The sequence below is a fragment of the Semicossyphus pulcher genome, unplaced genomic scaffold (genome assembly GCF_022749685.1).
Source record: "Semicossyphus pulcher isolate SPU_LCO1_2020_fin unplaced genomic scaffold, fSemPul1.0.p SCAF_3, whole genome shotgun sequence".
NCBI lineage: Eukaryota > Metazoa > Chordata > Actinopteri > Labriformes > Labridae > Semicossyphus > Semicossyphus pulcher.
This window is the reverse complement of record NW_027211704.1, coordinates 19133980-19278158: the sequence shown is the minus strand read 5'-3', so window position 1 is coordinate 19278158 and position 144179 is coordinate 19133980. Positions and strand designations below refer to the sequence as shown.

General features: G+C 41.0%; 6 protein-coding genes, 3 non-coding genes and 1 pseudogene across 11 annotated transcripts; 7 read left to right on the top strand and 3 right to left on the bottom strand.

The window, feature by feature from the left end:
• Positions 1 to 46097: 46097 nt before the first annotated feature.
• ccdc3b (coiled-coil domain containing 3b) lies at positions 46098 to 58668 on the bottom strand. The gene is made up of 3 exons (XM_069678524.1): positions 58295 to 58668; positions 52700 to 52874; positions 46098 to 48553 (listed from the first exon to the last, which is right to left on the bottom strand). Exons 1-3 carry the CDS (start codon positions 58657 to 58659, stop codon positions 48260 to 48262), a joined length of 834 nt encoding a protein of 277 aa, XP_069534625.1. The 5' UTR covers positions 58660 to 58668; the 3' UTR covers positions 46098 to 48259.
• Positions 58669 to 59590: 922 nt separating this feature from the next.
• On the top strand, positions 59591 to 59663 carry trnar-acg (transfer RNA arginine (anticodon ACG)). The gene has a single exon. It is a non-coding gene; the product is annotated as a tRNA-Arg (tRNA).
• Positions 59664 to 60363: 700 nt separating this feature from the next.
• Positions 60364 to 60436, top strand: trnar-acg (transfer RNA arginine (anticodon ACG)). The gene has a single exon. It is a non-coding gene; the product is annotated as a tRNA-Arg (tRNA).
• Positions 60437 to 66078: 5642 nt separating this feature from the next.
• vamp3 (vesicle-associated membrane protein 3 (cellubrevin)) lies at positions 66079 to 74546 on the top strand. Its single transcript, XM_069678563.1, has 5 exons — positions 66079 to 66167; positions 72515 to 72593; positions 73703 to 73861; positions 73948 to 73999; positions 74275 to 74546. Coding segments are annotated over exons 1-5 (309 nt in total). The 5' UTR covers positions 66079 to 66165; the 3' UTR covers positions 74292 to 74546.
• Positions 74547 to 77759: 3213 nt separating this feature from the next.
• On the top strand, positions 77760 to 90981 carry per3 (period circadian clock 3). The gene is made up of 22 exons (XM_069677597.1): positions 77760 to 77891; positions 82029 to 82435; positions 83049 to 83209; positions 83332 to 83450; positions 83775 to 83973; positions 84066 to 84117; positions 84364 to 84512; positions 84838 to 84916; positions 85012 to 85118; positions 85320 to 85476; positions 85571 to 85679; positions 85862 to 85990; positions 86086 to 86194; positions 86289 to 86400; positions 86511 to 86650; positions 86739 to 86900; positions 86995 to 87246; positions 87362 to 88230; positions 88344 to 88548; positions 88730 to 88916; positions 89196 to 89346; positions 89438 to 90981. Exons 2-22 carry the CDS (start codon positions 82128 to 82130, stop codon positions 89558 to 89560), a joined length of 3879 nt encoding a protein of 1292 aa, XP_069533698.1. The 5' UTR covers positions 77760 to 77891; positions 82029 to 82127; the 3' UTR covers positions 89561 to 90981.
• A 2097-nt stretch (positions 90982 to 93078) lies between these two features.
• LOC138605945 (matrix remodeling-associated protein 8-like) lies at positions 93079 to 102387 on the bottom strand. Of its 2 annotated transcripts, none has more exons than XM_069678406.1 (12): positions 102171 to 102387; positions 101492 to 101518; positions 101086 to 101391; positions 99825 to 99926; positions 99598 to 99731; positions 99305 to 99484; positions 97866 to 98007; positions 94217 to 94375; positions 94104 to 94128; positions 93934 to 94019; positions 93781 to 93852; positions 93079 to 93692 (listed from the first exon to the last, which is right to left on the bottom strand). In XM_069678406.1, the coding sequence occupies exons 1-12, from the start codon at positions 102220 to 102222 to the stop codon at positions 93670 to 93672; spliced, it is 1308 nt and encodes a 435-aa protein (XP_069534507.1). In that variant the 5' UTR covers positions 102223 to 102387; the 3' UTR covers positions 93079 to 93669. The 2 variants fall into 2 exon arrangements, with proteins under 2 accessions (XP_069534507.1, XP_069534506.1); XM_069678405.1 differs by having other exon boundaries at positions 93079 to 93576.
• A 1081-nt stretch (positions 102388 to 103468) lies between these two features.
• Positions 103469 to 103540, bottom strand: trnae-uuc (transfer RNA glutamic acid (anticodon UUC)). The gene has a single exon. It is a non-coding gene; the product is annotated as a tRNA-Glu (tRNA).
• A 417-nt stretch (positions 103541 to 103957) lies between these two features.
• On the top strand, positions 103958 to 107330 carry psma5 (proteasome 20S subunit alpha 5). Its single transcript, XM_069678142.1, has 10 exons — positions 103958 to 104025; positions 104337 to 104387; positions 104812 to 104878; positions 104999 to 105125; positions 105926 to 105993; positions 106079 to 106186; positions 106314 to 106372; positions 106469 to 106571; positions 106720 to 106806; positions 106974 to 107330. Exons 2-10 carry the CDS (start codon positions 104359 to 104361, stop codon positions 107049 to 107051), a joined length of 726 nt encoding a protein of 241 aa, XP_069534243.1. The 5' UTR covers positions 103958 to 104025; positions 104337 to 104358; the 3' UTR covers positions 107052 to 107330.
• Positions 107331 to 108520: 1190 nt separating this feature from the next.
• LOC138605574 (sortilin-like) lies at positions 108521 to 127398 on the top strand (annotated as a pseudogene).
• A 3743-nt stretch (positions 127399 to 131141) lies between these two features.
• On the top strand, positions 131142 to 137751 carry mdm4 (MDM4 regulator of p53). Of its 2 annotated transcripts, none has more exons than XM_069678301.1 (11): positions 131142 to 131323; positions 131914 to 132001; positions 132110 to 132184; positions 132367 to 132500; positions 132605 to 132654; positions 133087 to 133151; positions 134301 to 134397; positions 134474 to 134634; positions 134792 to 134974; positions 135126 to 135194; positions 135291 to 137751. In XM_069678301.1, exons 2-11 carry the CDS (start codon positions 131930 to 131932, stop codon positions 135858 to 135860), a joined length of 1476 nt encoding a protein of 491 aa, XP_069534402.1. In that variant the 5' UTR covers positions 131142 to 131323; positions 131914 to 131929; the 3' UTR covers positions 135861 to 137751. The 2 variants fall into 2 exon arrangements, with proteins under 2 accessions (XP_069534402.1, XP_069534401.1); XM_069678300.1 differs by having other exon boundaries at positions 134777 to 134974.
• Positions 137752 to 144179: the final 6428 nt, after the last annotated feature.

Here is a 144179-nt window from a genome sequence, read left to right as displayed (position 1 = left end):
CATCTCACTGTGTCATTATACCTGTCGTCCCGGTTGTTGTCTTACTGTGTCATTATAACGGTCGTCTTTGTTGTCGTCTTACTGTGTCATTATACCTGTTGTCTTGGTTGTCATCTTACTGCGTCATTATAGCTGTCGTCCTGATGTGTTGTCTTACTGCATCATTATACCTGTTGTCTTGGTTGTCATCTCACTGTGTCATTATACCTGTCGTCTTGGTTGTCATCTCACTGTGTCATTATAGCTGTCGTCCTGATGTGTTGTCTTACTGCGTCATTATATCTGTTGTCTTGGTTGTCATCTCACTGTGTCATTATACCTGTCGTCTTGGTTGTCATCTTACTGCGTCATTTTACCTGTCGTCCTGGTTGTCGTCTCACTGTGTCATCATACCTGTCGTCCTGGTTGTCGTCTTCCTGCGTCATTATACCTGTCGTCTTGGTTGTCATCTCACTGCGTCATTATACCTGTTGTCCTGGTTGTCATCTCACTGTGTCATTATACCTGTCGTCCTGGTTGTCGTCTTACTGCGTCATTATACCTGTTGTCTTGGTTGTCATCTCACTGTGTCATTATACCGGTCGTCTTGATTGTCATCTCGCTGCGTCATTATACCTGTTGTCCTGGATGTCATCTCACTGTGTCATTATGCCTGTAGTCCTGGTTGTCGTCTTACTGTGTCATTATACCTGTCGACCTGATGTGTTGTCTTTCTGCGTCATTATACCTGTCGACCTGATGTGTTGTCTTACTGCATCATTATACCTGTCGTCTTGGTTGTCATCTCACTGTGTAATTATACCTGTCGACCTGATGTGTTCTCTTACTGCGTCATTATACCTGTCGTCTTGGTTGTCATCTTAATGCGTCATTATACCTGTCGTCCTGATGTGTTGTATTTCTGCGTCATTATCCCTGTCGTCCTGATGTGTTGTCTTTCTGCGTCATTATCCCTGTCGTCCTGATGTGTTGTCTTTCTGCGTCATTATCCCTGTCGTCTTGTTTGTCATCTCACTGTGTCATTATACCTGTCGTCTTGGTTGTCATCTTACTGCGTCATTATACCTTTCGTCCTGGTTGTCATCTTGCTGTGTCATTATACCCGTCGTCCTGATGTGATGTCTAAACTGCGTCATTATACCTGTCGTCGTGGTTGTCATCTCACTCTGTCATTATACCGGTCGTCTTGATTGTCATCTTACTGTGTCATTATACCTATCGTCTTTGTTGTCATCTCACTGTGTCATTATAGCTGTCGACCTGATGTGTTGTCTTACTGCGTCATTATACCTGTCGTCTTGGTTGTCATCTCACTGCGTCATGATATCTGTCGTCCTGATGTGTTGTCTTACTGCGTCATTATACCTGTCGTCTTGGTTGTCATCTCACTGTGTCATTATACCTGTTGTCCTGGTTGTCATCTTACTGCGTCATTATACCTGTCTCCCTGGTTGTCGTCTCACTGTGTCATTATATGTGTCGTCGTGGTTGTCATCATACTGTGTCATTATACCTGTCGTTTTGGTTGTCATCTTACTGCGTCATTATACCTGTCGTCCTGGTTGTCATCTCACTGTGTCATTATACCTGTCATCCTGGGTGTCATCTTACTGCGTCATTATACATGTCGATCTGATGTGTTGTCTTACTGCGTCATTATACCTGTCGACCTGATGTGTTGTCTTACTGCGTCATCATACCTGTCGTCTTGGTTGTCATCTCACTGCGTCATTATACCTGTCGTCCTCGTTGTCATCTTACTGTGTCATTATACCTGTCGACCTGATGTGTTGTCTTACTGTGTCATTATACCTGTCGTCCCGGGTGTCATCTTACTGCGTCATTATACCTGTCGAACTGATGTGTTGTCTTACTGTGTCATTATAACGGTCGTCTTTGTTGTCGTCTTACTGTGTCATTATACCTGTTGTCCTGGATGTCATCTCTCTGTGTCATTAGACCTGTCGTCCTGGTTATCGTCTTACTGTGTCATTATACCTGTCGTCCTGATGTGTTGTCTTACTGTGTCATTATACTTGTCGTCTTGGTTGTCATCTCACAGCGTTATTATACCTGTCGTCCTGATGTGTTGTCTTACTGCGTCATCATACCTGTTGTCTTGGTTGTCATCTCACTGTGTCATTATACCAGTCATCCTGGTTGTCATCATACTGTGTCATTATACCTGTCGTCTTGGTTGTCATCTTACTGCGTCATTATACCTGTCGTCCTGGTTGTCATCTCACTGTGTCATCATACCTGTCGTCCTGATTTTCGTCTTACTGTGTCATTATACCTGTCGTCATGGTTGTCATTTTACTGCGTCATTATACCTGTTGTCCTGGTTGTCATCTCACTGTGTCATTATACCTGTCGTCCTGGTTGTCATCTTCCTGTGTCATTATACCTGTCGTCCTGGTGGTCATCTTACTGCGTCATTATACCTGTCGTCTTGGTTGTCATCTCACTGTGTCATTATACCTGTCGTCCTGGTTGTCATCTTACTGCGTCATTATACCTGTCGAACTGATGTGTCGTCTTACTGTGTCATTATACCTGTCGTCTTGGTTGTCATCTCACTGTGTCATTATACCTGTCGTCCTGTTTGTCATCTTACTGCGTCATACCTGTCGACCTGATGTGTTGTCTTACTGCGTCATTATACTTGTTGTCTTGGTTGTCATCTTACTGTGTCATTATGCCAGTCATCCTGGTTGTCCTCTTACTGTGTCATTATACCTGTCGTCGTGATGTGTTGTCTTACTGTGTCATTATAACGGTCGTCTTTGTTGTCGTCTTACTGTGTCATTATACCTGTTGTCCTGGATGTCATCGCACTGCGTCATTATACCTGTCGTCTTGGTTGTCATCTCACTGTGTCATTATACCTGTCGTCCTGATGTGTTGTCTTACTGTGTCATTATACCGGTCATCTTTGTTGTCATCTAACTGCGTCATTACACCTGTCGACCTGATGTGTTGTCTTACTGCGTCATGATACCTGTCGTCTTGGTTGTCATCTCACTGTGTCATTATCCCTGTCCTACTGGTTGTCGTCTTACTGTGTCATTATACCTGTTGTCCTGATGTGTTGTCTTACTGCGTCATTATACCTGTCGTCTTGTTTGTCATCTCACTGTGTCATTATACCTGTCGTCCTGGTTGTCATTTTACTGCGTCATTATACCTGTCGAACTGATGTGTCATCTCACTGTGTCATTATACCTGTCGACCTGATGTGTTGTCTTACTGCGTCATTATACCTGTCGACCTGATGTGTTGTCTTACTGCGTCATTATACATGTCGTCCTGATGTGTTGTCTTACTGTGCCATTATACCTGTCGTCTTCGTTGTCATCTCACTGTGTCATTATACCTGTCGTCCTGGTTGTCATCTCACTGTGTCATTATAGCTGTCGACCTGATGTGTTGTCATCTCACTGTGTCATTATACCTGTTGTCGTGGATGTCATCTCACTGTGTCATTATACCTGTCGTCCTGGTTATCGTCTTACTGTGTCATTATACCTGTTGTCTTGGTTGTCATCTCACTGTGTCATTATACCTGTCGTCCTGGTTGTCATCTTACTGTGTCATTATACCTGTCATCCTGATGTGTTGTCTTACTGTGTCATTATACCTGTCGTCCTGGTGGTCATCTTACTGCGTCATTATACCTGTCGTCTTGGTTGTCATCTCACTGTGTCATTATACCGGTCGTCTTGATTGTCATCTTACTGTGTCATTATACCTGTCGTCTTAGTTGTCGTCTTACTGTGTCATTATACCTGTCGTCCTGATCTGTCGTCTTACTGTGTCATTATACCTGTCGTCCTGATGTGTTGTCTTACTTTGTCATTATACCTGTCATCTTTGTTGTCATCTTACTGCGTCATTATACCTGTCGGCTTGGTTGTCATCTCACTGTGTCATTATACCTGTCATCTTGGTTGTCGTCTCACTGTGTCATTATACGTGTCGTCCTGGTTGTCATCATACTGTGTCATTATCCCTGTTGTCTTGGTTGTCATCTTACTGCGTCATTATACCTGTCGTCCTGGTTGTCATCTCACTGTGTCATCATACCTGTCGTCCTGGTTGTCGTCTTACTGTGTCATTATACCTGTCGTCTTGGTTGTCATTTTACTGCGTCATTATTCCTGTTGTCCTGGTTGTCATCTCACTGTGTCATTATACCTGTCGTCCTGGTTTCATCTTACTGTGTCATTATACCTGTCGTCCTGGTGGTCATCTTACTGCGTCATTATACCTGTCTCCCTGGTTGTCGTCTCACTGTGTCATTATATGTGTCGTCGTGGTTGTCATCATACTGTGCCATTATACCTGTCGTTTTGGTTGTCATCTTACTGCGTCATTATACCTGTCGTCCTGGTTGTCATCTCACTGTGTCATTATACCTGTCATCCTGGGTGTCATCTTACTGCGTCATTATACATGTCGATCTGATGTGTTGTCTTACTGCGTCATTATACCTGTCGACCTGATGTGTTGTCTTTCTGCGTCATTAAACATGACGACCTGATGTGTTGTCTTACTGCGTCATTATACCTGTCGTCTTGGTTGTCATCTCACTGTGTCATTATACCTGTCGTCCTCGTTGTCATCTTACTGTGTCATTATACATGACGACCTGATGTGTTGTCTTACTGCGTCATTATACCTGTCGTCTTGGTTGTCATCTCACTGTGTCATTATTCCCTTCGTCCTCGTTGTCATCTTACTGTGTCATTGTACCTTTCGACCTGATGTGTTGTCTTACTGTGTCATTATACCTGTCGTCTTGGTTGTCATCTCACTGTGTCATTATTCCCTTCGTCCTCGTTGTCATCTTACTGTGTCATTATACCTGTCGACCTGATGTGTTGTTTTACTGCGTCATTATACCTGTCGACGTGATGTGGTGTCTTACTGCGTCATTATACCTGTCGACCTGATGTGTTGTCTTACTGCGTCATTATACCTGTCGTCTTCGTTGTCATCTTACTGTGTCATTATGCCAGTCATCCTGGTTGTCCTCTCACTGTGTCATTATACCGGTCGTCTTGATTTTCATCTTACTGTGTCATTATACCTGTTGTCCTGGTTATCGTCTTACTGTGTCATTATACCTGTCGTCCTGATGTGTTGTCTTACTGTGTCATTATAGCTGTCGTTCTGCTGTGTTGTCTTACTGCTTCATTATACCTGTCGTCTTGGTTGTCATCTTACTGCAACTTTATACCTGTCGTCCTGATGTGTTGTCTTACTGTGTCATTATACCTGTCGTCTTGGTTGTCATCTTACTGTGTCATTATACCTGTCGACCTGATGTGTTGTCTTACTGCGTCATTATACCTGTTGTCTTGGTTGTCATCTCACTGTGTCATTATACCTGTCATCTTTGTTGTCATCTTACTGCGTCATTATACCTGTCGACCTGATATATTGTCTTTCTGCGTCATTATACCTGTCGTCTTCGTTGTCGTCTCACTGTGTCATTATACGTGTCGACCTGATGTATTGTCTTACTGTGTCATTATACCTGTCATCCTCGTTGTAGTCTCACTGTGTCATTATACGTGTCAACCTGATGTGTTGTCTTACTGCGTCATTATACCTGTCGTCTTGGTTGTCATCTCACTGTGTCATTATACCTGTCATCTTTGTTGTCATCTCACTGTGTCATTATACGTGTCGTCGTGGTTGTCATCATACTGTGTCATTATACCTTTCGTCTTGGTTGTCATCTTACTGCATCATTATACCTGTCGTCCTGGTTGTCATCTCACTGTGTCATTATACCTGTCGTCCTGGTTGTCGTCTTACTGCGTCATTATACCTGTCGTCTTGGTTGTCATCTCACTGTGTCATTATACCTGTCATCCTGGTTGTCGTCTCACTGTGTCATTATACGTGTCGTCGTGGTTGTCATCTTTCTGCGTCATTATACCTGTCGTCCTGGTTATCATCTTACTGCGTCAATATACCTGTCGTCCTGGTTGTCGTCTCACTGTGTCATTATACCTGTCGTCCTGGTTGTCATCTAACTGTGTCATTATACCTGTCGTCTTTGTTGTCATCTCACTGTGTCATTATACCAGTCGTCTTGATTGTCATCTTACTGTGTCATTATACCTGTCGTCTTGGTTTTCATCACACTGTGTCATTATACCTGTCGTCCTGATGTGTTGTCTTACTGTGTCATTATACCTGTCGTCTTTGTTGTCATCTCACTGCGTCATTATAGCTGTCGTCCTGATGTGTTGTCTTACTGTGTCATCATACCTGTCGTCTTTGTTGTCATCTTACTGCGTCATTATACCAGTCGACCTGATGTGTTGTCTTACTGCGTCATTATACCTGTCGTCGTGGTTGTCGTCTAACTGTGTCATTATACGTGTCGTCGTGGTTGTCATCTTACTTCGTCATTATATCTGTCATCCTGGTTGTCATCTTACTGCGTCATAATACCTGTTGTCCTGATGTGTTGTCTTACTGCGTCATTATACCCGTAGTCCTGATGTGTTGTCTTATTGTGTCATTATATCTGTCGTCCTGGGTGTCATCTTACTGCGTCATTATACCTGTCGACCTGATGTGTTGTCTTACTGCGTCATTATACATGTCGTCTTGGTTGTCATCTTACTGTGTCATTATGCCAGTCATCCTGGTTGTCATCTCACTGTGTCATTATAACGGTCGTCTTGATTTTCATCTTACTGTGTCATTATACCTGTCGTCCTGGTTGTCATCTCATTGTGTCATTATACCTGTCCTCCTGGTTGTCGTCTTACTGTGTCATTATACCTGTCGTCCTGATGTGTTGTCTTACTGTGTCATTATAGCTGTCGTTCTGATGTGTTGTCTTACTGCGTCATTATACCTGTCGTCTTGTTTGTCATCTCACTGTGTCATTATACCTGTCGTCCTGGTTGTCATCTTACTGCGTCATTATACCTGTCGAACTGATGTGTCGTCTTACTGTGTCATTATACCTGTCGTCTTGGTTGTCATCTCACTGTGTCATTATACCTGTCGTCCTGGTTGTCATCTTACTGTGTCATTATACCTGTCGACCTGATGTGTTGTCTTACTGCGTCCTTATACCTGTCGTCTTGATTGTCATCTTACTGTGTCATTATACCTGTCGTCTTGGTTGTCATCTCACTGTGTCATTATAGCTGTCGACCTGATGTGTTGTCTTACTGCGTCATTATATCTGTCGTCTTGGTTGTCATCTTACTGCAACATTATACCTGTCGTCCTGATGTGTTGTCTTACTGCGTCATTATACCTGTCGTCTTGGTTGTCATCTCACTGCGTCATTATACCTGTCGTCGTGGTTGTCATCTCACTGTGTCATTATACCGGTCGTCTTGATTGTCATCTTACTGTGTCATTATACCTATCGTCTTGGTTGTCATCTCACTGTGTCATTATAGCTGTCGACCTGATGTGTTGTCTTACTGCATCATTATACCTGTCGTCTTGGTTGTCATCTTACTGCGTCATTATATCTGTCGTCCTGATGTGTTGTCTTACTGCGTCATTATACCTGTCGTCTTGGTTGTCATCTCACTGTGTCATCATACCTGTCGTCCTGGTTGTCGTCTTACTGTGTCATTGTACCTGTCGTCTTGGTTGTCATCTTACTGCGTCATTATACCTGTCATCATTGTTGTCATCTTACTGCGTCATTATACCTGTCTTCCTGGTTGTCATCTTACTGTGTCATTATGCCTGTCGACCTGATGTGTTGTCTTACTGCGTCATTATACCTGTTGTCCTGGTTGTCATCTCACTGTGTCATTATACCTGTCGTCCTGGTTTCACCTTACTGTGTCATTATACCTGTCGTCCTGGTGGTCATCTTACTGCGTCATTATACCTGTCTCCCTGGTTGTCGTCTCACTGTGTCATTATATGTGTCGTCGTGCTTGTCATCATACTGTGTCATTATACCTGTCGTTTTGGTTGTCATCTTACTGCGTCATTATACCTGTCGTCCTGGTTGTCATCTCACTGTGTCATTATACCTCTCATCCTGGGTGTCATCTTGCTGCGTCATTATACATGTCGATCTGATGTGTTGTCTTTCTGCGTCATTATACCTGTCGACCTGATGTGTTGTCTTTCTGCGTCATTAAACATGACGACCTGATGTGTTGTCTTACTGCGTCATTATACCTGTCGTCTTGGTTGTCATCTCACTGTGTCATTATACCTGTCGTCCTCGTTGTCATCTTACTGTGTCATTATACATGACGACCTGATGTGTTGTCTTACTGCGTCATTATACCTGTCGTCTTGGTTGTCATCTCACTGTGTCATTATACCTGTCATCCTCGTTGTCATCTTACTGTGTCATTATACCTGTCGACCTGATGTGTTGTCTTACTGTGTCATTATACCTGTCGTCCCGGGTGTCATCTTACTGCGTCATTATACCTGTCGACCTGATGTGTTGTTTTACTGCGTCATTATACCTGTCGACCTGATGTGGTGTCTTACTGCGTCATTATACCTGTCGACCTGATGTGTTGTCTTACTGCGTCATTATACCTGTCGTCCTGGTGGTCATCTTACTTCGTCATTATACCTGTCGTCTTGGTTGTCATCTCACTGTGTCATTATACCGGTCGTCTTGATTGTCATCTTACTGTGTCATTATAGCTGTCGACCTGATGTGTTGTCTTACTGCATCATTATACCTGTCGTCTTGGTTGTCATCTTACTGCGTCATTATATCTGTCGTCCTGATGTGTTGTCTTACTGCGTCATTATACCTGTCGTCTTGGTTGTCATCTCACTGTGTCATTATACCTGTCGTCCCGGTTGTTGTCTTACTGAGTCATTATACCTGTCGTCGTGATGTGTTGTCTTACTGTGTCATTATAACGGTCGTCTTTGTTGTCGTCTTACTGTGTCATTATACCTGTTGTCCTGGATGTCATCTCTCTGTGTCATTATACCTGTCGTCCTGGTTATCGTCTTACTGTGTCATTATACCTGTCGTCCTGATGTGTTGTCTTACTGTGTCATTATACTTGTCGTCCTGGTTGTCATCTCACAGCGTTATTATACCTGTCGTCCTGATGTGTTGTCTTACTGCGTCATCATACCTGTTGTCTTGGTTGTCATCTCACTGTGTCATTATACCAGTCATCCTGGTTGTCATCATACTGTGTCATTATACCTGTCGTCTTGGTTGTCATCTCACTGTGTCATTATACCTGTCGTCCTGGTTGTCATCTTACTGTGTCATTATACCTGTCATCCTGATGTGTTGTCTTACTGTGTCATTATACCTGTCGTCCTGGTGGTCATCTTACTGCGTCATTATACCTGTCGTCTTGGTTGTCATCTCACTGTGTCATTATACCGGTCGTCTTGATTGTCATCTTACTGTGTCATTATACCTGTCGTCTTAGTTGTCGTCTTACTGTGTCATTATACCTGTCGTCCTGATCTGTCGTCTTACTGTGTCATTATACCTGTCGTCCTGATGTGTTGTCTTACTTTGTCATTATACCTGTCATCTTTGTTGTCATCTTACTGCGTCATTATACCTGTCGGCTTGGTTGTCATCTCACTGTGTCATTATACCTGTCATCTTGGTTGTCGTCTCACTGTGTCATTATACGTGTCGTCCTGGTTGTCATCATACTGTGTCATTATCCCTGTTGTCTTGGTTGTCATCTTACTGCGTCATTATACCTGTCGTCCTGGTTGTCATCTCACTGTGTCATCATACCTGTCGTCCTGGTTGTCGTCTTACTGTGTCATTATACCTGTCGTCTTGGTTGTCATTTTACTGCGTCATTATACCTGTTGTCCTGGTTGTCATCTCACTGTGTCATTATACCTGTCGTCCTGGTTTCATCTTACTGTGTCATTATACCTGTCGTCCTGGTGGTCATCTTACTGCGTCATTATACCTGTCTCCCTGGTTGTCGTCTCACTGTGTCATTATACCTGTTGTCCTGGATGTCATCTCTCTGTGTCATTATACCTGTCGTCCTGGTTATCGTCTTACTGTGTCATTATACCTGTCGTCCTGATGTGTTGTCTTACTGTGTCATTATACTTGTCGTCCTGGTTGTCATCTCACAGCGTTATTATACCTGTCGTCCTGATGTGTTGTCTTACTGCGTCATCATACCTGTTGTCTTGGTTGTCATCTCACTGTGTCATTATACCAGTCATCCTGGTTGTCATCATACTGTGTCATTATACCTGTCGTCTTGGTTGTCATCTCACTGTGTCATTATACCTGTCGTCCTGGTTGTCATCTTACTGTGTCATTATACCTGTCATCCTGATGTGTTGTCTTACTGTGTCATTATACCTGTCGTCCTGGTGGTCATCTTACTGCGTCATTATACCTGTCGTCTTGGTTGTCATCTCACTGTGTCATTATACCGGTCGTCTTGATTGTCATCTTACTGTGTCATTATACCTGTCGTCTTAGTTGTCGTCTTACTGTGTCATTATACCTGTCGTCCTGATCTGTCGTCTTACTGTGTCATTATACCTGTCGTCCTGATGTGTTGTCTTACTTTGTCATTATACCTGTCATCTTTGTTGTCATCTTACTGCGTCATTATACCTGTCGTCTTGGTTGTCATCTCACTGTGTCATTATACCTGTCGTCCTGGTTGTCATCTTACTGTGTCATTATACCTGTCATCCTGATGTGTTGTCTTACTGTGTCATTATACCTGTCGTCCTGGTGGTCATCTTACTGCGTCATTATACCTGTCGTCTTGGTTGTCATCTCACTGTGTCATTATACCGGTCGTCTTGATTGTCATCTTACTGTGTCATTATACCTGTCGTCTTAGTTGTCGTCTTACTGTGTCATTATACCTGTCGTCCTGATCTGTCGTCTTACTGTGTCATTATACCTGTCGTCCTGATGTGTTGTCTTACTTTGTCATTATACCTGTCATCTTTGTTGTCATCTTACTGCGTCATTATACCTGTCGGCTTGGTTGTCATCTCACTGTGTCATTATACCTGTCATCTTGGTTGTCGTCTCACTGTGTCATTATACGTGTCGTCCTGGTTGTCATCATACTGTGTCATTATCCCTGTTGTCTTGGTTGTCATCTTACTGCGTCATTATACCTGTCGTCCTGGTTGTCATCTCACTGTGTCATCATACCTGTCGTCCTGGTTGTCGTCTTACTGTGTCATTATACCTGTCGTCTTGGTTGTCATTTTACTGCGTCATTATACCTGTTGTCCTGGTTGTCATCTCACTGTGTCATTATACCTGTCGTCCTGGTTTCATCTTACTGTGTCATTATACCTGTCGTCCTGGTGGTCATCTTACTGCGTCATTATACCTGTCTCCCTGGTTGTCGTCTCACTGTGTCATTATATGTGTCGTCGTGGTTGTCATCATACTGTGCCATTATACCTGTCGTTTTGGTTGTCATCTTACTGCGTCATTATACCTGTCGTCCTGGTTGTCATGTCACTGTGTCATTATACCTGTCATCCTGGGTGTCATCTTACTGCGTCATTATACATGTCGATCTGATGTGTTGTCTTACTGCGTCATTATACCTGTCGACCTGATGTGTTGTCTTTCTGCGTCATTAAACATGACGACCTGATGTGTTGTCTTACTGCGTCATTATACCTGTCGTCTTGGTTGTCATCTCACTGTGTCATTATACCTGTCGTCCTCGTTGTCATCTTACTGTGTCATTATACATGACGACCTGATGTGTTGTCTTACTGCGTCATTATACCTGTCGTCTTGGTTGTCATCTCACTGTGTCATTATTCCCTTCGTCCTCGTTGTCATCTTACTGTGTCATTATACCTTTCGACCTGATGTGTTGTCTTACTGTGTCATTATACCTGTCGTCTTGGTTGTCATCTCACTGTGTCATTATTCCCTTCGTCCTCGTTGTCATCTTACTGTGTCATTATACCTGTCGACCTGATGTGTTGTTTTACTGCGTCATTATACCTGTCGACGTGATGTGGTGTCTTACTGCGTCATTATACCTGTCGACCTGATGTGTTGTCTTACTGCGTCATTATACCTGTCGTCTTCGTTGTCATCTTACTGTGTCATTATGCCAGTCATCCTGGTTGTCCTCTCACTGTGTCATTATACCGGTCGTCTTGATTTTCATCTTACTGTGTCATTATACCTGTTGTCCTGGTTGTCGTCTTACTGTGTCATTATACCTGTCGTCCTGATGTGTTGTCTTACTGTGTCATTATAGCTGTCGTTCTGCTGTGTTGTCTTACTGCTTCATTATACCTGTCGTCTTGGTTGTCATCTTACTGCAACTTTATACCTGTCGTCCTGATGTGTTGTCTTACTGTGTCATTATACCTGTCGTCTTGGTTGTCATCTTACTGTGTCATTATACCTGTCGACCTGATGTGTTGTCTTACTGCGTCATTATACCTGTTGTCTTGGTTGTCATCTCACTGTGTCATTATACCTGTCATCTTTGTTGTCATCTTACTGCGTCATTATACCTGTCGACCTGATATATTGTCTTTCTGCGTCATTATACCTGTCGTCTTCGTTGTCGTCTCACTGTGTCATTATACGTGTCGACCTGATGTATTGTCTTACTGTGTCATTATACCTGTCATCCTCGTTGTAGTCTCACTGTGTCATTATACGTGTCAACCTGATGTGTTGTCTTACTGCGTCATTATACCTGTCGTCTTGGTTGTCATCTCACTGTGTCATTATACCTGTCATCTTTGTTGTCATCTCACTGTGTCATTATACGTGTCGTCGTGGTTGTCATCATACTGTGTCATTATACCTTTCGTCTTGGTTGTCATCTTACTGCATCATTATACCTGTCGTCCTGGTTGTCATCTCACTGTGTCATTATACCTGTCGTCCTGGTTGTCGTCTTACTGCGTCATTATACCTGTCGTCTTGGTTGTCATCTCACTGTGTCATTATACCTGTCATCCTGGTTGTCGTCTCACTGTGTCATTATACGTGTCGTCGTGGTTGTCATCTTTCTGCGTCATTATACCTGTCGTCCTGGTTATCATCTTACTGCGTCAATATACCTGTCGTCCTGGTTGTCGTCTCACTGTGTCATTATACCTGTCGTCCTGGTTGTCATCTAACTGTGTCATTATACCTGTCGTCTTTGTTGTCATCTCACTGTGTCATTATACCAGTCGTCTTGATTGTCATCTTACTGTGTCATTATACCTGTCGTCTTGGTTTTCATCACACTGTGTCATTATACCTGTCGTCCTGATGTGTTGTCTTACTGTGTCATTATACCTGTCGTCTTTGTTGTCATCTCACTGCGTCATTATAGCTGTCGTCCTGATGTGTTGTCTTACTGTGTCATCATACCTGTCGTCTTTGTTGTCATCTTACTGCGTCATTATACCAGTCGACCTGATGTGTTGTCTTACTGCGTCATTATACCTGTCGTCGTGGTTGTCGTCTAACTGTGTCATTATACGTGTCGTCGTGGTTGTCATCTTACTTCGTCATTATATCTGTCATCCTGGTTGTCATCTTACTGCGTCATAATACCTGTTGTCCTGATGTGTTGTCTTACTGCGTCATTATACCCGTAGTCCTGATGTGTTGTCTTATTGTGTCATTATATCTGTCGTCCTGGGTGTCATCTTACTGCGTCATTATACCTGTCGACCTGATGTGTTGTCTTACTGCGTCATTATACATGTCGTCTTGGTTGTCATCTTACTGTGTCATTATGCCAGTCATCCTGGTTGTCATCTCACTGTGTCATTATAACGGTCGTCTTGATTTTCATCTTACTGTGTCATTATACCTGTCGTCCTGGTTGTCATCTCATTATGTCATTATACCTGTCCTCCTGGTTGTCGTCTTACTGTGTCATTATACCTGTCGTCCTGATGTGTTGTCTTACTGTGTCATTATAGCTGTCGTTCTGATGTGTTGTCTTACTGCGTCATTATACCTGTCGTCTTTTTTGTCATCTCACTGTGTCATTATACCTGTCGTCCTGGTTGTCATCTTACTGCGTCATTATACCTGTCGAACTGATGTGTCGTCTTACTGTGTCATTATACCTGTCGTCTTGGTTGTCATCTCACTGTGTCATTATACCTGTCGTCCTGGTTGTCATCTTACTGTGTCATTATACCTGTCGACCTGATGTGTTGTCTTACTGCGTCCTTATACCTGTCGTCTTGATTGTCATCTTACTGTGTCATTATACCTGTCGTCTTGGTTGTCATCTCACTGTGTCATTATAGCTGTCGACCTGATGTGTTGTCTTACTGCGTCATTATATCTGTCGTCTTGGTTGTCATCTTACTGCAACATTATACCTGTCGTCCTGATGTGTTGTCTTACTGCGTCATTATACCTGTCGTCTTGGTTGTCATCTCACTGCGTCATTATACCTGTCGTCGTGGTTGTCATCTCACTGTGTCATTATACCGGTCGTCTTGATTGTCATCTTACTGTGTCATTATACCTATCGTCTTGGTTGTCATCTCACTGTGTCATTATAGCTGTCGACCTGATGTGTTGTCTTACTGCATCATTATACCTGTCGTCTTGGTTGTCATCTTACTGCGTCATTATATCTGTCGTCCTGATGTGTTGTCTTACTGCGTCATTATACCTGTCGTCTTGGTTGTCATCTCACTGTGTCATCATACCTGTCGTCCTGGTTGTCGTCTTACTGTGTCATTATACCTGTCGTCTTGGTTGTCATCTTACTGCGTCATTATACCTGTCATCTTGGTTGTCATCTTACTGCGTCATTATACCTGTCTTCCTGGTTGTCATCTTACTGTGTCATTATGCCTGTCGACCTGATGTGTTGTCTTACTGCGTCATTATACCTGTTGTCCTGGTTGTCATCTCACTGTGTCATTATACCTGTCGTCCTGGTTTCATCTTACTGTGTCATTATACCTGTCGTCCTGGTGGTCATCTTACTGCGTCATTAAACCAGTCGACCTGATGTGTTGTCTTACTGCGTCATTATACCTGTCGTCTTGGTTGTCGTCTAACTGTGTCATTATACGTGTCGTCGTGGTTGTCATCTTACTTCGTCATTATATCTGTCATCCTGGTTGTCATCTTACTGCGTCATAATACCTGTTGTCCTGATGTGTTGTCTTACTGCGTAATTATACCCGTCGTCCTGATGTGTTGTCTTATTGTGTCATTATATCTGTCGTCCTGGGTGTCATCTTACTGCGTCATTATACCTGTCGACCTGATGTGTTGTCTTACTGCGTCATTATACATGTCGTCTTGGTTGTCATCTTACTGTGTCATTATGCCAGTCATCCTGGTTGTCATCTCACTGTGTCATTATAACGGTCGTCTTGATTTTCATCTTACTGTGTCATTATACCTGTCGTCCTGGTTGTCATCTCATTGTGTCATTATACCTGTCCTCCTGGTTGTCGTCTTACTGTGTCATTATACCTGTCGTCCTGATGTGTTGTCTTACTGTGTCATTATAGCTGTCGTTCTGATGTGTTGTCTTACTGCGTCATTATACCTGTCGTCTTGTTTGTCATCTCACTGTGTCATTATACCTGTCGTCCTGGTTGTCATCTTACTGCGTCATTATACCTGTCGAACTGATGTGTCGTCTTACTGTGTCATTATACCTGTCGTCTTGGTTGTCATCTCACTGTGTCATTATACCTGTCGTCCTGGTTGTCATCTTACTGTGTCATTATACCTGTCGACCTGATGTGTTGTCTTACTGCGTCCTTATACCTGTCGTCTTGATTGTCATCTTACTGTGTCATTATACCTGTCGTCTTGGTTGTCATCTCACTGTGTCATTATAGCTGTCGACCTGATGTGTTGTCTTACTGCGTCATTATATCTGTCGTCTTGGTTGTCATCTTACTGCAACATTATACCTGTCGTCCTGATGTGTTGTCTTACTGCGTCATTATACCTGTCGTCTTGGTTGTCATCTCACTGCGTCATTATACCTGTCGTCGTGGTTGTCATCTCACTGTGTCATTATACCGGTCGTCTTGATTGTCATCTTACTGTGTCATTATACCTATCGTCTTGGTTGTCATCTCACTGTGTCATTATAGCTGTCGACCTGATGTGTTGTCTTACTGCATCATTATACCTGTCGTCTTGGTTGTCATCTTACTGCGTCATTATATCTGTCGTCCTGATGTGTTGTCTTACTGCGTCATTATACCTGTCGTCTTGGTTGTCATCTCACTGTGTCATCATACCTGTCGTCCTGGTTGTCGTCTTACTGTGTCATTGTACCTGTCGTCTTGGTTGTCATCTTACTGCGTCATTATACCTGTCATCTTTGTTGTCATCTTACTGCGTCATTATACCTGTCTTCCTGGTTGTCATCTTACTGTGTCATTATGCCTGTCGACCTGATGTGTTGTCTTACTGCGTCATTATACCTGTTGTCCTGGTTGTCATCTCACTGTGTCATTATACCTGTCGTCCTGGTTTCATCTTACTGTGTCATTATACCTGTCGTCCTGGTGGTCATCTTACTGCGTCATTATACCTGTCTCCCTGGTTGTCGTCTCACTGTGTCATTATATGTGTCGTCGTGCTTGTCATCATACTGTGTCATTATACCTGTCGTTTTGGTTGTCATCTTACTGCGTCATTATACCTGTCGTCCTGGTTGTCATCTCACTGTGTCATTATACCTCTCATCCTGGGTGTCATCTTGCTGCGTCATTATACATGTCGATCTGATGTGTTGTCTTTCTGCGTCATTATACCTGTCGACCTGATGTGTTGTCTTTCTGCGTCATTAAACATGACGACCTGATGTGTTGTCTTACTGCGTCATTATACCTGTCGTCTTGGTTGTCATCTCACTGTGTCATTATACCTGTCGTCCTCGTTGTCATCTTACTGTGTCATTATACATGACGACCTGATGTGTTGTCTTACTGCGTCATTATACCTGTCGTCTTGGTTGTCATCTCACTGTGTCATTATACCTGTCGTCCTCGTTGTCATCTTACTGTGTCATTATACCTGTCGACCTGATGTGTTGTCTTACTGTGTCATTATACCTGTCGTCCCGGGTGTCATCTTACTGCGTCATTATACCTGTCGACCTGATGTGTTGTTTTACTGCGTCATTATACCTGTCGACCTGATGTGGTGTCTTACTGCGTCATTATACCTGTCGACCTGATGTGTTGTCTTACTGCGTCATTATACCTGTCGTCCTGGTGGTCATCTTACTGCGTCATTATACCTGTCGTCTTGGTTGTCATCTCACTGTGTCATTATACCGGTCGTCTTGATTGTCATCTTACTGTGTCATTATAGCTGTCGACCTGATGTGTTGTCTTACTGCATCATTATACCTGTCGTCTTGGTTGTCATCTCACTGTGTCATTATACCTGTCGTCCCGGTTGTTGTCTTACTGAGTCATTATACCTGTCGTCGTGATGTGTTGTCTTACTGTGTCATTATAACGGTCGTCTTTGTTGTCGTCTTACTGTGTCATTATACCTGTTGTCCTGGATGTCATCTCTCTGTGTCATTATACCTGTCGTCCTGGTTATCGTCTTACTGTGTCATTATACCTGTCGTCCTGATGTGTTGTCTTACTGTGTCATTATACTTGTCGTCCTGGTTGTCATCTCACAGCGTTATTATACCTGTCGTCCTGATGTGTTGTCTTACTGCGTCATCATACCTGTTGTCTTGGTTGTCATCTCACTGTGTCATTATACCAGTCATCCTGGTTGTCATCATACTGTGTCATTATACCTGTCGTCTTGGTTGTCATCTCACTGTGTCATTATACCTGTCGTCCTGGTTGTCATCTTACTGTGTCATTATACCTGTCATCCTGATGTGTTGTCTTACTGTGTCATTATACCTGTCGTCCTGGTGGTCATCTTACTGCGTCATTATACCTGTCGTCTTGGTTGTCATCTCACTGTGTCATTATACCGGTCGTCTTGATTGTCATCTTACTGTGTCATTATACCTGTCGTCTTAGTTGTCGTCTTACTGTGTCATTATACCTGTCGTCCTGATCTGTCGTCTTACTGTGTCATTATACCTGTCGTCCTGATGTGTTGTCTTACTTTGTCATTATACCTGTCATCTTTGTTGTCATCTTACTGCGTCATTATACCTGTCGGCTTGGTTGTCATCTCACTGTGTCATTATACCTGTCATCTTGGTTGTCGTCTCACTGTGTCATTATACGTGTCGTCCTGGTTGTCATCATACTGTGTCATTATACCTGTTGTCTTGGTTGTCATCTTACTGCGTCATTATACCTGTCGTCCTGGTTGTCATCTCACTGTGTCATCATACCTGTCGTCCTGGTTGTCGTCTTACTGTGTCATTATACCTGTCGTCTTGGTTGTCATCTTACTGCGTCATTATACCTGTTGTCCTGGTTGTCATCTCACTGTGTCATTATACCTGTCGTCCTGGTTTCATCTTACTGTGTCATTATACCTGTCGTCCTGGTGGTCATCTTACTGCGTCATTATACCTGTCTCCCTGGTTGTCGTCTCACTGTGTCATTATATGTGTCGTCGTGGTTGTCATCATACTGTGCCATTATACCTGTCGTTTTGGTTGTCATCTTACTGCGTCATTATACCTGTCGTCCTGGTTGTCATCTCACTGTGTCATTATACCTGTCATCCTGGGTGTCATCTTACTGCGTCATTATACATGTCGATCTGATGTGTTGTCTTACTGCGTCATTATACCTGTCGACCTGATGTGTTGTCTTTCTGCGTCATTAAACATGACGACCTGATGTGTTGTCTTACTGCGTCATTATACCTGTCGTCTTGGTTGTCATCTCACTGTGTCATTATACCTGTCGTCCTCGTTGTCATCTTACTGTGTCATTATACATGACGACCTGATGTGTTGTCTTACTGCGTCATTATACCTGTCGTCTTGGTTGTCATCTCACTGTGTCATTATTCCCTTCGTCCTCGTTGTCATCTTACTGTGTCATTATACCTTTCGACCTGATGTGTTGTCTTACTGTGTCATTATACCTGTCGTCTTGGTTGTCATCTCACTGTGTCATTATTCCCTTCGTCCTCGTTGTCATCTTACTGTGTCATTATACCTGTCGACCTGATGTGTTGTTTTACTGCGTCATTATACCTGTCGACGTGATGTGGTGTCTTACTGCGTCATTATACCTGTCGACCTGATGTGTTGTCTTACTGCGTCATTATACCTGTCGTCTTCGTTGTCATCTTACTGTGTAATTATGCCAGTCATCCTGGTTGTCCTCTCACTGTGTCATTATACCGGTCGTCTTGATTTTCATCTTACTGTGTCATTATACCTGTTGTCCTGGTTGTCGTCTTACTGTGTCATTATACCTGTCGTCCTGATGTGTTGTCTTACTGTGTCATTATAGCTGTCGTTCTGCTGTGTTGTCTTACTGCTTCATTATACCTGTCGTCTTGGTTGTCATCTTACTGCAACTTTATACCTGTCGTCCTGATGTGTTGTCTTACTGCGTCATTATACCTGTCGTCTTGGTTGTCATCTCACTGCATCACTATACCTGTCGTCGTGGTTGTCATCTCACTGTGTCATTATACCGGTCGTCTTGATTGTCATCTTACTGTGTCATTATACCTATCGTCTTGGTTGTCATCTCACTGTGTCATTATAGCTGTCGACCTGATGTGTTGTCTTACTGCATCATTATACCTGTCGTCCTGGTTGTCATCTCACTGTGTCATTATACCTGTCCTCCTGGTTGTCGTCTTACTGTGTCATTATACCTGTTGTACTGATGTGTTGTCTTACTGTGTCATTATACCTCTCGTCCTGGTTGTCATCTTACTGCGTCATTATACCTGTCGTCCTGATGTATTGTCTTACTGCATCATGATACCTGTCGTCTTGGTTGTCATCTCACTGTGTCATTATACCTGTCATCCTGGTTGTCGTCTAACTGTGTCATTATACCTGTCGTCTAGGTTGTCATCTTACTGCGTCATTATACCTGTAGTCCTGATGTGTCGTCTTACTGCGTCATGATACCTGTCGTCTTGGTTGTCATCTCACTGTGTCATTATACCTGTCATCCTGGTTGTCGTCTTACTGTGTCATTATACCTGTCGTCCTGATGTGTTGTCTTACTGCGTCATGATACCTGTCGTCTTGGTTGTCATCTCACTGTGTCATTATACCTGTCATCCTGGTTGTCGTCTTACTGTGTCATTATACCTGTCGTCTTGGTTGTCATCTTACTGTGTCATTATACCTGTCGTCCTGATGTGTCGTCTTACTGCGTCATGATACCTGTCGTCTTGGTTGTCATCTCACTGTGTCATTATACCTGTCATCCTGGTTGTCATCTTGCTGTGTCATTATACCTGTCGTCCTGATGTGTTGTCTTACTGTGTCATTATACCTGTCATCTTTGTTGTCATCTTACTGCGTCATTATACCTGTCGTCTTGGTTGTCATCTTACTGCGTCATTATACCTGTCGTCCTGATGTGTCGTCTTACTGCGTCATGATACCTGTCGTCTTGGTTGTCATCTCACTGTGTCATTATACCTGTCCTCCTGGTTGTCGTCTTACTGTGTCATTATACCTGTCGTCCTGATGTGTTGTCTTACTGTGTCATTATACCTGTCATCTTTGTCGTCATCTTACTGCGTCATTATACCTGTCGTCTTGGTTGTCATCTCACTGTGTCATTATAGCTGTCGCCCTGATGTGTTGTCTTACTGCATCATTATACCTGTCGTCTTGGTTGTCATCTTACTGCAACATTATACCTGTCGTCCTGATGTGTTGTCTTACTGCGTCATTATACCTGTCGTCTTGGTTGTCATCTCACTGCGTCATTATACCTGTCGTCGTGGTTGTCATCTCACTGTGTCATTATACCGGTCGTCTTGATTGTCATCTTACTGTGTCATTATACCTATCGTCTTGGTTGTCATCTCACTGTGTCATTATAGCTGTCGACCTGATGTGTTGTCTTACTGCATCATTATACCTGTCGTCTTGGTTGTCATCTTACTGCGTCATTGTATCTGTCGTCCTGATGTGTTGTCTTACTTTGTCATTATACCTGTCATCTTTGTTGTCATCTTACTGCGTCATTATACCTGTCGTCTTGGTTGTCATGTCACTGTGTCATTATAGCTGTCGACCTGATGTGTTGTCTTACTGCGTCATTATACCTGTCGTCTTGGTTGTCATCTTACTGCAACATTATACCTGTCGTCCTGATGTGTTGTCATCTCACTGTGTCATTATACCTGTCCTCCTGGTTGTCGTCTTACTGTGTCATTATACCTGTCGTCCTGATGTGTTGTCTTACTGTGTCATTATACCTGTCATCTTTGTCGTCATCTTACTGCGTCATTATACCTGTCGTCTTGGTTGTCATCTCACTGTGTCATTATAGCTGTCGACCTGATGTGTTGTCTTACTGTGTCATTATACCTGTCGTCTTGGTTGTCATCTTACTGCAACATTATACCTGTCGTCCTGATGTGTTGTCTTACTGCGTCATTATACCTGTCGTCGTGGTTGTCATCTCACTGTGTCATTATACCGGTCGTCTTGATTGTCATCTTACTGTGTCATTATACCTATCGTCTTGGTTGTCATCTCACTGTGTCATTATAGCTGTCGACCTGATGTGTTGTCATACTGCATCATTATACCTGTCGTCTTGGTTGTCATCTTACTGCGTCATTGTATCTGTCGTCCTGATGTGTTGTCTTACTTTGTCTTTATACCTGTCATCTTTGTTGTCATCTTACTGCGTCATTATACCTGTCGGCTTGGTTGTCATCTCACTGTGTCATTATACCTGTCATCCTGGTTGTCGTCTCACTGTGTCATTATACGTGTCGTCCTGGTTGTCATCATACTGTGTCATTATACCTGTTGTCTTGGTTGTCATCTTACTGCGTCATTATACCTGTCGTCCTGGTTGTCATCTCACTGTGTCATCATACCTGTCGTCCTGGTTGTCGTCTTACTGTGTCATTATACCTGTCGTCTTGGTTGTCATCTTACTGCGTCATTATACTTGTCGTCCTGGTGGTCATCTTATTGCGTCATTATACCTGTCTCCCTGGTTGTCGTCTCACTGTGTCATTATATGTGTCGTCGTGGTTGTCATCATACTGTGTCATTATACCTGTCATCCTGGGTGTCATCTTACTGCGTCATTATACATGTCGATCTGATGTGTTGTCTTACTGCGTAATTATACCTGTCGACCTGATGTGTTGTCTTACTGCGTCATTAAACATGACGACCTGATGTGTTGTCTCACTGTGTCATTATACCTGTCGTCCTCGTTGTCATCTTACTGTGTCATCATACCTGTCGACCTGATGTGTTGTCTTTCTGTGTCATTATACCTGTCGTCCCGGGTGTCATCTTACTGCGTCTATATACCTGTCGACCTGATGTGTTGTTTTACTGCGTCATTATACCTGTCGACCTGATGTGGTGTCTTACTGTGTCATTATACCTGTCGTTTTGGTTGTCATCTCACTGCGTCATTATACCTGTCGTCGTGGTTGTCATCTCACTGTGTCATTATACCGGTCGTCTTGATTGTCATCTTACTGTGTCATTATACCTATCGTCTTGGTTGTCATCTCACTGTGTCATTATAGCTGTCGACCTGATGTGTTGTCTTACTGCATCATTATACCTGTCGTCTTGGTTGTCATCTTACTGCGTCATTATATCTGTCGTCCTGATGTGTTGTCTTACTGCGTCATTATACCTGTCGTCTTGGTTGTCATCTCACTGTGTCATTATACCTGTCGTCCCGGTTGTTGTCTTACTGTGTCATTATACCTGTCGTCGTGATGTGTTGTCTTACTGTGTCATTATAACGGTCTTCTTTGTTGTCGTCTAACTGTGTCATTATACCTGTTGTCCTGGATGTCATCTCTCTGTGTCATTAGACCTGTCGTCCTGGTTATCGTCTTACTGTGTCATTATACCTGTCGTCCTGATGTGTTGTCTTACTGTGTCATTATACTTGTCGTGCGGGTTGTCATCTCACAGCGTCATTATACCTGTCGTCCTGATGTGTTGTCTTACTGCGTCATCATACCTGTTGTCTTGGTTGTCATCTCACTGTGTCATTATACCAGTCATCCTGGTTGTCATCATACTGTGTCATTATACCTGTCGTCTTGGTTGTCATCTTACTGCGTCATTATACCTGTCGTCCTGGATGTCATCTCACTGTGTCATCATACCTGTCGTCCTGATTGTCGTCTTACTGTGTCACTATACCTGTCGTCTTGGTTGTCATCTTACTGCGTCATTATACCTGTCGTCCTGGTTGTCATCTCACTGTGTCATTATACCTGTCGTCCTCGTTGTCATCTTACTGCGTCATTATACCTGTCGTCCTGATGTGTTGTCTTACTGCGTCATGATACCTGTCGTCTTGGTTGTCATCTTACTGCGTCATTATACCTGTTGTCCTGGTTGTCATCTCACTGTGTCATTATACCTGTCGTCCTGGTTGTCATCTTACTGTGTCATTATACCTGTCGTCCTGATGTGTTATCTTACTGTGTCATTATACCTGTCGTCCTGGTGGTCATCTTACTGCGTCATTATTCCTGTCGTCTTGGTTGTCATCTCACTGTGTCATTATACCTGTCGTCCTCGTTGTCATCTTACTGTGTCATTATACCTGTCGACCTGATGTGTTGTCTTACTGCGTCATTATACCTGTCGTCTTGGTTGTCATCTCACTGTGTCATTATACCTGTCGTCCTGATGTGTTGTCTTACTGTGTCATTATACCTGTCGTCCTGGTTGTCATCTTACTGTGTCATTATACCTGTTTTCCTGGATGTCATCTCACTGTGTCATTATACCTGTCGTCCTGGTTATCGTCTTACTGTGTCATTATACCTGTCGTCCTCGTTGTCATCTTACTGCGTCATTATACCTGTCGTCCTGATGTGTTGTCTTACTGCGTCATTATACCTGTCCTCCTGGTTGTCGTCTTACTGTGTCATTATACCTGTTGTCCTGATGTGTTGTCTTACTGTGTCATGATACCTGTCGTCTTGGGTGTCATCTCACTGTGTCATTATACCTGTCATCCTGGTTGTCGTCTTACTGTGTCATTATACCTGTCGTCTTGGTTGTCATCTTACTGTGTCATTATACCTGTCGTCCTGATGTGTCGTCTTACTGCGTCATGATACCTGTCGTCTTGGTTGTCATCTCACTGTGTCATTATACCTGTCATCCTGGTTGTCATCTTGCTGTGTCATTATACCTGTCGTCCTGATGTGTTGTCTTACTGTGTCATTATACCTGTCATCTTTGTTGTCATCTTACTGCGTCATTTTACCTGTCGTCTTGGTTGTCATCTTACTGCGTCATTATACCTGTCGTCCTGATGTGTCGTCTTACTGCGTCATGATACCTGTCGTCTTGGTTGTCATCTCACTGTGTCATTATACCTGTCCTCCTGGTTGTCGTCTTACTGTGTCATTATACCTGTCGTCCTGATGTGTTGTCTTACTGTGTCATTATACCTGTCATCATTGTTGTCATCTTACTGCGTCATTATACCTGTCGGCTTGGTTGTCATCTCACTGTGTCATTATACCTGTCATCCTGGTTGTAGTCTCACTGTGTCATTATACGTGTCGTCCTGGTTGTCATCATACTGTGTCATTATACCTGTCGTCTTGGTTGTCATCTTACTGCGTCATTATACCTGTCGTCCTGGTTGTCATCTCACTGTGTCATCATACCTGTCGTCCTGGTTGTCGTCTCACTGTGTCATTATACCTGTCCTCCTGGTTGTCGTCTTACTGTGTCATTATACCTGTCGTCCTGATGTGTTGTCTTACTGTGTCATTATAGCTGTCATTCTGATGTGTTGTCTTACTGTATCATTATACCTGTAGTCTTGTTTGTCATCTCACTGTGTCATTATACCTGTCATCCTGGTTGTCATCTTACTGCGTCATTATACCTGTCGAACTGATGTGTCGTCTTACTGTGTCATTATGCCTGTCGTCTTGGTTGTCATCTCACTGTGTCATTATACCTGTCGCCCTGGTTGTCATCTTACTGTGTCATTATACCTGTCGACCTGATGTGTTGTCTTACTGCGTCCTTATACCTGTCGTCTTGATTGTCATCTTACTGTGTCATTATACCTGTCGTCTTGGTTGTCATCTCACTGTGTCATTATAGCTGTCGACCTGATGTGTTGTCTTACTGCGTCATTATACCTGTCGTCTTGGTTGTCATCTTACTGCAACATTATACCTGTCGTCCTGATGTGTTGTCTTACTGCGTCATTATACCTGTCGTCTTGGTTGTCATCTCACTGCGTCATTATATCTGTCGTCCTGATGTGTTGTCTTACTTTGTCATTATACCTGTCATCTTTGTTGTCATCATACTGTGTCATTATACCTGTTGTCTTGGTTGTCATCTTACTGCGTCATTATACCTGTGGTCCTGATTGTCATCTCACTGTGTCATCATACCTGTCGTCATGGTTGTCATCTCACTGTGTCATTATACCTGTCATCCTGTTTGTCGTCTTACTGTGTCATTATACCTGTCGTCCTGATGTGTTGTCTTACTGTGTCATTATACCTGTCGTTCTGATGTGTTGTCTTACTGCGTCATTATACCTGTCGTCTTGTTTGTCATCTCACTGTCTCATTATACCTGTCGTCCTGGTTGTCATCTTACTGCGTCATTATACCTGTCGTCCTGATGTGTTGTCTTACTGCGTCATTATACCTGTCGAAGTGATGTCTTGTCTTACTGCGTCATCATACCTGTCGTCTTGCTTGTCATCTCACTGTGTCATTATACCTGTCGTCTTGGTTGTCATCTTACTGCGTCATTTTACCTGTCGTCCTGGTTGTCGTCTCACTGTGTCATTATACCTGTCGTCCTGGTTGTCGTCTTACTGTGTCATTATACCTGTCGTCTTGGTTGTCATCTCACTGCGTCATTATACCTGTTGTCCTGGATGTCATCTCACTCTGTCATTATACCTGTCGTCCTGGTTGTCGTCTTACTGCATCATTATACCTGTCGTCTTTCTTGTCATCTTACTGCGTTATTATAGCTGTCGTCCTGATGTGTTGTCTTAACGTGTCATAATACCTGTCGTCTTTGCTGTCATCTTACTGCGTCATTATACCTGTTGTCCTGATGTTTTGTCTTACTGTGTCATTATACCTGTCGTCCTGGTTGTCGTCTTACTGCGTCATTATACCTATCGTCTTAGTTGTCATCTTACTGTGTCATTATACCTGTCGTCGTAGTTGTCATCTCACTGTGTCATTATACCGGTCGTCTATATTGTCATCTTACTGTGTCATTATACCTGTCGTCTTGGTTGTCATCTCACTGTGTCATTATACCTGTCGACCTGATGTGTTGTCTTACTGCGTCATTATACCTGTCGTCCTGATGTGTTGTCTCACTGCGTCATTATACCTGTCGTCCTGGTTGTCATCTTACTGTGTCATTATACCTGTTGACCTGATGTGTTGTCTTACTGCGTCATTATACCTGTCAATCTGATGTGTTGTCTTACTGCGTCATTATACCTGTCGTCCTGGTTGTCATCTCACTGTGTCATTATACCAGTCGTCTTGATTGTCATCTTACTGTGTCACTATACCTGTCGTCCTGGTTGTCTTCTCACTGTGTCATTATACCTGTCGTCCTGGGTGTCATCTTACTGCGTCATTATACATGTCGACCTGATGTGTTGTCTTACTGCGTCATTATACCTGTCGACCTGATGTGTTGTCTTACTGCGTCATTATACCTGTCGAACTGATGTGTTGTCTTACTGCGTCATTATACACGTCGACCTGATGTGTTGTCTTACTGCGTCATTATACCTGTCATCTTGGTTGTCATCTCACTGTGTCATTATACCTGTCGTCCTCGTTGTCATCTTATTGTGTCATTATACCTGTCGACCTGATGTGTTGTCTTACTGCGTCATTATAGCTGTCGTTCTGATGTGTTGTCTTACTGCGTCATTATACCTGTCGACTTGCTTGTCATCTCACTGTGTCATTATACCTGTCGTCCTGGTTGTCATCTTTCTGCGTCATTATACCTGTCGTCCTGATGTGTTGTCTTACTGCGTCATTATACCTGTCGAAGTGATGTCTTGTCTTACTGTGTCATTATACATGTTGTCCTGGGTGTCATCTTACTACGTCATTATACATGTCGACCTGATGTGTTGTTTTACTGCGTCATTATACCTGTCGACCTGATGTGTTGTCTTACTGCGTCATTATACCTGTCGTCTTGGTTATCATCTAATTGTGTCATTATACCTGTCGTCCTGGTTGTCTTCTCACTGTGTCATTACACGTGTCATCCTGGTTGTCATCATACTGTGTCATTATACCTGTCGTCTTGGTTGTCATCTTTCTGCGTCATTATACCTGTCGTCCTGGTAGTCATCTCATTGTGTCATTATACCTGTCGTCCTGGTTGTCGTCTTACTGTGTCATTATACCTGTCGTCCTGATGTGTTGTCTTACTGCGTCATGATACCTGTCGTCTTGGTTGTCATCTCACTGTGTCATTATACCTCTCCTCCTGGTTGTCGTCTTACTGCGTCATTATACATGTCGACCTGATGTGTTGTCTTACTGCGTCATTATAACTGTCGACCTGATGTCTTGTCTTACTGCGTCATTATACCTGTCGTCTTGGTTGTCATCTCACTGTGTCATTGTACATGTCATCTTGGTTGTCGTCTCACTGTGTCATTATACTTGTCGTCCTGGTTGTTATCATACTGTGTCATTATACCTGTCGTCTGTGTTGTCATATTACTGTGTCATTATACCTGTCGTCCTGGTTGTCATCTCACTGTGTCATTATACCTGTCGTCCTGGTTGTCATCTTACTGCGTCATTATAGCTGTTGTCCTGATGTGTTGTCATACTGTGTCATTTTACCTGTTGTCTTGGTTGTCATCTTACTGCGTCATTATACCTGTCGTCTTGATGTGTTGTCTTACTGCGTTATTAGACCTGTCGTCTTGGTTGTCATCTTACTGCGTCATTATACCTGTCGTCCTGATGTGTTTTCTTACTGCGTCATCATACCTGTCGTCTTGGTTGTCATCTCACTGTGTCATTATACCTGTCGTCCTGGATGTCGTCTTACTGTGTCACTATACCTGTCGTCCTGATGTGTTGTCTTACTGTGTCATTATACCTGTCGTCTTTGTTGTCATCTTACTGCGTCATTACAGCTGTCGTCCTGATGTGTTGTCTTACTGTGTCATCATACCTGTCGTCTTGGTTGTCATCTCACTGTGTCATTATACCTGTCGTCCTGATGTGTTGTCTTACTGCGTCATTATACCTGTCGTCTTGGTTGTCATCTTACTGCGTCATTATACCTGTCGTCCTGATGTGTTGTCTTACTGCTTCATTATACCTTTCATCTTTGTTGTCATCTCACTGTGTCATTATACCAGTCATCCTGGTTGTCGTCTCACTGTGTCATTATACGTGTAGTCCTGGTTGTCATCATACTGTGTCATTATACCTGTTGTCCTGGATGTCATCTCACTGTGTCATTATACCTGTCGTCCTGGTTATCGTCTTACTGTGTCATTATACCTGTCGTCCTGATGTGTCTTCTTACTGTGTCATTATACTTGTCGTCCTGGTTGTCATCTTCCTGCGTCATTATACCTGTCATCTTTGTTGTCATCTCACTGCGTCATTATACCTGTCGACCTGATGTGTTCTCTTACTGTGTCATTATACCTGTCGTCCTGATGTGTCTTCTTACTGTGTCATTATACTTGTCGTCCTGGTTGTCATCTTCCTGCGTCATTATACCTGTCGTCCTGATGTGTTGTCTTACTGCGTCATTATACCTGTTGTCTTGGTTGTCATCTCACTGTGTCATTATACCAGTCATCCTGGTTGTCATCTTACTGTGTCATTATACCGGTCGTCTTGATTGTCATCTTACTGTGTCACTATACCTGTCGTCCTGGTTGTCATCTCACTGTGTCATTATACCTGTCATCCTGGGTGTCATCTTACTGCGTCATTATACATGTCGATCTGATGTGTTGTCTTACTGCGTCATTATACCTGTCGACCTGATGTGTTGTCTTACTGCGTCATTATACATGACAACCTGATGTGTTGTCTTACTGCGTCATTATACCGGTCGTCTTGGTTGTCATCTCACTGTGTCATTATACCTGTCGTCTTCGTTGTCATCTTACTGTGTCATTATACCTGTCGACCTGATGTTTTGTCTTACTGCGTCATTATACCTGTCGTCTTGGTTGTCATCTCACTGTGTCATTATACCTCTCGTCCTGGTTGTCGTCTTACTGTGTCATTATACCTGTCTTCCTGATGTGTTGTCTTACTGTGTCATTATACCTGTCATCTTTGTTGTCATCTTACTGCGTCATTATCCCGGTCGTCTTGATTGTCATCTTACTGCGTCATTATACCTGTCAATCTGATGTGTTGTCTTACTGCGTCATTATACCTGTCGTTGTGATGTGTTGTCTTACTGTGTCATTATATCTGTCGTCTTTGCTGTCATCTTACTGCGTCATTATAGCTGTTGTCCTGATGTATTGTCTTACTGTGTCATTATACCTGTCGTCTTGGTTGTCATCTCCCTGTGTCATTATAACTGTCGTCCTGGATGTCGTCTTACTGTGTCATTATACCTTTCGTCCTGATGTATTGTCTTACTGCGTCATTATACCTGTCGTCCTGGTTGTCCTCTTACTGTGTCATTATACCTGTCGACCTGATGTGTTGTCTTACTGTGTCATTATAGCTGTCGTCCTGATGTGTTGTCTTACTGCGTCATGATACCTGTCGTCTTGGTTGTCATCTCACTGTGTCATTATACCTGTCTTCCTGATGTGTTGTCTTACTGCGTCATTATACCTGTCGTCTTGGTTGTCATCTCACTGTGTCATTATACCTGTCGTCCTGGTTGTTGTCTTACTGTGTCATTATACCTGTCGTCGTGATGTGTTGTCTTACTGTGTCATTATAACGGTCGTCTTTGTTGTCGTCTTACTGTGTCATTATTGCTGTCGTCCTGATGTGTTGTCTTACTGTGTTATTATACCTGTAGTCGTTGTTGTCATCTTACTGCGTCTTTATATCTGTCGTCCTGATGTGTTGTCTTACTGCGTCATTATACCTGTCGTCTTGGTTGTCATCTCACTGTGTCATTATATCTGTCATCCTCGTTGTCATCTTACTGCGTCATCATACCTGTTGTCCTGATGTGTTGTCTTTCTGCGTCATTATACCTGTCGTCCTGATGTGTTGTCTTAGTGCGTCATTATACCTGTCGTCTTGGTTATCATCTCACTGTGTCATTATACCAGTCATCCTGGTTGTCGTCTCACTGTGTCTTTATACGAGTCGTCCTGGTTGTCATCATACTTTTTCATTATACCTGTCGTCTTGGTTGTCATCTTACTGTGTCATTATACCTGTCATCTTTGTTGTCATCTCACTGTGTCATTATACCGGTCGTCTTGATTGTCATCTTACTGTGTCATTATACCTGTCGTCCTGGTTATCATCTCACTGTGTCATTATACCCATCGTCCTGGGTGTTATCTTACTGCGTCATTATACATGCCGACCTGATGTGTTGTCTTACTGTGTCATTATACCTGTCGACCTGATGTGTTGTCTTACTGCGTCATTATACCTGTCGTCTTGGTTGTCATCTCACTGTGTCATTATACCTGTCATCCTGGTTGTCGTCTCACTGTGTCATTATACGTGTCGTCCTGGTTGTTATCATACTGTGTCATTATACCTGTCGTCTTGGTTGTCATCTTACTGTGTCATTATACCTGTCGTCCTGGTTGTCATCTCACTATGTCATTATACCTGTCGTCCTGATGTGTTGTCTTACCGCGTCATTATACCTGTCGTCCTGGTTGTCATCTTACTGTGTCATTATACCTGTCTACCTGATGTGTTGTCTTACTGCGTCATTATACCTTTCGTCTTGGTTGTCATCTCACTGCGTCATTATACCTGTCGTCTTTTTTGTCATCTCACTGTGTCATTATACCTTTCGACCTGATGTGTTGTCTTACTGTGTCATTATACCTATCGTCCTAGTTGCCATCAGACTGCGTCATTATACCTGTCGTCCCGATGTGTTGTCTTACTGTGTCATTATACCTGTATTCCTGATGTATTGTCCTATTGCGTCATTACACCTGTCGTCCTGGTTGTCGTCTTACTGTGTCATTATACCTGTCGTCCTGATGTGTTGTCTTACTGTGTCATTATATCTGTCGTCTTTGCTGTCATCTTACTGCGTCATTATAGCTGTCGTCCTGATGTGTTGTCTTACTGTGTCATTATACCTGTCGTCTTTGTTGTCATCTTACTGCGTCATTACAGCTGTCGTCCTGATGTGTTGTCTTACTGTGTCATCATACCTGTCGTCTTGGTTGTCATCTCACTGTGTCATTATACCTGTCGTCCTGATGTGTTGTCTTACTGCGTCATTATACCTGTCGTCTTGGTTGTCATCTTACTGCGTCATTATACCTGTCGTCCTGATGTGTTGTCTTACTGCTTCATTATACCTGTCATCTTTGTTGTCATCTCACTGTGTCATTATACCAGTCATCCTGGTTGTCGTCTCACTGTGTCATTATACGTGTAGTCCTGGTTGTCATCATACTGTGTCATTATACCTGTTGTCCTGGATGTCATCTCACTGTGTCATTATACCTGTCGTCCTGGTTATCGTCTTACTGTGTCATTATACCTGTCAACCTGATGTGTCTTCTTACTGTGTCATTATACTTGTCGTCCTGGTTGTCATCTTCCTGCGTCATTATACCTGTCATCTTTGTTGTCATCTCACTGCGTCATTATACCTGTCGTCCTGGTTGTCATCTTACTGTGTCATTATACCTGTCGACCTGATGTGTTCTCTTACTGCGTCATTATACCTGTCGTCTTGGTTGTCATCTCACTGTGTCATTATACCGGTCGTCTTGATTGTCATCTTACTGTGTCATTATACCTGTCGTCTTGGTTGTCATCTCAATGTGTCATTATACCTGTCGTCCTGGTTATCGTCTTACTGTGTCATTATACCTGTCGTCCTGATGTGTCTTCTTACTGTGTCATTATACTTGTCGTCCTGATGTGTTGTCTTCCTGCGTCATTATACCTGTCGTCCTGATGTGTTGTCTTACTGCGTCATTATACCTGTTGTCTTGGTTGTCATCTCACTGTGTCATTATACCAGTCATCCTGGTTGTCATCTTACTGTGTCATTATACCGGTCGTCTTGATTGTCATCTTACTGTGTCACTATACCTGTCGTCCTGGTTGTCATCTCACTGTGTCATTATACCTGTCATCCTGGGTGTCATCTTACTGCGTCATTATACATGTCGATCTGATGTGTTGTCTTACTGCGTCATTATACCTGTCGACCTGATGTGTTGTCTTCCTGCGTCATTATACATGACGACCTGATTTGTTGTCTTACTGCGTCATTATACCTGTCGTCTTGGTTGTCATCTCACTGTGTCATTATACCTGTCGTCCTCGTTGTCATCTTACTGTGTCATTATACCTGTCGACCTGATGTTTTGTCTTACTGCGTCATTATACCTGTCGTCTTGGTTGTCATCTCACTGTGTCATTATACCTGTCGTCCTGGTTGTCGTCTTACTGTGTCATTATACCTGTCTTCCTGATGTGTTGTCTTACTGTGTCATTATACCGGTCGTCTTGATTGTCATCTTACTGTGTCACTATACCTGTCGTCCTGGTTGTCATCTCACTGTGTCATTATACCTGTCATCCTGGGTGTCATCTTACTGCGTCATTATACATGTCGATCTGATGTGTTGTCTTTCTGCGTCATTATACCTGTCGACCTGATGTGTTGTCTTACTGCGTCATTATACATGACGACCTGATGTGTTGTCTTACTGCGTCATTATACCTGTCGTCTTGGTTGTCATCTCACTGTGTCATTATACCTGTCGTCCTCGTTGTCATCTTACTGTGTCATTATACCTGTCGACCTGATGTTTTGTCTTACTGCGTCATTATACCTGTCGTCTTGGTTGTCATCTCACTGTGTCATTATACCTGTCGTCCTGGTTGTCGTCTTACTGTGTCATTATACCTGTCTTCCTGATGTGTTGTCTTACTGTGTCATTATACCTGTCATCTTTGTTGTCATCTTACTGCGTCATTATACCTGTCGTCCTGGTTGTCATCTTACTGTGTCATTATACCTGTCGACCTGATGTGTTCTCTTACTGCGTCATTATACCTGTCGTCTTGGTTGTCATCTCACTGTGTCATTATACCGGTCGTCTTGATTGTCATCTTACTGTGTCATTATACCTGTCGTCTTGGTTGTCATCTCAATGTGTCATTATACCTGTCAACCTGATTTGTTGTCTTACTGCGTCATTATACCTATCGTCCTGATGTGTTGTCTTACTGCGTCATCATACCTGTCATCCTGGTTGTCGTCTCACTGTGTCATTATACGTGTCGTCCTGGTTGTCATCATACTGTGTCATTATACCTGTCGTCTTGATGTGTTGTCTTACTGCGTCATTATACCTGTCGTCCTTTTTGTCGTCTGACTGCGTCATTTTACCTGTCGTCCTGATGTGTTGTCTTACTGTGTCATTATACCTGTCCTGATGTGTTGTCTTACTGTGTCATTATACCTGTCGTCCTGGTTGTCGTCTTTCTGTGTCATTATACCTGTCGTCTTGGTTGTCATCTTACTGCGTCATTATACCTGTCGTCCTGGTTGTCATCTTACTGTTTCATTATACCTGTCGTCCTTATGCGTCGTTTTACTGTGTCAGTATACTTGTCGCCTGACTGCCTCGTTATACCTGACGTCCTATAGTGTCGTCTGAATGCGTCATTATACTTGTCATCTTGATGTGTCGTCTGACTGCGTCATTATATCTGTCGTCTTACTGTGTCGTTATACCTGTTGTCCTGATGTGTCGTTTGACGTGACCTCATAGCTGTCGCCCTGACGTGTCATCTAACTGAGTCATTATACCTGTCTTCCTGTTATTTGGTCTGCCTTCGTTGTTATACCTGTCATCTTGATGTGTCATCTCACTGCGTCATTATTCCTGTCGTCCCGTTGTTTCGTCTGCCTTCGTTGTTATACCTGTCATCCTGATGTGTCGTCTGACTGCGTCATTATACCTATCGTCTGACTGTGTCGTTATACCTGTCATCTTAATGTGTCGTCTGACTGTGTCGTTATACCTGTGGTCTTGATGTGTTCTTTGCTTTTCAACACACTAAACACCCTAACTTTCCCGCCTTGACGTCCAGCCAAGTGTTGCGGTCTTTCCATTCGGCACCTGCTTAGCTGTCAAACCAGCCGGTAGGTCACTGATGTTAGCAGCTGCGCAATCATCTCCGTCTACCTGAGAGGAGCTCTTAACTTGACCTTGTTCTGTGGAGTGACTGGGCGAACAATAGATACTGCAGTAAGCTTTTAAAATACATTTTTAGTGACAATTGCAAGTGACAAGAGACCCGACAAAATTTTGCTGTTGACCCAGCTAGCAGGGAATGTTCCCATAACATTGGCTAACATTACCTACAAGCTCTATGTTTGAAAGAAAAAATTTAATCCAATATTCAAAAAACGTTTTAAGGATATTTATCATTTCAAATAAAGTTATTGTAACGTTAAGACTAAAACTAAGACAGATATTTTCAGGATGTTATTGAGGCCTGGGATCTCATCTCAGCACGCCTTTTATTGCTCAAAGTTACATAAAGGCAGAACATGCTTACTGCAACATTCTGAGGATCTTTACAGGATGTTAGTACGGCCTGAACTATCAGATATAAAACGTTCCTGAAATGTGATTTGAACATTCTCACTGCAACTTTCTGAAAATGTTCTTCTACTATTAAAAGGAACATTCTGGAAACCAAATAAAAATGTTCCCACTTAAAAACATTACCAGAACATCGCTGTAACATTCTCAGAACATTCTTAGAGCAAAACATTTCCAGCTGGGGAGGATTTCAGGGGTCTCAGTTGTCAGTCAAGGAGTCTTGGACCCTCTGTATTTTGCACCCTGCCACCCCTGTTGTGTCTTCTGACTGTGTTGTTATACCTGTCATTCTATTGTGTGGTCTGACTTTGTCATTATTACCTGTCGTTCTCTTGTGTCATCTGACTGCATCGTGCTACCTGTAGACCTGATGTGTAATCAGACAGACATAATGTCGTCAAACAGACATAATAATTCCAAGAAAATTACAAATTATACAAATGAGTAAAATTAATCACACATTTTAGGACCACATGTTCAACACAGAATATTTGGATGACCTGCTAACCTGCAGTCTCATGAAGCAAACAAAGCTTAGTAGAAGGTCTTTCAATTACATTAGACTTTCTTTGCAGACGCACTGAACACACAAGTCCCTTTTTTATGTTGGAAAGACTTCAAAACTTTTGTAGAATTTGGCTATGGTAAAAGCTAGCTGAAGCTATCTCCCACTAGCTTTGACTGTGTGGTTGACTGCTTCATTTGTCTCTTAGTTGTATTTTTTATGAACCTTTAATATTTCTTCCTTTGAAATTGTATATTTCTTTGGCATTAAAATATAATTTTTGGATCAAGTTAAGTGAAGTTAGATTCTGGTCTTAAATAATTTTTGAATTAATACAGTGTTGTGGGGCAGAATATTATCGTGACAAATATCTTCAAAATATAATCTTGTCGTTTGTCTAATATAAGCCTAAAAAAAATTTGATCATTGTAACACTGCTCAATTTTGAAATTCTGCAACTGTTCGTCTCAGTTTTGTGGCTTGAGATGTTTGTCATGAACGTTAATTTCATAGTGTGCTACATGAGGCCTCTCTCGTCTTCTCAAAGGAATGCTGGGTAATTGAGGCTTGTGGTTTGGCTGCTGGCGCATTAAGATGGAGGAGACCAGAGCGAGAGCGGGGAGTCTGGTGGTTGACCTCATTCAAGAGACAGTAGACGGAATAAAAATGATGCGGTCAAACCAGGAACAAGGGACTCATTCAAGATAATGGGGAGAGAAACTGCATAAATCACAAGGTAAAAGTACAGGCGGTGTTTGGATGTGGAAGAGTGGAAAAAACTAAGTTAAACATTGCCATGGTTGAAACTCAGAACCACGTATAACATTACAACTAAATCAAAAATGGGGCCAAAGGACAGTGGGCCCTAATTTTAAAGCCTCTGGAAATGTGGCTTGAAATAGTAACATTGATTTATTTTATCAGAGTCTCATTAAAGCTGCTGTGAGATACTTTTGATTTGCGTTGATTTTGGCTCCCCCTGTGGACAAAGCCGTACCTCTTATCTCTTTGCTGACGCCAGCAGTTTCAAGCATTAAAAATTACTCTGGTCTGGTTTACTTTTGTAGGTCATAAAGAGTCATCAGAATTAATTTCAGTCTGTTTTATAACCCGTGAAAAAAAATGTAAAAGAAAATTGTCATTCATAACTAGAAAACAGAGTTCAAAAACAGCCCATTTGCTGTGACTGTTGGTCAAGACTGTGTAGGGGCGTGGAAGATAACATTTTGATTGAAATCTGCCCATGTGCACAGCAACTGTACATGTGCAGTGCTGAACAATATGTCATTTAATTAATTAACTTAATCACTGATTAAGTTACAATATGCTTTGCTATCCATTTCAAAGTTAGCAGTTTGCATGTATGCAACGTTAGCTAATATGCTTTTATTTTGTTCTCAAAGCTCTGAATGCAGTTCTAAATGATAGCTCTGTAGCATTAGCTAGTTCTGTATTATTATTTTTAATCATCAGCATTTTAATCACACCTGTTGTACATATTTTGTACTATTTGTATTATACGTATTGCTTTTATATTTTTATTCTTATTCCTAGTTTTTATCTTATTCTATTTAAGTCTTTTACTTAATTTTATTCTTGTTCTGTGTTACTTGTTCTGCACCAAAATCACCAAAACAAATTCCTTGTATGTGTAAACCTACTTGGCAATAAACACAGATTCTGATTCTGATTCTGATTAGCAAGCAAAATTTTTCCCCATGACGCTCAACAACTGGAGACAAAAATAGACCAACAGCGAGAACTAAACTACTGCAGCAGAACATACAACCGCGGTCCACACTCAATATCCGATTCTGTCAATTCTTGGCCAAGGAAGCTAATGCTGGGTGTAGCCAAATAGCTGCCATGTGACTTTTGCAGAATTGGGCTAATTGTTGACTGTCTGTAATATAGCCAAGCATAACCACACCAAATTCAAACTCAATATGTGTTTCCAGAAACTTAAAATACAATATTTCGTTTTTGTATTGAAAGTAGCTTTTAATACTTTTTAGATTCTTACTATTATGTACAAAACCCTTAAATTAAATAGTTTAAAGGCTAACACACACATCTGCATGTCTGGGTTTAGTTTATCTTACCAAATGAGAGAGGAAGCACATTGATGAAGATTCTGCTTAGTCCACATTTGCCTCCCTGCGTGCTGTTGCCCATGCTTGAATGGAATGTGGAATAGAGACTTGATTCAATGACAAGCCAAAAGTGAACCACACTGGAATGACTGACTCAACTTTACATGTTGATTTTATCTAGCAGTGTCAGTAATAGACATTAAAAACAAAAATGCTGATCTGGAAGTCTGCAAAGATTTATTAAGTGTTTGGTGTCATATCAACAAGGCACAAAACCAGTAGCACGTGAATGCAAATGGATTAGCGGCTGCTTAAATCTATTGGTAGGAGGAGGGATAAAATATTTGCTCACACACTTTACATCTGTAGGCTATTGTTAGAAATTGTCTGCTTATCATGATAATGTATTTATTTAGTTTGTCTGCCATGCTAACATTTCAGAGGCTATGCTAAGTCACAGCGGGGCAATGAGCTAAATGCTAACTTTGCCAACTGAAAACGACAATGATGTGAACATCTGCAAGTTAGTATCGTGGTGGCCATGAATACCTATACCTAAATTTCATGTCAATTCATCTAGCAGTCGACTGGATCACAGAGACAGGTAGGGCTTTGGGCCATTGGGCTTTTAGCATGCTGCTAGCATGGCTAAAAACTGAAGTGCACTGTTTATCTCAGTGAGTTTTCTGACCAGCACAGTGATCTCACAGGTCCATAACAAGTCACTCACATCCAAGGTGACCTACTGTACTGAGCAGATATACTACAATAATAATGAATATAATTGAAAAGATACTGCAGGCCACTGAAAATGACTGTAGTTGGCTTATGATGGCCTTTGTTATTCAAGGTGACCTGTGTCACCTTATGTCAAAGTGTTGAGTTAAGGTTTGCAATAATTGTGTTGTGTGCACAGTTAAGAGCGAGTGCACACACTACCCTCATGTCTGTCAGCAGAAATCTATTGTGCATCTGTCTGTCAGTGCTCTTAGGGAGGTTTATGTGCCCATTACGTCCATTTTGTCCTTCAACAGATGGCTTTCAGAGGTATGGACAGTTTCTGCTGGTTGTTTGAGCTTTTCACTCTTTCTCCACTCTCTACATACATCTTTTTCTAAATGAATGAAGAAATTATGACTTGCATTTGGGTTACTTGAATACCATTTATAATAAGTCAGGCTCATCACAATGAGAAGTATCAATCTGTAATGTTTTACTTATGGTTCCATGAGTGAAATTCCGAATCAGTGGGTGTATACTTATTTCTTTTTCTAGTTACGTTATTGTGGAACACTTAAATGCCACATGCAGGTCATTTGTGCATGGTTGCACATATGGTTGTAGTTGCAGAATGCCTCACATAATTGTGGCATTTTATGTCAAATTGTGCATAGAAAAAGAGCAAATAAGGAATGTCAAATAACAAATAAACATTTTTTACGATGTTTCTTCAGGACTTTTGAGCAAATACAAAGCAAAAACAACTTTTTGGTGTGGATGCAAAAGTGCTTTACTTCACCACATATGTCTAAAGCATCTGCAACAAAATCAAATCATTTCCTCCTCGACCCATCGCTGAACCCAGCTGCAACTTTCACCAAAATCTGTGCAGAAACAGACAAACACAGAAGTGAAAACAGAACCTGAAAACAGAATCTTGGAGGTAACAACAAATTTAATGACATGCCATGTCTATTCAGATATGCTGTTTATTTTCACACAAGAAAGTACATCCAAAATGTAATCACATCAGACAGTCACTGCACAAATAGTGCATAACATGATATGACAATAAAGGCTGAAGGTAAACGAAGATGATGTTTGTGTTTTGATTATGAAAAGAAGAGATTTTTCAGAAGCTTTAAAGTATAACTACAACACACACACACACACACACACACACACACCTACAGACTGTGTCTTGAGCAGGCAAACACACATGCACACGTGGCTTGCAGCCTGGAAGCTTAACTTACATTAACAATAGTTGTTTGGATAGATTTAGACTGGCTTTATGCACACTATGCCAAATAAATAAATACACACACACACGCACACACATACGCACACCGTCATATTTCCCTCTGTGCATAATCACTTGGATCTTTCCCTTGTATCCTTGTTGTTTTGGATGCGGCGTCAGACAGCTCAAAGCATCTTGGCCAAATGTTTTCTTTGGACCAAACCACGGAAAAACAGACAAACATCATTAACCTAAAAAAGATTTTCCAGTTCCATTTCTCCTCGGCCTTGTGGCCTCACATTGTTTCAGGAGTGAAACCAGGTTGTTTGAGTTTGAGAAAGTCAAAGTCCCTGAGGTGCTGCAGTACAGCGGAGGGTGAGAGAGTGACCTATTCAGTGAGATCACCCTCCTTCTAATGCTCTAGAGATGAGTGGCAAGTAGTTTGTGAACAATTGTCGAAGTGTGAATGACTCATTTTAGGAGATCTGAGTGGGAGAGATGATGTGAAAGTCTTTTACTGCGGTTTGGGATTTAAGTTTGAGATGGTCACAGATGTATTTCTGTAAAACATGGACTGAAGCCTGTGCCTTCTTGGAGAATAAGCACAAAGTACTGCAGCTCCTACAGTCAAAGCTCTGCAGTTGAAAGGTTGCAGACCCTCAAAGTCCTGCATGACTGAGCAAACCACAGTTGGTAATAATAAACAGGATGGAGAGCAGGATGGAGAGTATCTGGCAGCACACTAAGAGCCACTAATTTTCCACTTTTGGGAAAATTCAGCCTGCAATTAGGGTCAAACATCGCCAGAAACTTGACAACCATGCTACTTGCATTAGTAATACATCTGATACTGGTGTGCGCTGGGAGTTAACCCAGAGTCTGTCCACGAGACGACACAGTCCCAGACCACAGCAGATGAAAAGGAAACACACTGAGGGAGAACATGAGAAGAGTAGGAGAGATGGAGAGGAAAATCATGAAAGAGTGTTGTTTCCACACCTTTGAACATCTAGAATGGGATCGGACAGATTTTGTGGGGACAATGGATCAAAGTGAACATCAGACAGGATGCAGAGTGGAATTCTGGGTCGTGTGAGATCGCATCAGGGTCAAAGTTTCTGGGGACGACGACAGAAATGTGTGAAATGTGGCGACATCCTATTAACCCAGTTTCATTCATTCATGCACTTTGGTCATCAGTCAAACATTTTTCACAGATTTTTATCTTGTTTACATTCTTAAAGATTGAAGTTGAACTTCCTGTGCCCTAATACTTTATAGTCAAACTGGGACGCTTGTAGAAATAAGAGTAATACGATCTTCCGTTTTTTTTCTTTATCGTACATGCAATCACACACTCTCTATGCATTGGCAGACTGCATGGCTGTGCTTTTGGACATCTTTTCTCAGACAGTAATTAGGTTAAAATAATACGTTCAGTCTTATTATACTAGATAGGTTGGTACCAAGGTGCAAACACAACTGTTGATTGAGACAGCTGCAAATAAAATGTGCTCTAATGTGCCCGGTGACTCATGTCAAAAGAATTGATTTCAAAACATTCATGTAAAACACCACCAAAAAAAATAATGTGCTCATTATTTCTCAGGTTTACCTCATACGTGCTAATTGGTTAGTCTTAGTTGCTTCTCAAGGAAGTCAAAATCTTTCATTAGTTTAAAAATTGAATCACATCAGTTGGTCAATGTAGGCTGTAGTGGAGATGATGATTGGAGATGATTTTGTTCTGTGTTTTATTGCGGTTCCCTGGCAGTCTAAGTGTATAGGAGCATAACTAGGGGATAGTCCAAGCATGAGCCAGCCCTCACTATAAGCTTTAAGCCTACTCTTAAAAGTAGAGAGGGTGTCTGCCTCCCGGACCCTGACTGGTAGATGATTCCAATGGAGGAGGTCCTGATAATTTTAGGCTCTGTCTCCCATGCTACTCTTAAAGACTTTAGGTACCACAAGCAGGCCTGCATCCTGGGGGCGCAATGTTCTCGAAGGGTAATAGGGCATAACTAAAGTATTTTCTGATAATTCTACCAAGACGAAGCAAATATAATGGGAATAGAATTGGTCCAAGCACCAAACCTTGTGGAACACCATGACTAACTAACGCATATAGGATTCATAGCTAACATATACAGACTGAGATCAATCTGATAAATAACGCAGGTCCCTAAAGGCTGATTAAGTGTTCCAGTCTCTGTAACAAGTGTCATGAGTTTCTAGTTTAGTTCTGGTTTTGTCTTGTGTTTCGGTGTTCAGTTATTATTTCTTGTTTTACCTTGTCACTTTGTCTATTGCCATGAGTTCTCATCGTTTAGTTTTGTATTTAGTTTATTCTGTGTTCTTGTCAGTATTTAGTCTTGTTTAGTTAAGTATTTCACTTGTGTCTCTTTGGTTAGATCATTTCCTGTTTTACTTTGTCACCTTGTCTCTCGTGTTGGTCCACTTCCTGCCTTTGTGTTTCCCGCTTGTTTGATTGTGTGCCCTGCCATGATTGTTTTCACCTGCCCCTTGATTGTCTCACCTGTGTCTGATTAGCCTCACCTCCTAAGTTTATTTAGTCTCTGTGCTCCCTTGTCTCTGTGCTGGTTCATTGTCTTTGTCTTGTTACCAGTGGACTTTTGCCCCTGTTCCCTTGTGGCTCCCCGTTGTTGCTATTGTGTGTTTCCAGTTTTTCCTTTGGATTATTCTTTTACCTTGACTGTGAGACTTTTTTGTTCTTCCATTTGGTTTTTGTTTTGTCTTTTGTTGATTAAATCATATATCTAAGTCTGCACCAGGGTCCTTTACAGTTTTATTTTTACCCAAACCGTGACAACAAGTCTAGTAAAGAGGTGGTTACCTCTCGTAAGACTTCCTTAAACCGTCTAGTTGAGATGTGATCTTAGTGGCAGGTTTATGGTTTAGAAAAAGTAATCAGGAAGGTCCATTGGAGAAAAACAATTTAGGTATAGATCAGTTTTATCAGCTGTTTTCCAGGTTTCTGTATTTAAGGGGAAATCTGTACCTTCATCACCATTCAGCTTTGGCTCAGCTAATGATACCTTAGCTCTCAATCAAATCTAAATAACTGATGAACTTACAACTACTCATTTCTGATGCGTGCTGAAAATCTCAGTGTTTCCCAAAAAAATAACATCTGTCTTGTTGATTTACACTTTCCAACGGTCAACCCACAGCTGGACATTCTTCTCCCAAAACAATGCAAAAACTTCACATGCAGTCCCGGATAAAACACAGAAAGCCTAAAATCTCTGACAATGACTCGAAAACATTGTAAACATGCTGGGATGGAAAATATAGCTACATAAACCCAACAGTCCATTAGATTTTAAAACATCCTGGCAGCAGTAACGACAAACACATTAAGTCCAGACTTCATCAGAAAGTTTAGAGAGGAATAATTACAAGTGAATAATGGAGGAAAGAATTAAAGCAGTTTACCTTTAGCTAAATGGGATTTGAAGCAAAACTAAGGAGATGGTAGAGAAACACATTTAAATGCACGAAGACTTGTGAATACTTCTGAAATGACTTCCAGCCTGACATAAAGTCTCTGTGTCATGGTCTTCTCAAGAACAGTGAGGACATGAGAAATGATTTCCCAGAGTGAAAATACAACAGTTCAGTCCAAATTCTCAGGAGTAAGCCGTGGACATTTTGCGTGCCATAACTGTTCTGTGGAATTTAATCTGGTGCTATAGCCATTATTGCAGCCTTAAAGTAAAACACTGAGCTCACTCATTTTGACTTGCCAAGAAACATGTGCTACATTTCTCTATCTTGGTCCCCAAGAGAGCTTCCAGTACATGGCTGAGGCTAAACGCACGGTACTGCGATTTTAGTCAGACTGGAACTGCAGAGGTCTCCGGGGCAAACACACACATCAGTCATTCTTATTGAAACAGACGTAGACAGGCAACAATGAAAAATCACCTCGCCCTCGCCAGAATACAGCTGGGCTAATGTAAGGAGATGATGAGGAAATGTTTCCACTCAAATCAAAGCCATGTTCATGTGGGTGCTGGGTAATGATCACATTGTGAAGCACAGGACTGAATGAGCGAATCGTGAGGAAGCAAACTGACAGTGAGAAACTCTAACTTGTGTGTGAAACCTCTGAAAATGTTGGAACTGAATCGCAGAATTATACACGATGAGGCTACTTTAAGTTTCCCTCATAGCCATTCTAGCTGTAGGCTGCAGGGTCGGTCTGTCCCTCATAAGCAGGTCAGTATTTGTGGATTTCAGTGAAATGTCATAACAAAAGTTGGATGTATTACCATTAAATTTGAAACACACATTTAAGTTCTCCAAAGGTTCATGTAATTTTCATTTTGGCTACATTTATGGCTACAAAGCAATTTACTTTCCAATCAACTTCAGCTGTAGGTTACTTGCTTATTAACACATTTTGGCATGCTAATGCGCTAAACTAAGCTAGTTAAAAAGGTTAAAAAGATTATGCCTGCTATACATCATGTTATTGTAGCATGGTGTGGATTACTTGTGTACTTTCTCTTGCGCTGTTTGATGAACACAAACCACCAACTTTTGGCACCGACAAAACGTTTATTGTGGTAACAACAGAACAAAATTAGTTATCACACAGCCATATTTGTGTTAACAAGCTTGAGAAAATACTAAAGAAAGAATGAAATAATTGCTCCAACTTCTGGTTAGCAAGTTAAGCTGCAGAGATTCTTATAAGGCTAAAATTAAGCTAGCAAATTGCTAACAACCAACTCAATGAAAACATTTGCGGATGTAGGCTAAGTGGAGGCCCTCTTTCACCAATAAAAATGACCAGAGTAGTCTATTTAGACTGATGTTGTTGAGACATGAGCCTGTTTGGAAGACAAGAAACAGTAGGCCTATATGGTAAACAAAGTTAGCGATGTAAAACACGATAGCCCAGCGGCAGGAAGAAAGTAATCATCATAAACCAGATTAACAGAAAACTATGGAGAATAATATAACATATGTGACAAAACAAAGTAATTTAACACTGATCATCAGGAGAAATGGTAAGTGGAGTCATTAGCTCTGCTACATGTGCATGCTAGCTTTAGCATTTCAGTTAAAAACACCAGTGCTCTCTCACAGAGCCAATAGGTGTCCAAATGCAGACCCAAGCTACGCAGATAATCATGGTGGTCAGTGGCAGTTCAGTGTTAGACCCCTCTCTGGTTGAATTTCTCATTAGTTACAATGAATGACAGACAGAACGAAACAAACAAAATGTTGCTGCTTGACAATCAGATGCAGATTGGGAAAGAATCACACTGAAATGCTGTGGGATTATTGATACAAAAAAGAAGAGCCAGAGCAGCCAAAGAAAATAGCAGCATTCGAAAACATAGAAGAAGTCAGGATAAATAAACCATGTCCACAGATAGGCAGGTCCTCTGTAAGGGACCACCACTGTGCTGTCGTATTGCCTGACATCTGTTTTGCAGCTTTGCCATGCCCAGTGGTTTATGTTGAGAAAGCATAGTGTGTATATCATCTTTGGCTCGGGTCCATGGGATTTTGACAGTTGGCTGCAGGCGAAGTTGTCTGATGCAAAGGTTTCATGGGGGAAAAGAAAGCGCCAACAAGGACAGAGGATGAACACTTCATGTCAAACGATATGCTTGAAGAAAGCTTGTAAACGTCCTCCTCATATCCAGCAGGAGAGTTCCTGACATTGTTTGAAATGTGTCCATTTTTTTTGTTTCTCTTCCTGCCATGAAAACCCTGCCGCTCATTCCCTTTACGCAACGACACCATATGGAAGAAATTTGGTCCAGGTCTCCTGGAAATTGTGTTGGAAATGGTTTTACGTCTGAAATGGTCCTGTGCTCCTTCTGAAAGTGCACCGGAGGTAAAGCGGACAAAAGCTGGAGAGAAAGGGGTCAAAATGGGGCCAATTTATTTTTAGGATTTATGTTGCTTTTGAATTTGCACCAGGTCTTTGAACATCTTTGATTTATTAGCCCTAAATCACACTAAACATATTGTGCATGCCAAAAAGCATTCATCATTTCTGACTTGGAAACATGAAAAGCAGGAAACATAACAATTGAGGTTTGAAACTCTCTCTTGAATGTATTACCTCTCTTCATCACTGCTTGGTGTTTTTGGATTGACACATTTATTTTAAAATATGGCTGTAGCAGATGAAAATAATTGTAACACATTAAATAATGTTGCAATAGTGTGTGCAGCAATGCCAGGCAGCTCGTTTGTAATTGTAACATCAAGCTCTTTTCTGCAAAAGTCAATGAGGCCAAAGACGCAAGCATAAAAACTGAAGACTTTACCAAACCCAGTCTGCAAATTCTACATTTCTAGGTTACATCTGGGAAACAGTTTCATCCCTTTTCCCTCTGCAGGGATTGTGGTGTTGCATACTTTTACAGCTTTACACAATATTGATTTTTATTGTTTGACATATTTGTTGACAGCTTCCCTTATCCAGATGTTATGATGACTGATGATGCTTTTCTTGTTTTCTTTTTCAGTCCACCAAAAAAGTACAGAAAATTCAGCACATATGTAAGCTAGATAAAGTTAACTAAAAACAACAGGAAGTTTTGTAAAAGTTCATTTATTTATAAAAAAAACGAAATTAACTGTTACACAAATGATTATGCTATTGGATAAGCTAACCAGATGATAATAGTTTACAGAAGGTGAATAATGAAAAAAGCAATAACAGAAAGTTTAATAAAAGTGACTTTGATTACTGACACAAAAAGCCAATCGGAGTGCTCAGCACCCTTTTTTCAAATACGAAATTTACGCTTTAATTCAGGACAATTTGTGCGAACAGACTCACATTCAGGGGACCTTTGGGAAACAATTCACAGAGTTTAGGAATCATGACCCTTTGGGATCCTTTCCTGGGCATAAATAAATTCAATGAAATGCATGTAGAGGCAGAAAGAATGATGTGACTTAACGTACGGTTTTTGCAGCTTTATAACTTTTGGACAGCTGATCCTCTGTAACTATACTCTCATATACACTGTTGAGCATTATCTATTCCCACACAGAAGACATTATGCTCTCCATTTGTACACACTCCTTCATTACACTCATTTCAATAGAAAGTGCTCATGGTTAATATAAACTTGTGTTGTGACAGAAAGACTAGATGCTATCTGACTTGTCCACGTGTGGACTCTTGAAAGTCTGGTGTAGATTTGTAGCATTTTGAGGAAAGTATTTCTACAGTTAACAACATTACTAATATTTATACAATGCATAGTGTGTCCAGCACAGAAAAAACACAAGATATTCCATTTGTAGTGCTTTAACATTGTGCACATATTGTTCAACAGTCCAGTTCATCCGCCTGCTTTGAGCTCTCTTCAATGTTAGAAAGAAAATGTTAGTGCTGCCACGGATTTAAACTAATAAACAACACAGGTAAAAGTTGGGGGCTGAGACAGGTAACAGTAACAGTTCTGCAGAGATAATGATCACATTGGACTAATGGGATGCATTAAGAGTTAAAGAGCTTTAGATGAGGATCATTTACTCCTGTGAACACTTTAAATCCTTTATGCTGGAGGCTGTTAATCCCTCACTTTAGTTCATCTAGGGACGCCAAATGGGTCAAGTGAAAGCCCTCCCCTCAGAGCACACACACACACACACACACACACACACACACAGAGAGAGAGAGAGAGAGAGAGAGTTCTTACAGGTATACGGATAAGTATGTAAATAGGCATGAATAGTCTCCTTGTAGTTGACCGTCTGAATGGCACAGGTCTATTTTACCGTTAACTAAAACAATAGTGTTTTGTTGGACCAGCAAAATGTCCATATTTAGTTGTTCTGGTGACTTTTTTATGCCTCCGTTTCTGAGACAGACCTGGCCAGTAGCAGAATATTCAAGGTTGTCAAGCCGTCTGCCTTCACATCAGTCACTATGTATGTCTCTCTGTCCCATTTTTTGATGGGAAAAAACGTCCCCTTTGACTCAGCTATGAAGTGATACGAATTTGATGGTCAAATGTCAAGGTCACTATGCCAAAACTCAAGAGTTTCATACACTTATAATGAAAGTTTCACACTAATGTGGTATGGGAAACAGATGAAGATATACCATGTTTTCCTAAAAGGTCAAAGGTCAACATCAATTTTACACCATAATGCCCCAGAAAAAAAATTATCTAGCCGTTAGTCCTGTCCCATTCTTGTGAGGCAATATCTCAGGAATGCCTGGAGGGAATTTCATGACATCTGGATTATTGTAATTTTTTTAAACCGTCCAAGAAAACAACACCATCCGTGATCAATTAGTGGACAATCTCCCCCTAACTATACCGCTGTACCTGTTTGTTCTGCTGTCGTGAGAAGGGTTTACTGACCTCACATGTATAACCTACAGGTATTATATCCCTCCTGTAAATGATTGCAGTTAAATGTAGGCCGACTTATGCTTCTGTTTTGTTTAAAGGGTAATGTATCTTAAAAAATACATAATAAAATAAATGCCCATGTCCATGTAGTTACACTAAATTCATCCCCAATGCCAATTGTTCTCCTTGTTCTAAGCTGCTATGTGAGTAATGAGAAAAACAGTCGCATTCCTTATAACTGAACACATACTTGGCCAATAAAGATGATGCTGATTCTGAATTGTTGCTGCAGTTTGTTGTCTCTTCCCCCAGCTTTTCATACACAATCCTGTTAGCTTTCTCTGCTTCAAAGGAGCAAAATGTAGTTTACATACAACCAAAGAGAAAAACTCTAGTTCTTTAGATTCCTGGAGAGGATCTTTTTCAGTGGCGGCTTCTTCCGGTCCTGGGTCGTGTCCTGGTCATGGTGAGTTTGGGGCGTCTTTGAGTCATAAATCTGTTTGAGGCCGATGGTGTTTTGCTCCTTGGTTGTTTCTCGTTGGGCCTGGCGTAGCAGACGCTTCATGGTCTTCACCTTTTCTCTCAGGTGGTCGTTGGCTTTCTCCAAAGAACGCACCTGCTGGGAGAGCGTCCTGACCCTCTCCTCCTCTTCAAACAGAGCCTTCTGCACTGCGGAGCACAGCAGCTGTGAGGAGAAGAGGAAAAATCATGTTTGTTTATTACAATTTTGCAGTTAATAAAGTAAATTTGGACGAGGAGCAATGGAGTAAGTGCATTGTGACCCATTTAAACACTGAAATCTCAAGTTATGTATCAATTACTTTCCTGGCACTACCTTTGAATGAAATCATACTTTAAGTTTTTCCATAACGACTCATACTGAATACCAGTGTCACATTTAATTTGTTTTTGTTACATATATGACGTAGCACCAGTTTTTGATACTGGATTTCCTTTGCATAAGTCAAATGAGAGACACTTCTGGCAGGCTCTTTAGGCTGACAAGCAGTGCCAACAGCCCGTAATTCTTTCAGCATATTCCACTGTTTGTGTAGATGATGAAGAAGAAGGCTTTTGGCTGTGTGAAGCCGAAAAAGAAAGAAAAGGGAAGGGAAGGGAAAACGGAAAAAATTCATCATAAAGAATTTTTGAGATTATACCTTTCTTACTGTGGAAAAGCTTGTGGAAATTTGGAGTTTTAGAGTTACAAAGCACTGTATGCCCTTTGCTTTATGTACCAGCCAATTTATAGAAGCCAAAGACAACACACTCTAGCTGCAGGTAGGGACCAAGATGAATCTGAGGTAAAGAAAGTGGTTAAACAACATGCTTTCAGTGAGAAACCACTGCGAGATGAAACCCAACATGCCAGACAGACAACCCAAAGGCCACGGACCTTCCCTAGGTGAAAAAATCAGCTCCAGCTGCCTCTGACTGAATGCCTGTCTGCCTGAGTGTGGATTTCCTTCACAGATCCTAAAGCTTCCACATGGGCCAGTGTGAAACACTGATGGATATACCCTGCCATCAGATAACAACCGCTGAGGGTTTCGAGGAAATGTTAAAAATGTGCGGCTGGCTGCCGGCCCACATGACTGGTTAGTACATTACGCTGTGAAATATTAGCTGTGGATTTTTCCCATGTGCTCTAACTTATGTCCCAAAAGGGGATTTGAAAGGGGAATGAAACTTTATAATGCAAAGGATGGAGTTCAGGAGCAGAACAATCAAGTTATGTAAAGCAGAAGGTTTGAAATGGCACATCACTGTTCTGTGCATTCAGCTATGACTTTCACTCAAACATGAGACAGCTCCAGATGGGTGTTATGTCCAAGTTTACACCGTTTTTTAAGCTAATCTATTGTTTTGACAAATACTTGGACCCCTCTGATAAGTCTGGAGCCGAGACTGAGACACAGACATGAAATATAAACCTGCCTCTAAGTGTAAGACATATTATGTAAATGGTAAGCTTTTGTGCTTCTATGATTGTGCAATCAAAATTCGAACAAGGAGACAGAAAGGTATCCATCCATGTAAAGGTGTTCCTGGGGCCAGATGTGATATATAATCTCTCAAGCTTCTTCTGGATCTACCACAGAGTCTTTTACTGTTAAGCATGTCAGGAAACCTCCAAATCAAGGCGCCCAGGAGGCATCCTGATCAGATGCCTGAATGACGGTTGGGGACCTCAGAACTGCTTTACTCCTCTATGCAGACGATGGGGTTTTATTGGCTTAATCAGACCATGATCTCGAGTGTGAAGCATCCAGGAAGAGTCAGCACCTCCAAGTCTAAAACCGTGGTTCTCTAGTGGGAAAAGATGGATGGCTCCCTTAGACAAGGAATAGGTTGGGAATCTGGTTCTTATTCATGAGTGACGGTTAAATATAGCGTGACAACGACAGGGGGATTGGTGCACATCAGCAGTAACATATTGTGTTGAAGAAGGAGCTGAGCCAGAAGTCAAAGCTTTTGATCGACGAGTTGATTTATACTCTAACCTTCACCTTTGGCCATGAGTTTTGGCCAAAGGAATGAGATGAGAAAATGATATTTTATACCCTAATATTTAAGGGCACTGGTTATAATTAGCACTTTTTGTGCCGCAAGTCTGGTATAGAGCTCAATGTAGAAGTAAACTGATAAATTTCACAAGCACTCACCAATCATTCGGACAGATTAAGTATGGACCAGACTTCCAGGGCAGCAAAGATGAGATATGAGATGGTAATTTTCCTAAAATGGTTTTGCAGATAATAAATATGCCTGTGGTTATATCCCTTATATCAGGGAAGGAAAATCCATCTTATATCTCAAAGAAAATGCAGCAGTGAGTATTTAAATTCTGTCCAATCATAAACTTAAGAGTGGAAGTTTTAAGTCTAAGGGATTTTGAATTGACGCAGACATATATCAATGAGTCATTCATATATAATACAGGACTGAGAGGAAAAAGGCTTCAACAACCACATCATATAACCTCATGGGGATGCTTGTTCTATTTCTGTACAAAAAATCATCCATCTGTCAAAGTTTACAAACAAGATTTTCTTTGTGGTTTAGATAAAAAATGACTATGATGAATGCTTCAAAAACACTGGATTCTACATATCCCACAATGCAACTCAGCCCCCACCCACGCCTTCAAACTCCAGATCCCCCATATTTGACAGGACCCAAAAAGGATCCTTGTGGTACACCATCAGTATACACAACTGGATCTTATAAACTCTGTGTTGTCTAAAGTCGACTGCAATGAGGAAAAAAACAAAGAGGTTTATATATTATTTATATTTCTGAAGAAAGACACATGGGTCACTTTCTACACATCTTGTGCACTATAGAGAATTTCTCTGTAGACCAGTAATGAGCTTTGTCTTTATATCAGCCATCATGTCAGGAGAGTGTTTGAAGCCCTTCAAAGTTTACAGTGTTGGGACCACAAAACTGTGGGAAAATCCCCCTTGTTAAAATAATGTTTTTATTGCTGATACTGTTTGGTGCTAATTCTCAAGATGACTACATGCTCTTTGCTTTACTTTGGTTGACACTCAATTATAATATGTTATCTTGTTCTGATGGGAGTTTAGGTCAGTTGTCAAAACAATGTTTGCGTATGCCAGTAAGAACAAAGTCTGTTTTTATTTTGCTGGGACGAAATCTAATCAAAAGAATGATGTAAGAAACAAAACTGATACCTAAATGTCACCCTGTAATTATAATCACAGCCGCTGACCCAAATGTTTTATGTTAGTGGAAACACAAACCATGTTTTCATTCTCTTTACCCAAAGCAGATTTTTGCTTTTATGAGTAGTCAGCAAATGATTGGAAACAGACCGAAGAAGACTGGCTGAAATCAGGAGGATTAAGTTAAAGGTTTAAATTCATTAAAGTGGAAAAAGAGTGGCTGGAAACCATTTATATGCTGACACATGAACTCTGAGATGAGATGCAGGAAACTTACAGAGTCAAGAAGAACCAGGTGTTAGTGTTCAGTAATGGTGTTTAAGTAAGAATGAGCTTTCATCAATTAAACAAGGACAGCAAGGATAGAACTAGAGCTAGGCATTATTGATTCAGGTCAATATGAGATGTTTTGTGTAATCCGAGGGCTGTTTTTGTGAGTTGTAAGTTGTTATTCACTTTTATGACATATGCACTGGTTTTGCTTTATTGATTTACTAATTTTTCACTGAATCCTTTTAGTGTCGCCCGAGGATGGACATGACATTGTTGCATTGGATACATGCATTGATAGAAAGCTGGTCACCAGTCAATGAAATGTTGATATAAGACTCCCTCTTTATTCAGTATTCATCACATCTTGTGTTTTTCTTGGTCAACATGTGTTACTGTTTCTTCTGTTATGAACTGTGTTGATTGTTTTATGAGCTATCAAACACCATTGTAGTTATACTGGACTTTTCTTCACTTATACTCTACATTAGAGCTCTCATCTTTGGGTATAAGAAGTGCTTTTTAAAAAACTGATGATTTGCCAAAGAGCTGGCAAAAACAATGTTTTTCAAAGTCGATCTTTCCTTTCAACATAGAGTTCTTTGTCGATTCCAAAACCTCAGGAAATGTGTGTTTGGTTTCACATGTATTTAGTATGTATTTAACTTGCCAGCTACTTTATAGTATTCCTTTGAAAGCAACAGGATGTAATAGTTGTGCACCACAATACTTTGGGCTCACTCTGCTCTTTTTCACAAAACATTTTGTGTGGCAACCGCGAGTATGCAACGACTGATTCAAAATGTGTGAGAAATAAACTTCTAAAGAGGGCAAATGTTGAGCCAGTTTCAAGGTTAGGGGCTACATACCCGGCTGTCCTCTTGAGCCTCCCACTCGGGCGTGTAGGTGTGGACCTGAGTGCCAGGTGTACAGTTGGAAAACTGGAAAAGGCTGGCAAACATGCGGTGGATCTCTGCAGTGTCGGGGAAGATGGGGTCCTGGAAGTTCACTCCATGAGGGACTATGTTGTAGTTCTCATCCATCCTGTGTGGAAGAAAGGATAATAATGAATTGTACAGCAGGATAAAAGCTGTGCACGTGTAAGAACAGGACCAGATGCACATGTGCCCAAACAGAACAAGAAATTACTCTTAATCCTTATGTGCAAAACCGTTCATTCAATTTAAAGCAAATGGGCAGTTTTTACTTTTTTATCCTATAAAGTTCACAAAAGTTAGACTTTTTTTTATAAGAAAAAGGGTATCATTGCATAATTGTTTACAGATCCCTGTCCTATTTCTATGCAAACTCAAGCATTATGTGGATGAGTCAAGCCAGCAAATTACAAGCCAAAGGGATCTACTGTGCATGTTTCATATCTTCTCCTACGATTTAAAGTGTGTGAGGGAGGAAGTCTTGAAGCAGCGTGTTTCCATACATCTGGATTCCATCTAGTACCCCTCGAGGGACATCAAAACTCAAGTTGTCCCTATCAAAGACTGTGTGTGTGTGTGTATATGACTGGGTATGTGTGCACGTTGAGAAAGCACATAGAAAGCTGATGTTTCAACAGATGAGGTCAAAGGTCAGGTAAAAGCACAGTGACCAGGAGGTCAGATGGGATTGTTTATTCAGAGGAACTGGACTCTTCAATGATGGAAACAAAACTAAACAGAGCTCATCTCATTTAAGGTTTGTTTTGTTCTTTTGACAGAAAGGAAATCCAGAAGTAGTGAGATATAGTCTGAATTTTTTACAGCTAAAGTACAGCTCAAGCAGAACACTCCATCTGTCTCATTTAAAGGTCCTCAGGGAGACCCTCGGTTGCATTTTTGCTCGATTCTAGGCTCTCCTGTGTCCTGTCCTGGGAGCTTATTCTCATGATTAATCCGAAAGACTATTTTTGTCTGAGAGTGTTGTTGGGGATCTTATAATGTAAAATAAACGTCCAGTGGAGACTATGATGAGAACTTTTCACTTTTGGCTGCTCATTGGTGGCTGGGACTTTGTGTAGCAGAGCGGTCACTTTGAAACCCTACACTGATCTGTTTTAGGTTTATGATGGGGAGTCTCACGTTAGCAAGAACAGAGCTAGCAACAGAGCAGGACATGTGAAGACAATTTGTTGAGCCATATCACATTTCTTTTAAGTTCTTTCATATTCCATGAAAGCCGATAACTAGTCTTTATGACCATTTTGGTGTCTGGCTTTTTGGCTGAAAAAACTTGACCCCACTTCCATATCTGTGTGTAACGCTGAAGCTCAAACCAGCTGGTGGCTAGCTTAGCTAGAAGTCTTTTCCTGTTTTCCCAAGTTTTTTTAGGTGGGAGATTTTTCTTGTCTGAACTGTAACTCTAAGGATAGAGGGTGTTGTATGCGGTTCAGATTGTAGGGTTAGGGTTAGTGACATTGGGCTACATAAGTTAAACCGACATGATCTGACCTGATTTGAACCAGGGGAAACAGCTAGCTTGACTCCATCCAATGGTAACATAAAACACCAACAGCACTTCTTAAATCAATCCAGTCTAGTCAAAAATGTAAGTTCAAAACAATAAATTCGACGAAGCCATGTTAATCAGTTTCCAGTTTGCTAACAGTTTGCTCCTGTATGTTAAGGTAGGTGTAAGCTAAGGTAAATGCTAGCTAACTTCGTGGGTTCTGTACGGACAGCAAGAACTACATTAAAAAAACAAATGTATCATTTAAACAGTCACACTGGCAATTATTTTCCTATTATTATTTAATATCCTTGAGGAAACAATATTTTTTTATCTTAAAGGAGCAATACGTCCCTGGAAAAAGCCACTGTCAGTCAAAGCTGGTGTTCTCTATGATCGATAGAAGCAATAATATTTGAAATTGGCATCATAGCTGTGGAGAAAGATGTACAAACAGCTCGTGGTTTTGCCCATTCTACATTCCTTCAACACCCAGTGTGCATTGTGCCCCTCACTCTGAAAGGAACGGCCCACTGAGAGACGCTGGAGAGAAATACTACCGTTTTCCAGTCAAGGACATTGATTGCTGGAGGAATTGGCTCTGAAAAGAATCTGAAATACAAGAACATAACGGTGGATCGTCTAAAAAATCTTCGGGTCTGCAGTCTACATTTCAAACCTGACAATTTTGACATCGGAGGCAGGCGTCCTAGATTGAGGAAGTGTAGTTTAGCGAGCTCCCTGGCCTCTGCCAGATGACGCGTTTTATGTAGTCTGGCGGAGGTTTTCCAGGGCCCATTGGAGAAGCGGAGAGCGTCTTCCAAAGGCACAGAGCAAACATTTTTTCCTACAATAATGGCATTAGGTAGCTTCCTTTAGGTTACTTACGATATTTATAAGACATTAGGAGTGCCATGCTAGCATGGATAGATGGCATCTGGTGATCCGTAGAAACTGAACGGCAGCAGACTTTACTTCAATATTAGTTCAGTTATGCATCTTCCCAGACATAACAGTGATCTTTCAGGCTAAAATCTGGTACAAATAATCAAATGAGTCACACACTGTTTTTAGAGTTCTCCATAATTATCCCATGATTACAGGAAAAAAGGTCGTTTTTCAGTGATACATTTTGTTATGGCAAGAAATCTGTCTTTTGTTTTCTCTAGATAAGATACATTTAGCCATTATCATGAGAAAACAAGCTCTGCTGTCTCAGGCTAACAAAATAATTAGCTTTATCTTTAGATGACTGCATTCAAAGAAAATTGCAAGCAGGCTCGTTTTTGTCTCCCGTACTTTACTACCCATCTGAACTATGTTTTGTTTCCCATAATGGTCCACATCCTTTGTGGGCTAAAGCCTTTTGCAAAGGAAAATGTGGGGAGGAGGGTTTCCCTCTCCAGTACGTCTCTGGTAAACACTGAAAAGATTACAGCTGTGGTTTACTGGAGCAATCATTGCTTCTTAATTATTATCAGGTCTGCATTAAAGCAGCGCTCGGTTGTGACTTTAGCTCCAGGAAGTTTCCCATGGTGGTCGCCTAGCTGATTTCAGGTATAATGACCAGATGTTTTCAACACCACAACAGGGGACGGCAAAGTCATCCCTGGAGGTGTGATTAAGTAAAACTAATGGAATCATCTTGAAAGTCTTTTAGCCGTCATCAGGCACAGCAAAACACAATCACACATGAGTGTGATTCAGTGTATATGAAGTGTAACATATGCTATAAAGAATATTATTGTAGTTGGCCCTGCTGCAGACCCTCATGTCAAACAGCCAAACATTAAACTTTAGGAATGTTTTTCAATACCCCTTTCTGAATATCTAACTCTTCATCTGTTTGAGAGTAAAAACAGAATGTGTAGCGTATATTGGTGAGGCCTGTCAGCACAAGTTCCCTTCGACAATGGCAAACCGGTGTGTTTAAGCAGGACAAAAGGTGGTCTTATCGACTGTTGGCGTGCAGATAACTCTCCTGAGTGACATTTTTTGTAGCTTTACCTTTAAGCTGTTGGGAAACGTCTGGCTCTGTAATTACACTGGCTGGAATGCAATAGACGTTTCCTGAGTAACAGTGTTGTTTCTGTCCAACACAGACGTTTAGGAATTAACCTGCCACATACGATTTTGAAATCTGAGAGGAAGGTTTGGCAGGTCATTAAATATATTATTAACATGAAATAAATAGTGTTTCACATTGACAAAAATGAGTCAAAGAGAATGTGTGAAGACAGTGCCAATCTCTGCTTTTGACTACAAATGTTTCCTCACCGGCCCTCTAGTGATTGAGTCCACCGAGAGGCTTTACTTCCTTTAAAGACAGATCTTTGCACAGGTCTGAAGAGTTGCAGGCTTTAATGGAGACTAAGGCCAGGCACAGAGAAGTGGTGAGGTCCAATCCATTGATTTTATCTGGATGGACGAGCAGTTAGGACACTCACTCTTAAATAAAGGTAACACCGGTCGTAAAATCTTGTAGTATAAATCCTCTAAAGACATTTCTAAAAGTGAAAAATATTGCATATATGCTGGATTTAGGTTTTACTCAAAATGTTTGGCTCTCTGCATCACTAGCCTTTGTTTAACTTCTATTTAATTGATGGACCCCCTCTTCTCTAGTTTAAATATTGAACCCCTGTAGTGTACACTGTGCCAGAGAGGCCCTGCGCTCACAGGGACAGAAAGTGGAGCCAATAGTGATGTCATTAAAGTGTCTCATTGTGAGACTTGGAGACAGACTGAAGTCCTTGACGACAGTCTTATACCTCGTGGCCTTATCCAGAAATAATTAAACTAAGTGCTTTTTGGTTTTAAAGTGCTTTATATTGAATTTCTATTTGAATAGATGAAATGAACCAACTATATGCACAAGTGTGCACAATGGATCGAGAGGAGCCCCAGTATGTGTATGTGAAATTAAAGCTGGGGTAGGCAACTTTGAAAAGGAACAGCAAGAGTAAGCTCCAGTCAGTCTCACTTTCAGAGGAGGACGAGTCCAAGGAGCGCAGTGCATCGTTGTTATCGTTGACCATATCAAACTAACTTTCTTCTGCCATTCCTATGCAACTAAACAACTAGCTGCAAAGGACTCTGCTCATGCGCAATGAATACACAAACAGAGTGTGGGGAGTGAGGCAGGTGGATTGGCAGGTAAGTCGTCCAACTGTCTTATTACCGTCCTGCTGTGGCAACAGACACCGCAAGATCATTTTATTTAATGATTGCAGTCCGGGTTTAAAGTGTATTCAAACAAATATAACAAAAAAAACATCAAACAATGCCCCTCCGTTTCACATTCAGCTTTGCTAAAGACATCGCAGCATTAAATATTACTTACCCCCTTGTATCCCAGGTTTGCAGCGACTGAATTATGGTGGTACGTAGTTTCCTTTTGCTATCTTTTATAACAAAACCATGTGATCACTAATTAACTTTTTTTTACCATTGATGGTAATGTGTTCCAATAAAAAGAAAGCACTCCTGTGATTTTTGCAGGCTGAGTTTGTTTTCAAAGAACTTGACAAAACTGTTGTCTGATTCTCAATGACCCTGTGCTGCACAATTTTCCGAGTCTCTTTCTCCCTCTTGTAGAAAAAAAGTGTACAATTTGGATGAACAAACTGCTCAGAGAGGGTTTCACAAAATGGAGCAAGTGAGTTATACATGCCATACACCTTTGGGGGACAGTTACACAGACAAACTCTAAGTTTGAACATGCTGTACAGTGTGTCAAACATATTCATATGCATGAGACCTAACACTAAACACTAAAAATGCGTTTATAACAGGGCATCTATTGGAGAAAGCTAAACTAATACAGTCAGTGAAAAGCATTCCCGTTTTTGTGGAAATGAATGATGAAAAGTTTTTTCTTCCCCAATTACTTTATTGACTGATGCATAAAGTGTAGCTAGTTGAAATAAATCTGCACTAATTCTCATAAAACTTAATGAGTCTGTAACAAGAAAAAATGTACATGATTAATTAGATCAGAAAGGAGTACCTGGGGTTCTCACCTTAGAAAGAAGTAGTAGTTGTTGTTTTTGGTGACGCTGTAGGTGAAGCAGTGGAAGTATCCCAGCCCGGTGACATTAAACCTGGAGCCTGCGGGGACCTCCAGCATGCTGCCCCACGCCTGGTCGCACAGCAGCTCAATCTCAGCAGAGAAGAACATGTTGGAGTCGTGCTCCCGCGGCAGGTCGTTGTACCTGTACATACTATAAGACTCCTCGTGCAGTGCCAACACCTTGGCAAAGACTATGATCTCTGCCAGCTCGGCACGGCACGCTTCTGTCTGAGGTCTCCAGTCGTGGGGGAGCTGACATCCCCAGCCTCCATCAGGACCAGCCGCAGCCAGGATAAACGCCAAAATAATCCACATGATGCGACAGAGAGGAGACGACTGTGGGTCAGTGAGGCGCACCAACTCGCACGATGCTGCAGATGGATGAAGGCACTAGAAAAAAAACTGCAGGGCTCTCCCACTTTGCAAATAACCTACTTTAAACAGTGCTGATTCAACTGATTTTCAAAGCAAAATCGCATAAAAGTTTAGGCTAAAACTAAATAGTCCCGGACAGTGGGTAACTTCTCTGCTATCTGCGGTCCTTCCTCCCTCCTCCTTCCACAATACCTGCAATCAGGAGATCAGCCTTTTCACACCAGCGTCTCTGCAAAACTTTGCCTTTAACTTTTAAATGTGACCAAAATATCCTTATATAGTAAGAAAATGTCCTAAGTTACTCAGCACAATTATAACAAATCCTCCGGCACTAAGGTTGTAGCCTAAAAGTAGGTGGCATTTATTGCTAAAAACCTGGCTAGAGCTGGAGCCAACAATAAAAGACTGAGGTTATAACAATTCAGGAAAGACCAGTGACGCCCTCTAGCGACAATATGGAAGAACACAAGGCCGGTGTTGTTCCGAGTTATGCCTGCCCGCCGAGAATTGCATGCACCTCGCGGGAGCGCGCACCGCTCATTGTAATGCGATCTACGGCAGTGAACAGTTTAAAAACGATATAAACTCTCTGCATCTCGGGGGAAAATATCCTGAGAGACAGAGCCGAGGGAACAACACTTCCAAACATTTTTGAAAGGCAAGTAGCGCTAATTTTCAACTTCGGTTCGACTTCTAATCTTTTTTTCCCCTAATCATTACAGAGTATCCTTAACGTTCAATAATATATCGCAGCATGGTCCGTCATAGCATAGATTGTTAAGTGATTCGAGTTTCGAAACACACAGTCTGCAACTTAGAGAAAGGCAACCTGAGAGACAAAACTGAGGGATTAACTTTGTATATTTCCGTAGGGCCAGTGGCGCAATGGATAACGCGTCTGACTACGGATCAGAAGATTCTAGGTTCGACTCCTGGCTGGCTCGAGTTTTCATGATTATTTGAGCATCAATCGCCTCGATAACTTCTTATCATGGTTTGTCATTATATCATGTCCAGTGTGTTGCTAGAGAAAGCTGAGTCTCATGTCTGTCAACGTAAGATGTTATGTCGACGCACAAACCTTACACTTTAGTTTTTCTTTCGTTTTCCAGGTTATTGAGTAGCTGGCTTCTCTTCGTGGGACAGAAAGAGAATTTCAATCTATCTTGTATATACTTTACACTAATGGACACAAGTTACCGAAATGTGTACACTTAATATCGATTGCATTAAGTTAAAGTAATAAGGCCGATTGCATTTTTATTCAGGCAGTGTATTGTCATATGCACGGTAAAAACACAGCGGTTACATCATACAATTAAATTCTTACTTCTTAGAGAATCCTTAAAACGTATATAGATTTTAACTGATGACACTGCAATACGAATTGTTTGTATTACACTCATAGACTGTATAAATCATTGATTACACATAGTTAGGTAGCCTGGTCATAATCCGGCTTTTAAAATATTTAACTCTTATATGTATATATACACTGTCAGAGATGTCACAAACTCTGAGGGGCCACATGGTGTGTAATTTCATTCTATTTGCCTCACAGGCAGAAAATCAAACTACACCCTGGGAAAAACAACTCAACCTGACAGTCATAATTCGGGGAATGCGACACATAGATTTTTCATCGGGCCAGTGGCGCAATGGATAACGCGTCTGACTACGGATCAGAAGATTCTAGGTTCGACTCCTGGCTGGCTCGAATTTTTAATTCCTTACAATGTTTATGACCCATATAATAACAATATAAACCGTTAGCATGAATGAAAATATGTTACAAAGCACAAGTTCTTACTCTAGACCTAGAAACACAGAAAAGACAGGGCTCTGCCATAATGACTTTAAATTCAATAATTCAGCTGGTATTGTACAGTTGGTTGTTGCTTGATTTAAAATTATTCAAAAAGCTCTCGTTCAGTTAGCATCTTTTGTCTTTTGTCACATTGTTTTTCAGGATAAAATTCTTATTATAAGACATCACGTCAAAATCACTGATAACAACGAAACAAATGTTTTATGCATGTTGTATTTGGGATAAATACATAGCCTATACTGGATCTAGTAACATAAAATAACTCTGTAAGGTGAATTTAATTGTACCATTTGACTTTTAATATTTTAGTAAACATGATGAATTAGTCATATGGGTGAAAAAAAGGATCCCATGGATTCAACAAACGTTCCTCTAGGTGGCAGCATTATCAAGCATCCAGGTCTTTAATCATTTAAGTTACAGAGCAGTTGTTCGCAGTTGTTCAGATTTATTCCTGCAAATCCTTTTAAATTCTTTTACATTGAATCCTCTGATGATTTTAGAATTAAAATCTTAATTATTTTGTTGGGTTTTTTTGTTCAAGCTCCATTACACAAACACTGGAATCAGTCACTGTACTTTAACGTGAAAGTGGCATTTTTGCTCTGTTGTTTGGCATCCAGTCAGTAAGTCAAAGTGTAATACTGTATTTGTTTAAATTACATAATTTCATTGTCAAATAACCAAAAATATCATACAACAAAATCGTCATACAAAAATTACTCATCATAACAAAGACTAAATATGTCCATTTTATAAAATAGTCCTTGAAAATGTTTAAACTCTGCATGGTTACAGACACCCTCTTCACATTTTAGCCTTTAAAACACAGTACAGATTGTACAGTAATTATAAACATCAAGTGCTCACTACGATTCCGTCGGATGCCTCTTGGGAATGCTGCGGGGATGGTGGTGGGCGTGGGGATTTCTCAGGTGACAAACACAAAGTACCAGGAGCTGCGAGGGGCCACAACACTCGAGTGTGTGAGAGTCTGCACAAGGACATGGCTGCAACACTGCTGACTGTGATGCTCATCATCCCCTACATCAGTGAGGGAGGTGAGATGCTTTTTGCGACACAGCATGAGTGATGTTTTAACTTGTCAGCAATTTCTGGGAAATTAATGCATGTGTGTCCCCTCTTCTTGTGATAGTGCTGCTGAGGAAATCAACTGCGATGGACTTCCTTCAGAAAATAAGAGAGAAGCGTGACTCAGGGTGTTTTCCTGGAGGGTGCAGCACAGAGGTCAGCGAGGCCGGAGAACTGATGGAAGCGGATGCAGGATCTGTAAGTACTTTACTTCCAGTACTTTTCTTTCATTTAATGCCCTAGAACAAGCATGTACCTGAAACAAGGGAAGAAAACAATAATTTGCTTAATTGGACATCTTTACAATCTAATTATTAAATGCTTTCTTTTCTTTTTATTACTTTACTTCTCGATGTTTTCTTTTACTACAATTCATATCAAACTGATACAGTAAAAACTATGCATTTAAAAAGTTTGATTATTCTTGAATGTATTCAGACTGGAAATTTCTCTGCATCTTCTCACGTTTCAAAATAAGAGTAGATGTCAGTAACTGCAGACGATGTCAACAGGAAGCTTTCAATTAAAGAAGGGGCCTTCAGTCAGAATAAAGACCACGTCCAAAACCTGGAATCAAGAGTTTTGAAGCGCCCCTCTGTTCGACAGGGATGAAGTGTAACTCAATCAACCATTACCCATGAAGACAGAGTGAAGGCAGCCCATTAACATCCACTTTGTTACTTAGTGCACCTGCTACAAATATCAGGTGACCAGAGTAAAAGCCAGCAGAGAGGTGGAATGTGTTAAACTAGGACTGCTGCCAGATTGTACATTTACATTTAGGTACATGATGTTTCTTTGTCAAAGCTGTGTCTTCTCAGAGGGACCTTTGCAAGAAAGAACGCCTCACAGAGCATTTTAATGTCATGTATTAACTTTGGAATAACTTATTTACAGGAGGAGACTTCCAGCCTGATGTATGATGGAGGGGCTGCTCAGAAAGAAGTAAACAATGTAAGTTCAACTTGTAATAGTAAGGTGTTGACTCTAATATACATATATATATGTACTTCTAATATTACACAAAACGTGTTAAAGTCTAAAACACCTTGTCTTGTTTTAGAGTCCTGAAGAGGGAGCTGTGCTGGATGAAGGATCTGGGATGTAGCTGAAAGAGAGAGCATGTGACAACGATGTTGTTGGGAATCTCAGATTCCCTGAAGGTATATAGTACCAAGGATGACTTTAATTTTTTTGTATATCAGTGTAAAACAATCACAGATACATTATAAGATATATTTTAAAAGTATTATCACCAAAATGAACTGCAACCTTTGAGCAAATGAATAAGAGTATTTGTTTTAAGGTTTAATTTGCATGCTTAACGTCCTTTTCTTATAAGTTAAAACAATGTAGCATGGTGATAAAGAACATTTTATTTTAAATTTTCATAATTGTTTAAAGTTTAGTTATAGACTTGCTATAGTTCAGTGACTTGTAAGAAGTTGAAAAAGTATATTGCCAGTATGTCAGAAAATAGACCTGAGAATATGTTGTAAACAATGTTTAAACATGCGTTTCACCACATATTGATGTATATATACATTGTGTTTAGGTTTGAAATAATTTTGTAGTATATTATGGGCATAACTTAAAAATATATGGTATTTGTCATAAAATATAGCTCATGTACACCAGTAAAGTTAAACTTAATCACTCTTAACAGAGTTTTATATAAACATTTTAATAAATCTGTTATATTCATGTTTGCTTGTCTCATTTTGTAGCAAGTGGCAGATCAAAGGGAAAACTACAGTAACATTAAGTTTCTTGGTATGATTTTGAGCCACAATGAACAGCTTCAGTGCTCATATTCTCCAGGTCCCTGAAACCTTCTGGAAGGATCTAACAGAGGTTCCCTATTGACCCTATTGTTCTGTTTTATTATTTCCATACTCATCAAACCATCAGGGAACTCCTCATGCAACTTCTGTTGTGTTTCTCCCCTCAAGAGACAATATAATCTAGAGTAGATATTTAAGAACGGCAACTGTTTCTATACTGATGCCTTCAAGTGCTCAAAAAAAACAACTCACGTTTGAATGTTTTGCTGTCATAGGGTGTGTACAAGATTTATCATTTGTCTCTTGGGAGTTTGATATTTTTCAGAGGTTTCAGAACAAGCCTGAGTGAAGGTGGAAAATGCATTGTCACAAAGCTGAAGACAGGGCTGTCTTAGGGTATATTCTTTGATTAGTCCAATCAAAGGGGATGACCATCATCTCCTGGAGACCAAAAAAGGGATGAGGGACCTGTCCCCCCTGTTCTAGTAAGAATTACATGACACGAGAAACATGTTCCCTCTTCCGACCTGCGAGGAGAACAAAATGAGTTACAGACATCCAATTCAGGACTGTCACATTTATATTTTGACCCAGAAATGAACAGTATTTTAATATTTCACTGAAGTTAAAGTAGCAAGACCACATAGTAAGAATACTCCCTGACGAGTCTTGCAGTCAAAAATTCAATTCAGTAAAAGAACAGAAATATTATAATAAAAATATAGGCTCCTATATTTTCTGCTCAGTGAAAGTGCTCATTATGCAAACTTTACAATTAAACAAACTTAGAATATTATTATTAATACTGCCTATAACATTTACGTTCTGAATTTACATGTGAGCAGTACATGTAGTGGCGGCATCTTGTGGTCACCTGAGATCAGTGAAACCTTCAACACAAGGCCAAAAGTGATGATGTTTCAAAAGAACAGTGCACCTACCAAATATTTTAATTTCATTACGGGCAGGGATGTTTGGATTTTTTTGAGTTGTATCTGAATTAGAGGAAAAGCTCATTTGTAAATGAATGTGAGGATGGGCTACATTCAGTGATCCTTTGTCAACCTTTGTCAGTGAGAAACTAATAATGACTATTTGTCAGAATTGTAAGCGTAACAGAGTTTTTCATGCTTTTTGTGAGGAGGGAAACAACATTGAAACAGCACATTAAGGAGGTGTTTGCATAAAAAATGTACTTCAGGTTTACTCATGAAAAACATCTTAATACTGCTCTACAGCTTCAATAATGTAACCTTTATGGAACCTTTATTTTACTTAACTTAAGTACGAATACTTCTACTTTATTTGAGCATTTTTTATTTAATGCAACTTGACAGCCTTCTTGTACTCATGACATTTGTCTGAGAGCTTGAGCTTGTTTTCAGATTACAGTTTTTGATACGCCTTTTGTCCAGTGAAAACAATGTGTCTCCAAATTTGCTGATTCGATGTGCTCTAATTATTCTATTCAAACCACCCCTCACCCCCTGGATTAGTCCATTGTTTTGCAATTTGGACCTGTGTGTACTGTGTTGTTTGTTATTTTTTGGTTGTGTTTATATTTTGGGTTACAATCTGTAAATCTACTGCTTATAAGAACCCAGGGAATTAGCACATATTATTGATAATTACTGTAGTACAACTCATGTCCTGACCTTTAGCCTGCAGCATTCAGTTCATATGTGAAGGCTGGATGTTTGTGCTCCAAAACAAAGCACATCATTGTGCTCCTGCTCTGAGTAGTTTCTATTTATAAGTCAGTCAGCCTATGAAGAGGGCTGCATACCATCACCTAGAGATGGTCCAGCGGTTTTGTAATTTCTTTCTCTTGGTATTCCACATTTGAGGAACTAAACGTGGCCTACAGACGTAGACACAAGGACTTCTGTTTTAGCTACATTTGTATGTGTAGGGTTTCTTCTCCTAACTTTGTGAACTAACTGTGAAGTTTCAGTTCCAGTACAGCACCCCCCTGTATGTCACATGCTGATCACGGGCTCTGCTTGTCGCTTTCTCCTCGCATTTCTACTACAGAGATGGACCAATGGTATGAATGAGGGGGGGGGGGGAATACACAGATTTGAGGCGGTACTCACATAATTTAATGACTCGCGTTATACACTGCTACCTTTTAAAGTGTAAGTTCACTCTGATATCATAATGTAATGTTATGCGTTAATAATTGCAGGTATGCGCCATGGACAGTCTATTTTATGTACAAAGCGACGAGCTACTGCCTCTTTAATGTTGCCTTCAGGTGCAAATCTTGCGCTTACACCTGTACAATTTGAGTAATAAATAAGACCTTTTTTAATGTATAAACAAATGTACCGCAAATTGTAGTCATTTCTTGGATTTTATTGTATTTGTGAAAATCGAGTAGCATAAAGTAACTGTTTTCATTGAGAATTTTATATGAGGAATAAAACCCAGAGAGAAATTTGCTTTACAAATTTGGGTTTTATATATTCACTGTCTTAAAAGTTATTCTAAGGCCAACACTATATTAATATCACTTGTCGTTACGTCTTGTTGTAGCGAATAGAAGAGATAATTTCTGCTTTCCTTGTTTAATTTGTTACTTTTCATTGTGTCATTTGCATACGTCTCACTTTTCCTATTTCCGATCGTACAGGAAGGCAGCATAACAACCACGGCAGTAACTGTTACGACTTGACACTTTAGCGTTAGCATACAGACAAGAGACAGCTGCGTTATCGTTCAAAGAAATTTCATTTCACCATGTAAGTGTATTATGTTTTTACCAAACGTTTTAAAAGTAAAATGTTACTCTGTAGAACTTGTATTAACATACTATTATAACGGGGAATTTGGTGAGACTGTATCACAGAAAATAGAAACGCCCAAAAGTTTGCTGCTAGCAGCAACAAGTGCTAGGACGTGAAGTTTTGAGTTAAGGCTAAGCTAGCTGTAGCGGCGGTAGCTACATTAGAGCTAGGTTACTTTAACGAATATAAACTCTTATCTTTCTTTGCTAGTTAAGTAATACTTAAATGGAACAATAAATGGATAACATACATTTGCGACTACAATTACGTCCACAGCTGCATAAACATAAATGTCTGGCAATGAGCTAATGCTATATCACAGTCATAGGCTAACATTAGCCTTTTCTCCGGATCCGTGTGTTCCGTTTGGCTGGCCTGGCTCCTGTCTACGTGTATTTTTTTATTTAAAAGGACATGAAAACAACTCATAGCCTAATAGTTGCGCTAAACATTGCAACTGTAATTACAGATCACAACAATTTGTGAAAGGTGCAACAAGTGCTAACACGTCAATTTAAAACAGGAAATACATCGATGACCTACTTAAGTCATGTTTACAGTGAATAGTTGTATAGATTCGAGGATAATTAAAGTTGTGTAATTATGATTGATGACTGTTTTATTCTTATCATGAAACGTTTATGGACATTTGATCACGTTACAAAAGTAAAATTGGACACGACAAATCTCTCTTTTCCATTAACCTCCCCCACCCCTTCATCCATTTCCCTTACATGCCACCCAATAGAGGAAGTCTTTCTAAATAATATTAATGCATTTGAAACGTACAAGACGAAGCTAAAAACCTCTATGTTTCAATGTTATTTTGCAGCTCTGATAAAGTCCATCCAGAATTGCGTGAAACAAGTTTAGGTGATGTCAATCGTTGCTGAATGTAGGGTGTCATACATGTTTTAGTGTTAAGTCCGTTTTTTTCAGTCAAACTATTTTCTTCTTGGCTGCAGTCAAACTTAAATCCCAGATTTTGCATAACCTTATTAGAGATGTTTTGATTACATTAATAATGTGCAATATTAGGGAGATCATTTTATGATTTGAGTCCAAGTGTTAGCCAGTGCCGAGTTTTAGGTCATGCAGTCAGCAAACTGTTCACTTCAGTTCACTAGTTTAGTCACAGCCCTTTGGACTCATACATGATGAATTTTGATGTACAAAAACACTGTTAACCATTGAAGTGAAACTGAATCCTATAATACTCCTACACCATGTCAAAAGAGGATGTAGTTTTTATTTTATGACTCTGATGCTGCATCAAACATCTGATAACAGTTTTCACTGAAATCAAATGAACAGGTAGCAGGCCTTTTACACAGCGGACAGTTACACATGTCAATAGAAGAAAAACCCATGTCTTATTACTGTTACAATAATGATTCCTGCAGTTTATTTATGTCGGACAGTTTCTGTGATCTCTCATTGTGTAAGGTGGCAAACCTGCCGTGATGCACTGGAGTACTTAAATGGAATAGGGGTGATCCTCCATGTTAATTACATCTGTACTTTTAGTGTAAATATGCTGTGTAAAAGTTCAATAAAAGACATAAGATGTACAATTTTAAGAGATTTGATAACAAGTTGCATCTTTACAGTTTTTGTAGTGTAAGTAAATTATCAGATGTGTTACCAGGCAGGCAGCTGTAGCTTATAAGTCAATTTACAGGAAATTAATGGAAGACTATTATGAAAATCAATTATCTCTTTAAACAACTTCTGAGTTAAAAGGAGGAAAAATCATAGGTTTCAGCTACTAAAAAGTGTTTTTCCCCCAGTTTGGGAATAAAAGAACAGATGGTGAGTCTGACAGCTTGCACGAAGATATCAGACTGAAACCCAAGAGATGATGGACATATCCCAAGTGATATATTACCCATAAGCTCTTGAGTTAATGTTAGATTCACAGACTGATAAGACATGCTATCATTTCACATAACTCAGGTTGCATCCAAATGTACACCTTCTGCACTTGCAGACCTAGCCCTGGTGGCCTGCAGTCGTACGTGCTAAGTGTTTACCGTCATAACATCAAGTCTGTGAGGGGGCAAGACCGCCATTACCAACCATAACAAAATGCATGTTGATACATTTTTTCTGTATTATGATGTGGTCCAATACTTTTTCTGGCCTACAAAGTAAAATTTTAACAAATAATTGAAAATCTAAGCATTCAAATGTGTTTTTCTAAATAATTTTTGGTAATAAATGAAGTGAAGTCCAGTGAAGTTTGCACCCTGAGAGGACAATTTAATAGTCTGCGGACAGTCTGCTTGACTCCTCTTGTAGGCTGGATAAATTGTGGGCTTGAACTACCCTCAGCTCTCAGACTTCCTGCAAGATCACATTTGGAGTCAGCCTCTGATTTTGTGTGTTTAAGTGACAAGATAAAACACTCATTAGATTTAATATGTGTATTTGGGAGACTCCCCTCACTGTAGCTCACTCTGTGCTGATGTCATGTACAAATGACTACACTTTCAAACCCACTGCTAACTCCCTCCTAGGAATGATGTAATGCAGTCAGCTAAGTGGAGACAGACTCTGTACTCTGTTCATAACGTTATACAGCGTTAGAACCATACCAAAGAGGTAACAAAATGTATCGATTTGCCGTCAGTTTAATTCCCATTGTAAAATAATAGTGAGTCTTTGAAATGACAGTAATTTGATTCAATTTTAATAACACAGTGTGTCATTTAAGCAAAGCACCTGAAACTAGGCCTCGCCATTATAATCCAGCTGCAGAGCATGTAGGCTTCCACTTCCACACTTTAATTGTACTCTCTTCTTCACCTAATTAAGGTTTAATTCACAATCTACTTTAATATGATCACTTTGCTTTGCTTCAGTCCCCCCCCACCCCCGTCTTTCTGTCTCTCTGTCTGCTGTGTTGACTGTCTTCATCAGCAGTCTAAGTTACAAAAGTTAAATATTTTTTCTCAAAATTCAGTTCTCACAGCATGTAAGCCGGGGGTGCAAAAGGGACGTTATTAATGGTATAGCAATCAAAACGATCGATTGATCGTTACCAAATGACATCTGCACCTTTTTTATAAGCTTTATACACAGTGACAATCAATGAATTTACAGTAGGGACATATGGAGATACACAAAAGGATTGTTCACATTGCGTAACAGAACGGCATATGATTGTGTGTGGACAGAGAGCGTCCAAGGTCGGACCCTCTTTTGCACTGTGAGGAGTAAACTGGTCCCGCTGTTGTTTAATTGGCTGCCATGACTTCACATGTGATTGATGTCCTGTGACTCCTGTCACGGTTTCAGTGCTCTTCCTCAACGAGTAGAGCGGGCGAACGACTGTTCATTTTGAGCGGAGTCGTTTAATTGCAACTTCGGGACACATTATAGAAATCAGAAGCAGCGGCGGCAATAATTTTACTACAACAAAATGTATGTAGCGGAAAGCTTTACACAGCTGGAGTGACATTAGAAATACATTTAAAAAGCGTTTTTTAAGAGACACAGCGGAGAAATGTTAAATCAGACAGGAATGAAAGGAGAGGTCTCCATCCATGTTATCGTTGCCATGGATACGGGGAGAGTGGGTGCTGCTTAATGTGGTCCCAGGACACATGCGTTCACACTACCAGAAGTATGTGGATAAATGCGTCCCAGACCACCTCAGTATGAGGCCTGAGTGATCGGATCTGAATGCGTCTTCAATCCGTCCTGGGAGCGTTAACCTGTAGTTAAGCCTGTCCACCGATCTTGAAAACCACATGTTAATACCAGGTCGGAACGGGGTATTAGATACAAGCAGGGGGGGCTCCAAGGAAAAAAGTTTGGGAACCACTGCTGTGAAGTTTGCAGTAGTATCTCTTTTAAAATTGGCTGCTTTGTGTTTTAATAGTATTCTTATACATACAGTATTATTATAATTATTTAGAATAAAATAGATAAACCTTTATTGATCCCACAACGGGGAACTTTTCAGTGTTGCACTGCAACAAATATTGTATGTAAAATATATATATAATTTATGTATTCTGCCGCATAAACCTCTTACTGAAAAATACATTAAAGTAGTGGCTGTAAACTTGTACGTGGATTGCCTTTATGGGGTCTAACAGGAAAACATGCTCATTGTATCGCCTATCTATTCACCATTGTTGGTTGTGGTGTTTGTCTTTCTTTTGAAAGGGTTTGACAGGGATTTTTTTTGCTACAGGAAATGAAGTAGGTTAAGCTTGGTGGTAAACATGAGTGCAGTTTCCACTGAGTTGCTTGTGATGTGTTCCTGTGTTGTTTAAAACTAGACAACTGGAATGTAGGTGAGCCGGTGTATCTCACTACGGACGTTGTATGCTATCCTTGAATGCTGCAGTCACCTCTGAAATACTGACTGATGTTTATACGATCCGTCTTCCTGTGATGTTTACACTTTCTCTCAGCCACTTTGTTTTGTGGGAAATGGCCATGGAGCAGGACCAACTGGCTGTTGGTCTGTTATGCTGCATTGTATATCCAGATTACATACTATGCCACTGACAAGGTGCTTCCCTTTGATTTCTGTTTTTCTAGTTTCTTGCATTTCTTAAAAACCATTTTGTCCCAAAAAAATGCTTGGACATGTTTTTTCACGCTTAATTTTGGAGAGAGGCGAGGAAGGAATTGGTCGGAAATTATAGAAATGCATCCTTTGTCACTGCTGCTACTCCTTGTCCCCAAGTACCCACTGACTGTCTGTTTAGGAAACAGATATGCCCTGTTAGAATATTTTCTTCTTATTGGTGTAATTCATAGACTGTATAAAAAGATGGCAGCTACCTAAAAGGGGTCATGAGCATGCTTTTATTAAAGGTATAGTTTGGATTTTTGGACACCAAGTTGTATGAAATACTTGCTAGTAGTGTTGTGGATTCAAAGCTTACTCACAGAGTCCCGTGGTCAGAGTTCTGGACAGTTCCGAACGTAGAGTAAGTGGTCCCAGCAAGATGCCAGGGTCATGAAACCAAAAAGTTTTACCCTACAAAAACATGCAGGCAGTGGTGATACATTTTCAACACAAAATCATCATCCTAGGATTTCATATACTGCGCCGTTCTATTGGCACTATTTTCTCTCTTGAACAATCTGGTATCACTACGCCTGCGGTGTGCCGGTTTCTCAGGTGACAGTGAAACGGCTACTAGGTCGGCCTACCTGAGAACCCGGCCTGCCACAGGCGTAGTGATACCAGATTGTTCAAGAGAGAAAATAGTGCCAAAAGAACGGCGCAGTTTATGAAATCCTAGGACGATGATTTTGTGTTGAAAATGGATCACAATTGCCTGCGTGTTGTTTTTGTAGAGTAAAACTTTTTGGTTTCATGACCCTGGCATCTCACCGGAACTACTTTTTCTACGCTCTGACCACGGGACTTGGTGAGTAAGCTAATAGCTTTGCATCCACTACACTACCAGCAAGTGTTTCATACAACCTGGTCCGAACTACCCCTTAAAAGATATGTTAGCTAGTGCAGGCGGCACTTGTTTTGCGAAAGAGTTCTCTTGGTTTTGTTTTTCATTGTATTATGCATATGTGTGGGAGGAAAAGGAGTAATCCATCTACAGCTGTCTGTCTGTCATTTTAATGTGGTCTAAACGTATATTTTAAAACAGAGTCATAATAAAACTCAGAACTCGGTGTAAACACCGTAAACCCATCCTCCCAATTTCAGTTATTTGTTGTCACTCTTAAAATAAGCATGGTCATGGAAGAGCAACGCTGTCTCAAGTCAGAGGGTGGCAGTAGCTAACTATTATTCTCTGTGGAAAACAGAGCTGCATGAATAAGGCCTATGAAATTGAGAATTTCTTAATGAATTATCACTGAATTAATGAATGATAAATAAGTAGAGTAATATAATTTACTTGTTCCAATTTCCATGGTTTTTATTTGTCATTGTTTTGAACAATCTTTCCAAGTTATAATGAGAACACACTTCAGAGAATATCACTTCAGTGGCATGCTTGCACTTTTTTCGAAATGTGTTTATTTAATTCATGTCATCCACTATCTGTGAACTATCTGAATGTTATAGTTTAACATAATTGTAATAATATAATTGTTAGGAAGCATGCACCCTGCAGCAAATCTTAGGGCATCCCAATTATTCTTCATTAACGCATGTAGCTTAAATATTTGACTCGTATTTTCAGCTGGAATGTCTCTTTAAATAAGCTTATGGCACAACTGTTTTCAGAACAGATTTGTTGTTGTTTGTTTGTTGATGTTTGTGAAATCTCCTAGAAGGCTAATATCTACCTATTGTATCACTTCACCAGGTCAGCCCCCGGTCCAGAAGGTTCTGGCGCAGCGTCAGGAAACAGACGCTTGCAGCAGACCCAAGCCCAAGTGGATGAGGTAGGATATGTCTCTTTTTGCTTTCTTACAGGTAACCTTTTAAGCATCACATTTATTTATACATAGATCTATCAATGAATCACAAGTCCCAGGGATTTTAATATTTATTTAGATATCATGCAATCTGGTCAAAGCATGATTTTTAGTAACACTTTTCCTAGTCCACCTTCCCCAGTGTTCCATAGTTTCCTTCACCTAGCTCTCGCCAATCATTGAACTCCAGCCCTCTCCTGTCAGCCACTCTGTTTTTTCCGCTCTTCCTTAACGTCTGTCTCGAACAGAGCCTTGCGTAACCCCTTGGCAGCAGTGTTATGAATCACCGCACAATCAGAAGATCTCTAGTGCTCTACCTCCACATGTCAGTTCACATGACGGGGAACATTTAGCGAAAGCCATTTACTCCCTGGTGCTTAGAAATTATTTTCAAAACCGTGTCAGAGAGGCAATTATGCGAAAAAATGGGTGCCAAATCTCCCTCCTCCTGTGGTCTTTTAATCCCCTTTACTGTTCTCCCTCTCTCTTTCTCAGCCATGCGGCCCCTCCCTTGAGGTTGGCCCCTCCCACGCAGAACTTTAACCTTAGCATGTCACACAAAGCCTCCAATTGGCTGGCAGAGGTTTATATAATCACTGTCTCTATGGTTATGTAAGGCCTGCATGGGCCTACACACTCCTCTCCACCCTGCTGCTCCGTCTGAGAGGAGGGGCAGTTGTGGGGTTTGTGGATCAGTGGAACATATGGGTTATTCTTTGATACTGTGTGTTCGCACGTGTCTCTTTTATTCAAAATGAGCTCTGTTAATAAGCAGAGGTGTGTATGTACAACAGGCTTTTACCTTATAAGGTATCACTCTGTAGCTGGCGTTTTGTAACTGTTAGAGGTTACTAAACACTTGAAGCAATGATGTCATCATCAAGTATGTACATTATATCAGTGTTTTTTCTGTGCTCTATTAGTTATAAAACTAAACTAATTACAGCAATGTAAAGCTGATTTTCTATGAGGTTGTGTCTGAATTACTCACAATTCAGATCCAGTGCACACGTGGTAAAAAAAAAGAAAAAAGAAAGTACTGACACCAAGTGTTTTGTTTGTTTGTGTGTGAGTAGGTGGTGGACATCATGCGTGTTAATGTGGACAAAGTGCTGGAACGTGACCAGAAGCTGTCTGAACTGGACGACAGAGCAGACGCACTGCAGGCTGGAGCCTCCCAGTTTGAGACCAGTGCTGCTAAGCTGAAAAGGAAGTACTGGTGGAAGAACTGCAAGGTGCCTAAACAATAAAAGCACACACTATCGCACTGCAAATATAATATCAATGTTTGCTGAATTTGCTTTACTGTTACCCCTTGCAGATGTGGGCCATCCTGATAGCTGTAATAATCATCATCATCATCACCATTATTAGTGAGTATCAAGCCTGCAGTTGGAGAAGTTTGTCATCCGCAATGTTGGTGCCGTGCATGTTTAAACCAATGATCAATGCATCTCTAGGATTTCCAGAAAGTTGCTGCTAATAGCCCTTAATATAAAGTGAAGCTCTCTGTGTGTAATTACGTGGTTATGTCAATACTGTATGTTGATGGAGACCATATTTAAGACATTTACAGACATTGCTTTGTAAAACTAAAAAGTTTATCAAAGTCTTTCATCTAAAAAGTTCCAACCTCTGTCATTCACAGTTTGGCAGTATTCGTAAAACAGCATCAAGAGAAGGAGGGGTGGAGGAAACCATGAAGAAGAGGAGAGGAGTAAAGTGCACGATTAATATCTCAGAGGAAGACGTCAAATGATAACTGGCTACTGAGCTCCACAACATTTTCCCCTCCTGCAGGAGGCCTTCATTCCTTGTCCTGGTTTGCCCCGTGTGTGTGTGTGTGTGTGTGTGTGTGTGTGTGTGTGTGTGTGTGTGTGTGTGTGTGTGTGTGTGTGTGTGTGTGTGTGTGTGTGTGTGTGTGTGTGTGTGTGTGTGTGTGTGTGTGTGTGTGTGTGTGTGTGTGTGTGTGCGCGTGTGCGTGTGCGTGTGTGTGCGTGTGTTTAAACATGTGCCTGAGTAAAGGAATTTGTAACTGTTACCACAGTTTTCCCCTGCATTACTACACCATATCAGATCATTAAACTTGTTTTTGAGTGCCTTGCCACTTGCCAAAGACAAAAGAAAAAGCTACACCTACTCAACTTAAACCTTTAAATAATGTCAAATTGATTATCGTCTTTGACTGTCAAAGCACACAAGCACACACTCCAACTTTAGGACTAGAAGTGAAGAATGTTGTTGTAAACTCCTCAAATTATATTTACTTTTTTATGTTTGATTTATAGCCATAATTTAGTGTGCCAAGCTACGAGAAGTGCCTTTGAAGATATACTGTGTGAGTTAATCAAAGAAACCTACTTATCATTGAAGAGAGACCTCTTTCCAACACATACAGATTTATACTTTTTCAGAGTGTAATACCAACATTTTCATTTTCCCCCTTATATATTTTAGAAACTTGGTCCATTTAAATTGTTACATTTAAGTAGAAGGAGGATGGAATTTCACATGACTGAGTGCTCATTGAGTTCTCTGTGTAAGACATTTTATTTTGTTTTGAATAAGAATAAGAAATTCATAGGTCACCTAATAACAGAAAATGAACCAACAAAGCCATGTATTATTTCCAGTTGAACCTTAAGTTTAATCTAGTCTTAGCTCGTGTTTAAGATAAGTGCCTATATCCTAAGACCAACAGCCTCACGGCGAGGCAGGGCTACAAAAACTGCTAGTTATAAATAAGAAAAAGTACAACACTGGTTTAAAAATGGTGAATTGTAAATCACGTCTCAAGGATGTGCCAGAAAGTTTACCTTTGTAAAATATTAAAGCATAAAAAATGTAGTATTAGACAGATGCCTTTAAAAGGTTTCTCCAATGGAGAACAGCCAAAAAAACTCCAACGTCTTGTTCATGGTGTAAACCAGCCAATGAGAGTTGTGCCTTCTGAATGCCCACACTGTCCAAACAAAGACTGTGCTGCTTGCTAATTCAGCTGTGCCTTTTAACCTTTAGTCAAGTCTTCTGTTTAGTAACACTGGCATATATCCCATCTGATCAATGCAAATTACTTCTCTCGTGTGATATTTTAGTTGTATTATTCCTTTAACAAGAGCTTTTTTTTGCAATCTATTTTATGTAGAGCTAACTTTAGGAAGACTATATAGTACTTTATTTGTAGGTGCTGCTGAGCATCATGGGTGTTTGAGTGCAAAGAAAGACTTTGAAGGGCAATCACAGTGTGATTTAAACCATGCCTACACTGGAGGATTTTTTCCCTGCTGTTGCTTTCATGCTATTCAAATAAATGTGTTTTAATGAGACAAATAATTTGGGATTACTTTGTAAATTAACTTCACTTTTTCTGAAATTTCATTACTGCAAGTTATGTTAATTTTTGTGTAGTTTTTTAGGCATAAGCAGTTCTTTCATGGTGCATGCATCATACTATGGTTATTCTTTTGAACACTAACTCAAGTATGGACTCTTCTGTAGTATTTAGCCAAACTTTAGCCCTTAAGGAAGTTATGTAATATTTTTAAAGGCAGCTGACTATGCCGTTTCAGGCCAGGCTTTAATCACAGATATATGGAATTGCCATCATCTTCCCCTGTCTTCAGCAGAAATTTGAGACCACGTAACTTCATGCCTTGCTGATGTCAACCTTCTGGGAATGCATCTGGAAATAAGTGCAATGTTACTCTTTGTCCCTAAATGCCTTTTGCTTAAATAAAACAGATGGAGTTTAAATCACAAAGCCTTGTCTAAATGTTTGTTTGTCCTGAACTGCGACAGAATATATGTCAAAGGTTACTCCTCCCTGAATGAACTGAGGGAGTTGCTGTCTCACGTCAGTCTTGGTCCAGCTTTAAAGATGACCATATTCTCCTTAATTGAACTTTTTAATTGTGTTATAGAAATACGTATACAATAAACAAAAGATCAGTTATGGTCATCGTCATAGTGAGCAGCTCGCTGGCTGTCACCTGACTCACTGACACCAGAGAGGTTGTTAGAAAAACTTTTGGTTGTCAAATAATATAACAGAATTTCACTGCTAAGAACTATCCATAGCGAATGGACAAGTGGTCTTTTATTAGCAACACCACCTGTTTACCTGATAAGCTCTCTCTTGTGATCCTCTGACCTATATATTAACCCAGTCCTAAGACACTTTCTGCAACAGAAGGATCCCTGCCATGTAGGGCAGCATCCATTTGCTTTCTTTTTTTCAGTTTTTTTTGCTGTTGTCCTCATTATAATAATTTATAATAATATTTAGTCTAGACATTGGGTGAAAATGAGCTGTGGGCCCCAATAAACCCCCCTATCCATTGACAACAGATACCTCATGGTGAGCCTGGAACATTTAGACTCCCAGGGGAGAAATAATACATTAAGAAGTTTAAATTGAACAAATCAAAATATAGATAAAACTAAATATTTGTAAGACCACGTTAGATTAAAAGATAAATACACAAGGGCAAATTAAAGCTGCATGGTAACTATTAGGCCTACTTACAAGAGTAAACATCTAAAAGTTAGGGTTATAAAATATAGGAAAAGTAGTTAAGTAGTAGTTAAGAAATGTAGTTAAAAAGTTCCATCATAAATTCTGGGCATCCAGTATAAAGTCTTCAACTTTTTATGGGTTTTTTTCCAGATCAGTGCTTCAAAAAAAAATGTGTTGAGTTAACTATTACAGGCCAGCACCTTACCAGCAAATATAACATTTTTGAGGTGGGAAACTTCTTGAGGCAATTTGTTGTAAAAAAAAACTAAAAAAAAAACTTTCTTCCAATTTCTTTCTAAGAGTAACAACACGTGTCACGACAACAGCTGGAACATATCGTGTCTCTTTATTCATTCAGTAGTAGAGGTGTGGACGCATTGGGCTGGTAAGGAGTCGGTGCTTGCGCAGCGTACACGGTGCTTGTTGTCCCCTCTGTTGTGTAACATGGAGGTCCACGTGAATCGCCAGCAAGCCGCTGACAGTCTGTATTTTGTCACGCCCACCACAATGCGTAATACCCTATCACACAATAGATGCAAATGCACCTGTCCAATCAGCAGGGAGTGGGCGGAGTTGTACCCTGCCGGCCTCACGTTGCACAAATGTGTCAAGCGCTCCGGAATGGATGAGGATTTAGCTACGTGACTGGGGCATAATTATTTAAAATACTTATTGAACGACCGAATGATAACAATTATATATTTTTAATTTGCGGATATTAAAGCCGAGGCACACGTGGAGTCGTAAAGGTAAATATTCCCGCAAAAGTCGTTAGATTTCAGGTGTCGTTAGTGAGTTGGCTAAGCTAACGTTAGCTCACCACCTCACCCACGACACCAACCAGAGAAAACAGTGGATGTAAACAACCGAAATGTATTCGTTGTCTTGTATTCTGTCGTCCTAGCATACTCTTGTATTTGTGTATTGTATGTAGTTTACGTTGCTCTTCATCTCCACAAAGCAGCATTGGTCACTAGTGTGTATTGCTAACACGATAGCTAGCTAAAGTACATGTCTGCCAGAAGTCAGGAGGCTGCAGGCAGCGAGAGGCGCTTAGCAAGTTAGTAACAAACTACAGCTGACTGTAGTTCTCTTACACGCTTCCATTAGGTGTAAATATACAAGTGTTGTTATTATATCAGCTAATAGACGATTCAGTAAGCTATAATTTTACAGAAATAACTGAAATATAAGCTGTCAAATACACTCCAAGTTTTTACGGTCTTTTATTAAACTTTCTTATCTTTTTATTAATGGCGATATTTTACAATATTCATGTCCTAATGTAGCGAAAAATGTCCTTTGTAGCTGTCCAGATGAATGGCAAAATACACAATATTGTAATTTCGATGATGTCATAATGGCGGTGTGCTTTACTTTTCCGTAGTAGTAGTAACGTGAACTCCCTCTCCTTTAAGCCTTAAGATGTACAGTGGTGACTGGGGTTATTGAGGTTACTGGGTTCATGTGGAGAGGGGGTAGTGAACCGTAATGAGAGTCAGGTTTGTTTTTGCTGTGAATGAGTGGTGGGCTGTTGTTGAAGTCTGAAAAGCGTTTCTTTTTCCAGTGGGTGAAAGCTTGAAAAAACAGGTGTCAGTATTTACTTTAAATCCTCTTTCGTATCATTTGTATTTGTGCATGTTTCTTTTAAGTTGTACTGATCATTTTAATCGGTTTGAAGGTAACCTATAGGTTTCACGACAAGAGTACTATACTATTTCTTAAAGTATGTACTTTAAAATTCAAAAAATATTGTTGCAATATTAACTTGTTGCCAAACCTCAGTCAACCCTTATTTTAACCCACATCTTAATTGTTTTCACTGATTAAATAAATATGAACCTTAAGGTGTAGGTAGACCACATTTACATGTTGCAGGACTGTGAATGTTATTATATAATATCGAGATTTCATAACCAAATGTGATTGGTCTGGGGATGTATATCCTGCCAGGCTTTCACTTCCGTATTGGCAGCAATTTGATGTGTATTAGTGTTGTGTGAGTTGAGTGTCTGAGAGGCTGTTAAACATAAGCAGCTCCTTGATTACTTTTCATCCATTTTGGCATTTATCTACAATTATTGTTGACCGTGAGTTTTTAAGAGGACAAATGAAAAGTCAAGTACACTTTTTAGAAACATTTTAAGACAGAGAGGTTATTCCGGAGACATCAATTATTCAGTTGACTTGAGAACAAACGTTGCATGCTTCATGGTTGCCTTCCACTACTTACGTATTGTAAAAAAACAAAAAAAACAAACAGGTGGCATAAAGGTTTTTAGATCATTTAGAAACCTAATCACCAAAATAAGAGTTTTCTGCTCATGAAGAAATGTTGACATTGCATTGTACTACTTAGCACATATTTTGAGTGAGTACATATTTCAGTCATGATAAGTAGACCAGGCTTTTGGTGTAGCTGCAGCTGTTGTAAATTCCTGTGTTCTGCAGGTTCGTATTTGACTACGAGCAACATAGAGAAGTGCGAGTTGATTCCTTATCATATTATATCACACAATTCTGCTGTCCAGATTCTGAGCAAGCTGTTAAAAAAAACTAGTAATTGTGTAGTGATGTTGTTACATAACAGTAGGGCTGAACAATTAATTGAAATTTAATCAAAATTAAAATATGGCCTGCTGCAATTTTAAAATCGCGGGAGGCGCAATATTTATTAACGGTGAAATGTGTGTTAAAATACCATTTTGATTTAAATATTGTGCTCCAGAGATGTTCTGGCCTACACATCATACACAGATGTAAGTATCAAATATCTTGGTTTGGTACAGATCCCTGCAGAAAACGCACCATAATCATTTTAATGTTTTTTTCAATAAAAATGAGAAAAATAATGTAAAAATTATCATTCAATTTAATATCGCAAATCATATCGAAATCGCAATATAAGTCAAAATAATCGCAATTAGATATTTTTTCAAAATCATTCAGCCCTACATAACAGTGGATCATCACTTTGAAACATTTATTTTATATGCAATGTTTGCCATGATGAAAATAGCCCCATTAACTTCTGTTCTACGCTGCTCTACAGTACAGTAATGAAAGTTTGTCACAGCTGTCCTCTGCTCATGCTTTGTTCAGATGTTTTTGTTTCAAGCCCTGGTCATTATTTCTTCTTTTTTTGATTATCAAACTAAAAAACGTATAAACATACGTATAAATTCAATAAGTAAAATTATCAGATTGAGTGGCCAGACTTTCCTTAAGTTGCCACATGCTTTAAACAGGAAATCAAACACACGTCTTCTCTGACAAGTGAGAGAGCAAAGATAGAGATCCAGATAAGTAACCTGGCTCAGCACCTTGACCTTTAGTGTGGCCTTATCAGGTCTGTTTGTGTGCTGTTCAATTATGGCAAGGCCAGAGCATCATACCTACACCGTAGTATTCTTGGCTGCTCACACGCAGTACAGGTATAATAGGAGGACAGCTTATGCGCTCCGAATTGAGCGAGCTGTTTATGTAATCCTGCAGTGACGACCTGTTGAACGACGCAGGATATTTTCGCTGTCTCCACTTTGCACCTCTCAGTGTGTCTCCCTCTCTCTCTGTGGCTCGCTAATGCTGTCTCACTGCTTTGTGTACATGTTGGTAGCTGCAGATTTGAGTGTTTATTTGTATTATCATGCTGAGAAAATCTGGCAAATGCAAGTTGACAGGAGAAGTTAAGGACGTGAACTCTGTTTTCTTTTGCAATGTTGCGTTATGTTGAGTTTGACTTCTAAGAAAATACAACTATTTTGAAACATAAATAGTGAGTGTGTATTTAAGCCCAGTTGGGATGAGTCACTCTTTATCCATAAACATACAATGAGATGTGTCCTTTACATTGTGTTCAGCGGATTTGAGCTGCATTTCACTTTGAAGAGAGATGGTGAAAATCAGTCAGCCATCATTATGCTGCACAGTTTCATATTATGTGTTATTTGGTGGTGTGTAAAGACGAGCATTTGGCAGAGCTGTGCCTGGTGTTGGCAGTATTGATGGATGAAATGTGCTCATATGTGTAAATCGTGGATGAGTCAGTTTGATGGTCAGACAGTCCGATAGTATTAGGTAACACAGCAGATTGTGTTTGTTCACATTCGACGAAACGAAAAACATTGTGTTACTGCACAGAACATTTTATTTTTGTATATCGGTTTTTATTTCGCAACATTGTGCCTAGTGTCAAAAGAGGACAGCGGCTTTAGATTTTCTTCTTGTACACTATTTCTTCACTTTTGACTCACATTTTCATAGCACAAATTTCTATCTATTAAAGCACAGGGTTAGCTAATTACGTGAGGAAAAAAACAGGGAAAAGATAAATAACTAGATGTCATTTCCTTTAAAATTCTAGTTTCTTTTATCAAGTACCCTAGTAGAGCAAATCTTCATGCATACAGTCAATGTTTAATTTAGTAATGCTAAGTAAAGCTACTGCTGCCTTATGTCAACATCTGAAGCCATGTAATTAAGTTTAATTTCACTGTCTCACAGCACACAAGAGCATATTGTGTAAGGGTTTACCAGGTGTTGACCTGATCCCTACTTCCACAGGTGTTAAGCTTTGTGGTTTCCATTTCCACGCACTCACACTCTGGTCACTACTGTTAAACAAACCAACAGTGTCTTCATTCAGGGAAAGACGGAGGAGGCTGTTATTGCTATGTGTCATAACCTTTTTACAGAGGCCCTGGTTGTAGTGTCTGATTAGTGTCCTGACATTTTCCTTTTTAATTAAATTCTTTTTAAAAGATCTACGAAAAAAAACTGCTCGGTCTTGCCAGCTGCTGTTTAATCCATGTTGTAAATTCAACCCTGTAAATTTAGTTTTGATCGTGTCTGTAAACATTTCTCTCTTTATTTCCTTTGTGTTACAGAGAGCAAAGCTGAACTTTACATCCAGCACTAGTTCATGGTCACCACATGGAACCCATTCCCCTTATTGAACATATGAAGACCCCTACCGACCACTGTGAATGGACAAATTACTATTGATGTGTGACCAAAGTGTGGAGATGCCTGGAGGTGACAGCGGTCTTGATGGAGAGGACCCCACGTTACCGTCGGCCACAGGAGAAGATGGAGAGGAGGGGGGGAGGGTGTCGTCAGGGCAGCACGACAGAGGGGTGCAGTCAGAGTGCCTCAGGGGGGAGGAGAGCAGAGCTTTAGAAGGAGAAGTGGGGCAGGAAGACGAGGAGATGACGAGCGGATCGAATGACCTCTCCTCCTCGTCCAATCACAGCCCTGGGAGCGCCACAGGATCCACCTCAGCTTCAACCAAGAGGTATTTACCTGAGTGCATGTAGCTTTACTTGACATGTATTCACAAGAGTTTGTAAATGTAAACCTGCAGTGCTTGAAACTTCCTTTACAAAGTTTTGAGACATATTGCAAACAGTTTATGTCGATTTTATTTTGTTTAGTTAGTTCCCCTGCTTGTGGGTTTCACTGAAATAACATTGTTCTGTAATAAGCAGTAATGGCTAAAGACACTGAGCAAGACACAGAACCAGTCAGGTCATCTAACTGGTTGTAAGCAAGTCTACACAGAATACCATAAATTCATGTGGCTATGGCAAGCAGGAACAATCAAAATTGACGTCTCCTTAAACTGTGATTTTGAAATACTACTGTTCGTGTGTAAAGGACTGAATGGTTTATTTGTAAACCTGCTGCTCTGTTATAAACAATCCTGACCATCTGGGAGAGGTCTGCTCAGTGCCTGCACTGAGTCCAAACTAAACACAGGATAAGCAGCATTAAAGTTTGACGCACGACATTTCTGGAAAATACTCCCAGAAAACACTTAAACTATCAGTTTTTTAAAATTTGTGCTTAAAAATGTCATATTTGCAACATTTTATGAAGTTAAACTCTGTATGTGTGTTTGTGTGTAGCAGCGAGAATGCAGCGGATGGCAAAGGTCAGGCCCACAGAGAGCTGATGCTAACAGTGGCTGAGATGAAGAAGAGGCTTCCATCGGACAAACGCAGCCGCAGCAAAGCCAGAACAGTGGAGGCCTTACATTATGCACTGAACTGTGTCAAACAGGTGCAAGGTAACCTGGATTCTTACTTTTTCCCTTTAATATCAGAGTAGTTACACCACCTTTTCTGTATAAGCCTGATATCATTTAGTCTTTTTTCAAAGCAGCATGTGTGTATGTGTGTTCCTCTGCAGCCAATAGTGAGTACTACAAGCTGCTGATGTGCAATGGCCAGGATGAGAGGAGAGACGCCACTGTTTGCACCCTGGAAGAGTTGGAGAGAGTCACCTCTGAACACACCCTTAAAAATACGGTACATATATACACACAAACACACAACTCACCGTAACTGGCGCTAATGCTGCATACACTTTATTGTTGAACACATATATCAGACAGTTATTGCAAGAAATGAACCAAAGAGAATTTAATGGGAGCTGTTTTTATATCTTATCACAGTCTTAAAGAGGCTCTTTCATAAATACGTGCACATGTACCTCAAAATTTGCCTCACGCCTGGGCGCGTGTGTGAGTGTATGTGTGTTTACTGCTTTTGCGTGTGTCTGTGACTTGGCTCGCTTGTGTGCTTGTGTCTTTCTACGTGTGTGTGCGTACGTCTCTCCGTGTCTGTGTGTAGGACTCCTTCGTGGTGGTTTTCTCCCTGTCGAGCGGCCGTGTGCTGTATGCGTCCGAGCAGGCTCCCAGCATCCTTTGCTGCAAGAGGAAGTTCCTGGAGTCGGCCAAGTTCGTGGAGCTGCTCTTCCACCAAGATGTCAACGTCTTCTACTCGCACACGGCTCAGCCGCATCTGCCACCCTGGAGCAACTCGCACACAGGTGTGTTTGGACCACATTTGGTATATTTAGTTTGAATTAACTTAATGTGAAAGAACAAATAATTAACTTCTGTCTGTTCTCGGTCTCTGCAGCAGGGGTTCTGTTTGACTGTGCCCAAGTCAAGTCCTTCTTCTGCAGAATCAGGTCAGTATATGTTATATGGTCTCCTTCTTTTTGTAGTCCTCAAAAACTCTGTGATTTCAGTTTAATACAATCACTTTGAAATAATTAGAATTGCTTAAAAAAATTAATGACTGATTGATTCAGAACATAATCTGAAATGATCCAAAATGAGCAGCCTTTACTCAAAGTTAAAAGTCACTTTATTAAAACTCCTCATTCATCAGATCGGATTACATTTGAAATACATTTTTCTATCACTGTTTATAGGGGTGGAAAGGACCGTGATGGTGAAATGCGTTACAACCCGTTTCGAATAACACCTTACCTGCTGAAGGTGCAGGGAAGAGGGAGCACAGGGGAGGAGGAGGAGCCGTGCTGCCTGGCGCTGGCTGAACGCATCATCTCTGGATATGAGGGTACAATCATTGGCACCACATTCCGCATACGACTCAAACTGCTTACTTAATAACCATTAAACAATAAGTTTACTTACTTATTCTGCTTTTGTTTGGACTCATAACTTGTGCTAATTTCTAAGAGAAAATATTTGTCCAACTTCCTGCTTATCCGTAGCTACCCCAGAGATGTGCCTAAAAAAGTTGCGATCAACAACTTTCTTACTTTATTCTCTCCAACTTTCACTTTTGCTATTTAGTCATCGGTATGAAGGATTCATGTACTCAAACATAAAAGACGATCTTTGTTACCTCATCGTGGCATTGTTTTTGTTCCCTCATGCAGCCCCTCGGATCCCCCTGGACAAGCGCATCTTCACCACCACACACTCCCCCGGCTGTGTGTTCCTTGAAGTAGACGACAGGTCAGTATACACACAAACACATGTACAATCACAGTTTACAGTGAGCGTCAGTATGAGTGTGATGATGAAACCAATTAAACGGTCGTTATCCACAGGGCTGTGCCGTTGCTAGGATACCTCCCTCAGGATCTGATTGGCACGTCGTTGCTGACTTGTATTCACCCAGACGACCGCCCCCTCATGCTGTCAATGCATCGGAAAGGTAAGCCTTATAAGATCTTATAAGTATATTGAGTTGACTAAATGATTATTTTTAAACTTTTAAAATTGTTTCATATAATTAGCAGACTAAATCATAACGCAATAAAGTGCAAGATTTCATTCAGTCTTTAAAGTGATCAGTCATATAGTCCACTAAATCTTCACCCTTCTCTTGTTGTTTCTTCTCTAACTCGCTGCACAGTGTTAAAGTATGCAGGCCAGTCTCCGTTCGAGCACTCTCCGGTGCGTCTTCGCTGTCAGAACGGTGACCACATCACCTTGGACACCAGCTGGTCCAGCTTCATCAACCCCTGGAGCCGCAAGGTGGCCTTCATCATTGGACGCCACAAAGTCAGGACGTAAGTAGTACAACAGAGTTTGCTAAGAGACTTATTAAATAAAATTACATCATGATAAAGACAACATCACTGTGTTGTGATCTTTTGTCCCAAGGAGTCCTCTGAATGAGGATGTGTTTGCTGCTCAGACTAAGGACAACATCCCGGTCACACATGAGGAAATAAAAGATCTGCAAGCAAAGATCTACAAGCTTTTCCTGCAGGTCATTATTACAGTGCAAGAAACCCCAATTCATTGAATGATCATTATTTACAAGGATAAAAGGTCAAATGATTGCAGGGTTCACAATTACTTATTTGCATAAGATTTTATAGCCATTTTTGAAACTTTTTATTAGTTTTTTTTACTTTACTCCTCTAACCTCTTTGTATCTCTTCTTCACAGCCGGTCCACAACAATGGTTCCAGTGGTTATGGCAGTCTGGGAAGTAACGGCTCTCATGAGCACTACATCAGTGTCGCTTCTTCAAGTGACAGCAATGGTAACATGTGGGAGGACTCGCACAGGGAGCCGGTGAGACATCACAGTGACATCACAGGCCAGGAAACCAGGTTTAAAGCTGTTGCAGAGGTTAACTGTGTTGTGTATGTGTCTGTGTGTGATTGTAGATGACTCTGCAACAGATCTGTGCAGACGTGAACAGAGTGAAGAGCTGGGGGCAGCAAGCTTATCTGGGCTCCAGCCACAAAATCGCTCTGCTCGGCAAACCTGCCAAAGGTAATGCAGCCCCTCATATAGGAACAAAATATAAAAAATGTGTCGTATTGCAATTTGAAAATAACTCTGTTAAAATCCCCTTTTGGTTTCTCAGGACGTCTGCCCCCTGCAGCCTCCAACCGTGAGGTCAGAGAACATGAAGAGGGCAGGAAGCAAACACACATTCCCTCCTATCAGCAGATCAACTGTGTGGACAACATCATCAGGTGTGTAGTTACGCTATCATTATGCCACTGTAAGATCAGTTCACTTCATTGTGAAGCCCCTAGTCCCCGTCCTGCTATTAATTATGCGTGCCTGTGTTTGTGTGTTCCAGATATTTAGATGGCTGTACAGGTCCAGCCCTGAAGCGGAAGAGTGACTCTCATTCCCTGGGCACCTCTTCTTCTTCATCCTCTACCTCAGAAGATGACAAGCCAGCTGAAGCCACTGACACAGCTCAGGCCAGCTCAGATGGTATAAACACACCACATAACACCACACCACATCACATACTTTACTATGCCGGTTATCATTGGAGTAATATATTCATTTCATTTGACAGTGGTGTTAGACAGTGGGGTTTCAGTGGCCCCTACCGCTGCAGCAGTTGTTGGAGCGCCTCTGACAGACATCACATTGTCCACCAAGGCCATGAGTGTAGTTTCTGTCACCAGCCAGTGTTCGTACAGCAGCACCATCGTCCATGTGCCTCAGCCTGAATCAGGTAAATTATTTAGAAAAGCTTTGGATCCCCTTTATTTAGGATTTCTGTGGGAGAAAAGTCCTCTTCATTGAACATCATGTTCTCTCTCGCACAGAGGCCACAGCACTGGAAGATGCCCCGATGGGCAGTGAGCCTGCGGATGCTGCTCCGACCACTGTCCGTCCCACCCCGAGCCCCGCCACAGAGGAACCAAGGTTTATAGGTCTTACCAAGGAGGTGCTGTCAGCTCACACCCAGAAGGAGGAACAAGAGTATGTGGATCGGTTCCGTCACCGCATCCTCCAGAGCCCCTACAGCTCCTATCTGCAGCTGGACAACAGCTCTATGGCACACTCCCACCACCCAGGTGTGTATTTACTTATAAAACAACTGTCAACATGCATGGATTTAGTGTTTGCTGAACATGAATTTCACACTTGGGCTACTTCAGTCAAACTTATTCTGTGTCCACTCTATCACAGGCGACCACCTTCGTCCATTAAGTGCTGGAGGATTGAATCGCTCCAGGAGAGGAAAGCCCAGACACAAGCGCCCCAAACCCCAGGGTTCCTCAGACAGCTACACTTCCCCAGCTGGCCATCCTCGCCGTGTTCCTGATTCCTCCTGGCCTTCCTCAGAGTCCTCCCAGCCACAGATGGGGGCGCCATTCAGCCAAGCAGCACAGCTCCAGACATCATTCTTCCCCATAATGGCAACACAGCCTGGGCCGGAGCAACCGCCCAGATCACAACAGCTGCCTGGTCCGACCCCCATGGTGCTGCAAGCTCCTGACCAAACCCAGCTCAGCTACAACTTCAACATCATGCAGCCTGCTCAAAGCCTGCAAGGCATGCAGCCAATCCAAATTGAGCCCTTTCAGAATCTGCAGACTATCCAGAACTTTCAGAATCTGCAGACCATGGCTACAGCCCAGAACGTCAACCCTTACATGACTCCCGTCATGGCTGTCATCCTGCCCAACTACCCAACTTTCACTCCAGCTTTCCCGTCCATTTACCCACCATCCGCTCCTTCCATGCTGCCTCAGGCGCCCATCACCATGACAGGCTTTGTACCTGGTCCTACCCCCTTTGCCCAGCCACAGTTCCAAGCCCAGCCTGTCCCCCATACTCAGACCTCATTGGGCCCTATGCTTTGTTCACAAAGAGCCTGCTCGTCAGTCGGGGAAGAGGAGGAGGAAGCTGGTCCTCGGGCTTTATTTTCCAGCTCTCGCTCCAGTTCTCCGCTGCAGCTGAACCTGCTGCAGGAGGAGCTGCCAAAGCTGAGCGAAGGGCAGAGCAGCACTGGGCACAACCACGCTGGGAGCCTCCAGGAACAACATGCCAACGAGGTGAGTGTGACTGTTAACCTTAACCTTCAACAACTTTTTAATTTCTTACAACCTTCTTCTTTAGACAAAGCTCTTTGCTTTAGCTCTAACATCAAACTCTTTGACTTGTTTAGGGCAATAACCCCAGTGAGTCTGGGAACCATGATGCCCAGTCTACATCCAGTGAGCTGCTGGACCTGCTGCTGCAGGAGGATGCCAGGTCAGGGACTGGCTCAAACGCTTCAGGCTCTGGGTCAGGGGAATCTGGAGGCTCCCTTGGATCTGGATCTGGATCTGGATCTGGCTCTGGCTCTAATGGAACCTCCACCTCACACACTGGTAAGAGGAAAGACACTCACATAAACGATACACATACAAATGGTCTAAATAATCATCTAAATATTGGGACATATTGCCAATGGGTAAAACAATTGAGTTGAGAACAAAACATGACAGAGGAGCAACAGTTTCCCCTCACAGTAGGCTGCAGCGACTTATGCAGAGCTCTCCCTGCTTACAGGCAGCAGCAACAGCAGCAAATACTTTGCCAGCAATGACTCATCTGACACATCACGCAAAGCCCGTAAGAGCCAGGAGGCACCTGCAGAGCACCAGCACAGCTTCGACACTCAGGTGGAGAATTCACTGTGGAGCATGATCCAGCACACTCCTGAGCGAGTCATGATGACGTACCAGATCCACACCAGGTACACACACAGCACTGCTCTTAGGGTTTCCATGACACTCACAATGGGCAATTATATAATGGGATTATGAGATGTCTAGATGTCTAAAACTGGTTTTAACATCTGATTTTAGACACTTTTTGTCTCTATCTGGCAAAAAAAAATGTCTACTACCTTAATAGCTGCTACAGGAAAAGGTTAACTGTGGAGTTACAGGTGCCCTCTGCTGTTGTGGTAGTGTAGTGTATTGTCTTTATCTTAACCAGTTTTTTCTTGTATCTTGTCGTTCCTCTCCTCCAGGGACCAGAACGAGGTGTTGACAGAAGACAGGGAGAAGCTCCGGGTGCTTCAGCCCCACCAGCCGTGGTTCACCCAGGAGCAGAGGGAGGAGCTGGCTGAGGTCCATCCCTGGATCCAGCAGCACACCATCCCACAGGAGATAGACACACAGGTGAGGCACTCCAGTCAAACACACTCACCACAAACACATTCACCTGTCCGCTCATCTGAGCACATGTTTAATATACGATTGTTTCTAACAGGGTTGTGAGAGCTGCAATGCAGGCGCTGGGGTCGCCCACTCCCCTCACCCTCCAGCCCCCGACAGCTCGTCCATCCTTGAGAGCCCTCAGCAGGACTCCATCGGACCAGTGGTGGACACTTGAGAGACCCTGGAAGCCAAAACAACCAACCTCACAGCAAACCAGCCCTGCCAGAAACCTCCACAACTGCCACCATGCATCTCTTCTGACCAATCTAGAGGAGTGGGTCCCTATGCTTTAGTTTGAAGTTTATTGTGTATTTTAAAGGGGTATCAGAGGCTGGACCAGGCCCTGAGGAGCAGAGGAGGAGAGAGCAATGGGCATTTTTTCTTAGTCAGCCTAATGTGACTGCCTTTATTGGACCATGAATATTATACCTCTCTTCTTGTTGTGTTTATGGACCCCGTGGGGGTTCAGTTTGTCTTTTAAGACTGACCAGATCCTTTGGCACCATGCGCCACTTGACGCTCTGTATAGGAAGACGGTCCCTTGGTTGATGCCCCAACATGAGCACTGTGTAAACACACATCCAGCTGGGTGTGACTGGTTGACAAGTCATAGACGGAGCTGGCCCAGTTTGAGTATCAGAACACACACCAGACTCTTCTCCGGAGACGCGGAGTGCAGGTTGTACAGTGCGTGTACCACATCAACTCCTTTAACTGCATACTCTTTTACCATGGTTGACACATGGTATGTTTTCTTTTCATGAGCACTTAAGACACATTTGCTGCTCTCTGTTTATAATGTTAGGACTCTAATCGTGTAAGTTAATTGTTATTGGAGTGTATTCTCTTATTCCATAGGTTGGGTTCCTCTTGTCCAGAACATCCGTTTTTATGTTACTTTGACTCACGAACAACCGCAAACATATTGATCATTACAAATTGACTACAACACAAGTCTACCCCAACATCCATAACGTGCTGTAGCACCCAGTGTCCCGCCTGATCACCACCCTACAACACTTGTAGCTCACCTCTGATGGTAAACAGACCATTGTGGCCCCAAATTTCAACGTCATCCTGGGTTTACTTACTGAATGAATTTCCTCCTTCTCCTCCTGTGTAGCTGTCTGTGTGACCGGTTGAGTGTGTGTGTGTGTGTGTGTGTGTGTGTGTGTGTGTGTGTGTGTGTTTATGTGTGAGAAAAAGAGGAATTAGCTAACCCGCTGTAGTCCTGTGAATGTCCACACCTTTTCTTGTACTGGATTCAGTTTGCAGGTGAGCAGTTTTGAATGTGTGTATGCATGTGGAGATGGATGCCTGTGACTGTTTGTATATGTGTTTGTCTGTGTGTGTGTGTGTGTAAGTGTGTGTGCGCGTGCGCGCACTGATCGATTGAGAGCTGCTTCCTTCTATACAGTTGTCCAACAGACCAGGGTTTTCTACCGTTTTTAAATTGAAAGTATATTACAGTACCATGTATTTTATAGAAAAAGTACACAAAATGAACTTCACAAAGTGTATAAAAAGCCATTTGTCTTGAATTCAGGGACTGTTTGTTTGTGACACAAAGGAATGAATAAATGATCTATGACCTAACATGTACGTGACTGTCTGTTAAGCCTAATAGACAAAAAACAAGTGATCATTATTTACATGGACAAAGTCGTACAGCTAGTCACCGCTAGTGCTAACAGTAGGTGCAGGCTCAACCCAACACAGCAGACATCTGCAACAAACAGTTCAACCAGTACAGGCACAATGAGAACAAGATCATACATTTGAGGGGGTTTTTTTATAACAAGTTAACTTTACAAAGTCACATGGTGGGTGTTTGAAGCTGAATCTAAATTGGCTTAAAGGTATAATAAATAGGATTTTCCTAGAAAAATTAATTTCAGACTTCTACAAGTATAATATAATATAAATCAGCACTTATGGGCCTCTTTACATGTGTGTTGGTAAGTGTGTGTGCAGACCCTTGTGAGACCCTTCCCTCTGCATCTATTCTGTTGTTTTGCTTTGCACAAGACGTTTTCAGGAGGGGCGCTGTTGTGGTTCCCTGTGCCAATCACAGCGTATAGGTGAGTGTGGGAGTGGTTCAAATTAGCAACTGGGCCTCATTCAGACCGGCGAACATGGCGAAAGGGCGATGCAGAGTTGGCCTTCTATCTATTGGACAGGTAGGTGCCTCAAAATAGGTAGAACAAGCTAACCGGCGGTTAGCATGCTAGCGCAACGGTAACCGTGACGCTGTCGGTGTAGCTCGGCGGGTTGGGCGTGTTCTGGGCGAGTGAGAGTGAGCTTCTGGTGACGAGGAGCCCAGGAGGAGGGGCCCAGTTTCAGTGTGTTGTTGACAAAATGCAAGGACAGGTATAGTTATTATACCTTTAACAACAAAGAAGATTAGGATTTTTTTTTCAAAATTATTTCTCACTTTTCAATTAACAAAGTTAATGCAGGGCACAGTTACAGTGAATTAACCTAACTTTTTTTGGATAGCGAGAAATGTCTTAATCCGGTTGGTTTTTGTTTATATGTCATGAAGTCAGCATTTTTAAATAACCAGGCTCTTTCCCTGCCTAGCACAAAGGGCGTAGCTGCATCAGTTTTCTTCTCTCCTACAATTTAGAGCTCTTTTATTAATAATAAAAATGATATATAGTTTTGTGCAATGTTTTTTTTTATTTGAAAGGCAGTACAGGAAAGTACCACATTTTTGTATTTCTGCCAAATGATAAGAAATGAAGGTCTGTTCTCATGTAGTCAAACATTTACAATATCCCTTAGGTGGGTAAGTGAACTTAGTAAATATTGTGACTTATCAAACACAGGTGCAGCTACACCTTTTACATTGTTAATGTTGTTACACATATGTATATACAATTCAGTGTATATATAATTCACCTATTTACTATAATTCAGTTTTTATGTATTCTGTACACATAATTTACATATTTTCTTAGTTTAGTATAGTTTTATATTTCTTTATACTTCTAGTTTGTATTGAACAACTGCAACGCACAAATGCATGATTAATATGTCATGGCCTAGGCCTTGGCTGCTAGTTTGCCCCTTTTCCCTGTGTTCCCTTCTCTTGTGTTTCTTGTGGCATCACCACCCTCAGTGCTCCTCACCTGCTCCACTGATTACCACCTCCTGCTGCTTCAGCCTGCTCACCTGTTCCTCATCAAGTCATCAGCCTGCAGTGTATAAGACCCTGGTTCTTCAGTTATTCGCCACTATTTTCCTGTCTAGATCTGGGAACATCCAGGAGCATCTGATTTGCCGACCTTAGTGCTGTAACTGGAGAATGCAGATGCAAGAGAGAGTTCTGCTAGATAAGGTGGCACCAGCCCATTTAAAACCCTAAAAACAATTAACAAAAGCACAAGTGTCTGTAGTCAAATTAAAGATGGCTAAATTCCATTTAGCAGCATTAGCCTCAGGGTTGTTGTTTTGCAGCATGCTGGCCAACTTTCACGCTGTCATCATTGTTGGTGTTAAAAGTAAAACCTGTGGTTTTCCACCTGTGACATTTCAAAATGTCAGCTCTTTAAAAAAGTATTACCAGACATGAGTTCTGTCCACATTCAGTCAGGATTCTTACTGTTTGATATTCACAAAGTTATCTGATCACAAATGGAAGAAGTATCTCCTCGAGCAAATCGTGTAGAAAAAACAGCAATCAGCATGAAACATAACATTTTAATACAAATGAAAAAAGAAACATTCCATAAAAATTACAGTCCAAGCATCAAAATAAAACATTTTTACATACACTGCTTCATTGGTCAGTTAGCATACAGTTCATAATAGCCTACAGGAGGCAGTCCACACTGATTGTAGCGCTTCAGTGGTGGGTCAGTTAAGCTGAGATGGATATGACAGTAAAACAGAGAAGAGCAAAGATGAAAAAATCTATTTGTCTTTTAACTCCAGGAATAAAGATCAGAGCTGTGCTACTGATCATCAACTTTATTCAACTTGTACAAACAACATGTCTTCATTTAACAGTCAAGGCTTGGTTTAAATTCTCCTCTGGGGGGCGTTAGTGTGCCGCACACTGTCGTCAGAGTCCAGTATTTTTGGTATGAAAACAGAAACAGAATCTTTTTTTCTTTGTCTGTAATGTTGATACTTTAAAAACACATTTTTCTGTAGTTCACTTCCTTTTCTCTCTCGTTGTTTCTCCTGCTAGGACACAAGGAAGGTGGAGATGTTCAGTTTGGAGCGCAGCCTCTGGACCAGCCAGTGACCTCAGCTTTACTTTTATTTTTCACTTGGTCACTTAGAAAACTTTTGCATCTCTGAAAGAAAGAGAGACAAATTAAAGGTAAGGGCTTAAAATGAGAGAGCAGTCATTAAAGCTGACCTTGCACAGTGTGTGTAAGTTACCTTTGTCAAGATCAATGACTTTAGGCTGAGAGTTCATGTGGACCTTCTCTTTCAGCAGGTTGTTCTTGTAGTCTAGAATCACAAGGAAAGTCAAAATACACTCAGAGTCATGACAGCAGCCACTATCTATTCACACTCCTTTTTCTAACTCACCAAATCTTCTCTCCTCTCGACAGCACACATTCATTTCAGCGATGTCCATCTCAAACTCCTCTGAGCTGCTTTGACTTCTGCTGGACCTGTTACAGTAAAGAAACATCTTAGTGTGTGTCTACAGGGTGAGGATGGTGACTATGTGTGTGTGTTTGTGTGTTCTCACTCACCTTATGGATACCTGAGGAGTGTACTCTGAAGACATAAGAAAATAAGATGAGATTTAGAAGCATAAATTCAATTTAAAGCACTTATTGTTACATTGAGGTATTGCAGGTCTGACCTTTAGTTCTCCGTCTGCGTGTGATGAGGATGATGATGAGGATAATGAAAGCCAGGAGCAGGAAGGAGGTGAGGACGTAGCCCAGCGGCAGGAGAAAGTGGTGTCTTTGATCCGGGAGAATAACATTGATGACTCGCGGTGATTCAGCCTTAGTGGTGTCTGAGTAGTACAGAGATCGCAGCAGTCAGCATTTAAAGTTGCTCTGTTCTTCATTTTTCTCTTACAAACAGACCAATGTGTCATCCAGAGGTTTACAAATGTAATAAGTAGAGCCAGATCTGACATTACACATCTCATGAGTTACACAGAAACAATCTATTAAGTCCAATAATAGCTGTCACTTGTTGTATTTCTTCACTCCTTGTTGTAGACACTCTCTGTGGCTGTGCAGATTGTCAATACTTTAACTGAACAGTGTGAAACAATATCAACAAAACTCTTTCCAAAGCCCTTGCATGATAAGTGCTAAACCTACATTTTTCATCTGTTTATAGGTTCAATTCTTTTTCCAAATATAATTTATTGGTGGAGTAGCGTCCTCATGTTCTTTTACAGCCAAAAAAACATGCTTAGCCACAATAGCTGCATGGCTTTCAGCAATGCAATGTTGGTCATTTTCTCCATCGTTTGGGTCCGCACTGAAACATTTTTGGTGCAGATATTCAAGTTACCCAGAGAATAAATCTTCCAATGGGCAGGGTGTTCTAAGAGCCTGCTGACATTTTTTTTGTAGCGCAACCAGAAGAGCTAAAGGTTCAGCTTTCCTGTGAAGTATGGCAACATCAACATCACGGTTATCGATGATAAATTTCTACAAATTATCCCCAAAACTTTTATGTAGCACAATCACGAGGTTGACATTTGAGTTTGAGTGAAACAGCTGGACAAAAGTTTTCTGGATTTACATAAAAATTGGTAAAGACTGAGGATTAAGTCTTACAACTTTGTATCTAGAGCTTTTAGCTATAGCGCCATCATCAGGTCAAACTTTTATTCTCAGCTGACCTTTGTTTTTTGTCGTAACTGGCGAATGTTAGCACGCTAACACACTGAAACAAAATAAAACAGTCAAAACATGACCTCCAAACATTGGCACGGTTAGCATGCTAATGTTTAGCTCAAGTGCTATAGACATGGAGAAGCTAGCATGAAAGCTAATAGACCATGTATGCTTCAATATTACATTGACCAGGGTACTACTATATGATTATTTTCATCAGATAACAAGGAAATAATTTAAAGATGGAAAATGTTCTGTCTTTGGAGAACAAATGTCTGCTTTGACTGTCTTTCTTACTTTCTTTGTCGTTAATTTGTTTCGGACGATTATTACATTTAAGATGAGGACTTTTGAACTTAACGTCTGCTCAACTGAATCATGTCATTGCTCTTGATGAATCTGTTGGTTTGTGTTTCATGTGTGTCTGCAGTGGCTACATCTAATGCTAGGAGACAAGAGTTTGAGCTCACTGGCAGATTTCTCTTCAAACCCAACGGAACTCGTTTATAGTCTGTACAGGTGGCACACGGTGTGTCATGCCACGTACGCTCCAACACCTTGTTTTACATTGACATTTCCTGGCTGTAAAAAAATGCTCAACACATTTCCGTGGCAATGAGACATAATGAGCCTGTCAGCATTATGTGATGTGTGCGGTGCTGTGGCACATTGAAAAGCAGAGGAGGAGGGGAGGCCTGGTTTCATTTTAAAAAAAAACAGTGCAAGGCAAGAAGCAGCTGTGCAGACCTCAGACTCGACATATTTGAGCCAGAATGAGATCCAGACAGAAAAGTCATGCTGTGATTTACTTTTCCTGGCAGTAAAACACAGAGAATTAAGGAGAGGAAGAGAAGTGAAGGAAGGACAGAGAGGGGTGGAACAGAGGAGGAGAGCCAAGGGAGAGGAAGGGGACACGGGTGAGATGTATCTCCAGAGGCCTGCCTCACAAAATGAAGCTAGAAAGACCTCGCCCTGTGATCCTCGACCCAAACTTCCAGCACATACACAGCTGCAGCTTCCATGAAAACATCTTCATTAACATAACAAATCCTCTGATCCTGTTATTTAGTTACATGACATTTTCTCCTGACAAGTGGAACATGTGTGTTTGTGTTTAGACTGCTACGCCTGCTCTCCTTACCCAAACTACACTGAGAAATAACTCTGATGGGTGGGAGGGAGGGGTGACCTACATCCATTCTTCCCTATTTCAACAGACTCCTCTCCCCCTCCTTCCTTCACTCTTTGTGTATCTCCCTCTATCTCTGTCTCTCCATGTCTACCCCTCACAGTGTCTTGCATTGCCAGCTGCTGCGCAGATGAAGCAAACTTCCTCCTCTCTTCCATAAACTAATCGAAAAAGAGTTTTCTTTCTTTATAGGTAATGGCAACAACAGACTGGGAAAGAGGGAGTAAGAGGAACGTGAAGAAAATAAACAAACCTGAGCATGTGGGATCCTCAAAGGAGAGAAAGAGCAGGACAGAGGGGACACAAGAAAGAGTGAAAAAAATCCCCCAGAATATCAGGAGAGAGCCAAAGTCAACAGGACAGCAGACGGTCAAAGAGGGCACAACAAGAGCAGATAAGAGGAGAAAATACTGCAGAAGGAAGAAACTGAGCAAACTCACTACTGTGCTGGAGATAAATCAGTTATACGTCTTGTTTAAATTCCCATGGTACAATCCTTCTGTATTATTACAGCCCTGAGAGCGAAGGATTATTTGTGTGGGCAGAGCTGGACTTCAGTCCTTAGACTGTATCCGAGAGATTCCACTGAAATGAGATCGGACTTGGCACGCTCTTTTACACACAAACACACGCAGACGCACACACACACACACTCAAATGGAAATGGCCACAAGCATTTAGCATTTCCAAACCTCTCTCAATGATTTTCCCACATTGATACATCCGCCATTATCGGCTTTGTTTCAGTAACCTACTGGAGACACAGTCACACGCACCAGAAACGCTCTCATTCTCCGGAAATTTGAGGTAGGCAGCTGGCATGCCAACAGGCCAATCCTCTTCTCTCGTTCCCTCTATTCTGCAAATATTTCAAGGCACCTTCAAGCACTGAGAAATGTGGACTAAGCAACAGAGAGGATCAGGCACAAAAGAAAGTGGATGAACTCCCAAGCATATTCAACTACACCACTGCACAAGGAAAAAGCCATACAAACAAACTATAATAAGTAGTGCTATAGGATTGAAACATTTGAGAACAGTGGGTTGAGAAGAAGGTGAAAGGCGATGAGGGCGAGGATTGGAGGACGGGGTTGTAAGGGTGTGTGTGCGCGGTTTCAGGGATCTGGCGTCAGATGAGCTGACAGTGCAAGAAAAACATTTCTCAAGAAACAAATAGAAATAAGATTCCCCCTGCTCCAGTCATCTCCTCTTCCTCTGCTATTACTTTGCTCTGTGGAGAGTCTGAAGGGGAACATGGCGAGGATGAGTGAGGACAAAATGAGAAAGCACGGAGGGGAAGGCTGAAGGAAAAAACAGATGTGTGTGGAGTTTTCTCATCTTAATTGTACACATGATAGTTCAAATCCACTAATTTGTAAAACATCCTCTCTGCTAAGGAACTCACACGGGCCTGTAACTAGAGCAAGAAGAGGGATCTGAAGTTTATATCTGTGTGTTACCTTTGTCTTCACTGGGCAGGGCTTTGGCTGGCAGGGTGGGCTGTATCACTGGTAGGTCCACAGTGACATGAAACTCTCTTCTCTCATGTAGACCACAGTAATGATGGTGGAGGTGGCAGGAATACTTCCCCTGGTCTGTGGGCTGTTGTTAAATGCAGACAGTCAATACAACAAATACAAAATACTGCATGTCTTCCGATGAAGCAATCTGTGATACGAAAATGCATACAAAAAGAAGGTATGTGAAGACAAGACAACTAAATAAAAGTTTTAAAGGTTTCTGGTTCTGGAGAAGATTTGTTTACATTGCATGTTAGAATAATTACATACGCTAACTAGCACTACTCCCAAAATTGCCTACAGCTGAGACTAGTGGCAATGACTAATCTACTAACACTGCCATTCCCAGAGCAACTAGTGTTTGTAAAACTAACCACAACTGAAATTGTTTATACGTATATGTTTGGATTGACGCCAACCCAACTTCAGGTATTGACACCAACTCAATGTCAGGTATTGACGTCAACCCAACGTCAGGTATTGACATCCACACAGCGTCATGTTTTGACGTCTGACCAACTGCAGGTATTGACGTCAACCCATTGTCATGTCTTAACGTCAACAGAACATCGGGTTCTGATGTAAACTAAACATTGGTCATTTTGTGACATCAATCCAACGTCACTTTTTGACATCCTGCCTTTCCAATGCTGAAGGTTGACATCAACCCAACAATGGGTTTGGATGTCAACCATATATTCATATAAAAGCAAACAACATTCGTCCATTGCTGGAGGTTTATGTTGAGGGAAAGTCTGCTTCTGACGTCAACCTTATTTTAATATCCAACCAAAATTCAAGTCCCAAAATTGCTGGTTGACGTCACAACCCAAAGTTGGGTTGACATCAACCAAATGTTGGCAGTCAGCAGAGTGTTGGCTTTGGCTGACTGTAATACTGGCCCAGTTCCACAGTGTGGTTGTTCAGCTTCACAGCCTCCTGAGCCTGTATTTGAACTAAATGCTCTGGTTCATGAGCAATATCAAACACATTGGGACCCTTGAGATTCTGGGTCTATGAGTCTTCTCTGCAGGCTACCACTGTTGGCACAGAAAGACTGGCAGGATGTGCCTTGTACCAAGCTTTGAATGCCACTGTTTTTTTTAATTAATGTGATGGCTCAATTGTGGCTGCCAACCTCATTTTCGCAACAGAACATTAACAAGAGCTGCATTAGTAATGGAAGTTCAATGTTTTCTGCATTCATTTGAAAAGACTTTTATCAAAGTGCATGGGCACACTTACTTAGTGTAACCCCTGTATCACTTGTATCACTTGTCATAGCAGTTTATTTTTCTTTGTTTACTAAAACAATCTGGCTCCTTAAATGTTTTCTGTTATGTTACTCTACGTTGACACACACACACACACACACACACCTGCAGATCAGATATAGCAAGTGAAAAGTCCCCCTCTGAGAAGGCTTGGTTGCTGATGTTCATCTTCCTCTGGAGGAACAGTGGTCCATAGCTACGCTGTTCCCCAGATGCATACAGGTCCACCAGCCGGTCAGCACGGTCGTGGCGGACTCCTGCGGACTGTCTGTCCCAATGGACCACCTGGAGCCACCAAGGTAGGGAAGATGTTACATTTCTCTGCTGATATCACTTATGCATCTAAATTGAAAGTTAACCTGGACTGAGATTGTAAAGACAACAAACAATCCACACACCTGCTGGTCCTCCTCCTCGTTGCTCCAGTCAGTCCACACATTGCGTCGGTTGATGCACGGCAGAACCACGGTACTGCCAAGTAGCACCACATACACTGCCTTTTGTCCATCCCAGAAGCGCTGTTCTTTGCGGCCTTCAGAGTAAGTGTATGAAAAAGACAAAGCAAGTGAGTTTTAAAGTCTACTTGTGCTTCAGATGCTGATAGTTGGTGCAGTGTGATACATACGGGATTTAGTGACATTGAGCTGTACCCGGACTGTCTCGTACAGGTGGCAGTAGAGATGGTGGAGGTTACAAGAGTACAGACCTCTGTCGTTCATTGTCACGTCTGTCATCACACAGAAAAACACAGGAAATTGCAAACATGGTAACACTACCGATATGTTGTTTATCTATATACTGTACATGACAATGAATACCATTTCATATTTTTCGAGTTTATTTGTCAAAATCACGGCATTGGCTTTTGGGGCTTTAGAGAACTGGTACTTTCTTTTTAAAATGATCCTTCTCATTGGTGCAGCACATGTTTGTGAAGAATTCCTTTTTCTGTTTGTTTGGTTTAGCTGCTGGAAATAAATCATTGCAGACAAGCAACAAGCAAGCACAGAAGTTCAAAGAAAGAAAGAAAACTTTTGTTATTTGAATGTTGGAATTTCCCATGAAAAACGAAAGCACCAATGTGGAACGGTTTGTGAAACTGCATGTTTTATGACCTTGTTTGAAACAAAGCCCATCCCTGCTTACCTCACAATAATCATTTTTATGACATAGAACATTGAAATAAAATAAAAGTAAAATAATGATTAGATTTCATGTATTAAGATCTGGCTTTCCAAATCTTCTGAAACATTTCCTTGAGGAAGCCCTCAATCTGCCTTCTTTCAGCCATATTAAAGTAATAATCGCTGAATGAGGTAACACAATGGTGCCTATGGCCCACTGATGAAAGCGTTTGCATTTGCAGGATTGCAGCGTCCAGTTAGTGACGCATTTTCCATCACCCAGCAGTGGTTGGTCTGCCAGAGAGGGTAGGTGGAACTAAGCGGTCTCTGCAGGTGTTGCGAGTAAACAGTAATTTACTATGGCTGAACAAACAAAGAAAAGATCGATGACTACAGATACAACTTCAACAATAAGTGAAAATCCAAAGAAAAAGAAACAAATTCGATTCTCAGATGGATGCTCAGCGAGGAAAATCAAGAGTTACACCCGGAGCCAACCGTGGACGTCACACATGCGACACTGTTCTGATATCTGGGAAGTGTGCTCCCGCAATTACTGTTTATCGTCATAGGTGCCGCCAAAGACAATGAAAGTGAGATCATCAAAACTACCACTTTAATGTGGAATTGATACAACTACCACAAAAAAACAAATGATTTAATTAAGGTCATTTAGGCAGCTGTTATAAACTAAACAATCTGACAGATAACATGTCAGTCACAATAAGTGGCGAGGAAACAGACAAAGACAGTGAGTGTGACCTTTTATGACCAGGGAGAAGTTTCCGTCCTTGAAGGCTGTTTGGCTGAGGCCGACCCTGCCCAGGTTGTAGGAGTTGTAGATCCTCTGGTCTCCTGCTGAGAACATGTCCACCACCCTCTCCATGGCGTAGTCTGGACGGGCCCGGTACATATCCCAGTGGACCACCCTCTGTCTGTCCCTGACCTGGTCCCTGGTCCACACCATACGGCCACTAACGCACTGGAGCAACACCCTCGACCCAGCCGGGGCGCTCACATTGTACCCTGCCACCACCACGCTGCTGCTGCTGTCGGACTGAGCTGAAACTGAAGAGACAGAGAAGGTCTGGAGTTTACACTACAATCTCTCAATAGAAATGCTTGGAGAATAACAACCGCATAGACACACATACGAAGAGAAACATACCTGCAGTGAAGAGGCAGGCCACAGGGACTGAAACAGAAACGGTGGGGAAAGTGAACGGGATAATCACTTAAGCAGACCCTGTCAGACTACCACTGCATGTTGTGTTTAACAAGTATAACTCTTGTTAGAACATAATGCTCTCTATGCTTTGATTAAACTACAACTGAGACTGATTTAATTATTAAATGATTCAAGGTCAGTCTAGAAGCATATGACACTTACAAAACTAGATATGTCTGACTTAAGGCTAACCTTTAACTAATACTCATAAAGTGCAGTTCAGTGAATATCTTTGTTGATACTTTGGAAACTGACTGTAAAATTAATCTGTCAGGAATGTGTCTGTGAAGCATGAGGTGGGGAGGAGGACAGCATCCTGTCTGGTTTTAATATTAGCTTCAAAATATTCAGATAAATAATTGGTCTCTAGGCTACATGTCAGCACATTAACTACAATGTCATTTGCTTATTTTGAACTCATGAAACATTAAGCTTAATCTATTAAAACAGAAAAAGAAAAAGAGAAAAAAAACCTTTTTGATCTGTTTATCCATGTACTTCTGCTGCAGACTTTGACCTTAATTAGCTACTGTTTGAAATGATTAATGATGCTATGCACATACCTGAGATTTAGCCTATGTAATATAATTGTGCACTAACCAAACTCCAGCCTACTTACTGTGGATCAGAAGGAGAGCATGAAAAATGATGTCCTCTCTCTCGGTCTTCATGCTGTCAATGTCAGTGGTACAGTCAAGGTACTTCAAGTCAAGGCTGCGCACCTGGCAGACGGACCTGAGGGTAAGAAAACACGAGCCGTTTATCCGCAAACAGCAGCAGAGGGCCTTGAATTGGTCGGAGTTTTGAGTCTAAAGAAGTAACAAGCAGCGCCACGTTAGGGCTTCAACAACAGAACCGACACGAGACCGAACAGAACTGATCCCACCCGGGAAATGAAACTCGACTCCACCGGTCTGCAAGTACACCTCCCTCCTCCCAATGCTCACAAATTAACTTATAACCGTAGCAACATCATCTCCACTTGAATATAAAATATAGTTAGTCCTGTAGTGGAGATTGATCACTTTTATTTTATTAGGCTATTTGCTTCTTTTCACGCATTTGAAAAGGCCATTACCACGTGTACTCAACGAATTTGTGCAAAAGGCTTATTCTACTTTTCAGACTAAAAGTTTAATCCAACATGTACAATATAGTAAAAATGCATTCTTATTGGTTTCTATGTGTCTATTCAGCAGTATAAAGTCATATAATTATTATGATGATAATAATTATTAAAAACTATTTAAACTAGGTAATGGTTACTGATTATATAGCCCACAGTTAATAAATTAGTTGATTTAAAAGTGTTGAATTTTAAACTAAAAAATAACTTTCTATTACTATGTATGACATTTTTTCCCACCCCTCTTTGATCTCTGCAGATGATACTTCGAGCATCAAATCAAACTTTTGGTCAGGAGAGACAAACAAGGCTATAATGTGTCCTTAGTCATCATCAGTGTTCACCTTTCATAAATGAATCCTCGGAACACATTAACTCCCTCTATAAGCCATTTTAAACAACACCTTTTTTAAAAAATATATTATTATTACAACGTTTAGCACATTTATCCAACAAAGGAGCTCAGTATCCTCAGGTTTCCACTGCGCTTGCTGAAGCCTCTCCTTATTAGCTGAAGGACGACCCCTGGTGGCTGATATCATCATCAATAACATGCAGAATTTCTGAACAGTCAACAAGGGTATCATCCACTAATATTTCTGAATAATGAAGGTCCTTTCTTCAACATTAGTTGATTTGAATGTATTTTTCAGGAGAGCCCAAGAGCACAGCGACATTCTTGAGGATAATATATGTACTGTTTCTTTAGTGAGACATATCTCATCGGTAGGGGCACATCGTGATATACTGTCTTCTTGACAATGTATCGCTCCCTTACTTCAAAAGGGGCGTTCCCATACCGGGAGTCGAACCCGGGCCGCCTGGGTGAAAACCAGGAATCCTAACCGCTAGACCATATGGGACACTGGCATTGTGCTTGACAACCTTACAATAGAAATTTGACTGTGGTCACATAATCACTGAAATGTCACCATCCCAAAGAATGAGGTAATTCTTTATCAAATTAAATAGATAAATTGCAGTAACGACAAAAATCAATATTACAAGAACGGTTACGTTATACCAAAGTAATGCTCTGTAACAGTGAATATCTTTTATTGTAGACTTTATCATATTAATCGACCTTATGCTGTAAAAAAAACAAAACATGTATCAATGTTTTATTAGATTGTTTTACATTTTTATAGCAGAATAAAAGTAAATCTTACTGTCCTTGCCAAAAAAAGATATTTAAAATATTTTGTGGCGATACCAAGGATGCTTTGGGACCAGCGCTGCACATGCGGAACTTCTGTTTCCGGCTTGTTGACAACCGACTCGTTTAGGTGTTACACCCCAGACGCTTCCCCTGAAACAAGCGAACTCATTCAAGGGTCTTTGGCTGGAGGTAAATGAGTCTAACAAGTGCATTTTTTAAGAAAGATGTAGCAGTATTCTTCACACATGTTTTCGTAATTATAATTATAATGTAAGAATATTGATGTTAGGCTCCTATGAACATTTTCCGTTAAGTTAATTGAGTGATTGGCCGCGTCAGTTAGCTAGCATGCTTTCTCGGTATCACAGCTAACACTAGCTAGCTAATCACCCGGTGTCACGGCAAACTTGAAGCAAATAATCTTTCTTACTTTTTAAGATGGCATTAACCATTTTATATGGTCCAAATGTGTTTTATAAACAATTTCTGTCTTTCTGCAGGTCCTGTGTTAAAGGTTAAAAGATGTTTTTGACGAGATCGGAATATGACAGGTTGGTACAACATAAACTGCTTTGTCATTAATTGGGTGCTGCTAAGTGGGAAGTAGTAAACGAAAGAGAGCACAGTTATGTTAAGAAGCTTGATGTTCGGCACATTTTTAATTTTAACTGCTCACGGAAATCTTGAGTACTTTTGTTTCCAACGCTTGTTATAACTCTGTTGCTGTTTGTTGCAGCTAGTTAGCTAGCAGGTAGCCACTTCGCTCAAGTTTGCTTTCACTTTCGGTAGCAATGTTTAAAAAAACTTTATTTAAACATGAAAGCCTAATTCAGATTAAAATGTGCTGTTAATGACTGTTCCATTCAGTTATCCGCTTCTTAAAAACAGTGATGACATCCAACAATAACACAAACCCAACACAATGGCAAATAAATGTATTGCAATTCTTTATAGTTAAACTCATCTGTTTTTCAGAGGTGTGAATACATTCTCTCCTGAAGGAAGATTGTTCCAGGTTGAATATGCCATAGAGGCTATCAAGGTGAGTCTGACATGCTGTATTACTTCAATTAAATTATAGACTTCTTCTGCGTGATATTTTATACTTATATTTTTAAATGAAGCTCATACATTTTGTTTTGGTCTGTGCCTGCTTTCCCAGTTGGGCTCCACAGCAATCGGCATCCAGACGTCAGAGGGTGTGTGTCTGGCTGTGGAGAAGAGGATCACCTCTCCGCTGATGGAGCCCAACAGCATTGAAAAGATCGTGGAAATTGACAGTCACATCGGTAAGTGGAAAAACGAACATAGATTTACCTAAACATTACTCATTAAGATGATAATCAGTCAGATTGGGTAAACAATCAGTTGTTTGAATAAAATATACTTAGGGGAAGATTCAAAATACAAAGCCTGATTAAAAGAGAGGGTAAAAAAGAATTGGGGCAATTGCCAATACTCTATACTCAGGGCAAAATTTAAAATGATAACAGCAATAAACTTATTCACAAGTAATGTTAAAAAGTAGAAAAAATATAATGTCATTTTTGGGGGGTTAAGATTTTTATTTTTCAGTCAAACGCCGAGAATCTAAAGACATGATCAAGGTTAACGTTTTGTGCATGAAAAAAACATTTCCTAAAAAGTGGACTCCAAAGGGCCAATCTTTAAAAGTGTCTTTTGTGATTGTGTTGGTGTCCTGCTAACAAGAGCTGGTTCAGAAATGTACCTTATCCTGGCTCTGGCTAAAGCTTTACCTTCTACGTGAAATACAACTGTAACACAACATTTTTGTTTAGCATCACATTACAGTAGCTGACCTTCCACACATCAAAGACACAAGTTTCACTCAAACCCCACAAAGAAAAGGCCTCATCTTTGTCATGTTGTTGTTAATTAAAAGGATGCTGTGTCCGTCATATCACTTACATATGACTTCAGAGTTTGATCAGGGGCAGTTTTTGTATCCTGATGTATTGCATAATAATCCCTCCTCAGACAACATGGAATGGCTGTGCTGATTGTTGCTTACGGCTTCAGAATTTGCAAGACAAGCATTTTTTAAATTTACTTTCTTTCTACCTCAAAGGTTGCGCCATGAGTGGCTTGATAGCTGATGCCAAGACTCTTATTGACAAAGCAAGAGTGGAAACACAGGTATGAATGCTGAGAACACTCTAATATATGCAGTTCACAGACCTTTTATTTTACATTTGATTCACCTGTACTAATTTCCCCTCAGAACCACTGGTTCACTTACAATGAGACGATGACAGTGGAGAGCGTGACTCAGGCTGTGTCCAACCTGGCGCTGCAGTTTGGAGAGGAGGACGCTGATCCTGGTGCCATGGTCAGTCACTCTGCTCATCTCTATGCTGAAATACTTATCAAGTCAAACCTCAAGCCATTGTATTTTTTTTTTTCAAAGGCATAATGTTTTCTCTCTTCTCTGTTCATCTGTGCTGTCATCTACACAGAGTCGACCATTCGGCGTTGCGCTTCTGTTTGGGGGAGTTGATGAAAAAGGACCTCAGCTGTAAGTAAAGATGACCAAACATTTCTTAACTTTTAAACAGAAGCATGCTCACCTTGAATTCTGGTTTCACAGAGACTTCTTTGTCTGTAAATTCAGGTACCACATGGACCCATCAGGAACCTTTGTGCAGTGTGACGCTCGGGCCATCGGCTCAGCATCTGAGGGAGCACAGAGCTCTCTGCAAGAGGTCTACCACAAGGTACAGATGACTGCGTATTTATAATAGAGGGAGAATTAGCAAAGCAAACTGTGATGGTTAAATTAAATGAATAGTTGTCTAGAGTATTCAAATCACCAGAATTGAAGATTTTTTTTCTGTTCTTCCCTCTCTCCATGGATAATGACAGTCCATGACATTAAAAGACGCCATCAAGTCATCTCTCACCATCCTGAAGCAGGTGATGGAGGAGAAGCTCAACGCCACCAACATCGAGGTTTGTTCCTAATCACTCGCCAAGTTTCTGAATACTTGACATTAGTTCAAAAGGGTGCTTGTAGTCTTCAGAAGACTTGATCGGTCTTATGAAATAGCTAATTAAAACCAAATAATTGTTTGGAGTTTAAGAGTCAGGTTTCATGCAGGCTTGTTTTTTCTCTGTAGTTGGCGACAGTAGAGCCCGGTAAGACCTTCCACATGTATTCCAAAGAAGAGCTGGAGGATGTAATCAAGGACATCTAGAGCAGAAAAGATACGAAAGTCTTCGGTTTGACATCTGGGAAGGAGAGGACGTGGAAGTACACCTGGGCTGAATGTCACAACACAACCACAACTTTCCATCAGCACATTCTTCTTGCTGCAGTCACAGTTTTTCAGATTGCATAAGAGCTTTCTCTTTGTATTGTGCTAATTTACTCCTTGTCTCTCAGTATCTGTACAACATTGTGCAGGAGTCTGACCAGCACTTAGAACTGAGCGTCAGGAAAACGGTAGGGGTGGGGGGGTATTTTTTGTTACGAATCAGTACTTCAATTAAACTGTTGTATTCAGAAAGTGGTCTCTTTGCATTTTGTGTGTATTTCTTGTGTTTGTGAGAATAATGGCTAAACTTTGAGACCTCTACTGGACTAAATATTGTACTTTTTCAATCACTTAAATCTCCACCACTTCAGCATGTACAGGACAAAATCAGCAAAGAGATAAGAGTTACAGCTTTCACCACAGGCGGTGCCAAAATCATCACAAACTGAAAGTTCCTCACAGGAGCTTTACATGCACCACCTAACAATGGAAAATCACATTACAAAATAATACTCATGATAGTAAAGACTTATCTTTTACCAGAAACATAAAATAAACATTGTAAAAGCTTTAAGTGTTGCAAAGCAAGTGCAGCATGTCAAGCCTCATCTTACTATCCCCCTTTTTTCCACCGTTTAATAAAGACAAAAATAAAAAGTCGATCAAATAAATGAAAGTCATTTTATTTTATTTTCCAATGTTTTTTTTTTAGCTCATTTTATTTATTTTTTTATTCTTAATTTTCCTGTTCTTTTTTAAATCTTGTACACATTTTCTTGACTTGAATTGACAGAGTAATCACAAATCTATTTCCCCTCACAAAGTCATATTTTCTTCACATCTTCCTATACATTAGAAATAATTTTTAATTAAAAAAAACTTAATGGACTATAAAATAAATGATTAGAGGTTAAAATAACTTTTCCCCATTCAATTTTAATGATTTAATGTAATATAGCCCACATCATAATTTTATATTATCATTGTCTTTTTGGTTCCTTTTACTGTCACTTTCAGTGATTTGGGGGGTTTCTGGAAACAATCAAAAATAATAACTATAAGATCTTTTCCCAAGTTAACTGTAAACTATTACCACTCTGGGAAAAAGCATTTTATCCAAAATGTTTGTTTTGGTTTTCTTCTTGTTTCTTAGAATCAAAAACAAATTCAGAGAAATACTTCCCTGCTGAAAAGGAAAAAAATATATATATATAAGTTTTCCTTGTTTTTGCGCGGTCTTTCCACCAGGGGGCACTTGAACACCAGCGAAAATTTGACATCTCACTTGAGGCCGAATCCAGCCGTCCAATGAGATTGTAGGTTATTCTGGTCCTGACCAATAAGCTGCCGCGGTGGATGGGCCGTCAGTGAAGATGCATTTGGGGATGAGGGGGGCATGCGGGGAGCCAGCGCTGGGACAGAAGAGTTTCTCGCTGGGTCCAAAGTTGGTCAATCTTCTTTTTAAACATGATCCCCGTGTCTTGCATGTTGGCGCTCTGTTTGTTGTCTTCTTCGCTTGGCACAGATTTGTACGAGGGAGGAAGCCCGTTACATGTGAGCAGGCTGCAGGGGGAGTTTAGCAGTGATGAGGAGCGACATGGTTCAGAGGAGTTGGAGGTCTCGAAACGCAGCGCAGGACTGAATGAACAGTCATGCACAGCTTTGCCTGGAGTGGAGACCATCCTGCTAAACAACACAAATTCTGTAAGTGAATTATTCAACTCAAGCATAAAACTGTCTCAAGAGGTGAACTTTGTCTTTGCGCTCCTGAGTGTTCGCTAGTTGAAGTTACCTCACTCATGGGCTACTTTAGTCTGTCTGTGGTCACTCAGCACATCAGCACATGGAGCTGCTCATAACGTGCAAACTATAAACAAGTCACTCTGATAGATCAGCCTTTTAGATCAATGAGCTTTTCCAATGCTGTGATGGTTTAACAACTGTCTGTTATTTACATGAGAAGTCAATCCTGCAGGCAGTCTAGCCTTCTGTGGAAATACGAGATGAAATGATTGAAGTCCATTATTACATTAACACAAAAAGAATCAACAACTTGTTTTATAATCGAGTAAAAGCTTTGATGATTTCTCGATTAGTTGTCAACTGTAAAATTAATCTATTTTGATAATATTATTGTTTTTAGTGATAAAAGAAAAACGTATTCAAATTGTTATATATATATATTTCATTACACCTCTGTTGCAGTAACATCAAGATATTTTGGTTGTGGACAGAACAAGATTATAAATGAGGCTGTCATATTGGATTCAGGGAAAAAAAAAACACTGATGCCAATTGTTCTCATCATCTGACATTTTAAAAACCAAACACATTGATTGATCATTGTGAAAAGTCAATTTTAAGCAAAACATTTAGTAGTTTATGCCTAAATTTGAGGACTTTAATGACTATTTGGATTCTTCTGGACAGTCCGTTATCTGACCCAAATACAACTATTTGCTATAAGATGCCACCTTGAAGTCTATGAGATTGTGATAGGCATTTTTTTTACAATTTGATGGTGTTTTATAAATAAAATTAATTAATAGATGAAATGAAGAATCTTAGGTATACCCAATTCTGATTAATGATTAATTGTTAATCATTAGTACCACTGCTTTATAGTTTAAAACTCTGGTGAGGAGTTTTTTCGCTGGTTATGAAACAGACTGAAATTAATTCTGATCACTCTATATGACCTACAAAAGCAAACCAGACTATCAGCGACAAGATGGATTTTTTCTATATAGTTATTTTTAATGCCTGAAATCGCTGGCGGGGGTTAGGTGTCAGACGAAGCGATTAACTACACGCTGCCTTTGTTTACATTTCCAGGGCAAACATTTAAAATGAGTGATACGTATGACTGTTACAGAAAGCAGGATGAGATTTGTTTTAAGAAAACACCATTTAAGCATGTACAGGATAAAGTCAGCAAAGAGATAAGAGGTACGGCTTTGTCCACAGGGGGCGCCAAAATCAACACAAACAGAAAGTTCCTCACAGGAGCTTTAAAATTGTTGTCTTTAAAATGTCAGATAATAGTCTCCAAGAGCCCAAAGTCACATCTTAGTGACTAATCAATATTTATTTTGTCCAAACAGAGTTCAGAACTGAAATTAAGTGACCATTTAGTCTATAAAAGAAAAATGCCATCTACATATCTCCTCCTACCCTGTAGTCATGTATCCAACTTGCTTGTTTTGTAGCTGTACAATAGGAAACACCTTCAAGAAGATGAAACCAGAGAATATTTGCAATTTTGACCTCAAACTGACATAATATAAATCGTTTATCAAAATAGTTAATTCAGTTTTTTTGTTGTTGATTGATTACTTCATCCACCTGCTAATTGTTTTAGCTGTAATCCAATTTACGATGATTCAGAACAGAGAAAAGTGGCAAATATTGGAAAAGTTTTAACCTGCAAATCTGATGCTTGAAAAAAAAAATCTACTATCAAAATAGTTGATGATTTGTTTTCTGACAATTGAATAATTGTTTTAGCTTTTAATCTCGATCAATATAGGTCATCAGTAAGAGGAGTCAGGTGAAGCTTGTCTGCACAGGGCCAAAAAACATCTTTCACAGAGGAACAGCTCTTGATGTCTCTGTACCTGAGATTGAGATCAAGTGAGATCCTTCTCATCTTAACTCATAATAGACCAAAGAACACCTTCTGTTATTTTAGTACTGAGGAAGGACAACAAGAACCACCCAGATGTCCAGAGGAATGTTAAAGAAAAACAAAAACTTTGTCCAAATCTGCAGACCTCCACAGGACAATCTTCCTGTTGTGTTTGTGTGTGTGAGGGTGACTGATGTGTAAGTGGACGTTACATCATTTCAGAGGCTCAGACACCTGGACTGCTTTTTGAGCATGAAAACGATTCAGCGTGCTCAGTCACAGAGTGCAGACTCCTCCTCTGTCCTCTGGGCCTTTCTCCCTCAACAAACATTCCCCACGTTTTTTTCTTCTGCTGGACTTGATCTGAGCACCCGTGTGGACTCACGTCTGAGAGCTGCAGGGCTGAATCAGACAAGGTGGTGTGAGCATTTAGATCAGTAATACATGCCCTTTCTTTTTTAATGTGATGTGTAAATCAGCAGATCAGACCCGTCTCCCCTGCTACTACACTTCCTTTAATGCTATTTTAGGCTCAATAGACTACACAGGATGTGTTTGGTCAGCCGGCCCAAACGTTTGCCTCATTTTCTCTCTTTTTTTTTTTTTTTTAGCAAGCTCTGTCTGGTGTACAAACTCACTGGCTGTTTTTATGTTTTTCTCCTCATTCTAACCTGTCCTGTCTCCCCACTGGCAAAAAAAACATAGAGAAAACACATGGTCTGTTTTCAGGGGGAAGCGTACCTGGGTTGCAGCCAGCTGTTGGAGCAGCAAGAAAGGCAACAAAGTAGACGTTTGCCATGGTGAGAAAGAGAGAGAGAGAGAGAGAGAGAGACAGGGGGAAAGGGAAGACAGACAGAGAGTAATGGAAAGTGTTGGTTTGTTGATGTACCGGGAGAAAGGCATCAAATGAGATCAAACAGCAGGTGAAAATAAAGAGGCACTTGTGGACTCAGACGTAGACTGGTGCTTGAAATGTCTCAGTCATAGTGGCTGGAGCAATGATTAAGTATTTGTATAAGCCATGTTTGTATTAAATTGCATCCACTCTCCACCGGGACTAACGGTCCATTAGAGGCTCTCAAATGTTAGGGTTTGCTTCTTCTTTCTACTGTGTGTCAATGTGGACTGAATGAGGACTAAAAAGAAGAGCCAATTCATTGTATAATTAATCAACTAATTGATATGAAGATAGTGAACTAGAATAAGAGCCTAAAGCCATGCTAATGGCTTTGAGATTCTACTCAAGTACAGCGGTGCTTTTAGCTTAATGCTAACTTTATGCTTACATGCTCACAGAAACGGGCATAATGGTAAATGGTCTGCACATGACTTCTTCATGACCACACTGCATGTCACATTCACCCTTTCAAGCACACATTCACAGAGTGCAAAGTGCTAATCTCCAATCAGCTAACCATTCCTACACATTCATACCCGATGGCGATACCTTCGGGAGCAATTTGTGGTTCAGTGTCTTGCCCAAGGCTGGACGCCGTTTGGACTGTAGCAGTCAGGGATTGAACTCCTAACCTTTTGATTGAAAGACGCACAACTCTACCACTGAGCCACAGTCGCGCCTAATGAATAACAATGATGACTATGTTAGTTTAGAATGTAAGCAACTAAACTAAACTATTACTTTACCATGCTACCTCTTGCTAATTAGCACGTCATTAAGAACAGCTGATGTTGACGGGATGGCAATTTGGAATAGAATTGGACAAATGCTTTTAACCCGATGAGGACACTTATGAATGTGTTAAGCAACCTTCAAAGTTGCTACATTTCATTCTTGCGAGGTAGTTGGTTGCCCACTAAAACAACAGGCTATGTCAGCTTGGCTTTATAGTCTCTGCAATCAGCTGTATTGCACTATAGCAACAAAACTATGTGACTAACCGCGAAAAAACAGCATCCCAAAATATGAATGGGAGGATATTTAAAGACAAGGATACATTTTAGTGTGTTTTGGGTGGCTGGATAATCAAGCCAGAATATCCATCCTGGATATAATATCCAGAATATCCATTCATTTATTCAAGGGAGGTTAGGCTGAAAAGATGCTGAAGAGCAAGGCCAAGGCTGCTAGTGTGCAATGCATCCTGGAACATGTAGGCACCAGGGCTGTTTATTGACAAGCATCCAGCTATACAAGGGATGATGATTGAATGTAAACTACTAAAAAAACGACACAATACATTTTCTTTTTTTTTACAATAGCACCTGTGGTCTACCTTAAGTTAGAGTTTGTGAAGTTAGATGATGCCCTCTGCATTCATGTGTCCATGTAAAATCATGGTGAAATATTCCTTTAAGGCATTTGGAAATGGGCGGTTTGTATTGGCAGTAGATCAGCTAGAAACTAGATTGGTTGAAAACAGATGGCTGTAAATAAGCGTATTAATTAGTAGATTATTTAAATAACTCCACTTCTGTTCGGTTTCTCTCCAACAATGAGAATCAAAATGAAAATCAACACTACCTGGCTTACATCTCTTCTCGGGAAAAAAGAAGCTTGCGGCCCAGGATCAGAGGAGGTCTTTACAGAGCTTCATGTGTTAGATCAGAGCGGAGAGTGCCTGACCTCCTCCTCTGAAGTCTTCTGTGTGTAAACACGGCTGAAGCAGAAAGGTTAAATCCCAGAACACAGCGAAGAATGAGCTCATTGTGTTGGCATCTGACCTCTGAGAGGACTTCACTGTGCTCCCTCCCACCGGCACTGTGTATGACTGAGTCTGAGTATATATGTGTGCGTCTACATGTACAGCAGCGTGTGTGATCTCACTTTTTAAAGTTGAATGTAGCGACACTTCAAATGTCAGATCAGATGGAGCGTAGAGAAGCCTTTTCACTGCAGATATCAACCCTGAGATGCAGCATGAGGTCATGTCTGGTTTTTGAGGCCACATCCTGCTGGGTCAGACTTTTATCTCTTAATTTTTTGCTGACTACAAATTGTCTTTTCTTCTCTTCACCGTTTCCTTCTACCCTTCGGTTTCCTCATCACAGGGCAGGACAGAGCAACCTTTAGCTTTACATTGATTCCCCTCCCTCTCCCTGCCATGTGCTCCTGCATTATCATTCTCCAGTTTTCAATAAGAAACAGCCTTTGTTTTAGCTGACCTGCTTCATAATGCAACTGTTGATTGTTTGGGTTTCAATCCTAGTGAACTGTAGCCGATCAAGTCAGCATCTGCACAGTCAGAGATTTAGAGGAACAGATGTTGAAAACACCATACTGGTTGAATTTAAAACAGGTCTACAAGTACCAAGGCCTGATTTAGGACAGACTGAGTGACCGTGATATTAATCTTAATATAAACTAACATATCTGAAAAGTAAACATACCTTTCTTAAATGTTTTACTGTATATCGGTCTGTTTTAAAACATATGATATATTCACCACCAGTCGTATTTAAACAGCACAGATCTACTACAATAAAAAGTACTACAATGCTTAACTACATAGGTGAACAGTGATCATTACCTAAAGGAAGCTCAGCATGTTGACACTGTGTGTTAGCTATGATAGCATGCTGACGTTAGCATGTAGCACAAAGCGCTGCTGTGCCGAAGTGGCATTAGCACAGCTCGTCGTTGTCTTCTTTAATGTTTTACTTTATTATTTCACAGTATCAGTTGAAAGATCGGTCTTCTGAAGCAAGAACTGACAGCTCTCTGTACGTTTATATTCAGTATGTCAAGAGTAGGGCTGAACGATCTTGAAATGATTATGGTGTGATTTTTGCAGGGATTTGTAGCTCACAAAGATATTTGATACTTATGACTGTGTATGATGTGTAGGCCAGAACATTTCTGCAGCACAATATTTAAATTAAATATTATCTTTGACACACATTTGACCTTTAACAAATATTGTCACCTCCTGCAATTTGTAAATTGCAGTAGGCCATATAGCATTTTTGATAAAAAAAGATGTTAATCAGTTGTTCAGCCCTAGTCAAGAGTAATTTAAATGAGCAAGTTTAGTAGGAAACTTTCTTTCAGTCACTTTAAGTGTACTTATAAGTGAAAGGACAGCAATGCAATTTATTCATTTCATATACACATTCTAAGACACCAGTTATAACCTTAAAAATACAATTTGTGATTCAGAATAAAGCAAAGAAAATCAGGCAAAGACCAGGGAATGGTTTTGTTAAAGATACAATCTTGAATATTTCAGTTTTGTGCTCCTGAGCACCACCCAATGGCGATAATTGGTGATTACAGAAGCAGATGCCCCAATTTAACCAGACGTTTACAGCTGGCTCTCTTTGTCATGGTTTTAACTCTTGATATTCCTCACTTTCGTTTGTAGACTGTTTGACTTAATCTGAGCGTCAAATTTGTTTCTTTTTCTTTGGATTTTCACTTAAGTTGTATCTGTAGTCATCGATCTTTTCTTTGTTTGTTCAGCCATAGAAGATTACCGTTTCCTCACAGTGCTTACAGAAACCTCTCTGACAGACCAACCACTGCTGGGGGATGGAAAATGCTTCACTAACTGGGCGCCGCTTGTGATTTCAGTCACCCAGTCTGTAATTCTGCAAATGCATAGACTTTCATCAGTGGGCCATAGGCTCAATCACCATTGTGTTACCTCATTTGGTGATAGAAAGTGACTTAACACACATTTATTGAAATGAAAAAGTTCAAGATTATTACTTTAAAGTGTATAGATCTGATGATTGTTTTTTACAGCCACCTGTCACAATCAACCAACCAATCAAATTTTTATTTATATAGCGCCTAATCATAACCAAAGTTATCTGAAGACATTTTACAAAAAGAGCAGGTCTAGACCGTACTCTCTGTTATATTAGAGACCTGATGTGTTACAACAATGGTACAATGTTACAATCTCATTTAGCAGACACTTTTGTCCAAAGCGGCGTACATCTGAGAGTTAATAGAACACAAGCAAGGATAAAGACAGGGGGGAACAAAGTCAGTAAGTGCCTACAAACAGCTTCAAGTGCGATCGGGCAGAGGTGCCAACAGGCGGTGCACACATGAATCCACCATGAGCAGTGCTTCGCAACATTTGGCAACAGTGGCAAGAAAACACAGGCAGAAACCTCGAGCAGAACCCAACACAACACCGGACAACACCGTTTTAAGTATATTAATTATTCTAACGTAACACTGTGACATGTCCTCAGTTTTGTGACTGGTTGGTACACCTGTATGCATACTACGATGGGTATTAATAGTTTACCCCCTTTTTTAGTTACCGCTACACCACAATGTCACAAACATCTGTTACTATCATTAGTGAAACTGGATTTTTTGGGGGGGCATCCACCAAAGTCATTTTTTATTTGGCAATTATGCCTACTGAAACATAGATGAAAAAGGGGACTCTAGCATTGATTATGTTGCATGGACAGAGCCCCAGACATTGTAACTGAATGGGTTCAGAGGACAGGACACGTCATGCTTTACATATTTTAAATGACGAACATTTTAACCAGATTACTGCAAAGGAAGGAACAACAAGTTGTCAAGCACTCAAGTGATGAAGGCAGGGAATAAAAGATGGATGCAGGGAGGGTGTGATAAAATGATTCATGTAGAGGAGAGATGGAAAGTTGTGTTCACACACTTGGACAGACGGGTCGGGGCAAGTTTCCACTGGACTTATTTACAGGGAGTTTCCAGCGGGCAGACCTGGCCGTGTCCTGTGGCTTTATAGAGCTGTGTGCAGACTCTCCGGGGCAGGGCTCACCTTGTAAACATGTCTGCCCTGCCAGCAGAGGAGAAGAGGGGAGAAAACTTCCTCCGACTCCAAAACATTGTGGGCTTTGGCTAAGCGTTGCTCAAATGACCAAACACTTGAACGTCACTCTGGATGAATAGACTGGAATGTTGTTTGCAGTCTGAGCACTTGTGAAGGAAAAGTTCAGGATCAAACTCTTTCTATGTATTCACTCCTGTCTTTTTTTTACTCTTTACATTTTATTTTGAAATTTAAACCCTCCATAGCCTTAGAAATATATTTATAATCGTTGTAAAAGTAAAGTAACACCTTTTTGTATTTTGTTTATTGTCTGAATTGAGCACTCTCAGTCTACATTAACTGTATGTGTGTGAGTGCATGTGTGTTCTTGCTGTGCATCAGTTATTGTCTTGTTCTCTGGTCCAGGCTTTGTCATTTAAGCAGGAATGTAGGTCACACACGCTGAGTGCATCCAAATGGCCGAGTTACATTGGACAGTAAAGACAAGTTCATTCTGTCCTATTGGCTCGTGTGTTCAGTGTTCAGCGTGCGACTGAAACACACACAAACATTGTTTTGTTTGTATGTTTCAGAATAAAAGCTGGACTCTTGGATGTGTTTGTTTGTTTTAATCACATCAAGCTCTGAATTACGTGGTGGAAATCAAGAATCATTTTGATACAAAAGTCATTAATTGATCTGCACATTTCCCTGTTTTGTGTCTCTTGTTCTAGTTTACCTTCAAAGTGAGGACCATGGGCTCACTGTCTCTAGCCTGGGTGGGAGACGGATCAGGGGTGAGTCTGTTTACATGAGCGTTAATAAAGAAACAAAAGAGTCTGAGACATTGCTCAGATTGTTATTCCTCCTCTCTTCTCCCAGGTGCTGCTGGTCCTGACGACCTTCCAGGTGCCGTTATTCATGATGCGCTTCGGCCAGTCTAATCTCTACAGGAGGTGAGACATTCCTCATGCTGGAAAGCACACTAACCAGGAATTAGACAGTAAATGTATTGTAATAAGTGGAGTCTAACTGCATTTTTGTCACTGTGTCAGTGAAGACTATGGGAAGACATTCAAAGATGTGACTCACCTGATCAACCACACCTTCATCCAGACTGAGTTTGGCATCGCCATCAGTCCCGATCACTCCGGGAAGGTGGGCCGCTTGAGAGAGCAAAAGCGTGTTATTCATAGTTTATTTTAGTGCTTTAAGATACACACCGTTTCCTTATGATAACACAGCAAATCACAAATCTGTGTGTGTTTCCAGGTGATGCTCACTGGTGATGTGTCAGAAATCGGGGGGTTCAGACTGTTTCGCTCACAGGACTTTGGCCTGACCTTTGTCCCGACCGACCTGCCGTTCGAGCCCCTCATCCAGATGCTGTACAACCCCACAGACTGCAACGTGCTCCTGACGCTCAGTATGATGGTAACAACGTTCACCTTCGCCAAACCACACCTCCACTCTTTGAGAGTTTTTGTCCACAGTCCACCTTAATTGGATGTCTGGTTTCTATTTCGAGCTGCTGAGTTCTCCATAAGGATTAAGTGAATACTTAGAAGTCAAGGAGCACGTTCATACTGACTGACTAAGCCTTTTCCCTCCAGCTGGACCTGTGGCTGTCCGAGGACTTTGGCGCCACCTGGAGGAAGATCCATGACGGTGTTTGTTTGGTCAGATGGTGAGAAAGTCCTCCACATCTTCTGTTTAGTCTAAAATTTAAGATACTTACAAGACAAGTGGGTTCTTGTTGGTACAAAACACAATAATAATAACTTAAAAAAAGGTTTACAGAGCACTCAGAAGGCAACAAAACAACAGAAAACCATACAAGGTCAGACACAGAAAGACAACATTAAGGTTCAGTCAATATGAAGTTCAAGCAGTAGGACAAAATATGTAAAAACACGGCAGAGAGAAAAACGGAGCATAAAGGGTAAATGGAGTTAAAATCAGTAAAAGAAAAAATTAAAATAGGAAGAAATAAAAACGTAAACATCACAACACATGACATCACACGAAAGCAAGTCTATAAAAGTGAGTTTTAAGAAGAGATTTAAAAGATGTCGCTGACTCTGCGAGCCTTCATCTCCTCAGGCAGGTCACTCCAAAGCCGAGGGGCCCTGATGGATATCCTTTAGATTTAGCCTCGGCTTTGGAACGATCAGAAGGGCCCCACCTGAGGGTGAGTCATTCATAGCCTGTGTAGATCGGTCTACGGAGGATTTCCTGTTGTTCAGCTGTTCCCACCCTTAACCTTGCGTCCCCAAATGCGACTCCTCTCGCCTAGCAACAGGTAGCTAGCAGGCTAATTAGCTATCATAACTAATGTCAGATAACTTAACCCATTAGTATAAAGGCCCTGTGAAGCAACTGGCCTTCAAATACGGCCTTGAAAGGATGTGGCCCCTGGATTGGGACACAACTAAGGTGTCAACAATGCTGGTATTTAGCTTGGAGCCAGACCCATACGTGCTTTAAAAGTGAAATATTTAAATCAACTCTGAAAGTAACGGGAAGCTAAGTTACTGACAAGGAGACATGTTTGTTGGCCTCTGCATATGGCAACATGTAACTTTATGCTCCCAGGGCACACGGTAGTTAATCAGTCAATCTCTCTAAAAGAGGATGAAGTTGAATATTTATCTGGAAAAATTAATGACATGCTCGATTTTTTCCAACCCCCTACCATCCCTCTGTGCAGAAAAGTAACAATATTAATCTCATATAAATAACTCCACTTCTCTAACCCCACCATATCCCACTTACATTTACATCCATCCCCTTTTTATCCCCTCTTTTATTGGTACGGGGTGATAACGAAGAAGTGGACACTAAACTGTCCGTCAGTATCAGGATGTGAAACCGCCTTTTTAGTTTCCACAAAGCCTGCATGTGCTTCTTTGTTTTTGGGATAACAGCAGTGTGTGTGTGTGTGTGTGTGTGTGTGTGTGTGTGTTGTCCATTGTTGTTATTCCAGCTGCCTCTCTCACACCACTTCTGATCACTCTCCTGACTCTGGTTTCATCTGAGCACCAGAGTTCACACGAGGTTGTGGTGTGAGCCTGCGGTCGTTAGCGGTGCATTGTGGGAACACTTTGATAGCTCTGCGTGACCACAGCTGTCATTTAGGCCCCAAACCTAAATTGACTGCAGAGCGAGGGAGCCGCGGCTGCTGTCAGAGCGAATCATGAGTCAGCAGCAGCATTCTTATTCAGCCCACAGTCCTTGAACCAGCAGAATCTTTGCAGTGTGAAAACCTTCGTCCCCTTTGGCAGAGAACAGAACCAGAGTGGGCTTGGAGCGCGGCCCGGGGGTTCATGTGGGCCTCACTCACACAGCGCTTAGAAGAAAACCACAAGCCTTATCTGTGATCGCTACAAATTCCAAAAGTGGATTTTTATTTGAACTCCGACAACTTTCACATGTTACAAAATGTGAGGCCTTCCTTCACTGTTTCCTTTCTCACACACAGGGGGCAGAAAAACAGCATCTACTTCACAACAAACTACAATGGATCATGCAGTAAGTGAAGAACATGTTGTCACCTTTATGTATAAATAACATCAATGCATGTTGTAACTCCGCTGTCTGTCTGGCAGATGAAAGGGGAATGTTGGAGTTAAGGAAGACGGCAGACTACGGTCGGAGTTTCAAAACCATCGCAACAAGAGTTTACTCCTTTGTTCTGGGAGGGCGCTTTGTTTTTGCTTCCATCATGACTGCCACGGTATGTGTGTGTGTGTGTCTATTCATCTGTCTACTTCTTTATTGCTACTAAGAGAAGGTGTGTGTTTCTGTGACTGGGCTTTGCACTCTTTTTCTGATGCAATATCTCTACATATTCACCTCACCTGTGTTTTTCTTCAGACCTTTCTGTGTGTGTTTGTGCGCCTGGAGGTCTTTTCATCTGTCTACTTCTTTATTGCTACGAAGGGAAGGTGTTTGACTTATTTAGACACCCACTTACAATCTCTCACAAATGGTACCTCCCTCTGTGCATTTAACGAGCTGAAAATTCAAAGGTTCAGTTCACGCCAATCTTTGAACCCATCAGCTATTGTTTAACACAGATCTTGAAGCTGTGACCACTTTTTGGGAGGCTTCCCAAGTAGCCTGTGGTTTTTCAGAGAAGCAATGTGGAATATCCGGCACATTGTTCACAGTCCGACTACCAACCTGAGAGGTGTGATTTGAGTTGGTATAAAGAGATGCTGTCTATCACCAGATTGTCAGCAGCACGCATATACAGATATCTGTATGCAGTGATAAATACAGAGCTAAATCTTCGGATGACGAATGATTTGTTCGACTTCTTTGCTGCATACAGCTAATACCTGCAGAGACACTAGTGGATTATACTACTCGGGCCTCAAACCGAAACCAGAACGCTGCCTACACAAAATTAGGAAGTAGAAATTAGACTATCCACCCATCCATTATCTATACAGCTAATCCTGATCAGAGTCATGGGTGGCTGAAACCTATCCCAGTTGTCATTGGGTGAGAAGTGGGGTACACCCAGGACTGATCGCCATTCGATCACATAGAGACAGACAACCTTTCACGCTCACACCTACTGGGCTATTTGGAGTCACCAATGAACCTAACGAGCATGTGTCTGGACTGTGGGAGGAATACAGAGGGAACCCACGCGTGCACAGGGAGAACATGTAAACTCCACACAGAAAGGCCCATCGACGTCCGAGCTGGGACTCGAACTAGGAACTGTCTAGCTGTGAGGCGACAGCTCTAACCACTGCACCACCGTGCAGCCCTATAAAGACTATGTTCACTTAAATTACAAAAATCCTTTTGATTCAGCTTTCCCGAGGAGGTATCCAGCCATTCAATTCGATTTTGACATGACCTACACCTCAGCTGGAGTTTGTCTTACTCATATCGTATTATCAGTTCCCAGCTAGTTATGAATGCAGTCCTTATAGCATGATGCTGTTCTAAAGAAAGGTTGCATAAACTTGCCTCCTCCTGCTGAAGCTGCAGCTCCACTTATAAGCTCTGATCGGCACATTTGATTCGGATGTAGTGACCCTTTTGCATGGCATTTCTGCACCTTTAATTCTTCTCTGGCTTTAGTAACATACACTTGTATAGATTTCTGTGTTCTTCTCTCTTTACCGTAAGATGTAGTGAATAAATAAATGAATGTATGGCAGAGCCATACTTCCATAAAAGAGCAAACCTTTCCTTCTAATTATTATGTCTGCATGTGTGTGTGTTAGGGTACAGAGCGTATGATCCACGTGTCAGTGGACGGAGGCGAGGTGTGGAACATGGCTCAGCTTCCTACAGTGAACCACGAGCAGTTCTACTCCATCCTGACAGCCAATCAGGACATGATCTTCATGCATGTGGACGACCCTGGAGGTGAGGATGCCAAGGATGCTGAGAGTGATGATTGATGGGGATGATGATGATGTTGACAGTGTTGGTACACTACAAATGATGCTAATGATTAACGATGTTGCTAATACACGATAACCTTCAGTCAAACAGTTCGCTTAGCTGTCCTTGAAAAAGATCCTGAAGCTGCAGAAAGTGTCTCTGATGGGGGAACAGCAGATGTAACATTGTAATGGCCTGGCTCTGAGAAGCGCACAGTATATAATCCAGATGTGTACGTGTACTTTGTTAATCAGACTCTGGAGCTGGAACCATCTACGTGTCAGATGACAGAGGAACCGTCTTCTCCAAGTCCCTGGAGCGCCATCTGTACACAACCACAGGAAGTGAAACTGACTTCACGGTCATCACTTCACTCAGGGGCGTCTACATGACCAGCATCCTGACAGAAGGTGGGTCAGCACACCGTGTAATATGTAATAATATATTAATAATTATCCCTCTGACTGTAACAAGCTATATTAACGCGACTAAAAGTTCAGTGTGATTAAAAATCTATCTCAGGCAATTTTAATGTATTGATTTGGTTGATTTTCTTTAGTGATGTGAACCAGAACATCTTTTAGGCACTTCTGTATTTTATAGTCTGCAGTCTTTTTACTTAACATGTTAAATCTTCTGGATCCTGATAGAGTTGAATGATTTTTCCTTGCGTTATTTTTGCAGATGGTTCGGTGGAGACGGTGATCACCTATGACCAAGGAGCAAGATGGCAGACCCTACGCAGACCACAGAACAGCCACTGTGACACTGAAACCTCGACTAACAGGCCGAACAGAGTGAGACACATACAAATAGATTGATTTACAGCATGTGGAGACGTAGTTTGTAGGCTACTTTATAGTAACTGTGCGAGGAAATACGGACAGATTGCGATGTTATTGAGCCATGAGAAACAGGGGAGAGGGGGCGGTGCTTACTGCGTTCACACTGCCAGACGTATGTGAATAATGCATCCCAGACTTCCTCCGTATATGGAGTGATTGGATCTGAATGCGTCCTCAATCCGTCCTGGGTGTGTTCACACCTGTTCTTCAGGTCTGTCCACTTGTGATCGGATCCCAAAAACCACATGTTTAATACCAAATGTGAACAGGGCCTGTGTCTGCAGTGAGCAAGAGTCTCAATACCAACATTACCCTAATTATTGTGTCTTTACAGTGCAGACTTCACATCCACGCCTCCTACAGCACCACCATGAAGATGAATGTCCCCATGCTGCCTCTCTCACAGCCCAGTGCTGTTGGCCTCATCCTGGCCCATGGTACAAAAAGAAACACACAGACATTACCCAGAATTCTTTCACTGCATGCCTAAATATAACACCGTTTCCCGGTGTTTCTGTAGGCAGCGTTGGAGATGGAGAGTCAGCCCTGTCCCCTGACGTGTATGTGTCTGATGATGGGGGATACTCGTGGCTGTTGGCCCTCAGGGGCCCCCATCATTACGCTATACTGGACTCTGGAGGGCTGCTGGTGGCTGTGGAGCACACCAACTCACCTGTCAACCAGATCAAGTGAGTGGACCAGATGATTTGTTTATGTGTCATGTATCATTTAAAATTAATTTCTCCCTCTGCCCTCAGGTTTTCCACTGATGAAGGGCAGTGCTGGCACACGTATAACTTCACCAGCGACCCGCTCCACTTCAGCGGGATGGACAGCGAGCCTGGCTCTCGCTCCATGAACGTCAGCCTGTGGGGCTACAGGAACGACTTCAGTAAATGGATCGTGATCACCATAGACTTCAGGAAGTTCATCACCAGGGACTGTGAGTGTGTGAGGAAAAAGGCAGATGGCACGTTTGTGTAACAGGAAGTACTTAGTACATGTGTTAATGTTCATGCAGGCGCTGAAGGGGACTTTGTGCAGTGGCTGGCTCATTCTGCAGACCCCAGTGGATCTACTGATGGCTGTGTACTGGGCATTAAAGAGACCTTCCTGCGCCTGAGGAAAGACTCTGTCTGCTGGAAAGGGAGGGACTTTGCTGTCACTAAGAAGCTGTCCCCCTGTGCATGTACAGCTGACGATTATCATTGGTATGTTTTCACCCCGCCTTTAGTGTAACAATGAGACTAACTGAATTGAGGGGAACTAGATAATCAGAGAACATGTTTTTTTTAGGTTTATCTAATATAGATTTTATAGGACTTTATCCAAACGTAACCACATAGTAATTCCTCAATCTCAGTAAATTTATAGGGGCGCTCCTGCTTGTCTTCCAGTGACTTTGGATATTACCGGCCAGAGAACAGCTCAGAGTGTGAGGAGCAGGAAGAGATGAAGGGTCGACCTCTGGAGTTCTGTTTAAACGGGACCACCGAGGAGCTGCAGACCAGTGGGTGAGGATGGATGCTGGTTTGATATTTTCTCTTTCTTTCTTTGGCTGTAGTTGAGGAGACATGAAACTCGACGATATAGAAAATGTATGCATTAATTATGGTAGTATTATTACAAGACTTGGTTTTGGGGTTTTATTATTATAAACAACAAGTAAGCCTAATATAAGTCCAACATAAGCAGTATAAGAACTGGGGAAACTTCAGAGGCCAGAAGCCTGTTACACACTAATAAGGAAATACAAGGCACACATGAGAGCAGTTTTCTGTCACTAATAGAGTAAAAGACAAAAGTCAATGTCAATCAAATCAAGTAAAGAGAGATGTGAAATGTGCGTGTTATAGCCTTATTCATAAAACAAGTTATAGTGTTAGCTTTTCTGCAGCCCTTGTGCCACCAGTGGTATGAACCTGCTCTTTGATTTACACCTTTGTTGTGCCTTTTCTTTTCTATTACAAAGTAAACTCCTACAAAGCCTCGAACATTTTACACAAAAAGATAACAAACAAACATAAAAGCCTCATTGTGTAACAGAGAACCAGGAGGGTTTAAGAACAACTGATGGTCTTTTACCTGAAATCTATATATGTTTATGTGTTGATAAACGCAAATGTAAATTTTTCCATTGCAAAAATTTCATGCAGCATGTTTAACCTGATGTCCTAATGTGGGTGATCGTGAGGGCTTTTTTTTTAGTGGAAGCAGCATGATTCTAAACACTAGAAAAGCCAAGAAGCTTTGGTGGCATTCTTCTCATGTAAAGACCAGAAAATAAAAGGAAATCTTTTTCATTTCAATCATTTCAATCATTTTTTAAAACTTTTTCCAAGCTGTCTCTGATTGTCTTCCAGTAGCTATAAATTCAAGAAAATTCCCAGAATACTGGGCAGTAATTTGCTCTGAGCGCCCCACACCACTTTCCAGCACGTCCTCTGTCTTTCCTCGCACTGTTTAAGAGCTGGAGTTAAAACAAATTCTGACCATATTTTTTCAATTGGACTTTCTCTAACACTGTGAGTTAGATTATTTCCATCGCTTATTACCAAGTTTCCTACTTCTGTGTCCTTTTCATTGAGTTTTGTCTTTCCTTTCATGTTTCTCCGTCTCTCCTGATATTTAAGCTACCGGAAGATTCCTGGAGACCAGTGTGAGGGAGGTTTCCAGCCAGACAGGAAGGAGACGAACCTGAGGAGACTGTGCACCAGCAACGCCCTGTATCCAAATTCTCTGGTCAGTTTTTAACCCTCCTTAAAAGAAACTAGGTGGGCGAGCTACACAGGATAACATTATCTACCTTTACGTGTTTATTGGGAAATCCTGAAAATCAATATAGAGAACCTCTGCTCTTTGATGAGCAGCACTGAAGGTGTGAATCAGCTATCTAGTGGCATGAGTCAAGTTTCCAACTAAATGTTGGTCACATTTTATCTGAATTTCAAAAAAAAAATGACATAAAGAAAGAATCAACTTGTGTTTCCATGCACAGTTGTGCAATTTTTAGGAGTTGGTTGCATTGAAATACACAGTTAGTAGTGTTAATTCTGCAGCCAGATGCCATTAAACCATTGCAGCTTTAGCCCTTTTTACATTACAATTCCGCCATAAGGAAGCTCCTCCATTATGGGGCCTTTGCCATTTTACATAGGACCATTGAATCTGTGTTCTTATTGTCTGTTTCCATTGCATTTTCTTGCATGTAACTATTAATAAGCTATCAGTATGCTTTTCCACCTTTCCCTGCCTTCCCCCTCAGCTTTTTAAAGTCTCTGTACATGTTTAAGCAATGACTTTTCGAGCTTGTCCAATTATCCAAAGTGAGCTCATTTATTGAGAGACACAAATCTGGTCAATGGTTTCTCATGTGAATGAGTTACTCAAAGGTTGTTTACTGCATGATGTACCTTAATGTTTCTGTTTCTGTCATTTCAACAGACAGAAAACAGTTCAACAAACACGGCTGTCATAGTGATGGTTGTTATGGCGATCCTTCTGACGAGTGCTGTTACAGGCGTTTGGCTGGTTAAGAAATACGTCTGTGGTGGACGGTCAGTTAACCCTGTTTCATCTCTACATGTTTTTACATTAAAATGCAATTTGCCTGCATTTTAACTGTGTTTATTTCTAACACGCTCTTCTGTCCTCATCAGCTTCCTGGTGCATCGATACTCTGTCATGAGGGAACACGTTGAGGCTGATAAAATAGAAGGAGTCGATGATGTTGACCCTCATTACATGGAGACAGGAAAAGCACAGTACAACGAGGACTCTGATCAGGTATTGTTAAAAAATAAAGCCCTTTTTTATTGAGACTTTGTGATTATCAACCAACTAATGTGCATTATTTGTCTTTCCCTACAGGACCTCTTAGAATAAGGCGGACATTTCTCCCCACTCATTGGTTCTTCAAGACTAAATCTAACACGGTCTTTCATGATGTCTGGGCACTCCTGTTGCTGATTAACATCTTCCTATCACTTCTTCCTGCCCCACTAGTGGCTGGAGGACTCGGCAGCAACTCACGCTGCTTCCTTGTTTCAGTTGAGGCTCCCAAAAAACGGAAGCAGTATTTTTGGGGAGGGGGGGACAAACCCAGCGCAGAACAAAAGAAAGTCTCTGGGGTCCCTAAAGAGCTTTTGTTGTTTCTGTCACAAAGAGTTCTGTAAAGACCATTAAGTCTGAACATGTGCTCTTTTGTGATCTGTGTGTATTTTCATGTTGACCTGAGAAAGGATGGTCTTTAACATTGTTATGCACTGCAGAAGCACAATACAGAGGCTGTAACATGGATATAAAACTTTCATACAGCGTTAAGAACAGCACAAAAATAATAATCAGTATTTTAGCTCAGAGATAACGTCTGCTGTCAGTAAAGTAGTTTTATATATTCTTTATTTTTAGAAGCTTGCAAGATACAGTCCTGTTGAGTGTGGCGACCATTATAACTTTTTTTTTGTCAGTTTCACCAGGCACTAATGTTTTTAAAGACTACTCACTGTGAATCACTTGTTAGTCCCAAGCTCATTAGTCATCAGTACTTTTAATCTTATTTGCAACTAATGAGAACAGTAGTTTGTCCTATAATGTTAGTGGTCACTATTTTTACTTGTGTTGTTTTTGGTTTTTTTATCTTAAGGTAAAAGAATTACCAGAATTAAAATAGAGTGCCTTCAAGGATTTCACTGAACTATTTTAAAGAGATTTTATATTTTATATTAGCCACTTTTAAAACTAGGTCATATATAATATCCACAAATATGTAAACTGTCCAATCATATTTTTCATAAATACTTTATGTCAATATTTTTACAGTAGTTGAAGTTGTGGTTACTATTGTAATTTAGATTGACCCGTCTTTCATACAGGTAAAATACAAAAGTAATTATATACTAGAACATTTAGGCTAACTTATAGCTATTATTACCGGGGTTGTTATAGCAGAATGGAACACCAACAGGGTGAGGAGGACCATCGATGCTCCTGCTTATTACAGATATTTATTTTAGAAATTACGAATTTGACACAAAATATTGATTTGCAAATGATTTTATTAATTTAAAAATGATTATATTTCTGTTTTCCATTTAAAAATAGTCTGTTACGCTCACAGTGAGAGCTGCGTCCAAAGCAACGGTTTACTTTAGCCTTCTTCAAATAAACTAACCTAGCTGTTTTTACTCATTAAAATGAGCTAACCTAGCTGTTTCTACTCGCATTAAAATGAGCTAACCTAGCTGTTTCTACTCGCATTAAATGGAAATATTTCCACTGATGATGAAGTAACACAAGGTGAACATGACCGCATAATTCAGCACAGCACCTGATTGAGGTTTTCTGACTTGCCACTATCAGAGTCTGTTGACATTTTCTTCCGTCTTTAAACACTGTCGTATCCTGTACTTTGTTCTGTTTACTGTGTTTACTTCATGTGCCGTCTTTAGTGTTGTAGATCTCTCTGTCGCAGCCTACAGTTTTGTCTTTTGACCTTTATTGCTTTCTCCCTGCTATTTTTGACTCCAACGTTAAATTTACCGGATTCCTTTCGGTGATCGATGTGATTAGAGATAGTCCTCCGGATTGTGTGATCAGAGCTTCATCCCTAGCAACAGTCTGCTATTGAGAAATAACACTCCTCGGAATGCCGTAATTAACCAATCGGAATCAAGTATTTAACACAGCTGTGTCATAAAAGAAAATGAATACTTACCAATTGAAAAATTTTAGTATTAAATTGTAATTTTTAAATGTTATTATTTGTGAGTTGAAAATGCAAAAGTTATTAGTAAAAAGTACCAGAACTTATACTAGGGAACTTAGCCAGAAGTAAAATACTGTTGACCAACAGCACAATGACAGTCTTTAGTTTTTAGTGCCTGGTGAAACTCATGAAATAAAGGTTCAAAGGGTCTGCCATAGTTGTGAAGACGTTCTTTACATAGTGCAGCTTCATACAACCAATATCTTCTCCTCCCCTGTATGTGTGGTGAAAATGAAAGACTTGAATTATTGCCAAAGCACTTTTATTGTTTAATTTTCTAATTTTAGAGCCGAGGTTGTAGAGGTGAATGCTAATCGTAGCCCAGTATTATATCAGTATGAAGGTGATGCTAACGCAAACCCTTTACTTGAAGTTTCTGTTGTGTTTTCCTAACAGGATGCACCAATATGTTGCTGTTGTTGTAGTTTCTGTTTTGTTTTTTTTCTCAATTTGACTGATATTTCCCCTCTATATACCAATAACAATATGCATTTGTCTTATAGTCCTGATGTCAGGTCCCAAGGGAGATTATCTAAGTAAAGATAAAAAAAAAAAAAGCAGGGCAAACTCATCGCAATGATCAAATGCTGTCAGAGACCTTGCTGGTTTGTTTCTCTTAATAATATTAGAGCGGAAACCATAGAAAAGCTGCAACTGAAGAAGTTTATAAGCATCATAATTATTTTCAGAATAATAAAGCTACTTTTAGCCAATATTTATAGTCTTATGATATATTGGTGCATCCAGATTTAATAATCTCACAGCTGTCGCACAATATCCACAATAACAGAACTACTCTACAGGATAACTGTGTCTACTGACGACAAAGAGTGTACACTTTATCAAATTAGTTGCGCCTTTTCTAAGTAGTCACTCTTCTCTGTCATATGTATTGTTTAGACGAGAGGTTGGCTGGCTACCATTTCTGTTTAATAGCTGTAACGTTTGACACAAGCAGGGCTTAAAGCCAATGCTTATTTTCTCCAGCAGACTCAATAATATCCCAGCGAATAAGCTATTGTAATAAGCTGGCCTGATATAGAGGCATATTCTCAAGGATTGTTGGGTGGACTTTGTCAGATATGAAAGCAAATTCATATGCTTGATGCTTCTTTATTTACATAACTGTCAGTAAGAACCAACCCAGCTATTAACTGGATTCAGTTATATATTTTTGCACTGTATCTACAGATCTGTGAAAAGTGACATTTTGTGAAGTGTTAGGGCCACGAGTTGTGATCTTCATTCCAGCTTCTTTTCTTGACTGTTTGCGAGGATGTCAGAGATGATTGTCTTTGATTAAAGTAATCTGTAGCAAACATTTTAATGTGGGTTTTTATTGACGGAAATAGCACTCTTACTCATCTTCTTTAAAACAGTTCAGTTGTTTTTGGGTTGTATTGGGTTTTAATGAATAATACTTGAGTCAAAGTCCTGCAATAAAAAAAAAACATGTATAAGTCTATTCATAGCCAGTGTACGCCCTCTGAAATGAAGGAGGACATGGTTGTCTTAAACAGTGTTGACAGTGTTAAAACAACACAACAGGGTGATGAAGCTACTCAAAGTTAATAAGCAGTAATGAAACTATCAACATGAATTAAGAAGACACAGGTTAAAAATATGGATTTTACTTTAAGTCACTAATTTTTATCAGTTTGTTGATTAGTACAATTGCTTATTTGTTAATAAACTATTTACTAATGTTTTAAAGATATCTCTAAGCTGTATGATAGGCAGTTTGTGAAAAATCCTTTAGACTTATTGGTCCTTTTAGCACCAAACTGGCAAACAAATTTTGATCCATTATGCCTTAGTTAATTTAAGGCTTCCTAATTTTTGTAAGTTTCGGTCTTTAAAATGTACCAAAGAAGGGCTCTGTTTTAACACCTCTCTGCATCAGTAACTGACAACTTTCAGGCCCCAGATTTAGTAACACACAGCTGATTTAATTGTCTCACTACATCTCCATCAGTGTTTTTCCTGTTCATGTGGTAGTTCGGCAGGGTTCTCTGTGTCTGTGTGTTGTCACCAACTCTCATTGCTTAAATTACACACACATTTTAAGGTCATGTACAAGCATTCAACCCATCTGCATGTCTCATACCTCTAGGGCTTGAACTTGAACTTATCACAGTGCTCATATGCTCATAATCATTGCAGTTTAATCTTTCAGATTATTCTATTCAGTGCCATACAGCCACCTTCTTTTCAGGCCTTACGTTTCAGCTCTCAGTTATTAAGGGTCCTGTTGTTTTCTTAAATGTCTAGCAATATATATTTTTTCGCTTTTTGTCAGGAAAGTAAGTTCAATTTACAGCTTGCTGGTATAACAGTATTCATGCTCTTAGCTTCTTTAGGCCTACATAATGCACTTCCTCTTATTATTCTGATAGTTTTCCATTTCAGTTCCCAGGTTCTTCAGTAATGCTATACAATGCATTCGAGCCTTTTATTTATTTTTTGTCAGGAATTTATACATTTCAAAATGTTCAGTATTATAGTTCAATATTTGGCATTTTGTATCTTCTTCCAGCATTCACACTCACGTAGGCTATAGCTGGACGCCCATAATACTGACGTAAGTGCTATTTATCAAACAGTAGGGGGCGCCACCCTCTTACTCTATGTAGCTGTGCACCCGGAAGACATGTAGCCATATTCACCGTTTTAAATCTGTAGTTCAGCTAACAGCCAACCTGTTACTTAGAGCGAGATAGTGTTGAAAATCCAACATTTGTTAATTATATGTATACTGATAAGATGTCGGCTATATGTCATGGCCGCATTGTGACGTGAACAATGTAGCAGCTGTGAAGTAATGTCAAGTTATTACGGTGAGATGTTTTCCAACCAATGTATTGTTCAGGAAATAGCTACCCAGCTAAGTATGCTAACGTTAGCTCTGCCGTTAACGGTTACGCTAGCTATCGCTAACACGTTTGCTAGTAATGATAGCATATTTTTGTCACCTGCCAACGTTACCCAGATGTTGGAGGTTTACATAGTAGTAGCTAGAAAGGGTCGCAATTGTGCTTTGTTTTTTCTATTGCTACATGTTAGACAGACACGCTAGTTCGGCTTGCCAGGCATTTAGGCCTTGTTATTGAATAATGTGATTAAGTACTGTTACAAAAGAGAAAGTAATGCTGAGTGGTGTGACGACTCCATCCGGTAGCTCATTATTGCGCTTTCTATTTAGCCTCCTACAAATATGGGCAACGACATTTGATATTTGTAGGATGTTTGGTCTCGTAGGCGTTGCCATTTAATTAAACTTTATCAAAAAATTCAAGCTAACAGTGTTGAGCTGTTTTGGCCTCGTGGGCGTTTATATGACGTGTAACATTAGCACTGTCTGGTGGATGGTATTGATCAGTGATTGGAAAGCTGGTTAATCATAAATATTATAATTTCTGGTTTTCAGACTTTGTTCGTTTACTATGAGCTCCCTATCAGCCCAGGCCCCGGCATCAAGCCCAGCATGCAGGACACTACCTGGAGAGGGAAATCAGGTACAACTACAGAAAGACTATGGCAGCCACTTTGCCTGCACATTTATCAAACAGATATTGAATTCCCTGTTGATGGTAAGCTGAGGTATTGCTTTTTTTCCTTGCCAGGTACAGCCCAAAGCCCCTCTCCTGCAGATTCTGCGTGTTGCCGGAGCCCAAGAAGAAGTCTTCACCCTCAAAGAGGTGAGCTGTCAGGTGAAATGTCAAGTATGTTTGCTTGCATCTGGTCTTACTGGCTCATGACAACATACCAGACAAATAAGCAATCCTGGATTCATTAGCTCTTAAAGCATACATTTTTACATTTAATTACATTACATTAAGTGCATTGTGATATCTAATATCGAGGTTTTTTCTATTATTAGGTGATGCACTACTTGGGTCAGTACATTATGGGGAAGCAACTATATGACAAACAGAGGCAGCACATAGTCCACTGCCAGGATGACCCTTTGGGAGAGCTGCTGGAGGTGGAGAGCTTCTCTGTCAAAAACCCGAGGTATTCACCCACACCAAAAATGAAAAAAGTTAAATTGACTGTATTTTAAACTTTTACATCTAAAGTAAGAAGCCTATTCTTACCCTTATGTTCTTATTTTACAGCCCGGTGTATGAAATGCTCAAGAAGTACTTAGTTGTGCTTGGTTGTTCTGGTAAGTGACGCATTCATTTAATGCTTTTAACATTCTTTATGTGAAAAATGTGTCTGTCAGGGGATAAAAAAGAAGTAGTATTTTGTAAAGTTAGTACATTAGATATTTGTGATTACTTGAAATTTAATCTTTTTGTCTTTTTCTTCTTCCCTTTGTCTTTGAATTCAGTATTCATTGCATTTTAACCATTGTATGTTTTGAAGTGAAGACGGTGATTATCTTACCATCATCCTTCTTTTCTTTCTTATTCCATACATTGTAAGTGCTTGTGATAGTCTGTGCATCTCTTGGGGATGCAGGCACCAGAAGAACACTATTTCTCAGCTTGTCCTACAAAGACACAGAAGAAGGCCATAGTGAGAGAGTGTGTTTTGCGTTAATTAAAGGGCGGGGGTGTTCTTTTTCTGTTACTGTGTCTCATCCTAAATGCAGACGCTGCAGAGAATCTTTCTGTGGGCCGTGAATGTGTAGAGGGCGGAGTGGAGGATCGCGGTCAGGTAAAGCTGAAGCATGGTGCTCAGGAGAAACAGAGGCCTCCAACTTGTCTCACCTCGTTATTCACAACATCAGAGAAAGCAGCAGGATTGGCATGCTAAGGACAAAACTAAAGAAAAAAGTATTATGGTCAAAAGGTTTAACGTGCACTGATCACATTGTTGGATCTAGGCCAGTGGCCTTAGTGTAGAACCAAATCACTAAGAATATAAAGTGGCCTGCAGTCTGCTTGTGCGTAATGAGGAGATGAGGTAAGGGCCGCTGTCTCCGTTGGTGTGCATTTGTACAGAGTGGCACCGTCTCTGTACAGCCTCATCCTTGGTTTGGTCTGGTGGTGGTTTCAGCTCTGTGCTGTGATCCACCAGCACCACCCAATGGATTGGGGGGCAGAGTCACACTCTCTGTCTGTCTCAGAGTTCTCTTCTCTGCTCCGAACTGGAGGATCAAAGCTCCTGATCCAGACACAGGCCGAACAAAAACCCTAAGCCTTTTTACCTATCCCTGTGTTCCCAATCCCTTTTTTTCCTAATCCCTCCACAATCCAACTTAAAGCCCCCACTAAGTGCCCACTTTTACATAAGACTTTGTTTCAGCTCTATATTGAGCTGTAGCCAGTCTTCACCACTCACTTTATGAATCACAGGGGCTACTGTATTTCTAGTAACCCACTATCAAATTTAAGATCTTATGCTTCCAATAGAAAGAAATGGAAAATATTTGATTCCCTTCTAATAATTTAATTCTGCTTCTGTTTCCTTTCTCAATTTTCCCATAGATATATACTGTATAAGAGCATTTATTTTGTGCAGTATTGCAGTATATATTTCTATGAATCTTATCTTAGTCTAATAAGTCATGACTTAAATTTCTGATTTAGTTTGCACACACTACATATTACAAGGTTTCTGGATTTTTATTTGACTCACTAGTTTTATCACTGTTGATTAGTACACTGTTTTTTCTACCTTCCATCTCTTTAATTTATCTTTGACCTCCCTCCCCACTTGCCCGTACCCTAATTGCCCAGCCCTTTGTTCTCTGTACCACCCAAAATACCAAGAGGCCATCTTGATCTTGAAAAGGAGCTTCGAGTCCTCCAAATACCCAGTTATGGCTCTGTTTTCTGATTTTTGTCCTTCCTCTCTCTGTAGATATGTGGAGGTGTGGTCAAAGCAGGCTTGGAGGCTGGCAGTCATGGGCCTCTCCTGCAGACCCCCTCCCAGAGACGACCTCGGGAGCCAGATGATGGTAAGAAAACAGCCTGATACATGAGCAGCACTATGCTCAGGCAAGACCTGGATTTAACTGTCCGATGCCTCTCCAGACTCCCTGGAAGGCCTGCCACGGTCAGCCTGCAAACGGCCCAAACTAGATGTTACTCTGGATGAGTGGGATCTCTCTGGCCTGCCCTGGTGGTTTCTGGGTAATCTCCGTAGTAATTACAGCCGCAGGAGCAATGGCTCCACTGACATCCACACAAACCAAGTAAGAAACCTCATGTGGTATTTGAAAGTTATCCTTATAACTTCTATGACTCATAAGATTAAAAACACCTAACAGACTTGATCTCTTGTTGTTAAATGGCATAAATTGGAGTGTAACAGTGTTGGTCTGACTGATGTGTCAGCTGTCTCCTGCACAGGAGGAGGACACGGCCATCGTGTCGGACACAACAGATGACCTCTGGTTCCTGACGGAGGGGGAGAGTGAACAGGTGAGCGTGGAGATGAAAGAAGCTGCCCTGGAGGAAGGAAGCGGAGGGGAAGCAGAGGCTGCACCTGAGGATGATGATGGAGGAGGGAAGGAGGAGAAAGAAGATAGAGAGGTACGAGTTTGTTCAGGTCTTCATTGTTTCTAGTCAGGCTTATAGCTTCGAATTTAACTCTGTTGATTGAGACAAAAAAATACTGTATGTACCATTAAAGGTGGGGATCATTTTATGAAATTTTAATGAAATGTCTTATTTACTTATGCAGATGCTGGAGGACCCAGATGAAGACTCGCAGTGTTTGAGTGACGACACTGATATAGAGATCTCCACACAGGTGTGTGTTTTTCTCTCACATAATGTTGTAGTTTTTACCGCTCGTAGTTGAATGCACCAGGGGTGAATGTGTGATTTGTATCTTCCTCTCCCTCAGGACGCATGGCAGTGCACAGAGTGCAGGAAGTATAACACACCTCTCCAGAGGTACTGTGTTCGCTGCTGGGCTCTGCGTAAAAACTGGTACAAAGATGTTCCCCGACTCGCCCATTCCCTTTCTGTCCCTGACATCCCAGCATGCAGCTCTCTCACCACCCATGATGAGGAGGATGACAGCGACACAGGCATTGATGTCCCAGACTGCAGCAGGATGTTATCTGACCCCGTCATCTTGCCCTCCCACTCTACAGCAGACCGACCACTGCCCACTATGCTCACAGGGAAAGGCAAGGGGCCCTGGCCCCCAGGCTTCCTCAAGGATGAGCAGCTGTCAGGAGGGGAGAGTCAGGAAAGCCTGGGCATGGAGATAGAAGAAGTTAGGCCTGAGGCGCTGTTGGAGCCCTGCAAGCTCTGTCGCGTGCGACCACGCAATGGAAATATAATACATGGACGCACAGCTCACCTGCTAACATGTTTTCAATGTGCAAGGAGGCTGCACAAGTTCCAGGCTCCGTGTCCAGGGTGTGGGAAGATCATTCAAAAAGTTATTAAGATATTTATCCTCTAGAAACCACATACACACACATCTGTCAGGCTATGGGGACCTAAACAACATAAAATACAATATACCTTTTCAACACCATTCAGCTGCATGGACACTGGTACACACTCTCTGCAGGTAGACACACAAACATGCACCTTAAAACATCCACAGATCTACACAAAGTATAGCACTTGGTGAAGCTTGCTCTTGGTTGCATGGTTTATTTCGCATCGCACTGCCTCTGAAGTATTTTTCGATAAAACACAAGAGTTGCTTATACTAAATGTTTGTTTTGGTGCCACATATAAATAAGGGACATACAAATGCAGAAGTATTTATTTATTTATTAGATCACATATGAATGCACAGATTGTTTCATGAAGGCTTGATGTTTCAGGCTGAAATTTAGTGGTTTCTGCATTGACTTTTTTTGAATGGTGCCATTTTAAATACTAACATTGCTTGCCTTACTTCTGTTAGTTTGATTTTCTTTCTCCATAGATTCATTTCCTCTGGACAAAAAAAAAAAGGAAAAATCAGTAAAAGTATGTAAGTACAAGAATATTCTTCAAACATCCTCTAGGCCCTTTTCCCCCCCTTGTTTGTTTCCTCTAAAGTAGGCTTGCTCTGAGATTTGAGTTATGAAGACAAATATTGAAGGAATTACAGTAAAAGTCTTAAACTTGGATTCATGTTGTGAACAGCTGCAGCTCCTTGAAAGTATCCTACTAAAGTTTTCTTTAAAAAAAAAAGTGTTTTCAGCATAAGTGAATGTTCTGTAAAATACAAATGTGGTGGCCTACTTCCTGTTTCTCTAAAACTAGTATTTAAAATGTAGAGTTCAGTTTAACCGGCTTGAGAATGCGCAGCTGAAGTATTCAATGTAACTTTCTCCGAATTCCAATTTGACAGTAATATGTATTCAATATCTACAAATGCCAAGTATCCAATGACAGTTATGCCTGCAGTAATGTTCTATAATAGTTGTGTAATGTTTAAATGTTATGATCAGAGAGCGATCCTCACGCGCCTTTCTGACCTTATGACAGATTTCTGTATATTTTGTATTTAATTTATTAATGAATGTTTTAATTTTTTTAGATGACCGCCTCTTGAGGCTGCATTGTTACAGAGTTCTAATGTGTAGTTTTGTTTTGTTTTGTTTTGTTTTTTCAAAATATACAGAGAGCCTTTAAGAAAACAGGTTGAGCTACCAAATGTACCCTGAGTTTAAATGAATGCTTAGTACTTATTTGGAGTTGGGGGTTTGATGAAAGCGTTACACTGCCATGTAATGACCCTGAATTTTAATTTGTATATTAGAGGTTTATTTGGATGGTCTTGCATTATATGAAGATTGTATTGCCGGACCATGTATTTACTTTCCGTGAGTGTGTGAGGTGACTGCACGTACAGTATGCTGTCAAGGAAAATATCCGGTGACAGTAAGCGTTTAACTCTTGGCTCTGCGTAGCGTAGAGGGAATATCCTACTTCTTTGATCTGCTCTTTAACTTGCGCTTAATCTTTCTGCCAGCAGATGGGGAGAAGTCTCAATATTGTATCTGGTGCCCACAGAAGCTGTACAGTACCAGTATTAAAATGTAATGCGTATATAGAGCATGCCTCCTGTTGTGACCACAGCCAGCACTGAGCTGGTGTTAGAGTTATATTAGCGATATAAAAGCTCAAAAAGATTAACCTCTCCTATTTATCGCCATCGATGTGCATCAAGAAAAATATTCTCTAGATACAGACCTCATGAAAAAATCTAAGTACATATAATACCACTGATACTGGTTCAGAATGACTTAATTGTTGCAATTATAAGACTATAATGTGCTCAAACATGGTACAGCTAATATAGTTGTTTTTTTCTACTTGTTATGGAATAAAATAAGTTGTTTTGTAAAGCATCGAAGAGTTTGGCTTTAATTATTTCACTTAGTTCACTTGCTGAGCACGGGGACAGTTGATGTACAGTACCTACTGCTGAGGAGAGCCATGTGGGTGTGGCGTGTGTGTTTTGGTTGAAGAATAAGTCATTGTATGACAGGCCAGCTGTCGTGTGTCCTCTCCTTCTTGACTGGGCTCCAGCACCTGCAACTCTCCTCTGCTTACTCACTGTTCTGCTTCCCTGTGTCCGTCTTATTTTTGTCCTTGTCCACAAGTGGGACAGACACCCGACCCTCCACAGTGACAGATCCTGTAAGACTACTACTATCTTACTTGTGCTTTAATACTGCAGCTATGTTACCCCAGGGTGTTGTTAAGATGATGATAACTCATTAGGGAATATTTCTGGAGTGGGGACAGTCCTGTGTGAAGCTCTCCACCATCAGAAAGCACACCATCATTCAATAACGCCTCCAAAACAGCTTGAATAGACATTTACATTAGATATTAATGCTGTCATTCAAGGCAAAAACAAGTAGCTTTACTCAAGCTACTTTACAGAGAAGATGATTCTATTTATGAAATAGAAATCATCAATGGTGGAGGAGGCTTTTGGATACGATTATTATCAAACTGTTGTTTCTTGAAGTGGAACTACATATTTTCTATTAGAATCAGATGCAGGTTTATTGCCAAGTAGGTTTGCACATATTAATTTGTCTTGGTGCGAAACAATGAACATTGACTTAGAATAAAACACTACAATAAAAACAATATTATATAAAATATGTACAATAGGTCAGTGGCATACTCAGGCTGTTTGAGGGGCAGGGGCAAAGAATCGGGGGGACCCGCTGTAAGCCATGAGGCACCAGCGTGCAGAAAGTTGTGATGCAAAACAACAACGTGGGCATTTTTAGCCATAGAGGCATCCCGTGAGGGCACGTTGTCTCACACGTAGGCGTGTGCGGAGGCCAACATGTATCATTTATCCACTGGAAGGACACCCAAAGGGCACTTTATCATTTTTATATCAACAACAGGGCATCCATGAGGGCACTTTCACAGTGATTTTTCAAACATGGGGGCACCGAGGGGGGTGATTGCCCCCCCACCCCCCTTGAGTACACCACTGATAATAAGTAATAGGAAGAGGTGTACAGTATGCGCAGGATGACAAAAAAAGCTTAAAGATTAACATTTAGAGGCAGTGTGCACTGTAGCAGACAACAGTCCAGTACAGTGTGTGTTAACATAACGCATGAAGTCCGCTGGTATTAGGCTCCCTTATTGAGTATTTCTCAAGGAATAAGTTATTAATAACATTAATATAAAAAAACTCTGAATAGTTTTGTCCACAAAGTCTTCATTTATTGAGATGTATTATCTAGTTTTTTCATTTACACCGAAAGTGTACCTAAAGTGCTTAGTCACATTCCACCCCTGGCAGACATCACACAGTCTGGAGGCGGATAGGTGTTGCTGTCGTCCCTGCCATTTACACTACAGTCCTAAACGCTCCTAACAGCCTCACTAAATGCTTTCCCTCGCTCTGCGTCTAATTCAAGAACGACGCGATGCTTTGTCCGAGGCGTCTGGCGCGTCACACAGCGCAAAGGACGAAGAATAGCATAACATCCCTGGTGTCATGGCTCCCACAGCTTGGCAGCTCTACAATGGCTCGGCCCAGGGAGTGGTAGGGGATCTACATGTTTCCATGGCGACAGTACCTCCATCTCAACATCCCAGAATAACTTAACACATTCTCCCTTTATCCCCTATGGCGTATGCAATACTTCCTGGAGGGTGAAATAGTTACGACTGTAGCTCTGTTGAACATTGCTGCCATATTTATGAACATTTTTATCTTTTTATTGCTCCTAGACGTGAATCAGCTTTTTTTGTTCCTTATAAATACACAAACTATTTGTGTGTCCTTCCTCTTCATGCCTCTCTGAACGAGTTTCAGCTTGTTTACCCTCCTTCGCTTTCTTCTGGTGTGTCTGGATATTTGTAACTGTATCTGTGTGGCCGGGACCTTTCTTTCTAACCTCTGTACACACACACACACACACACACACACTTTCCCTCTGTTGTGTCCGACTATTTGGTCGCTCCAGAAACCAGGCCGCTAAATTTGTCCCACTGGTGACATGGGAGAAGGTCAGTGGAGCCGGAGAAAAACAAAGATAGGAATACAGTAGAAGTGATAAAGACAGAGATTTTCAAAATAAGAGTTGAAAAAAGGGGGAAACAGGAAAGAGATGTGACAGTGGGATGAGAATAGAAGAGAAGTACAGCTGTTTTTCCTTCAGCAGGAGGCAAATATAGAAGATGATACTAAAAAGTTGAGCTGGCTCGGATTATGGCAACGTTTCCGCATAACAATTGACTCAAATCTCACAACACTGCTGTCAGACACACATGACTGACCTCAGACAGGATCCAGCCCTGTCTTCTAGAGGAGCTATGGTGATTGTGGTTTACACTCGGGCAATATCAAGGTGTAAATTACCCTCGAATTAAACAGGATAGATTTTATGAGGGGTCTGGCATTGCCCTGCCAGATACCGCTCTGATTGACTTGAGTATAACTCAATTTCTGGCCTGTGGTGCCGAATTTGAGATATCATACAACCAATGGGATATACGCCATGTCAATTATGTGGTTGTTTGTAGCAGCAGAGCCAGATTTATTTATATTTACAGTAAATAACTTTAGGGCCGCCATGTGCTGCAAAGTATGTTAGTGGGAAGTGGGTTATGTATGTAGGTATGAGTATGTATGGTTGTTTGTCCATGTGTGCCGGAGCATCGCAGTGAGTGGGATGCCAGGGCAGGGAAGGGCAGCGGATGGCTCAGGGGCTCAGTCCATTCCTGTGATTTAACATGACACCACTTGCACTAAGACTGCGACAGCTGCGTATGCACATGCCGACCATTCTGTTTGTTGTAGGGGATTACTCCGCGATAAAAGCCCCAGTGAGCAGCAGCATGGCTAGGGCTACAGAACTACTGTTTCCCCCTCTGACTTAGAAAGCTTTCTCCAGGCCTCCAGAGCCCTGTGAAAACACAGGTGGGGGCACTTCATTCTGAACGGGAATGAATGGGAGTATTCTCTCCGTGATTAGCCGGGCCGTAGTAGTGTCACATCACCTCTAGACATCAGTCAAACGGTTCGGCACTGCAGCTTATGTAAGGTTCATTACTCAACAGAAATAGAGGAGCGTAGTAGAGTAGTGATCAGCTCTGACTGCTCCCGTTCACATGACTCAGAGGGAGATCAAATTGTGTTGTATTGATTGTCCTCTTTCTTCATAATCACCATCATCTGAATGAAAAGAGAATCGCATGTATGAAACATTCATACAAAGGTTTAGTAATGGACGTGCAGTTATCACGGCGACAGTGTAGAAACCGTCTCTGAGTGGACACACTCTGGCATCTGTTGCTGTCACTATGGTGATTATGTCCTTTCCAAAAAGCACTTAACATTGCCAATAATATGACTGCCTCAATGATTCCAGTCCGCCAACATTACAATTCACTCCACGAGTAATTAAGAAACAGTCTAGTTTAAACCCAGAAACGAGGCACATTTGCTTTTCCTTAACTTCCTCTAAAATCTCTTCCCCATGTCAGTGTTGATGCTAGCACAATAATGCTAACCTCATATTATATGCAAGATTTGAGGGTACGCATACTTCAACTTAGCTGCTGTTGCAGTGATGGGATACAGGTTGACCAGGTTTTATGCTGGTGGAACATTTAATGATGTCAATTAATTGTATTAAGTAATAATGCACTAATACATGTCCTTTAATGTATAATAATATCATATTTCCTCATCAAAATGTTATATAACTCAGCCTATGTTAGATATTTTGCTGACTTATACGTACTTACATGATCACAAATGTTTCTAGTCTTCCAGGTAAACATAGGAAACACCAGATGATGATGAGTCAAAGAGGAAGCCAGTCAGTGATCTGTTCGTAATGTTACTCTGGGCTATTTCACTAGAATGAACTGCCGTATCAGGAGTTATGTGACTAAGCGTAACGTGAATAAAACATTACCTTCCATAAACATGATTTCTGCTTCATTGATTCATGGCAGACTTTCATCTGTAATGGTGGTTATTTAAAGCCCGGGTAGGCAATTCATCCTACAAGCATTTTTCCGTCAGTTTGTTGAAATTCTCTTTACACAACCTCCACAACACAATGAGTGCTAAAACGCTGACAAAATTACAGTAAGTAGACAAAAATAAAAGCAAGATATCCGCATGTCCATGATCATAAACCAGGCAAACCCATCCCACAATTTTCTCTCCCTGCTGATGCTGGATGTGTCTAATTACCTCTATCCACTTTGGTTCTTAAAGTTTTTGTCTTCAGATTCTTGTGAGAACTTAGATCTTGGTTCTTCATGCGGCTGGCAGTGCATCCTGCAGTTGTCCGCTTGTAGACAAAATTGACAAGGAGGAAACATTATGCAATACCAGGTCAACAGAGAGCCATCAATTGTTTTCCCCTATGGTGTGGGCAGGGCTAGTGCCCTATTGGCAAAAGAATGGTAGGCTAATGTAGTTGGATACGGTTGGTGATGACATAGATCCTGTGTTTGGGCAAGCAGCTTTGGCAAAATTAAGGCTTGATTCTTTCAAAATAGGGCTCACATGATCCAAAACTTCTTCACTACATCGTCAGTGTATGTCTCTATGTTTTGATTGCCAGACCATCTGCAGGCCTACATACTGCGCGTTCAGGCAAAATACTAAAATGGTAACACCAATCGCCTTAGCAATAGTTTGCTATAGGGATCTTGTATTATATTTTCATGAATATATTGTAAAGGAACCTGGGGAGGATTTACATTTTGACTCTAATTTGATGAAAAAAGAGAGAGTGCTTAATTGGTACACTTCCAGATATTTCACTCCGAATGATTAGCAGCTTACTGAGAGTCCTTTTGTTGGTTCTCAGCAGGAAAAAGCTGCTGAATACAGAAAAATGTGTCACCAGGAAAGCATACAATTTAAACCAATATGATGAATAAGGTTTCAGAAGATGAATTAGTATTTACTGAGGATTAAATAAATCTCTGTCAGTTATTCCAGCAATTAAGATTTCCGCTTTATGAGATTTCTCTCAAAAAACAAACAAATCAACACAACTGACCACACTCAAACACCTGTCTTAGATCACTAGTTTCCCTATAATTAAAGTATAAAATGGAAAATGACGCATCACCAAACACTTGTATCCCATTGAAAGCAGTCTACTTTTTGTGCTTGTTGTACATTATATCATATCTCACTGGACGGGCGTCCTCGTTTATCCACCTTTAATCGTCACTCTGTCACTGTTGTTATCTTATTCTCCTCTTACATATCTGAGATTTCCCGGCTGCGCTCATATGACGGTTCTCCAGGTCAGCGATGATCTTGAGGCTAACCTGGGGTGAGGAGGACTGATCCCACTCCCCCCCCCCCTCCTCCCTCCCTGCTCAGCTGTCCCACAATGTGCTGCTGCTTGTCACTGAGGAGAAGTGGAACACTGTTGCCAGTGACAGGGCAATCCCTGCAGCGCACACACAGACAGGAACATAACACACATACATAAACACGCTTGAGAACCCATACACACCTAAAAATGTTTTTCAAACATAAATATTTGTTTATGTGTAAATAATTTGGTTTCTACCTTTATGAATTCAACAGTTATCTCTGTTTTTAACTGCTTACATCAAATTGAACTTTTATTTTGGTTTCAATTTGCCCTTTACAATAAAATCAAACGTGATTCTAAATATTATAATGTATTTTATTTTTCAAATATAATATAATAATAATAATATAATATTTTCAAATAGGACAAACTGTTTAAGATTAAATTATAATCACAATGGCACGTGATTGAACATCTTATCTAATCTGTATACATATCGTAATGTTTGGACTCCTTCACCTTCTAACTGAGGTAAGGATGGAGGAGACAGCACGGACAGTAAATAAACTAATCTCTTGTTTACTACATCTCAAGTGTTCACTTCAGAATGCTGAGCGTGGACTTGTCCCTTAAACCAGACACAAGTGTGCCTGAAACTACTTTAACACACACACACACACACACACACACACGAGTTCTCTAGTTCTGCTGACAATGGGTTAAGATGACAGAGGGTTATGAGTGACTCTGACACACTGCAGACCCCCTCCCCGCTGTACCCCTGAGAGCAACACAGGCGTCTTTGTACTCGCTCCACCATCAGTGACTATCCATCACAGACTAACCTGACAGCCCACCGCAGCCCTGCGCCAAGCCTGGACGCTGCACTCTGCCTCAACCTCAAACCTGTGCCCAAAGCCCAGGACTGGACCACAATCCAGCAGACTGTCCTGCCAGACCACTGGCTGGCACCCAGAACTCTGACTGTATTAAAA

What these genes read in the sequence shown, in the direction of transcription:
- ccdc3b (XM_069678524.1), bottom strand. Translation starts at nt 58,659, where the DNA reads ATGTGGATTATTTTGGCGTTTATCCTGGCTGCGGCTGGTCCTGATGGA. An exon ending in AACTACTACTTCTTTCTAAG is followed by an intron (nt 52,875 to 58,294) that starts GTGAGAACCCCA and finishes TCTTCCACACAG; the next exon opens with GATGGATGAGAACTACAACA. An exon ending in AGGCTCAAGAGGACAGCCGG is followed by an intron (nt 48,554 to 52,699) that starts GTATGTAGCCCC and finishes TTCTCCTCACAG; the next exon opens with CTGCTGTGCTCCGCAGTGCA.
- vamp3 (XM_069678563.1), top strand. An exon ending in CCCAAGCCCAAGTGGATGAG is followed by an intron (nt 72,594 to 73,702) that starts GTAGGATATGTC and finishes GTGTGTGAGTAG; the next exon opens with GTGGTGGACATCATGCGTGT. An exon ending in ACTGGTGGAAGAACTGCAAG is followed by an intron (nt 73,862 to 73,947) that starts GTGCCTAAACAA and finishes TACCCCTTGCAG; the next exon opens with ATGTGGGCCATCCTGATAGC.
- per3 (XM_069677597.1), top strand. Translation starts at nt 82,128, where the DNA reads ATGGACAAATTACTATTGATGTGTGACCAAAGTGTGGAGATGCCTGGA. An exon ending in GCTCGGCAAACCTGCCAAAG is followed by an intron (nt 86,195 to 86,288) that starts GTAATGCAGCCC and finishes TTGGTTTCTCAG; the next exon opens with GACGTCTGCCCCCTGCAGCC. An exon ending in AGCTCAGGCCAGCTCAGATG is followed by an intron (nt 86,651 to 86,738) that starts GTATAAACACAC and finishes TTCATTTGACAG; the next exon opens with TGGTGTTAGACAGTGGGGTT.
- LOC138605945 (XM_069678405.1), bottom strand. Translation starts at nt 102,222, where the DNA reads ATGAAGACCGAGAGAGAGGACATCATTTTTCATGCTCTCCTTCTGATC. An exon ending in GGCCTGCCTCTTCACTGCAG is followed by an intron (nt 101,392 to 101,491) that starts GTATGTTTCTCT and finishes CTGTCTCTTCAG; the next exon opens with TTTCAGCTCAGTCCGACAGC. An exon ending in AGTCATTGATCTTGACAAAG is followed by an intron (nt 93,577 to 93,780) that starts GTAACTTACACA and finishes GTGTCCTAGCAG; the next exon opens with GAGAAACAACGAGAGAGAAA.
- psma5 (XM_069678142.1), top strand. Translation starts at nt 104,359, where the DNA reads ATGTTTTTGACGAGATCGGAATATGACAG. An exon ending in ACGCTGATCCTGGTGCCATG is followed by an intron (nt 106,187 to 106,313) that starts GTCAGTCACTCT and finishes TCATCTACACAG; the next exon opens with AGTCGACCATTCGGCGTTGC. An exon ending in TCAACGCCACCAACATCGAG is followed by an intron (nt 106,807 to 106,973) that starts GTTTGTTCCTAA and finishes TTTTCTCTGTAG; the next exon opens with TTGGCGACAGTAGAGCCCGG.
- mdm4 (XM_069678300.1), top strand. Translation starts at nt 131,930, where the DNA reads ATGAGCTCCCTATCAGCCCAGGCCCCGGCATCAAGCCCAGCATGCAGG. An exon ending in TACCTGGAGAGGGAAATCAG is followed by an intron (nt 132,002 to 132,109) that starts GTACAACTACAG and finishes TTTCCTTGCCAG; the next exon opens with GTACAGCCCAAAGCCCCTCT. An exon ending in AAGTCTTCACCCTCAAAGAG is followed by an intron (nt 132,185 to 132,366) that starts GTGAGCTGTCAG and finishes TTCTATTATTAG; the next exon opens with GTGATGCACTACTTGGGTCA.